Source organism: Sciurus carolinensis, chromosome 4 (assembly GCF_902686445.1).
Source record: "Sciurus carolinensis chromosome 4, mSciCar1.2, whole genome shotgun sequence".
Taxonomy (NCBI): domain Eukaryota; kingdom Metazoa; phylum Chordata; class Mammalia; order Rodentia; family Sciuridae; genus Sciurus; species Sciurus carolinensis.
Window position 1 is genome coordinate 159,687,086 of NC_062216.1, and position 144,179 is coordinate 159,831,264.

Genomic DNA, 144,179 nt, shown 5'->3' on the forward strand with positions numbered 1-144,179 from the left:
TCCTATATTAGTTCTGAATGGCCTGGAATTAGAAATCCCAACAGTAAAATCAATTTCTTTTTCTTTTTAGAGAGGGCTAGACTAAGGGACCGCCCTTTTTGGATTAGTGTTTTGGAGATTTGAAGTCAACCTGTGTTCATTTCACTTAGTTCCACAAGGAGAAGTTTTGTGTGTTGGTGGGGGAGCATCCTAGATAGATTTTAGTGCCTATTAAAACCCACTTTTCACATAGTCAGAGGTGGTGGTTTTCTCACTTCTGATCCAGAACCCCTTTACTCTTCAGCGTTATTAGGAATCTCAGTAGTGAAATGCAGATGACATCTTCTTATGGCAGTATTTTGGCCTTAGGCACCAAAAAGGTGTGTCTCCCACCTGTTTGGGGCCGGGGTCTCGGAAGCTGTTTTTACAGATGTCTGTGTTGTGTCAGCGAGATCACTGGGATTCCGCCTGCACCAGGAACAGCAAGATGTCAGTCCAGAGACGCCTAATGAGCTACAGGTTGGTGTGCACAGGGTCGGCTGGCTTCCAACTTCCTGAGGTTTTCTAACAAGCTGGGATGCAGGGGTGTGGCCGAAGGGCATGGAAGGGGAATGAACGGCCAGGCTTTCCCCCCAATCTGCACAGGAATGTACTGCTGTGGGCTCTGCGGAAAAGTTTTGAGTTACCGCCCTGGCAATTCTAGCAGTTCACCCAGTTAACAGAAAGGTTTAAAGAATAACCCAAAAAACATGGTATTCCCTTCACCAAGATTCATATTTTATATTTTTCTTTTCCTTCCTCATTCCCCTTCATTCTTCAATCTCTCCCTCTCTCTCTCTCCCCCCCACTCTCTCTCCCCCCTCCCTCCCTCTCCCTTTCTCCCCCCTCCTTCCCTCTCCCTTTCTCCCCCCTCCCTCCCTCTCCTTCTCTCTCTCTCCTTCTCTTTTTCTCCCTCTCTCCTCACCTCTCCTCTCTATACCACAAACCTTTCTTTCCGAACCATTTGAAATAAGTTGCAGACATCATGACCCTCACTCCTGAGCATTTCAATATGTGTCTTCTAAGAACAATGATGTTCTTCTATGTAAACCCAATGATATCATCCAAAGTAATCCACACTAAAATTTACTCAGTTGTCCCCGATCCCCTTTTCTTGGATCCAGTATCTAATGAAGGACCATATGCGGCAGTTTGTGACCAGTTAATATGGTTTGCAGGATTATGTAGGAAGATCCCATCAAAGAAGATGGCGGTTCAAAGGAGGCCCCTACCTACACTAGGGTCACTCTCCTGTGGCACCTGGGGTGCCTTCAGCCCACAAGGAGTCAGATGTGCTGACACCAGATCTTCCTATCAGTCTGATTACACGTCTTGGTACAGTTCATCCTAGTTTGCTGTGAAGTATCACTTGGGATGATTCAAACAGGAGGGTGCTGGGACGTTCCTGTGTTGCCAAGCTAGGGCTGCTTCCTTCCTACTGAGAGATGACTGAGGTCTCTCTGGAGCAGTTGTATAACTATGGTGACTGAGATCCATGCAAGGGATAACGTTACACTGCCTGGCTCTGTAGGCTTTCAGGTGGTGGTAGTCAGGGGTGGTAGCAGTTTAGCAGGTAAAGTAATTGGTATTAAGACAGGAACCTCAGTTGGGCACGGTGGCACATGCCTGTAATTACAGGCATGCAGCAAAGCACCCAGCACTACTCTTTTCTTTTGTATTTACTTCTCAGTTTAGAAAGTTATTCCTTCTAAATTTTTATCTAGAAAAGGTTTTATATAATATATATTGTTACTGAAGATCTAGAAAAGTTTCATATGCTTTTTACATAGTAAAAGATAAGTAAAACAACTTTTTTCCGAAGTATCATTACCATACAATTTAAAATGCATTTTCTCTTTATTGGTTTGTGATGGATTTTATCAGAAATTATTCTGTATTTGCCTATTTTTGGTGACTCAATCTCTTCTATTTTTGCAAATATATGCACAGAGTGGCCCTGTTCTATTATTACCTTTTAGTATGAATTTTTACAACTGGACAATAGATATATCATGCATCCAAATATTAGATACTGATCCTAGGCAGAAAAGTTGGGGCAAAACAGAAGAAACTTAAAATTGCCATTTTACCTGAGCTTTCCTGACCACCTGGTTCTATGCATATTTATTTGAATACTGCTTCAAATTTTATTTCAGAATTGAGGGAGAAAATTTTAAAAACAAACATAAACTTACAGACAAAATTTTATTTGCTTTTTTGTACGAAGCAGAATTTAAGGAAAAAAAACTTGATGATTTTGATTAGTTAGGTACTCTTGTTATTTATCTATCCACCTGCTGTTTTTATTTTTAACTTTTTTGGTAATTAGTGCTGGAACCTTAGCTCAGTAGTAGGTCACTTGACTAGCATGTGTATGGCCCTGGGTTCAATCCCTAACAGTATAAAAAAATAAAAATTAAAAAAATTGGTAAATAGTCTCTCCCCAGTAAGATTGTAGCTTTTGTTTTCTTTCTTCTTTCTTTTTTTTTTTCCCCCAGGGTTTGGGGATCAAACGCAAGGCCTTGAACGTGCTAGGCAAGCACTCTGCCACTGAGCCTTATCCCCAGCTCAGATGGTAGCTTTTCCTGTTCATCCGTGATCCTCCTTCCTCATGCTGGCCCTCAGTGTTGTGTTCTGTGTAATGGTGGATGTCTGAGCTTAATAGTTGGGTGGTACCCTAGTGTAGGTGTTATGTAGGGAACTGTCACCTTCTTTCAGAGTTAGTCATCCATGAAGTTGAAGGAGTCAATGAGGCATAATGGGATTAGGAGCTTGTGTGACAGTCCTGACTGTGACACCAGTTTGTTACCTGTCTTGACCTTAGTTTCTTCATTAGGAGAATGAGCAATTTGACCTAGTGACTTAGAAAGTCTCCCAAGCTGACATTCTGTGAGTCTCTTTTCATGAGATGTTAGCACCAAGAATCCTTATTCCTACATTTTTTTTTAATTGGACAAATAATTTAATGAGGCTGAAATAATTTTTTCCTACATATAATAAACTGCTCTTCCCATATAGACATAATAACCAGTTTTATTTTTTTCTTTTTTCCTCACATTTTTAATTGGTGCATTATAATTATACATAATGGGATTCATTGCTACCTATTCACACATCCACACAATATAGCAATGTAATTTGACCAATGTTACCCTCAAGTATTTCTCCTTTTCTTCCCCTCCTCCCTTCTGTCTTCTGATCTCCCTTTGATTTTCATGAGCTCCCCCACACCTTTTCCTTTTTCCTCTCTAGCTTCCACATATTCAAGAAGACACATGACCCTTGACTTTCGGAATTTGGCTTACTTCTCTTAACATGATGGTCTCAAGTTCCATCCTTCATCCTGCAAGTGACATAATTTCATTCCTTTTATTTTATTCATTTATTTATATGTGGTGCTGAGAATCGAACCCAGTGCCTCACACATGCTAGGCAAACACTCTACCATTGAGCCACAGCTGGAGCCCCATATTCATTCTTTACAGATGAATAAAACTCCATTGTGTGTGCAGGCCACATTTACTTCATGCCTTCCTCCACTGATGAACCCCGAGGCTGGTCCTATCACTGGCTATTGTGAATTCTGCGCTGTGAACATGGATATGCATGCATCGCTATAGCATGATGACTTTGATTCTTTAGGATGAATGCTGAGGAGGGTGCAGCTGGGTCACCTGGTGGCTCCCTTCCTAGTCTTTTGAGGGAACTCCATACTGATTTCCATTGTGGTTCACTAATTTACAATCCTGCTAACAGTGCAAAGTGTTCCTCCTCCTCCACATCTGCTCCAGCATTTATTATTCGTATCCTCAATGACTGCCTTTCTGACTGAAGTGAGTGAAACCTCAGTGTAGTTTTGACTTGCATTTCCCTAATTCCACATTGCCTTCTAAAATAAGAAAAATGGAAGAGAGAAAATCAACACCAGATTTTTAAAATTTTTTTGACATGTCATTGGTGGAGCTCCAGTCTTGTGTCACATGCCTCAGTCAGTGCGTTAGAATTGCAGCAGACATTTGAGATACACGCCTGTGTGTCCCCATACATACACGTACATATTTATCCTTGGGGCCATGCCTTGCCATTCTAGGTCAAGACTGAGACCTAGAAGCCGCGGAGATCCTGAAGCAAAGGGTGAGAGGTATTCCGCAGACACTGGCTTATTGAAGGCAGATACTATCTATAGGTACAGTCTGGTCTGCAACAAATATTATAAAATCCCATTTTGGCCAGTGCAGTGCTGTGTACCTGTGATCTCAGCTGCATGGGAAGCTGAGGCTGGAGTATTGTGAATTGGAGGCTAACCTTGGCAATACAGTGAGACCCTGTCTCAAAAAATAAAACAGTAAGAACAACAACAATTTTAAAAATTGCTCTTTGGGGATCCTGTATTTAAATGGCACAGCCTTTAGTTTTTCCTTAATAACAAGCCATTTCTTTTTGCCTTATTGTTTCTGGTTGCTAAGAGATACTATAAACTGATGTCTTATACATGAAAGAAATGTATGTCTCACAGTTCTGGAGGCTAGGAAGTCCAAGAACGAGGTCCCAGCAGATTCTGTCTGGTGAGGGCCCATTTCCTTCTTCCTTTGTCCTCACATGGTGGAGTAGGTGAGGGCCCATGGGAGGTCCCTTTTTTCATTGCACTAATGCCCTTGACAAGGAAGGGCTCCTGATCACCTCCCAGAGGCCCTGCCTCCTAACACCACCTTGGAAGTTAATATTTCAACATATGAATGGGGGGACACAAACATTTATACTGGAGCACTCATATCTCAACATTGAGAACTTCTGTGTCCCTCTTCAGTTTCCTATTTATACTTCAGGTATGAATAACATTTGAATATCTGGTTTATAGAAAAAATTAGCATCTTAATTGTTGACCTTGTCTTGCTCGACATTGTATAATAGCGTTTTAAATTTTTAATTAACTACCTTTTTAAAAATCACTTTCATAGGGCTGGGGCTGTAGCTCAGTGACAGTGCTTGCCTAGCACATGTGAGGCACTGGCTTCAATCCTTAGCACCACATAAAAATAAACAAATAAAGGCATGCTGTTCATACACAACTACCTAAAAATTTTTTTTAAAAAACCACTTTTATAAAAATAACACGAAAACACATACTACAAAAAGGCTACAGAAGGTGAAAGTCCAGTTACTAGAGGAAACATTGTAGTGTGTTTTGTGATCACCAGATGTTGTAAACCTTTTGTTTAAATAGCAGTCTTGACAGTGCAGTGACAGTGAACATACTGGTTAAAAGTGTTGGTTCTAGCTGGGTGCGGCGGCGCATGCCTGTAATCCTAGCAGCTTGGGAGGCTGAGGCAGGAGGATCTCGAGTTCAAAGCCAGCCTCAGCAACTTAGTGAGACCCTGTCTCAAAATAAAAAATAAAAAGGGCTGGGGATGTGGTTCAGTGGTTGAGTGCCTCTGAGTTCAATCCCCAGTACCAAAACAACAACAAAAATGTGTCAGCTCGAGAGCCTGGCACAATAGCACACACCTACAGTCCCAGCAACTTGGAAGGCTGGGGCAGGAGGATGGAGAGTTTGAGGCTAGCCTGAGTGACTTAGCAAGGCCCTAACTCAAAGTAAAGAATAGAAATGACTGGGGGTGTGGCCCAGTGGCAGAGTGTCCCTGGTTTCAATCCCTGGTAATGGAAAAAAAAATTGTAGGTTCATTTACATTTATAGACAATTGATTTTATACAGAGTGGCAAGACATATCAATAAGGAAAGAGGAGTCTTTTTAACAAATGATGCAGCGTCATCTGGTTATCCACATGAAAACGAATGAAGTTGGATCCCTTCCTTACACCACATAATTAATTCAAGATAGATCATAGACTGAAATATGAGAACCAAAATTATGAAATCCATAGAAAAAACATGAAAGTATTTAAGCTAATCTTGGATTAGACAATGATTTCTTAGATATGAAACCAAAAATATTACATTAATTAGACTTCATCAAAATTAAAAATTTACATTCTTCAAAGGACAGCATCAAGTGAAAAAATAACCCATAGAATGGGAGAAAACATTTAGAAACTATATATCTGATAAAGAACTTGTATCCAGAATATATAAAGAACTCTCACAACTCCAGAATAAAGCAAAAAATCACCCCATTGTAGTACAGAGGAAAAGTCTAAACAGACATTTCTCTGCGAAGGTATTCAGATAATAACAGGAAAAGTTGCTTAATATTATTAGTTGCCAGGGAAATGCAAATCAAAACCATAATGAGACTCTACTATATAACCACTAGAGTGACTAGACTCCAAAAGATAGTAAGTGTGATCCAGGATGTGGCAAGAATTGGGAACTTCACGCATTGCTGGGGGAAATGTAGAATTGTATAGCCAGGGCTGAGTGTGGTCACGTACCTGTAGTCCTAGCCTGCTGGGAGGCTGAGTCTGGAGGGTCACTTGCATGTACTAGTTGGAGAAAAGCCTGGGAAAGTACGATTCTGTCTTAAAAAAAAAAAAAGAAGGTGTAGCTTTGGAAAACAGCACATCAGTTCCTCAAACAGTTTAACAGAATCGTCCTTTTATTCAACAATTCCACTCCCAGGTATCAAGAATTGAAAACAGTTGTTCAAACAGAAACTTATTTGTAGCAGCGCTGTTTTCAATAGCCAAAAAGTGGAAACAACACAAAAGTGTAGTAAATAATGAGTAGATAAATAAATTGTGGCTTATCTCGAGAATGGAGGAGTATTTGGCAGTGAAAATGTGAAGCACCAACACAGGCTACAGCATGGTTGGACCTCGAAAATCATGATAAGTGGAAGAAGCAGGTCACAAAAGACAAGCTTTAATTCCAGAAAGTAGATCAGTAATTGTCTAGCTGGTGGAGGGTGTGGATGGGGAGGGAGAGTGACTTCTAATGGGTGTGGGGCTGGGGGGTTGAGGAAAGTGTTCTAAAACTGGTTGTGATGCTTATACAACTATGAACATACTAACAACTATAGAATTGTACACTTGAATTGGTGAATTCTATGGGATGTGTATTATGTCAGTGAAACTTTGTTTTTGAACACAGGTTCTAGAGAAAGATAACCTAGAACTGAACCCTAGCTCCCCTGCTTACTGTAAGCTGTGTAACCTTGGGGAAGTTGCTTAACTCTTCTTATTCTATTTCCTGTTTGTAAAATGGCTTATGGTAACAGGATCCACTCATGGTTTCATTGTAAGGTTTGAATGAGATCTTACAAACATTACACCAGGTCTGTTTCCAGGTAAATAAGATATCAACTATGGTAACGATGAGAAGACAGAAGAAGAGCGACTCAGTCTTAGACAGTATCAGTGAGAGGAAACCACCTGGGGAGCAAGGGGTGAGGCAGGATGGAGCTTGTTTGGACTGCAGGCCCTGAAGAAGATGCTCCTTTAATTTTCCACAAGCCCGAGGTAGCAATCTGTTGGTGGTTTTGGCTGGGGCTGACGCCAGGCTTGCAGCGCTGTCACATGAGGATGACATACCTGTACGTTGGATCATGGTGATTTTGATGCCTGATTGGGCCAGAGAAAAATCTGGGGAGGAAACAGGGACTCTGAAGGTGTTTTTGAAGTCGTGCTGTGTCTGTGGTCTGAAGATCCCATGTCTGCTCACCTGGGAGTTAGGTAGAGGAAAAAGAGCCAGCTTTGGTTTGGTTGTCCTGTGTCTCTGCAGGTGTGTGAGAAGGGACTCGGAGTCTGTATTTTGGTCTCCACTTTTAACACAGGTGGGAGCGTAGGGGTGAAATGTAACCCTCGGTGTTCGGAGCCTGTTGCTCCTGCTCTGCTTCCAGGGACAGTTGAGAGGACGCCTGGAGAGTATCAGGATCCCCTGAGGACCCATTCTGGTGTGACCATCTGAGTTGGGACTGTCGAGTAGGTCGCTGGAGGTCTCCGGTCAGGTGACAGAGCTACGCCGGATGGTCCATGGCTGAGTCCTTCCTCAGATCCCTTACTGTGGCCTTGGGCTAACACTGTGGCTTTCAGGGTGAGCTTGATATTAAAGACACATCACCAAGTTTCCTCTCTGCTAATTACTATCTCTGCTCCCATTACTTCCAGCTAGGGATCCTGGCCCTGTTCACACTTCGCTGGGAAGCCCAGCAGGACCCACCGGCACGGCCCTCGCAGACTCCAGAGTCCCGCTGCAGGCCCGTGTGCACAGTAGCCTCGTGGCCACCTTTCGGAAGCCCAGGTGCCAGCGCTATACTGAGGTAAGGCCTTCGCATGAGGGGCCAGGAACAATTGTTGAATCATAGGCACTTGAAACGCTTTTGAACTGAAGAGCCAACCATTGGATTTGACCTTAGCAAAGGTGCGCACAGGGGTAACTTGCTTCCAAGTAAATGGATGATGTTTATTTGAGAGTAAAATATTGCTTGATTAATCTTTTTCTGAGTATTTCAAAGTACAGTATGGCTTAAGGTCATCAAGGTCAGGGAAGGGTCATGGGGGGGTTGATGTGCTGCTCTTTTGGGAAGTCTCTAGGGAAAACTTTGTAAGGAAGTATTATTTAAGGTACTCTTCAATTTTGATAAGTGTCTCTCCATGTTCTGGTTATTTGTGGGGAAAATGACTTTGTAAAGAAAAAACTGTGTTTTCTACTTGGTTCTTAATCCTGGATAATCTGAGAGAAAAGATGGTCGTTGCCGCGCACAGGTTAATGTGCACAGGTTAATGTGCCCCGGATGAACCAGAGTGCAGCAGGCGAGAGATCAGACACACCTGGCCTGGTCTGGGGGCGGGTGGAGGCCACGGAGAGGGCGCTGCAGTCGACTTTAAATCAGACTCCGTGGCTCTCAGCAGGAGGAGCCGTGACCTTTGGTTTTCTCTCAGCTTAGCTCTCCCTTGATTTATTTTCTAGATGTCCAGAGGGGTAAATTCAGACCCCTTTATTCTGGAAGCTTTTCCCAGAGAGGTTTTGTCTCTTCAAATACAGAAGAAGGGAACGTGGGCAAGCAGCGAGAACCCTGGAGTGGGAAGAACCTCCCGCCTTGGTCTCTCACCTGCACATCGCCTGCGTCCCTGCCCCCTTAGCTTCACCTGTCAGTGTGACACGGGTGCCCTTGTGTGGGGCATCATATCGGGAGGGGTGTGGTAGAGGTGCAAGATACAGGATCCATTCCCAGGGGCTTTAGTAAAACAGAGACACAGAACATGGCTTAAAAAGAAAAACGGGCTGGGCGCAGTGGGGCACACCTGTAATCCCAGTGGCTCAGGAGACCGAGACAGGAGGATTGTGAGTTCAAAGCCAGCCTCAGCAAAAGTGAGGTGCTAAGCAAGTCAGTGAGACCCTGCCTCTAAATGAAATACAAAATAGGGCCCAGGATGTGCCTCAGTGGTCGAGTGCCCCTGAGTTCAATACCTGGTACCCACCCCCCAAAAAAAGAAGAAAAAAGAAAAAAAGAAAGAAAAAAGGAAAATATAATGGGCTCAGGTAGCACATGCCAGGTTCTAAGCGGTAGGTCCAGGCGCCACGTTAGAGTTGAGGAGAGGTCAGGGGAGTAGAAATGTGCTGTGTAATTCTCGGCGTTGGGGCTTTAATTTTCTGCCTGCCTTTGGGCTTCTCCCCTTTTTGTTTAATCTTTAAAATGAAGGGCCCAGACTAGTTGAATATTGGGGTTTCTTTTTGCTCTGTAATTATGTGACTTTCCAATCATTTTTTATTACCGAATAATGGTTAAGAGCCAGGACTCTGAAGTCAGAGTTGAATCTCTACCCAGTGACTTACTATGAGCCATGTGACCTTGGTCATTTACCTGTTGTGCCTCCGTTTCCTCATTTATAAAATGAGTTTAATGATAGTACTTATGTCATGAGTATGTTGTGAGGCTTAAATTTGTTAATATTTATAAAAAGCATGGAACATGCCTGGCATTTAGTAAATGCCATGCAGATGTTTGTTTAAAAATAAAAAACTGTTGCCCTTCCTGCTTCTTATCAGGATAAAATCTTGAATGGTAGTCTTCCTTCTCTCAGTGAAATGGCAACCAGCTTCATTCCAATTATAATTAATCCTACCAGTGTTTAATAGCTACCATTTCAGTGTCTACTATGTTCTGAGAATTATTTGGTGACTCTACTTATATTTTTTAACATTATTAAAGAATTGGAATATTCCAATTTTGACCCTGTCTTGAATTGAGCTGGTGGCCAGGTTTGGTACTAGTGTTAGGTAGGTAGATTTTGAGTGTGTTCCTTGAAGTTCCAGATCTTTGACTGTAACTGATGTTATCCTTACTAGGGATACTAGGGTACTAGGGATTGACCCCAGAGGCCCTTCATCCCCGAGCTGTATTCCCAGTCCTTTACTTTTTAAGACAGGATCTCTCCAAGTTGCTTAGGGCCTCACATGTTGCTGAGGCTGGTCTGAACTCTCGATCCTCCTGCCTCAGCCTCCCAAGTCTCAGGGATTACAGGTGCGTGCGAACGCACACAGTTCTGGCTGGCTAACTCATCCCTGTGTTCTACCAAGCCCCTCATTTGACTGCTCTCTTTCTCACTGAAGCTTTCCCCTTTTATCACCCCAGTTTGACTTAATTAAATCTACTCTGGGAATGAAGAACTTTTCCTAAAATTTGTGTTGATTATACTTATTTAAATATAAAGTTTTTCTGGCAACTTTATTGAATGTCATTATCTAAATAATTCCTGGACATGCCAGGGCTTCTGAACAAATAGCCACTGGTCTTACTTGGGCAAATATACCAGCTTTTAAGCTTTCCCAAACATAACGTGTGTTTTTCAGATTGGTGCCAAATAATATGAAAATTATTTTTTAAAGTCTGTGGCCATGAAAGATGATTAAGTGCCTCCCTTGTTAAAAATAGTGAATTTCTTCTGCAGGTTACAACTTATATACTTAGCCGTTCACAGTAATTTGTTTAAAAATTACCTGAGCCAGGTGCAATGGCCACACACCTATAGTCTCAGTTACCAGGGAGGAGAAGGAAGGAAGACTTACTTGAGCCCAGGAATATGCCAGCCAGGCAACATTGTGAGACACTGTCTTTAAAAAAAACTTACCTTGAATTTCCCCAGATTATTTCCTCCTTTGATTTTATCATCTCATTTAACAATTGTGATCTCAGTAAGAAAAGAGAGACTTTATTTTATATTTCTGTTGACTGATTAATGTATCCTTCTCTCTGGGTTGAGTAATATAATTTGCATTAATTCAAATTGGGACGTGCTCACAGGGAAGTTAACTTCTACATAAAGCTGGTTTCCCACTTGTTGCATAGCGTATTACCTTCTGTGTTTTGAATGCATCCTACCATGAAGAGGGGGTTTTAACATGCAAAGAAAATCCCTCCCTACCTGCTCAGAAAATGTGATGTTTATGTTTTATAGCTATGTGGGTGGAACATCAGAAGTGTGCAGTTGAATTAGCATACAGTGACACACTGCAGCCTATCTTTTGCTAGATCTCTAGATCCACTGCCATTTCTCAATAGTGTGCTTATTTTACAGGCCAAATCTACCATCTCTACGTTTATCAGTGAGAACAGAACATTCTAGAACATAACACTGCTATAATTCAATACAGATCTTTAATCGTACTGTGGAGCTATGCCAAAGTTCATTCAGAATTAAAATAATCTACAAAATTAGTTTCTTGAAGTGGGATTATGTATACTCTGGAATCTTGAGTTCACATATTATCAAATTTTGATAATGAGCCAGGCACGGTGGTGCAAGCCTATAATCCCAGTGACTGGGGAAGCTGAAGCCGGAGAATCATGAGTTCAAACCAGCCTCAGCAACTTAGCAAGGCCCTAAGCAACTCAGTGAGACCCTATCTCTACAAAAAACATAAAATAAGGCTGGGGATGTGGCTCAGTGGTACAGTGCCCCTGGGTTCAATCCCTGGTACCAAAAATAAAACAACAACAACAAACACAACTTTTTCTGATAATGACTTTTTGCAACAGTTTTTAGGATTCACTCTCTAAAACCTGGAAAACTTGCTTTTTAGTCACAAACTCTAAATGTTTTGTTTGCAAGAGTAAGTGGCTAAGGAAGTCACAAGAGTCTGATTTTACATGTGAATGCACTTTTTATTTTTTGTCCTAGAAAATGAGCACTGGAAAATGGATTGATTTTTGTGCCAGGGGCTTCCCAGTTAGAGCTTTCCATTTTTGTCCTTAATGCCCCTCCTTACTTACCTCATCATTCTGAAAGACTTTCTTTGTCCATGTATGTTGCAGGGGAACTGATTCAGACTGGGATTCAGGTGGTTTCCAAGGGAATGTGAGGAAGACCGCTGAGGTCGTGTGAATGAGCCTGTTCTCCAGTCTCTATCCAAATGTCACTTCCGGTTCTGTAGAAATCTTTCAGTGTATTTCTGAACAATGAGACGTCTGCTGTCGCAGTAGTATAATTTAGAATGGGGGGACATTTTCTTGATTGATGATTTCTCAGAACTTCAGTCTACTCTGGCCTTTTAAAAGTTTTATTGTATGAGCTAGAAGAATGTGGTTCTAAAGTTTCCTCAAGTATTAATGACAGAGTAGTTGTGTCTTGAATATAAATATAAGTGAAAGTCTTCTTTATCTGTAATTTCAATATGCTATTAAGTGGCATAAATTTGGAAAATGTAATTTTTATCCTTCAAGTAAAATTTTGGCTTTTACCTGTATAATTTGTATAATCTTGAGCATATGATTTTTTTAAATTGCTACTGAAGATTGAATCCAGGGCCACTGTACCACTGAGCTACATCTCCAGCCCTTATTTTATTTATTTTGAGACAGGGTCCCACTAAGTTGCTGAGATTGGCCTCAAACTTGTGATCCTCTTGCCTCAGCCTCCCAACACTCTGGGATTATAAGTGTGAGCCACACCATGCCTGGCTAGCACATGGTTTTTTAAGCTAATCCATTGACTGAATATTACTTGGCCAAAAAATAAACAAGTAATATTTTAATTATTATAAGGATGTTCTCTCCTACTGAGGATTGTCACATAATGTTTTAGTGACATTAAGTATTACAGTACTTTTTAAAAAATTACTATTATTAAACCCATTTCATGGTTGGGTAGACTGAGTAACCAAATATATAAAATGTATTTTATGAAGTTATACAGGTGTATCACTGACAACAGAGTGGAATCAATAGACTTCAAATGCTCTTTTAAATATCATTTGTGTCAACAGAGAGAATCTTGTGGGTTACATAAAAATGAACTGGAAAGCTTCCATCCAAGGCAGGTTAAGAAGGAAGATAGCAAAGCTGCATAAGATGCTCTCCTGGTAGTCATGACCTTTCGTTTCTCATTCTCCCCTTATTTTTCAACTTCTTGCAGGTAAAGAAGTTATTTAAATCTATGTGTGTCCCTTATTTTTTGCTCGAACTTGATCAAGCAGGTAAGATTTTAATATATAAATGATAACTGTTGACTGTATCTTTTATTTAATCTTTCTGTCTAGTTTTTATTTTTCTTCCTAAGGTTTTTATTACTTAGCAACAGTTCCCACTGGTTGATTCTTCTCTGTGGCCATTTAAACAGGGCACTCCCCTGAGACTAATCTTTGGCCTTTACCTGGTTTATAGCCTTGCTATAAGTTGGAGTTTCCTGTTGTTGAAATCATTCTTCCTGTTAATCCTGAGCTTAGTTAAAAGTACAATATAAGTTATATGGTGACTTTATTTAAAGCTTCTGCAAATTTGTCTCCTTGTTGGCAAGTAATTCCAACTAGTATGTGTAAGCGCCTTTCAGATATTGTGTCAGGGGACATATAAAGATCAGTAAAGATAAAGATCTATGAAAGGAGCCATGGGAATAGTTACATGGACCTGGAAATCCCAGGGAAAGAAAAGTTGGTGGAGTGAGTTGGAAAGATTCCTCCTAGGTCCATGTTACAGATGCTTTTTATTTGTAGGTCAAAAGATTTCAAGGACAACATCAAGGGCAACTACAGGAATCTGAACCAGTGCCCATTTCTATTAGGAAGAATGGACCCCTCCAGATCAGGAAGCAGAGGAAGCTTAGCCTTCACTCCTAGTAGCTATGGGGAAGCTGAGTAATGGGCATTTACAGTCTCTGACCAGTCTCAATGGGAGTAAAGCAACAGAGAAGAGATCAAACTAGAGAGAGAAAGGGATATGGGAATTGGAATATAGGAGCAAGGGGGTATAAAGTTCATTTCTAGTCAGGAGGAAAGAGGTAGTTGTCTGACAGAAAACTATTACTTGATAATAAAGAGAGATTTTCTAACACAGAGTGCAGATTATAACTCCCATATAGAGAGTGCTTAATGTTTTGTAGGAACTATGCTGAATTTAGTATGAAGTCACTAACCCTCATGACAACTTCCTGAAAGCCATATAGTCAGTGGAGCTATAATTTGGACACAAGCATGTCTGATTTAAAGCCTGTATTCGAATACCACGTTGTCTGTCCATACTAGCATGACCTCTCTAACCTTCCAGTAAGGAAGGTTGTTGTCCCTAAGTACTCCACAGTATTAAAAAGAAATCCCAATAATTAAGTTTTATATGGATCAAAAGGTAGCATTAAAAAAATGCTTTCCTGGCTAACCTAAATCACTGGAAAGTTGGCGTTAATTAGGGGGAAGAAAACAAACAAGCTAATTAAACTAACAGTGAAGCAGATGGACATATCCTGTAAGGATGGGAAAGGTAAGGGAGGTAACTTTGGGAGCGGATGAGCAGGATGGAGGGACTAAGTGCTGGGGGGCCGTGGTTGGAAGGTGGTGAGGTGGTTGACAGGGCACCAAAGGGTGGGAAGGGGGTCTCTGAAGGCACTGTCATTGGGGTTTTACTGCTGGCAGTGCTAATCAGACAGGCAGCGCCTTCTCTTTTTGTGCAGAAGTGGCCATAGTGCTGTAGATCATGACGGGGAGCTCCCACTCGCCCCTTGCTGAAACTGCCTAAGAAAGCTTGGTGTGGACGAGTTGGGAGAGGTTGGCCCAGAATGGGCTTCTGCAATCAAGGGACCTTTTACTAAATGAGGGATCTGACACTCCTGTGTCCTTGCTTGTTGCTTCCTCACACGTACGAAGTTCTGTACTGTCTCATGCCCTCTTCTGGTGTGAACACAGGCAGCTTGCAGGAACAGATGGACGTCTGCAGAGTAAGGCAGCAGTTCTCAGTGTGGTCTGCAGACCCATGGGGGTGCCTGTGACCTTTTAAAGGTCCTCAAGGTCAGAACTGTTTTCTTCATAATAATGAGACATTATTTTCCAGTTTTATGCTTTGCCATTGGCACTGATCTTGCAAAAACAATGGTGCATAAAACTGCTGATGACTCAGCAGGAATGGAAATAGGGGTCAGAGCACCAACCTGCACTAGCAGTGTTCCTCACTACCAACACAGTAGAAAATGTTTCCCCGAAGTAGTGCAAATTATTACCGTATTAAATTTCAACACCATGAGTATACGTCATTTTACTGTTGTGTGATGGAAAGTATGCATGAAGTGTTGGCCGCGTGGAGCACAGTGGCTTCTCAGGGAAAAGCTCTTGTGTGCTTAGTAGTTTGAGTTGCAAACAGAACTATCTGCTTTTTTGGTAGAGCATCACTTATATGCTTAAAAGAATGAGGCTGGCTGTCAGACTAGGATTCTTCAGATGTGGGTATTTGGCAGACATTCCCCCGCTAAAGAAACAAAGCAACTCTGTCACTTCAAGGAGAACAACTGACAGTATTTGTTACCAATGTCAAACTTGAGCTTTCAAATGAATATTAGAATTTTGAAAGTTTTATTTGCCATACAAGGTTAAGTGCTTCTTAATATTTTTCTGATGAGATCGATGATAATATTGAATGTAATTTTTTATATTCTATAAGTGACAATATTTGAAATATCTGTATGACAATGAATATTTTCTAAATGATCAATGTATGATCTTACAAAAGCCATTCACAGTGGCTTTTAATGTGACAGAGTATAAAAATCTCATCCATATGGTTACAGATCCCACATTGCAACTAACCTTTAATTAGCTACTATTTGGGGAATTTGGGGGTGGTATCAAAGGAAAATATCTACAATTGCCTGAAAAAATTTATTAAATATTCCTTCTTTCTCCAATTACCTTTCCATGTGACTGAATTTTCTCTAGACTGCTATCAAAACAACATATATCACAACAAAGTAAATACAGAAGCAGATATAATAGATTGCCTATGTTCTATAAAGCTAGATACTAATAAGATGTCAAAAATACAAAACAATGCAGTTTTATCACTATTTATTTTGGAAAATATACTTTTTATTAAAATATGTTATTATATTAACATGCAATTTATTGATCTTAAGTGAATTAATAAACATTTTAAGTGTCTGTGTTTTCATTTGTAATACAGAAAGTATTGATAGCAGTGATCCATATAAACAAAAACTTCAGGGTCCTCAATAATCACCTAAGAGTAAAAAGGGATACTGAGACCAAAAGCTAGACACCTGTTCTAAGACAAGTAGGAAGTGTATTAATTAATGCACTGTTAATTCTGCCAGATTTATTTGTGAAAATAAATAGGAGGAACACCATTCAACGTGTGCTCTAGGTCCTAGCCACTCAGGACCATGACGTGGTCCATGTCCTCAAAGACCTTCCAGTTATTGAGCTGGACCTGCTGACTAGCTCTAAGGGCTGGTTTCATGAAGATACACCTCCTTTATCTGTTTCTTCTTGGCTCCTGAACCCTCTATAGGGATGATATTTTATCACTCTTGGCTACCCCAGTGCATGAATCATAGCAGGTATTAAAGAACCAGAAGGTTAATTGATAGACAGGGTATTTGCTATAGAATGAGATGGGTTACTTATACTTGCTCATTTAGAATATTTATTGAGTGCCAGCTGTGTGCTAGGCTCTGTACTAAGCACTGGAAATACAGTAATGTCATAAGCAGGTGTGATTGCTGCTCTAATGGAATTATACTTGTTTGTTCTATCAGCTTTCCTTTATCTTCTTTTGCACTTGAGAATCTGGCACTCAGTGCAGTGTGCTGCCTAACTGGAAGGGTAATAATGGAGTGACTGTCCACTGAGTTCCTATATGTGCAGTAGTGCCATCTCTTATAGGAAATTCATAAGGGAAATTGTCATGCCAGGGAAATTTCCTTACCACCCTGACATTTTCTTCTTTTGGACTGTATTCTGGACCTATATACATTAAGTCTATATACATTAAGGTTATTATTTGAGAACAACCATCAAGGTCAACTTGGATCTACAAAGATTGGTATTAGAGACAGGAACTCAGCACTCAAAAGACATGATGTCAATGTCTGTCTTCATAGGAAGCACTAATAGTCATAAATGCTATTTTTCCTGTACCAGGAACTTACACGTTTTCCTGTATAACCTTTGAAATGCCATCAATGGGGTAGACGCTGATTTCACCTTCTTATGATGAGGAAACCAAACATAGAAAAGTACTAATACTCAGGGTGACTGGCTTCCTAATGAACCATTGGTAATTCCTGGTCCCTCCCCTACTTCCTTTGTCTACTTCTTTGGAATGTCTCATGACATGCCTTGCCTACTTCATGTTTGGTGTTCGTGGTATTGGTACCATGATCGGTGTTCCTGGATTTCATGATGATTGTTGTAACTGAAGGTTGTGCAATCTGCCACCATGCCAGCTATGTCACAGCCGTACCCGTGGATGAGCTGCCACTCACACGGCTTTCTGATACAGGAAGGCTTCTGTCTTGCTTTGGATGTCTCCCCAGGGGCTTTGATCTAAGGGACAGACAGCATCCTCAATGCAATTATCTTAATTTTGCCTGGCAGCAGTTGCCATTCTGTAGCTATCAGTGTGGAAAAAAGCTAAAAGTTTTGAAAGGACTTGTGTGACAGTTTGCCAGAAGTGTATATCTCTGTATGTCACTTGTCACTATCCTGACATACATCATTGACTATCATCATTGACTCCTGGCTGCTTATGGAAAACATAGCTTTAATGCCTTCAGCAAGAGGGAGAGAAACTGATATCTGATCACTATTAGTATCTTTGTGTATCTATTTTATGTCAGTGCCTTAAATTCTCAATCAATTCTCACAGTAGCCTGAGTGGTTGTTGGATTTACTTCTGTTTTACAGTGAGGAGGCAGATGCTCAGCATTCGAATAACTTGTAAGCTCAGTCGATTGCATTCCCAGTTGCCTCCTCAGGGATTGCTTTCCCTAAACAAACAAGACCCTCTCGGAGGTGCTGTAGGCAGGCTCCCACCTCACCATTCTGGCACTGATGTCTTCTTATTTAGCAGAAGGGTTTTGGCCATCTATGGGCCAAGCACTAACAGGAGAGAAGAGATTCGAATAAAGCACCATCTCCTTCTTTTGTTTTTGTCTTGTGCTTTTGTGGTGCTGGGGATCAAACCCAGGGCCTTGCATATGCTAGGCACACTGAGCTACACCCCCATGCCATTCCATGCCATTCCATGCCATGCCAATCCATGTAGTGTCTCACTTAGTTGCTCAGAATGGCCTCACACTTGTGATTCTCCTGCCTCAGACTCAAGTAGCTGGCATGCAGGCGTGCGTACCCGATCACAACCTCATTCTTAAAGATGATTTTGCTTCTCTCGTACTTTAGCATACTCTGACCTCATTCTTAAAGATGATTTTGCTTCTCTCGTACTTTAGCGTACTCTGGCATGGTAAGGGCTGTAGGGTAACAGTAGCTGCAGTGAGATGTGCGATAGGTGTTTTCTCAGGTGGACAAAGGTAACGGGCAAAGAGTCCATGGCTGAAAACAAGTTAGAAAACATCATGGCTTGTTCATTCAGAACACATCTCATAAAGAGCGCTTGGTAGAGAGAATGATGAGAGACAAGAGTTAAAAAGTGTAGAGGAAGTGGGGATCTATGGGAAGTCATCCTGCTAATTGGCTTTTCTGTAAAATTATTTGTTTTTATAAAATTTGGAAACTACAGTATAATAAGATACAAAAATCACATGTAATCACACCTAGAGGCAAGCACTATTAGTATTTTTGTGTCTCTTTTATGTATTCTGTGTTCTGTTTTGTTATTTAATAAATATTTTCTATTATTACAAGTTCTTAGTAGTTTTCCCAGTAACTATAAAATTCCATATATTTATTTAACCGTTCAACTACAGTTGAACATTCTGCTGCCAATTTTTTGCTGTGACAGAATACCATTAGAAATATTTTTCTTGTACATAAAATTTTTTGCTGCATTGATAATTTTTTTTTGGTACAGGTTACTGGAGTGTATTTCTGGGTCAGAGTATGAACATTCTAAGACTTCTAGAACCTTTTAAATGGGATGTACTGATTGATTACTCCATAGGCTTAATGATTTTCCTGTACTTAGTGAGTGGTAAGAAATAACAATAGGTTTTTTTTTAAGTTGCCAACTTGAGAGGTAAAAAAATATTTGTTTATTTAAATTTGTGTTTCTCTATTCATGAAGTATAACATTTTCCCCATATGCTGTATAACATGATCTGTGCTGTATTTCACATGTTGTATTTCATTATCTGAATGTCTATTCACATTCCTCATGGAATATTAATAATAGGAAGAGGAGACCCTTATATAGCAATTTCTATGAGCCACTGTTCTAAGCACTTTAAACATTAACTAATTTAAACAGATATTGCTGTTATCTCCATTTCACAGAGGAAGAAATGAACGCATGGAGAGCTTAGATAAATCGCTTAAAGTTATGTAGCCAGTAAGTGGCAGAGCCGGAACTTGAAACTGAGGAATCTGGTTCCAAAGTCCAGGTTCCTAATCAACGCTGAACTGTTCTCTGATGTAATCTGAGCTTCTCCTCTTGTTAGTCATGGTGCTGCCCACTGACTCCTACACACACACACTCACACTCACACCAGGCTGCTTCTGCTTCCTACAGCTGCATTAGTGATGTTCATGGAAATAACTTCTGCACTCATTTGCACCCCCAATGTGTGCTCTGCTCCTATGTCAGCGGACCAAGAAGAGTGAACAACAGTGATCATGTAGCATATATAGGAATCTGTACATATTTCCCTGTACCCAGGTACTTTTCTGCTTTGCAATAAAGGTGGGAAAGCTGATTATCCATTTAAGAAAACAATAAACATATCTCATGAAGGATTTCTCTTAAGAGAAAATAGGAAGTAGAAATATACTTTTGTATCTTGCAGACCTGGGTTCAAATTCATGCCAAGAGGGAATAGTTCACCCTCTCGTTGAGTTGTTAAACTCAAATAGGATAATGTTTGTAAAACATCTGTTTAATTAATGCCCTTTCCTCAATATAATGAGATATGAAAAGGATAGATTTCAATTACATTTTTTGTAAGGTAAAATAAATCTGTTTGTCTTCCTACTCAGTTGTTGTTTTTATCCTTTCAAAAATATTTGAGGGCCTACTCTTATACATAAATGGCATGAGTCCTACCTTCCATTGGGCTCATGATCTGTTGTGGGTCATTAGTCATAGTCACCACAAGTAGAGGACTCTTTGCTCCTCTGAGCCTTTGTTTCCTCACTATAACATGGAGCTCTAATAAGGACACATATAAAATGCCTAGCATAGTTCCTGCCACATAGTCAGTGCATAGTAGTAGCTGCTAAATCATGGAATATTATGCAGCCATTAGAAATGATTCATAGAGAATTTAATAGCATGGGCAAATTTCCTATACTATAATCTATAATGAAAAAAGCAAAGAGTTTAAAATAAGTTTTTGTAAAATAATTCCATCTTGTTTTAAAAAGCATAGAAAGGGTTGGAAAATGCATACAATGTTAATGTTTGTGCATCTGTCTTGTAGCGCGATAGACGAACAAGATTCGATTCCTCCTTAGGAGAAAGTTTTATTAAGGGAGACAGACAATCACAACCTAGTGTGGTATGTAGTGGAGGGAGAAGTCAGGGGTGCTGCTCACGTTTCTGTCATGAAGAAGGTGAGACGATGGTATCATCCATTGTGAGAGGAGACAGAATTAGATTACAGAGGATAATGATTTTGGTTTTGGATCACATGTGATCATCCAAGGTGGATATATAGCCAACGGATGTGTAGGTATGGGTGAGCTGGAGATGCAGGTTTGAGAAGTTTAATGTACGAGTAAGATTTCAAGCTTTGGGAATGAATAAGAAAACTCTGGGAAAGTCTGTGGAGTAAACAAGAGCCTCAGATCTTTTTTGCATCCAGATGGTGAGATTCCAACAGTCTTTCTTTCTTCCTTTGTTATATTTCCTATAATGTAAATGTGTTTCTTACAATGTAATGTAATTATTTCAGTTACATTTAGGTTTGGTCACATGTGGCAGCAAACGTAAAATAAAAGTGGCTGAAACTAGACATAGGGTATTTCTCTTACGTAAAAGAAATCCAGTCAGCCATAGCCTGTCCCTGGCTTCTGTGACACTCCAGTGCCTGGTCCAAAATTTTGTCCGCCTGTTTTCATGTTCCACAGTCCTTAGCATTTTTCCCCATTTTATGCTCTAAGCATAAGGGTACCCAAACCCCTGCCTCAGTTGAAGTAGGCACACCCTGTCCATTTAAGAACATTTCCTGGAAGTTGAACTGACAGTTTATTTATTTGTTATTGGCCACAATTTAGTCACTTAGATATATGTATGTGTGTGTATGTACATGTCTTCATATGTATATGTGTCTCAAATTGCTGTCTCAAAAATTATTTTTAAACATTTGTAAGTATGGAGGCACCATAATATAGTCTATATAAATGACTATAGATGATAATGAGATGGGAAATACTTAACCTTTTTAGAGGGTTCAATGACTGAATGCTGAACTAGAGGCCTCATAAGTTGTACCTCTGAGAAAGATGAAACCCATTTAAATGGACCTTGAAACCCTATCAAGGACAGCAGGAAGTAGTTTAACCTCCTTCGTTACAACACAGTTACAGAGAGTTTCTGAAATCATTGAAAGATTAAATAAGCATTTAAAATCTGTAGATGAAAGAATTCAGAGGTATTTGGTGGAAAACTACATGGTACTGGGGATTAAACCCTGGGCTTCACACATGCTAGCCAAGCATTATACCACTGGGCTATATAGACCCAGCCCAGAAAACTACAAAGTCTTCTTCTGTCTTTAATAGAAAAGCTAGTCTAAATAGATCTAAATGAGATACAGACCTCTCAGTTCAATCCAGGCCCTAGAGAACTGAAATCAGCATCTGAGATGAAACTCAGTTCTCTGCTTCTGTGGGAGGGTGAGGTCTGTGTAAGCTGCAGGCCTCTACAGCTAAGAAAGCTCATTTTAATGTTAGCAGCTAATCACAGCAGGAGTTGCCTGCCAGTGTCCGCTCCAAAGGTAGCTGCAGGAAAACTCAGATTCTTCTCCACTATATGTGGTGTGTTGAAGCTATGAATGTTGGACCCTAGATGCTTACTGACAATTTATTTCTGGGTTCTTGTTTCCTAAATTCGAAGAATGAAATCTACGGACAGCAATGGAAGGCAAGAGTGAAAGAAGTAGATTTTTTTAAAAAAATATTTTTTAGTTGTCAATGGACCTTTATTTTACTTATTTATAATGTGGTGCTGAGATTCGAACCCAGTGCCTCACACATGCTAGGCAAGACCTCTACCACTGAGCCACAACCCCAGCCCGAGAAGTAGAATTTATTGAACTGAGAAGAAAAAAAGAACTCTTGCAAGGCGTAAGGGACCTGATAGCAGGTTACCACTTAGATGTACTAGTCTAGGGACCCATATAGCTTCTGGGTAGGGTTAGGGTTGTGGGCATTGATTAAAACATTCATGCTAAATGGGCTTTGGATGAGTGCCAAGGCTATTGGTTAGCCTTCAGTTCTGGAGCCTTTACTCAGGTTTGTTCTGCTTCCCTATTCCCATCACCCCAGGACAGAGGAATTGGCTGGAATGTTTGGAATGCTTCTACAGGTTAATCTCATGGAGTGGCCTTTACATTAAAAAAAAAAAAAGCCTTAATTGGGACCCATTAACTATCCTATCTTATCAGTATTAGCTACCAATTAGGAGGATCCAGGGCTGTGCCAGGCTCAGCTCCAGGAGGTAACCCCAGACCTCCATCAATGACCTATAGTCATCACCTGGCCAGCTTCAGCTCCAGGAGAAATTAGAGGGGGATGTTCCTCTTAATGCAAACTTCCTAGGAGTGTTTATAGAGGCTGGGGCTGGGATCGTGGCTCATTGGTAGAGCATTTGCCTAGCATGTATGAGGCACTGGGTTCGAGTCTCAGCACCACATATAAATAATAAAATAAAGGTCTACCAACATCTTTAAAAAAAAGAATATAGAGGTTAATAATAATAAGCTAGGCGACAGTTCTTTCATCTGTATGATCTAAAAGCTGTTTACCATTATGAATTAGTACTCACACAACCCCTTGACTGAGATTGAGGGTGGCTGATCTCCAGTTTTACAAGACAAAACTTCTGAGAGAGGACTAGAATGGAGCTTGCACCTCCTGAGACACTTCTGGCCAGTGGCATTCTGTTAAAAAACCACTTTCATCTCCTCTGGAATCAAAATGGGACACTGAGAAACATAAGACAAATGGAGTGCAAAAGGGAAATCTTTCTTTCTTCTTTTGGTACCAGGGATTGACCCCAGGGGCGCTTAACCACTGAGCCACATTTGCAGCCCTTTTTTGTATTTTATTTAGAGACAGGGTCTCACTGAGTTGCTTAGGGCCTCGCTAAGTTGCTGAGGCTGGCTTTGAACTTGTGGTCCTCCTGCCTCTGCCTCCCAAGCTGCTGGGATAACAGCATGCACCACCACGCCCAGCATCAGAAGGGGATATTTCTTCATGCACTAGTGTATGGGCATCGTGTACATATATACGTATAATACAAGGTGCATGTGCTCATTTTTAAAGAAATTCCTTGGGCGGGGGAGATAGCTCAGCTGGTAGAGTGCTTGCCTTGCAAGCACAAGGCCCTGGGTTGGATCCCCAGCACCGCAAAAAAAAAAAAAAAAAAAAAAAAAAGAAAGAAAGAAATTCCTCATATCCCTTCCATTTCTTTTAGCAAGTTGTTTAAGAAAATCATGTTTTTCTTCTCCCAGGGAAAGACAAACTGAGTGTGAGGATATGTGCACTGTGGACTGGCAAGTAGATGGAAGACGAATGCTTCCCTTCAGTCAGGCTTCACACAGTGTCCTGTGTGGCACACTGCACAGTCTCTGTGAATGCCTAACTAAAAGGGAATCCAGCCTTGTGATTGCACTGAGGTCTTCGAGGACTTGCACCACGCAGAAGGACGTGGTGATGCTAACAGCACAAATCCTTTACCCTCCTTGTCCCATACAGCTGTTCACTCACGTAATTTCCACAAAAAACCACACAAGGTGTAGACACTATATTCATCACCAGTTGATCAATGAGTAAACCAAGGAATGGAGAGGTAGCAGAAGCTCGCCAACAGAAAAGCCAGGCTGTGGGACCTTGAGATTTGGGGCAGTGTGCTAGAACTGGCATTGTTAAACATTCAGGGATTTTGCAAGTAGATTGACATCTTGACGTCAGCCAAGGTCGGGAGCGTTTACACCACAGAGATTGGCAAGTGCTGCAGATCCAGGCCTCCTCCTCATCCACACTGGCGCACCATGACACCACAAGCTTTATTCTTTCCTCTGCTTCATGGGTATTCAGAAGCCTGCTGAAGGACCAGCTGAATTCGAATCTTGAGTGAGTCTCTACTGTGGGGAAGGCACTATGTCAGGCACAGGGAAACAGACCAGCCCCTCAGTAAATAATATGTGATCCAGAGAAGAGTGTGCAAAGGTAAATCCTGGCCTCCCTGTGAGAGGCCAGTCATTTACCCTTGGGCTACTCATTTGTAAATGGAGGCGATGGAACCATCTCAAGGGGTTTGAGAGGAGCAATGAGAACATGGAAAGCCCCTGGCACGGAAGTGCTCGATAAGGAACAGGTCCAAGGATGGTGGAGAGGTAAACAGACAGCTTTAATGTAGCTCGATGTAAGGAAAAGGAGTAACGAGTTCTGAGTTTGGTGAGAGAAGCCTCCACAGGGTCTTGATCCCCCAAGCAGGATTTCAAAGTTTTCAGGGTGGATGTTTGATGAATGAAGTCTTCCCTGGTACTTGTGGAAAGCAATTGCTGTTTTGTTTCTACAGCATGTTGCCTTTACCTCTTTTTAGCCTATACCCCCTGTATGTTGATTAACTGTGTGACAGACAGTGGGTTTGGAGGTTGGCACCCCTGGATTTTTAATGCCAACTCGAGCACTCACCTGCTTTGACTTAACTTTTTGGAATCTCAGTTTCTAATATCATAATATGAGTGTAATACCTGAGGATTCATTGAGAATATATGGGAAAGAGTCAGACACATCCCTGCCTGTGAACCCCAAGCTAAATCCAAGGTGTCTGTATTGTTTCATCTCCCTTTGTTCTCCTGCGTCCCCATACAGAGAGACACTATGAGTTTGCACATATTGCCCCCTCTGCCTGGAGAAGTTCTGCTCAAGAGGTAGAATAGCATTTTGGCAAGAACCAACGGCTGGGGGTCAGATTGAGTTCTGCCAGTTGTTAGGTAGTTGACCATGGGCAAGATACTTGTCTTCTTTACACCTCAGTTTTTTCCATTTATAAAATGGGAGCAGTAGTTGTGAGGATTAAATTAAAAAGGGAAAGACCTGAATTTATGCCCAGCGCATACTAGCCACTGAAAATATCTTAGGCACTGTCCCCACTCTCAGTATTGACATTTTAATCACGCCTCAGGATACGTTCACATATCACTTGCTCTATGATGCCTTCCCCAGTTTCCCTTACTACTGTTGCTTCTCAACTGTGTACCCACTGGAGTTGATGGACCACATTTGAGCATCTACTGTGTTCCAGGCACTTTCCTAAGCATATTACAGATGTTAATTTCATTCAGACTATCAGTGTGTTCTATTATCCAGCTTCCCTCTGAGATAGATCAAATTCTTAAGGATCAAATACACCTTTACAGGAAAACTGAGTACTTCTAATATATGTTATGTAAAAATGTTTTTCCTTTCCTCTGTGGAAAAAGATGGAATCTACAAATTAACGTAATGTCCTCATTTTACAACTTCGCTCTCTGAACAAATATTTACAGAGTGATTACTATGTGTGTGCACTGTACTAAGGGCTGGAAACGTGGTAGAGAGCATAAATAATAATCCTAGCCCCTGCTCACCTGTGGCTATTTACAGTTGAATTAATTAAGCTTAAATAAGATAGCTCCAGATCTGTGTTTGCGCTAGCTATCTTTTAAGTGCCCAGTAGACACATGTGACTAGTAGCTATTGGGTTGAACTGTATAGACACGGAACATTTCCATCATCTCACAAAGTTCTGTTGGACCATGCTGTTCCAGAGGGGGAGGCTGACATTGACCAAATAATCCTAAATAAAAGCACAATTGCAGTTGCGATGTGCTATGTAGAAAGAACCGTGGTTCCATGGGAACATTTCTTAGGGGGATTGGCTTCTTTGATGGCTTCCTCAAGGCAGACGTGTTTGAACTGGATTTGCTGGATGCTGGCAGTTAGCAAAGCCCTGTGGCCAGAGGGTGCGCAGTAATTACAGGGATTGGAAGAAGCTAATGACAGGGGCTTAGGTGTTGGGGGAAGGTTTCGGGGAGATGAGGAGGTGGAAGAGGCCCTTGTTGGAAGAAGATAAAGAAGCCGAGAGCCTGGGTGACTTGACTGTCTCGGTACTTAAGCTCTCGTTCCCGGGTTTGCTCCGAGTCTGTGCTGCCTAAGGAATTACTTTCAAAGGACTTCCTTTCTGCAGTGACCTCCTTTCCTTCCTTTCCTCATTGGAACTTGCCTCAGTATTAAAAATGCTATAATTATGTCCTCCTTAGACAAACTAACAAAAACCTTTCTGGATCCTATATCCTCTTCAGGTCCCTTTCCACTTACCCTTGAAAGAGTTCGCGACATGCACTGCCTCCATCTCCTTATTTCCTGTTTCTGGTTGAACCCCCTCTGATTACAATACCTTTCCTCCTCGTTTTCATAGAAGTCGGCGCTGACCTCCGGGACTCAGGAGGTCTTGTAAGATTCCTCAGCAGTGCTTGACTCTGTCCATCTCCCTTTTCCTTGGTTTGTGAGACTCACTGCCTCAGCTCTCCTCCTAACTCTCTCCAGCTCACTCTGGGGCTTCTCTGCTGGGTCCTTCTCCTTTGTCATTTGAGTGTGGTGGCTCTATGCTGGCTTTCTTCATTATCCTAAATATATCAACTCCCTGGTAACTTCATCTCGAGCTATAGGGTGAGAATTAATTTTGTATGGCCAGGCTATGGTTACCCACATGTTTGGTCAAACACTAGTCTAGATGTTGCTCTGAAGGCATTTTTAAAGTGGGACGGACACTGAAATCAGTAGACTTTGAGTAAAGATGATCACCCTCCGTGATGTGTATGGGCTTTATCCAATTATTTGAAGGCTTGAAGAGGAAAGACTGAGGGCTCCTAAGAGGAAACAGTTCTGCCTCCAGACTGCTGCCTGGATTTCTAGCCTTTGGGCCAGCTCTGTAGGTTTTAGACTTGTCACCCTTCGTAATAATGTGTCAGTTCTTTAAAAAAATCTCTCTCAGCCAGGCACAGTGGCGCATGCCTGTAGTCCCAGTGTCTTGGGAGGTTGAGGCAGGAGGATTGCAAGTTTGAGGCCAGCCTCAGTAACTCAGTGAGGTCCTAAGCCACTTAGTGAGACCCTCTCTCAAAATAAAAAATAAAAAGGGCTGAGGATGTGGCTCAGTGGTTAAGCACTCCTGGGTTCAATCTCCCTTACCAAAACCACACCAAAACAAAAACTCTCTATGTCTCTCCACACACACACCCTACTGATTCTGTTTTTCTGGAAAACTCTAATACACATGGCATTAAATGTCTTTTATTGACTCATAAATTTTTATTCCTAGTCTGACTTCCCTGAGACTCCAGATTTGATTACCTGACTGCTTATTCAACATCTCCATTTAGATAACTGATAGATCTCTGAAACCAGTTAGTCCCAAACTATTGCTTTCACCTCTTCCCTGACTATTCTTCCTTTCATTAAACAATGTCACTATTTACTCAGTTGCCAAGGCCAAAAGTCTGGATTCATCACAGATTCTCCTCTTTCTTTTCTGTCTCTCATTCCATTCATCTGTGAATTGCTTTACTTTCAAATATATTTTCTCACCTCCCTAATGGAACCTAATCCAAGCCTTTATCACCTCTAGCTTGGGCCACTACAGTAACAACTTCTTTTTCTTTCTTTTTTTCTGGAGGGGGGAGGTGTTTATAGGGGGGCTGAATTCAGAGGCACTTTACCATTGAGCTACATCCTCAGCCCTTTTTATATTTTAAGACAGGTCCTCATTAAGTTGCTGAGGCTGGTCTCAAACTTGCGATCCTCCTGCCTCAGTCTCCTGAGCCACTGGGATTACAGGTGTGTGCCACTGTGGCCTGACCACAGTGTCTTCTTAACTGGTCTCTGTACCTCTACTCTTAAGTCCCCATCCCCTGTCCATACCACAGAGCAGTCCTTTCAAGATAGGAACTAGATCATTGCCTTCTCCTCTCTCCACACTCTGGTTTCTTATCACATTTAACATGAAATGCAGGGTCCTGACTATGGCCTTTGGGATCTGATCTCTGAGTATTCTTCTGACGTAGCTGCCTACCCCTCTGCCCCCTTCCTCACTGAGCTTCAGACACACAGCTTCTGTGCAGATCCTTGGAAAAGTCAAGCAGGCTCCCAGCTTACTGCTCCATTACAGCTGCTTTCCTCTGCCTGGATTCCCCCAGGTGGTCTCATGGCTTGCTCCTGGTCCCTGCTTAAGCAGCACATTCTTAGGTCTTTTCTTACCTCCTTACCCCTACTTTACTCATTTTCTGGGTGCAAAGAGCTCTTTCAAAACTTTTTTTTGGTTGTTTGTCTGTAGGGGAACAATGAAGCAGGTGGGAGCTCCGAGGGCTGTGTACGGGGTACAGGGTGTCATGGAGGCTTTTTTATAAAATGAGAAAACAATGGTGTGTTTGCATGAATGATGGAAATGATCAGGTGAGAGAACAAGAAGTGGATGAAGCCAGAGAGGGTAGTTAATTTCAGGAGTAAAGTGTTTTTTGTTTTTTTTTTTTTAATTTAATTTAATTTATTTTTATGTGGTGCTGAGGACCAAACCCAGTGCCTCACACGTGCTAGGCAAGCGCTCTACCGCTGAGCCACAACCCCAGCCCAGGAGTAAAGGTCTTGAAGATTGAGAAGGCAAGAAAAGATGGGAACCATACACAAGTGGAGAAGCTGGCTTTCATTATGTCAGAAATAAAGGCAGGTGCCTGGCAGTTTGGTGGCCGAGGGGAAGTGTGGGTGGAATCTGAGTGATTCTGTTTTCCTAAAGTAGAAAGTAGGTTATGAGCTGGGGGCATTGTGTAGGAATATTAGAAGTTTAAGAAAAAAGGAATAGAAGTCATTTTGGAAACCAGAAGAACAAATATACTAGTGATGAAAAGGGTTGCTGACAGGATAGAAGATTCGTTTGAGTCTGTGGTCTTGACTAAATTGAAATCATTTTTACTTTGTTTTCTCCTGCAAGGTTTTGCTGCCTCAGAGGAGTGCAGAACATGTGGACAGCTAGAATTAACAAAGCAAGTGTGAACTTGATCTCCAGGGTCCTGGAGAGCTGAACATTTGAACAGAGATTTGGGTGTCCTAACTTGGTGTGTGTGTGTAGGTGTGTGTGTAGGTTTATTATAGGTAGAACCGTGGTTTAATGCAGTAGGACCCTTGATTAAACGCCAGTATAGATAGATCTGTTTTAGCTTAGATGACAGCTCAGGAATGCAGAGGGATTTTTCTAGCATTTTCTGACTACCTACAATATGCCAGATTCTGAGATTTGATGAATCAAACAGGGTTTGCCTTTCCAAGGTTCTAGGGGATTTCGAAGACGTGTAATTATTATTAGGTATTTGGGGACTCAGAAGAGGGAAGTAATGATTAACAGTGGGTAGAAATCAGGGAAGCCCTCCCAAAGGAGGTGACATTCCAAATGAGCTTTGAAAGTGCTCGCTTTGGCAGCACATATACAAATGAGCTCTGAGGGACTAGACTGTTAGGGAGGGAAGGTAATTTAGACAGGGAGAATCACAGGAGCCCCTTCAAGGTGTGTGAGGAGAACAAATGCAACACAATGTGCAGTGGGGAGAGGCCAGGCTCTTCTTCAGCCAGCAGCTCAACAGAGGGACAGTTTTCTGTGTCTCCTGAAAAGGGTAAGGCATCGCAAGAAGGGTCTGAAAGAAAAGTAAGGAAGGTGTTTTTATTTATTTACTTTTTATTTTTTTATTTTTGTGGTTCTGGGTCTTGAACTCAGGGCTCAACACATGCTAAACGTGTGCTGTACCAATGAGTTATAACCTTGGGGAAGGTGTGTTTAAAATGGTGGGTTTCTTTTTTAACTTAAAAAGAAAATAGCTCATGGAGCTACTCTGGGGATTTGTGCTATAATTTGCTTACCTAAGAACAATTGAAGATAAAATGTCTGATCTACCCTTTTCTAGTATGCACTTGGAAAACATTAACTATAATCACCTTGAACTGTGTGTCCCTACAAGATGCAGTCAGCGTCAAGGCTCTTGAAATCCATCTTCATCGTTGGCGTTTAGTACTTTATTTCAAGTTAAATGATTTAAAAATCCCTCCGTCTCCTAAGTCATGCTTTTGCAACAGCTGTATTCCTATATGTCTTTAGGAATGAGAAGTTTATGTTTCTGGGTCACAGGCTGTTGGTGTATAGTTTAAATGAGATAAGGCGTATAACCAAGTTCACACAGAGCTTGACTCAGGAGGAGCCAGGAGCACATGCCGTGTCCTCCCTTCTCCCAGCTTTCTTTTCCTTCCATTTTCCATTTTCCACTCCTTAATGACATTGTTCCCTGAACACCCATATGCTAAGTCATCCTGATTCAGGTGAGGTGCTCATATACTCGCCACATATATGGCGACATATGAGATGTGGTGTGTGTGTGTGTGTGTGTGTGTGTGTGTGTGGTTGCACACACACGCCCACCTAGGTGTGGGCTAAAGCAACCCTGTGACTTTCACCTGGGAAGGGGCTGGAAGGAGGTGCCAGTTCAGAGGAGGCGGGGCTTCTCCCTGCAGTGAGGAGCCTGTGGCCCTTTCCCCTCAGTGTCTTTCAGCCTGGCGTCATCCAAAGGGCTGAAAAGACATACACTGGTTTCTTTATTCAGCAAGCACTCACGGCCACCGACTAGTGAAGGTGCTGAGTAAGAACGCGAGCAAGAGCAGGGAAGAGCGGAGGGCAGGGGCGGCAGGCAACCTGGAACGGCTTTCCTTAAAACAAACCAGGCAAACCCAAACCCGAGTGTGCCAAGGAGGAAGTACGCTTAGGGGAAGTTTTGTGCTGGTGAGAATGTGTCACTTCAGGATTAGTCAGGATGAAGTGGATGTTTAACTTCCTTTGGGGAATTACCCAAACGGACTAATCCATTACCTTAGGGCAGTGGGTCCCCAACTTTGCTGCCATGCCCAGGGCACTCCCATACCAAAGACGACAGACCGTCTGGGGTGGGAGCCAAGCATCAGTATTTGTAAAGAGCCTCACGTGATCCAGTGGGCAGCAAAGTTCCGCGCCAGTGCCTCGGGGCACGTCCGGCTGGCGCAGGTCGAGCACGTGCTTCGGTTCTGCTTCCAAACACTCCTGGTTTCTACCCAGGCTGGCGCTGGGGGCGGCTACCAGCGGGCAGGTACGCTGGCGCCCAATTAGGAGCGCTCTCTTGGCCGAGCCGCGCGGCGCAGGTCGCCAGGGCTGCACGAGGAGTGGATTTTTGCTTTGTCATTCTGACTCTGGCGGTTCACCCTCCCGCTCGGGCGGGGCGGGGCTTCTGACAGCCACTGGGAGCCAGCCGCCGCGTCGCCTCTGCCGGCTTCAGTCGGGCCCTGCTGCCCGCGGAGCTGGGCGTCTTTGGCGCTTCGCCTTCCCGTGAGCTCGCGTCCACGGAGAGCAGACGGCGCTCGGGGCCGGCACCAGGCATGTGAGCGCGCTGGGGGCAGCTTGCTAGCGGGAGGGGTGCGTCCGCCTGCCGTGCGGCCGGCGTTCCATTAGGAATCTAGAGGGGAGAGCGGGTGAGGTCCGAGAGGGACGCGGCTTTAGTAAGGTGCAGTGTGGTCCGGGTCACCCACAGCTTCTGCGTGCGGCGGGTGAGGCTGGCCCCCTGTCGGCGGCGCTTTCCTTGCTCGCTCTCTTGGTAGAGGCGGTTTGCAGACTCTGAGAAAATGGGCTTTTGTGTCATTTCTGGAGCACGAGTCTTGGAATGTCGGTGGCAGGGGATTGAAGTGTAGATCGGCAGAGCCTTGACAGCATTAAGAAAGTAGAACTATACCCGAATGCCTTTCCAGGAATTTCACACCACTGCATCCTCAGGAATCTGGAGAAACTGGCGAAGCACGTGTGTAAACTCCATGTTTTGACAAGTGGCTTGCCCATCTTGACACTATGAAATGGAGCAGCTACGGCTGCCAGCTGGCTCTTACCTGTTCAGTGAGGCAGTGCTGGCTAGTGGTTAGCGCGTTCGGATGTTGCCCTTGCTGGTGACGGCGGCTGGAACTGGGCAAGCTGCTTAGCTCTTCTTCCCTGTGCCTTGGTTTCCTCACTTAATGGGCCTCTGATGCCTACCTCCAAAGCATGTAGTGAAGGTGAAATGTGGACCTGTAAAGCACCAGGCCTGGTGCACGGAGTCCCGTGTGAACTCATTTTGGCATTCCCCGGGGCGCACACTTCGAAGCACGGTCCACTGGGAGGAGAGCGCGGTAATTGGGTCTTGAGGTGATTCTTTTGAGGCTTTTTTCTGGATTTGGGCGTACTGGAAAAGCAGGCCTTTGAGCTCCGGCGCAGCCTGGCGGGACTCCGACGTCCCCAGCCAGCCTCAGGCGGGCGCTCTGCCCCGTGCGCGGTGCGCGGGGCCCCGGGCACGGTTGCCGGCCGCGGCCGCCGGAAGCCCCGCCCGCCGCGTCGCCGAGCTCGCGCCCGCCTCCGCTTTTGTGCCACAGAGGACCGCGGAGCCGGCGAGGAGCGCCCGCCGACTGGGCCGCGCAGGCCCGAGGGCCCCGGGGACGGTGGAGCCGGAGCCGACGCGCGGCCATGGCCCGACCTTGAAGGTAGGAGAGAGCCCGCGTCTCGAGGCTGCGAGCGCGCCGCGGAGCCTGCCTTCCCGAGCCCCGGGCCGCGGCGCCGGCGCCTCCCCGGAGGGCAAGCCGCGCCCAGCCCGCGCCCAGCCGGCGCCCAGCCCGCGCACGTGTTGCCGGGCTGGGTCCGACCGCGGAAGCGCGGAGGGGAGCGCGAAACTCTTCTCACCGGTGAAGAGGACTGTCTGTTTTTGCGGGATTGGGCTTGAACCCAGGCGCTCTACCACGGAGCCACATCCCCAGCCCTGTTCCTGTGAGGCGGGGCTCCCAAGTTGCCCAGGCTGGCCTCCAGCTTGCCGTCCTGCCTCCGGTAGCCGAGCTTACCGGTGTGCGCCCCCGCCCCCGGACGAGATAACTTCCAAAGTGCCCTTTGCCTTCTGTTTTCCTTCCTCTTTCCCTCCCAGTTAATGCAAATTATTTAAAAATTTTAGCGATAGTGTCATCTCTTAAATTGTTTAGGGAGCTCCTTAGAAAAGGGGATCAGGAAATGCTTATCTTCGTCATCAGACTGGCCCCTGTGACTTTCCTCTTTAATTCTCTGGGGGTTGGGGAACCCAGAACCTCAGACTGAGGAAGGTAACAAGGAAACCCCGGGTGAGTTCAGTTCCCCTCGTGGTTTCTTTTCTAGCCCGGAAGTTGACAATTGGGTGGACAGAAAGGAAGAAATCTTCCCTTGGCTGGTGGCAAGCAGGATCCACCTAGTGAGGGGTGGATGGTCTTAGCCTACAGGTTGGAAAAGTGCTTGGCACCAGGGCGCATGTTCAGCAGATAGGACCGCCTGTGGATGTTCCACATCGTGTGATTGATGACCAGGTGTGAAAGCCTCTAATCCGATCGCCTTCATACATTGTGTTGATTTTTTGGAGATTTCCTTTTTGTCCTTAAACATTTGCATCTATGCAGGTTTTTGCGGGGAGGGCGTATCAAACCTTGGGCCTCTGGCTTGTTAGGCAAGCACTCTACCACTGAACTACGTCCAGGTCCTTTTTAGTTTATTTTTAGACAGTCTTGCGAAGTTGTCCAGGCTTGGCCTGCAACTCGAATGCTCCTACCTTAGTCTCCTGTGTGACTGGGATTATGTGCGTGTGCGGGCCCCATTGCACCCCAGCTCGAATCAATGTAGTTTTTAAGAAATGGAGCTGGTATTGAACATTTCCTTTTTTGAAGTAAACCTGAGGCCTGCATTAACTGTAAAAATGTATTTAGAAGTATGCACTCTTAGGAATAACATTAGCAATTCATTTGTACTTTTATTTACTACGTTTTCTTCTAAAAAGATTTATTGTTCTTTCTGATGAATGAGGTTAAAAAAATGGAACTAGACTTCAAAGACAAATAGCTAATTAATGTAAAAATAATTAAAGGACATAAAAAGGCTTTTAGCTTTATTTAAAATAATTATGTTACTCAGACTTAATTTCCAAGTAAGGTGAGACAAAGGTCTATTAATATTTCTTCAGGTCAGTTTATTCTTTTCTCTTCATCTGTGTCATAAGTTTACATTTCCAAAGTTATATAGGCATTTGATTTTTATATAATCCTTTTGATGCTCCTGATTAAACATCAGTGGGAGTAAAATAATCATTATAACTTTTGGAACTCACTCTGTTGATGTGATCTGATGTTTTCAACTCCATGATCACAGTTGATTTTAAATATATGGTGAGGTATGTGATGCCATCGATGAAAAGGTTTCCACCCATTCATACTTTTAAGAGTCATTTAGCAAATGTCTTAAGTAAACTTACCATTCTACTTTTTGTATCATTTGATTTAATTTTTGGGTTTTGCTTATTTTATTTACGCTGAGACAGAAGAAGATAGGGGCTACTGGCTTGAAAGATTTGTGAACTTCTAGTGTGTTGTTGCTTACATTGGGCCTAACTGCTGGGTTTTGAACATCTTTAGGGAACATTGGGTTTGAGTAGAGAAAAGCTTATGGGGTTAGTGTTATAATCCTAAAGTCCATATCTTAAAAAAGAAAGAAAAAGATTAAGGTTTCATACTTTAATTGCAGGGTAAATAGTGGACAGGAAACTAATCACGATGTCTGCTTTTCCTTTCTCTTTTTAATATAGTTTCTTCCCTAGTCCCCCATCCTTCCCAAAAAAGGACAACAGCAGCAAAGCCTACTTTGCTTTCACAGTGAGTGTATTATAGAAGTCAAGGGAGAGCGAATTCTGGGAGGAGCTGACGAGCCTAAAGGATGAAGGCTTGCAGAAGCATGTCTCAGAATGTGCAGCCTGCAGACCACCTGCACAGTCCTCTGCAGGGCTGTGCAACATGCATGCTGGAGCTTCGCCTGAGTCCTGAAGCAGATGCTCCAGAAGGGGCTAGGCAGCTGGCTTTTTTGGTTTTATTTATTTATTTATTTATTTTAAATAAGCCTCTTCCTGCAATTCTTGTGGGAAATAACAAGCTTGAGGCTACTTTAGTGTATAAGGCAGCTTGATCAAGATTGGTTGACCTAATAATTGCAATTGGGGAAAACGAAGGACTGCTCTCTGCTCTTTAATGCCCCTCAAATGTTAGAAAACAGCAAATAGGAACTCAGCAAGGGAATATGCTTTCTCTTGAACACTTTGCCATGGAACCGAAGTCGGGAAGTAAGCTGGTCGTCTGTGTGTGAAATTGGAGTTGGGAAGCTCCCTAAGAACTATGAATAGAGTCCTGGTGCTCAAGGACATCTGGTTTTCATAAACATCTTAGTTAAGGCAGGATTGCAAGTATTCCTGTAGGGAACCTCCTTGCATGTGAATCAGTGTTTCCAGGATTCCAGAGTTTGGAAATCACTTGTGTAAATGCCTGTGGTGGTACTGAGGGGAGAAGCAGAGTGAGTGAAAAAGCACTTGATGGAACACTTCAGAGTTAGACATGGTGAAGACTTCAGTTGTTTGCAGTTATGATCTAGGGTGAGGAGACTAAAATTGACTAATAATAACAGAAGAGATGACAGACACAGAGTAACAGGGTTAACTTCCTAGTGAATGCATGGCTGTTGCAGTGGGAGCAGGGATGTGATCATGTTAGAGTCAGGTGTGGTGGCCTAGCAGTCCATCCCTGGGGAGTAGATGCTGAAACAGGCAGGTCTCAACCTACCTTCTGAAGTTACCAGAAGCCAGGTTATTAGCTGAGTGGACACAAGGAGATGAGTAGTAATTGGTTAACTCTCCCCATTCCCTTTCTTTCTCACTGCTCTACCAAAACTGATAGAAAACTGAGTTTCTTTCGATTCCTCTGATAGAGATCGTCTCTCTGGAGCAAAGGTAGTAGTGGAACTCTTTTTGGCCTGCTTCAGGATGAGGCCTGAAGAGGCTGGAGGGTTGCCTTGAGGATGAGGGAAGCGAGCAGAGCTCTGGTTCACCTTAGAGGAAAATAAGGGTAAGGACTCCTGACGTTTAAAAGAAGCTTAGATTGCCATTATAAATAAATGAATGATTCTGTGCTGATGATCATAAATTTTATCGATTGTGAATCCATGTTTAGACCCAACATTCCCTTTTGCTGCTTTGGCCAAGTGATAGTGTGAACCTCTTTTTGCTGTCCATTCTTTCACAGTAGTGTCACTGTTCTGTGGTCCAGGCTTCAGATTTCCTCTTGCCTTTTTGGTCTGTTCACTCACCAGAGCCTGACTCTCCCACACCATCTGCCTTTTGCCGCTGTTGGGTTTTACCTGGGTGAGGTACTCATTTCCTTTTGCCTACATCATCTCAACAGGGCCAGAGTACTCATTTCCTCTTGCCTGTACCATCTCAACCGTCTCTTAACTAGCCTTCCATTCTCAACTCCTCCTAGCCCATCTGCTGCCAGAGTCATCTTCTTGACTGCCACTTCCCCACAGGATAAAGGGTACACCCCTTAGCTTGGTGTCTTGTGCCTTCTGGGTCCTGACCCCGACAAGCTTTTCTGGTTACCTCCTCCTGTGCTCCCTCACCTTCCACAGACTCCTGGGATCTCCTTGTCCTGTTCTTTATTTTAATTCCTGACATCTGTTTCTACCCAAACCCACTTTTCCAGGCGTCTCCCAGTTCATAGAACAAGAGCAGATTTGGCCATTCTTTCCCTCTGCTGTGTACACATAGCATTTCCACAAATCCTTATCTTTGGAAAGGAAGAATCCTGCCAATGATAAGTTTTTGGCTTACATATCAAGGGTGGAGATCTTGGCTTATTGTGCATGTGCCTGGTTGCAGCTGTGTAGTACTCATGTCTAAGTGCACGTGCCTGCTATATGGAATGCCAGTTAGACACCAGATTCTAGATCCTCACAATAGTTTTCCAAAGAAGGCTGTGTTGTCCAGTATTGCAGACACAGAAATGAAGACCTGCAGAATTAAAGGCGCATGCCCCCAGTACCACCGCTAGTGAGGTGGCGGAGCTCGCACTGGAGCCCAGACAGGCTGCCTGTGTGCAGTGCTCACACCTCTGGCACGCAGGTTTTTGTTACTACTTTTGAGACACGTGCCAGCCTCCTTGATGCAGTGGTGTGCTTGTGATTCATCTTGCTATTCCTAGCATATAGGAGATGTTCATTCGTTAGAAGTTTGTGGAATGGAACTTCATTCCACTGGGCCTATTAAATTAGGAGACAATAACACATCTTCCTATCTTCCATACATTTTTTAACACCACATATACATTTTAGCAAAATATTTGTTGAGCGAATGGACGGAGGTAGGGACAGACTCACTCAAGGGAAGAACTTAGCTATCACGGTTCTGATTTCATTGAAGATGGGCTATGACGAAACTCTAAGTTGTTCAGAAGATTCTAGGTGGCACATTGGGGAGCAGATCAGAATTTTTAAAAACCTGTAGGACAGTAACATTATCAGCTTTCAGCATTTTATGCAGATGTGTCCAGGTCGGTTGGGAAGAAAGTCATGTCAAGTCTCAGAAAGTATATTTGTAGGGGGTAGCTCAGTGGTAAGAGTGCTTGTCTAGCACCCACAGGCCGCGGGTTCAATCCCTAGCACTCCAAAACGTGGGGAGAGACAGACTTTACAAGTGAGGAAATTCAAAGACTGAAGAAAATGGGAAAACATGTTTTTTATTTGAACTCAGGCTGATGCTCATTGCTGACTTGTGAGGTGTGGTTGGGCCTCTATCTTCATCTCAGCACCTTGTTTATGCTGTTGGGGCTTGGCATACTACTAGCCCTGGGTTTTAACTGCCACTAAGTGTGTGTCTTGACCATAGGTTGAAGGTGCAGTTTTTTATACTTCATTGCAGGTGGGTCCGTATTATTTAGTATGACCTGGCTTTCATTTTATCTTTTATTTTACAAATAATAATGATGCTGTTTTGGGATAGGGTGTAGCTCAGTGATAGAGCTCTTGCCTAACATGTGAAGGCCTGGGTTCTGTCCCCAGCCCTGCTATAATAATAATAATAATAATGACATTTTATTTGAACAGGAGTTATTCTAAACCTTTTGTGGATACTGTACTTTAAAAAATTCTGCTGGACTTTAAGGAGTTGTTCATGAGATAAACAATTGTGAATGACAATAAGTAAGTGTTAATTATTAACTAACTTTGCATATAAACTTAGATTCTTTGTGACTCTGCTTCAAAATATCTGGTGGAGAAATTTAACCTTCAGAGTCCTCTACATATTTTTAATAGTTGAAACCTTAGTAGGTTTTAATTTTTTGTCGTATGGCAAATATCTTTTCCTTGGTATTTGTTGTAATGGGATATATTCCTTTATTTCTTTTTTACTGATTTGACCTTTAAATTTTTTTTTTCCTGTTTCTAGAGCAACAATAAGGAATGAAGCTACTGGTTTGCATACAAGGTTTTCTTCCTTTTTTTAGTAATCTGATGTTTATTAAACATTAGCTATTTGGGGGATAGTTTACAATTTTTGGGGGGGTAAGGTATTGGGGATTGAACTCAGGGGCACTTGACCGCTGAGCCACATACCCAGCCCTGTTTTGTATTTTTATTTAGAGACACGCTCTCACTGAGTTGCCTAGCACCTTGCTTTTGCAGAGGCTTCTTTGAACGTAAACCTCCTGCCTCAGCTTCCCAAACTGCTGCGACTACAGGTGTCTGCCACCACCTGGCCAATACTTTATAAATGATTAAGTTTCTACTCAGTAGTTGAAAATACTGTCTGATCTGTTACGTAATCATCATTCAATACTGAGTAATTATGTGATATAAATAGTAGTATTCCCATCTTACTCATGAGGGCACTGGAGGCTGAAAGTTAAGCAGTCTGCTTAAAGGTATTAACAACAGCTGACAGATGAAGACTGGAACTCAGGTTTGTTGTCTCCTGTTAGAATCTATGGTTGCTTGTGTGTCGCCCCTCCCCCCCAACTCCTTTTAAAAACAGATCTTTTGCTGGGCATGGTGGTGCATTCCTGTAATCCCAGTGACCTGGGAGGTTGAGGCAGGTGGAGTGCAAGTTCAAGGCCAGCCTCAGCAAATTAGTGAGGCATTATGCAATTTATTAAGACCCCCTCTAAAAATAGGAAGGGCTGGGGATGTAGCTCAGTGGGTTCAGTCCTGGGTACCAAACAGAGCAAACAAAAAACACATAACTTGATCACAGCAAAGTTTAACTTTAATATATACTACAAAAAAACAAAGCAAACATTATATAAACATAATGTTAAAGGAAATTAAGTTGAAAGAGAAAATGTACCTCACATCATGCCTACCGTCTATGACAAATGAAACCAGAAATTTTACCACATCTTCACAACTCATTATTAAACAGATACTCTGGTGGGTTGAGGGGAGAGACGCTGCTATGAGAAAAGGCACAGAAAAGTCTTGGGAGTAGCCGATAGCAGGACTTGTGTAGCTTTAAACTATGGGACTCCACTCTGCTGCTGGCGTTGGCTCAGAAAGTCTCATAAAAATCCATTTGTTGTAGGAGTCTTGCGGTAAATCAGTCTGGACTTCTGGGAAAGGAACTAAAAAATAATATGGAAGAAGGAAAATGGAGGGAATGGAGGCTTGGGTAGCAGCTCTTCAGAGAGGAGAGGAGAGGAAGAACCAGAGGAAGACTGCACTTGGGCTTTCTATCCTAGTCCTAGAAAAGTTGGCCAGTAGAACTCGAAATCATGTGTTGCCACGCCTTCCTTTAAGTTACATTTACGATAATTAGTAGTAATTGGATTTTAGGTTAGGAAATCAGTTTTAATGATTTAAAGGTTCACAAGTATAGAAATCCCATTTAAATGATTGAGGAAAAAAACATTAAACTTGAGATGGTTTTATTTGGTAGCAACTCTAAAATTGTGTGCACCTTTATAAAGGCAGACTTTTATAGGCTGAATATAATACAAGTCTGCCTTTCTGCAGATGATCTAAATTATGGTACTGAGGTTCCTGGGGACTGGATATAGCATAGAATTAATTCAGCCCTGGAAGTGACAACTTTTAATAACCTTGTGCTTTTTTTTAATATATATTTTTAGTTGTAGATGGACAACAATATATTTTATTTATTTTTTGTGTGGTCCTGAGAATTGAACCCAGTGCCTCACACATACTAGGCAAGCACGCTACCACTGAGCCACACCTCCAGCCCGAATTAACAGATTTTTCTTTTTTTTTTCTAATATATTTTTTAGTTGTAGGGGGACATAATACCTTTATTTTATTTTTTTATGTGGTGCTGAGGATCAAACCCAGGGTCTTACGCGTGCTAGACCAGTGCGCTACCACTGAGCCATAGTCCAGTCCCATTAACAGATCTAACGCATTTTAGAATTGTTTTCCCTCCCCTGAATCAGTAGGAAAAAAAGGTAAGGTTGTCTTGTCTTTTGGAGTTCTTTAGTATAGATTGTTTTTATTGAATTTAAAGTGGATGAAATATGCTCCCCAAAATACAGTTCACTGTAAAAGGAAACTTTTGGATTTGGGTCTTGGAGTTCTTAACTACATTTTCACCTAAGATTAAAGACAGGTATAAGTGTTAATTTGTGATTGGCCAGATGGGAAGAATATAGCTCTTTGATGATCCTAGGTCTTTGTTTTTTCTGTTTTCCTTTGCTTTGGAGGAATAAGATACTTTCCAAAAGACAGCTGACTTTTGCCTTCATTGTTTAGAATCCATTACTTCCACCAATCCTGTGAGATTAATCTTTGCCACCACACAATTTATAACAACCCTGGAACAAAGTTTTTAAAGTACATTATTACTCATTCAGTCAGCACATACTCAATTGCATCTGTAAATGAATAGTTCAGAATACTTAAAGCCAAGTGTTCATTTTTGAGAGCCTCACAATCTGATGGCACAGGATAATACAGTACATGCAGGCACTGTATATGAGATAACCATAATGGCTGTTTCTGAAAAGTGCCATGTTTTTTCCTGAATTGCCTCTACTTTAAAAAAGTTGTGGATGATTGGTAATGTAAGGATTTTAGAGTTAATACTATGTTTTATTATTCACATGCAGGAAACTAGACAAAAGGAAAACTGGTCTAAAAAATGCACAGGAAGAGACGATAGGGCCAGTTTATTTCCTAGTTACTTGAAATTTGTGATCACCAGATGCAGTGTGTCACCCCCCTTTTTCCTTCTTTTTTCTTTTCTTTTTTTTGCTTAAGGGGTACCTGTTGCAGTTTTAAAAAGGTTTTTGGGAGTGTGCATGTCCTCTGTGTATTCCTTCCATTGTCACTTACACATTTCTACTTGTGTGACTAATAACCTGAGTTCCTTCATGAACTTGAATTTCCAAAGTGAGCCAATGGTGTTTTTCCAACACATACCCAATTTAGACTTCACTTGCATGTCCTTGTAGCATGTTTGAAATCCTCATAGCTTTGTTCACTTTTTAGGTGACTGTTAACCTTTGATAGACTTCCAAATGTTTTGTGGAGAGCCCTACCTACCCCTTTTCTTTTTCCACTCTGAGGTGGTGCAAAACCAAAGGTCGCTTAAGTAGTGTGCATCTTGTGCATTTTCCCTCAAATGTTCGTGCCCCATGAAATGAGGTAAATTGGTAAACTGCAGGGGATTTGGCACCTCTCTCTCTCTCTCTCTCTCTTTTTCCAGTACTGGGGATGAACCCAGGTGAGCATAGTACCACTGAGTTATATCCTGAGCAGGGATCTGGCTTTTTGAGGGCTAGCAAAGGTTAATTAACCCCATTATATTTGTATAATTTCCAGACACCTTGCAACCGTGAACTTTCACCTAATTGTAATGACAATTCATTTCCGGGCCCTTGACCTTAACTTGTCCTTAGCAGCATTTTAGCCACACTTAGCAAATACAAGCACTAAATAAAACCTCTAAACCAGAATGAAGTATGTGGACCTTACTTCAGTGTATGGTAGGGAACGTTTCCATTAAAGCGCAGGCTCTTTAGTACCCTGTACGTTTTCCCATAGGTGTCCAAGTCTTTCTTTGAAAGTCAGGTTATATTGTCATTGCTGAAAAGCAATAGCTGCCTCTTAAATGGTAATTATTCCGGTGCAGGGCCGGGGGTCCCTTATTGCGCGCGTTCTTTTTGTTGCGCAGGCCTGGTGGCGAATGCTGGGGTGGGAGCGGAGCCTCCAGACCCGAGTGACAGCGGGGCGGAGCGGAGCCGGAGGCCCGGGAATGAGCTGGGGGCGGGGCGGGGCGGGGCGGAGCCGACGGGCCTGGGAGCGAGGGCGGGGCGGGGCCCGCCAGAGCCGGAGGCCGCACTGCGCATGGGCGGGCATCCTCCACTTCTCCAACTGCCCCTTGGATTTCGCGGGCGGTCGTCGGGAACATTCTGGAGGCGGTTGAGTGTGTGCTGCCGGTTGCCACTATGTCTGATAAGAAAGGTTCTCTGAAGCGAGGCCAGGAGCCAGTCGAGACTGTCACCTGCAGTGAGTACTCGGTGAAGCAGGTGGAGGAGGAGGAAGAGCCCCTGAAGATGGACGTGGTGGTGGGGGTGGACAGCTGCTCTGACGAGCTTAGCTCTGGGGAGCCGGAGCTGGACCCCCACCTGCTGGGGCTGACCGAGGACGAGGAGAAGTGTCGGAATATCCGCAAGCAGTACCGGCAGCTCATCTACAGTGTCCAGCAGAACCGCGAGGACATAGTGAACACGGCCAGTGACTCGCTGACCGAGGCCCTGGAGGAGGCCAACGTCCTGTTCGATGGAGTGAGTCGAACAAGAGAAGCTGCCCTCGATGCCCAGTTTCTTGTTTTGGCTTCTGATTTGGGTAAAGAAAAAGCAAAGCAGTTAAATTCTGATATGAGCTTTTTTAATCAAGTAGCATTTTGTGACTTTCTGTTCATATTTGTGGGCCTCAATTGGATGGAAGACGAGTGTGATGAGTTGAGTGGTTGTGATGACAGCCTCGCGCTCTCCTTTTGGGAGACAGTGCAAAAGGAAGCAGCATCCTGGATATTGCAGGCCGAAACATTCCACTTTATTTTTGGTTCATTCAAGTCTGAGCCTTTTGTTCGGAAGCCCCGACTTGAACATCACAAAAAATTTCGCAAAATAGAAGGAAATGGGGATATGCCTACAAAGTTGCGGAAGTTGGACCTGAGTACCAATCAGGAAGCAACAGAAAAAGAAGTGGAAAGAATCTTGGGATTGTTGCAGACCTACTTTCGGAAGTATCCTGATACTCCTGTGTCCTATTTTGAGTTTGTGATTGATCCAAACTCTTTCTCTCGTACAGTGGAGAATATATTCTACGTTTCTTTTATTATAAGAGATGGCTTTGCAAGAATAAGGCTTGACCAAGACAGGCTGCCAATATTAGAGCCAATTAATATTAACCAAATGGGGGAAGGAAATGATCCCAGTTCCTTTGGCAGGAAGCAAGGAGTTATATCTCTGAGTTTACAGGATTGGAAAAATATTGTGGCAACTTTTGAAATTTCAGAGGCTATGATCACAAACTCATATTAGATTTTTGTTCCTAGTGTAGGAATCGGTTTTGTTTTTCTGAAGTATCTCAAAACAGCAAAATCAACAGAAGTGCACACTATATTTCTTGTAAAGTAAAATATTTTCAATTTGAAAATTGTTTTTCTGTGTAATGTGTTTTTCTTGGTAATTTATGAGGTGATGTTATTAAAAATTTTCACTGGTGTACTTATGGGAAATATTTTTTTGAATGCTCTATGAAACATTAATAAAAATTTTATAAGTTCTGAATTTTGGAAACTAAAATACATAGGCCAACTTGCACAAAAAATTCAGAATTCTACGTGATACTGTTTTGCTTTCTCTGTCATAGTGAACCAAGGAGACTCCTATAAGGGGCTTTGTAACCAGGTTGGGTTGAGAGTGGGTGAAAGTTGTTCAAGAAAAACTAGAAGGTAGTAAATATGCAGTATTATGACTTACAATGTCAGATGCCATGCCTCAGAGAACGGGTATCCATAATTTTAAATAATTTCTCCTTGTAAGCTGACTCAGCAAATTAGTGTGACTACTGCTCAATGGTCAAAACATCAAATAAAGGCTGAAAGAGGAGTAGGAATTAGAAGAAGGGAACAGCATTTTAGGCAGGGAAGTAATAAGGGCAAATGCATAGAATTGGGCAGTTATAGTATAAGAGAACCTTTAGGTTTAGGGGAAACCGATTTGCTTGAATGTGAAGCTGTGTGAGAATTTCATGACTTTCTCTTAGAATCCTTAAGGGTAGAAATTATTTTTGTCCTAACATTGCACACTTGAAAGCTTTTTCTACTTGGTTAATGTCTTCTCTGGCCCCTAGTTTCTCTTTGTGGTGTCTGTTAGTACTTTCAGAATCAGTGATGTGTCATCATGTAACAACTTTGGATATTAATCTTACATTGCTTAATAGGGCTAAAAACTGTCCCCTGTTTAAACTGTGTTAGTTAATTCACATGTTCTTAGTGTGAACTGTTTTTTTTTCCCTCTTCTTGGTACTTCCAGTTTTTTTTTTTTTTTTTTTTGGTGGTGCTGGGGATCAAACCCAGGGTCTCATGCTTGCAAGGCAAGCACTCTACCAACTGAGCTATCTCCCCAACCCCCCGTTCCAGTTGTTTTAAGAGTATAAATTACAACCTGATTTGGAAATTACTGCTGAAAATTAAAAAGCTTTAGAATGAGCAGTAAGCATACCCGTAAGTTGCCTTTTGTATCTTTAGGAACTTAATCTTTGGTAGTAGAGGAATTTGGCACTAATTGGTAGGTGGGTAAATGATTGTTACTAGTGACAGTAAACTGCTACTAAGTCTAGTTGGTACCGGAAAGGGAAATCCAAAGGCTAAACAAATGACACCAAGAAAGGCAGGAGCTGATGTTTGAGGAAGTTTCTCCAGTAATAATATACTGGAGAATTTTTTGAAAAATTAGGTATTTGTCATTGGCAAATTACTTTCTGAAGTAGCTAGTCTTTCCTCTTTCTCAAAGAAATTCTAACCTTTTCAGTTTCTGTCACCCTTTGATTTAGGGATGGTCTCACTGATCCTCACTGGTATATTCCAGATCTCATCTGTTTTTGGAGCAAAGAGACACTGTTTTTGATAGCAGAGAGCCTGAGTTCTTCACTCACTGTCAAATTCATGTCTTCCCTGGGAGGATTTGACATGGAGTGATAACTTAAAAGTATTAATAGAATATGTAGATTGGGGAGAGGTGATTTTTGGGGTTATCTTTAAAATTAGACTTCAGATATCAAATTGTCCAGTCATTTTTGTTTTAGTCCTGACTCATGTTAACCTCATCATTTTGAAATTAAAGCACCTGCTTACTGTGAAAATAAAAAGGAGACTTGATCAATGGAGATATGAGTTCCTTTGTAAAGATTATCAAATTGGAAAAATGCTGTCTTCCCACTGATAGTTTGAGCACCTTAACTTCTTAATTTTATTTTTTCTGAGCACCTTAACTTTTTAAAAAATACTTCTTTTTAGTTGTAGATGGGCACAATACCTTTATTCATTTTTATGTGGTGTTGAGAATGGAACCCAGTGCCTCATATACACTAGGCAAGTGCTCTACTACTGAACCATAACCCAAGCCCTGAGCCACCTTAACTCTTAAACTGAACTTTAAGAGACTGTTGGTGAATTTTATTTTAAAGTAAAACTTTATTGAATAATAGGCCCACTTTGTGATCGAAGGACCTGCATCAGTACTGATTGTAACATTTTTGTTATCTACTTTGGGCAGATTATCTTACCTATACAGCTTAGGTTTTTGATTTTTCCAAGTGAGAATAATACCTATCTCTTAAGATTGCAGTAGGGATTTAAATTAGAAAATATTTGGGACAAATACTTGGAAATAGGAACTACTAGGTGTGGTGCAGTGAGAAAAGTAATAGATTTGTAATCATAGAGACCTAGGTTAATTTCTTGGCTGATGGGCAGTTTTCTTAGTCTCTCAAGGCTCCCTTAGGTATGAAATGGGAATGATAACTAAGAATAGTTAGAAGACTACTGTAAGGATTAGATGGGATGTAATGTACATAAAACTTCCAGCATGGTGTCTGTCTCATTGGGGACTCTTGTGTTATTGTCCCATTCTCCGAATAGCAGGGTCAACGGATTCTGGGGTATCACCCTTCACTCTGAGTCTCCTTACACTAGTAGATCCCTTGTCTTTCTTCTGGGGAATCCATTGCCAATTAACTGGAATGTGCACATTATTAATTGATCCAGCAACTGGTGCCAGCAGTGCCAGGTAATGCTCTAGGACTGGAGAGAAAATGGTTCCAGAAAACGGTGTGTTTGTGTTTTCGAAGGTATTCATTCATCATTGCTATAACCAAGCATTTAGTGAGTGTAAGCAATACTATCTATCTTATGGTTCTGGAGGTTGGCTGATCCAAAACGAAGGCATCAGCAAGAGGTGGAATCTGATTCTTTGTCTTCTCAACTTCTGGAGGCCATCTGCACAGAACACTTCCCAAACTGGCAGTGCAGTCTCTCTCTCCTGTGATCACATCTCCAGCTACTGCAGTCGTTTCTCTGCCTTTCTCTTGCAAGGACATTTGTGATTACATTGAACCTGCTGGGATGATTCTAGAAAATTCATCTCCAGAGTCTTGGTTACATCTCCAAAGTCCCTTTTAAAGGTAACATTCTTAGGTTCTAGGAATTCATGCTCAGATGTTGGGGAGCTAATGACAGGAAAAGACAGCAACATTTTTGTTAATGACAGTTGTACCAAAGAAATACTGCTTAGACATAGGCTGCGATGCTCTCTTAGAAAGATAGGATAGAAATGCTCCTGGAACCTGCCTTCGTTTGCCAGTATACTGGATACAGAGGAAAGGTGAAACATTTCCGTGATTCTAGACACCATAGGTGCATGCTAACTGAATATCTAGCTAATTGGTCATGGAGAAGCGACTTTCCCTCTAATTTCTCCCTAGAGGAAGCATCTCCTTCTCTGAACAGTGAGGTGATTCTTTGATTTGCACACAGTTCAGTGTTACTCTTATTTTCTGTCCACTACCATCCCCTGACCCTGACTCAGAAGTTTCCAGGACTAGGGTTTGGCAGAATTTTTTCTGTGAAAAGCCAGATAACACTTTAAGCTTTGTGGGCTGTGTGACCTCTTGAAATCTAATTGATTCTGCTATTGAAAAAGAAAAGTGTAGACAATTTGGAAACAATGAGTGTGGTAATTTTCCAATAAAATCTTACTTCTGGATACTGAAATTTACATTATTTTTAAGTATTTCTTTGGTTGTCAGTGGACCTTTTTTTTATTTATATGCAGTGCTGAGAATCAAACCCAGTGCATCATGTATGCTAGGCAAGTGCTCTACCACTTAGCTACCACCCCAACCCTTAATGTAATTTTTATTTATTATGGATTATTACTTGGTTTTTCCCTCCAACCATTTAAAAATATAAGAATAATTCTTCACTTTGGAAAAACAGATCTGCGTTTGCCCTGTGGGCTCCAGCTTGCCTCAACCCCTGTCACAGACCTACGGCCAAGTCTTTTCTAGCAAACTTGTAGCATTTAACCTGCAAATTTCCCTTTATTGCTTTCTTAATTCATAATCCAAAGAAAGAAAGGCCTGAGGTACAACTCCAGTGGCTGCTGCAGACAAGTCAGTGACAGCCATCAGGTTTGAAAGGAGACAAGCAGCTGGCTCTGGTATATGTTTCTAGTCGCTGCTGAGTTTTGTTTTTGGTTTTCTGCAGGCCAGACATGAGCATCTATGGCATTAAGAAAAGTTAGGCTGCTTATTTTGCATGTGAAGTATAAAACATGAACTTCAAGCGATTTAGAACACTTGGGATGTGTTCCAAATTTTATTATTTAATATTTATTTATTTAATTTAGCCCTTTTCCCAGCTGCAACTTAACTGCTAAGTACTCCCTGTTCTTTAAAGCCCTGTGCCCCTTCGACAGAACACTTCTACTGTGCCTTACTGCTAGCTCAGGTGGCCAAGGCTTGCAGTGTTCGGGACACCATACTGCATTTACTTGGATTGTCGCCCAAACCCCTAAGTGCGTGTTTTATCGCCCTTCTTTTTGCAAACAGGAAAAGCAAGGCAGGAGGATTTAAGCACCTAGCCCAAGATCATACATAAGTTGCAAGTTGGGTTCAGGTTTGGGCAGAATCTAAGCTCTTAACCCATTATGCTATATTCCTTACATTTTTCAAAAGTGTTTTCCATGTTTTTAATTTTATGTGTGAGAAAACTAAAGCTTCTTGGGTGCATATAACCAAGTTGGCAGTAGCATTCAAGTCTTTTGTTCTAAAAGTGATTTTGAACATCATCCCATATGTGTATGGTTGGCACTGAGGATGCAAAAACAAAAGACAAGATGCAGGTGCCTGTCCTTATGGATTAGAGGGGATTGTTTTGGTGGCAGTGGGATTTCCTAGGGGGAGCACCCAACTCTGGGCTGTTGAGTAAAAACTTCCAGTCAAATCTTGAAGGACATGAGGCACTGAAGTGGAGAAAAGAGAGCATTCAAAGTAGTGGAATGGTCTGTACTAAGTGCCCTGACAATGTGTGTTATTAGCGTTGGAAGAAAACAGGGGTGTTGTTTGGGATCTTTAGGAGAGACTTCATAGATAAAATGGCTCTTGTGTTGAGTCTTAAGAGTGTTGTTGAAAGAACCCCTGTTCCCAGGGGAATGCTTTAGATGGGCAGTGTGTTTGTGTACATTGAATAAAAATAATGGAACATTGTGCTAATGTGTCCATGTACTGGGTTAGGCTTTGGTAGGAAGAAGGCATTTCAAGAGAGGTGGTTGCAGGAAGCGCAGGAGAACCTGTGAGACACACTCCACAGCTCCTTGACTTAACCCCAGGCTAAACTCGGCAGTTTGGTGAGGTTACAGGAATTTGGTAGAAATGGAGTCTCCTAAGGTTTAGATGATTAGTCCCAGTCAACCTAGTCTCAAGAATAGAGCAAGTATTTTATTTCAGTCCAGCTCAGTTCTCCACCAGAGCCATGCAGAGTGGAGGAAACACCAGAACAAATCAGTGGCAAAGGATAGATATTTTGGTTTGGTGGGGGAAGGATTTCATATTCTAATTTTAAAGAAATTTGCTCCATTTAAGATGTTTCCAGTATTGCACTGTCATTTGGGGGGTGGGAAGCAGTGGATTTTTTTTTTTTTTTTTTTTTATGTGGAGTTAGGCATTGCTATGAGAGGCAGATGTAAGAGAAAGAACACTAATACCTAAGCCTGGCCAAGAAGTGACAAATGCCTGCAGGCAAGGTATAGTGTCCTTTAGTGGTAGTTCTTAAAAGTGTGGCCTGGAACCCTTTCGGGTGAACTTTGAGGTCAAAATTGTTTTCATAATACTAGGATGCTGTTTGTTTTTTCACTCTAATTATCTTCCAGGTTTGCCCTGGAGTTTTTCAGAGGCTACATGACAGATGATGTTGCAGCAGATTGACAGAGGAAGGAAGCAGATAATGAGTTGTTTTTTGTTCAGCCAGGCATTAAAGAGAATTGCAAAGAAATTAAAAAAGTCACTCACTAATTAAAAAAAAATTACTAAGAATGCTCATGTTAGCATAAAGTAGATATATTAACTTAAAATTAATAAATACTTCTTAAGTTTTCTTAGTTTAAATCTCTATGTAGTAAATGTTAATAGAGAAAGTCCATATTAACAAAAATTTTCGGGTATCCTAAATAATTTCAGATAGTAAAAGGGGTCCTGAATCTGACAGGTTTGAGAACTCCTGTATCCTTCCCTCCCTCCAGTCAGCAGGCATCATTTCTAGTGGTTGTAACTGGAGGAGAGTGGGGCCTTCTTGCCTCTCTTTACTCTTCTCTGTGTGCTCCCTGGAGGAACTGCTCTCTGCCATCTGTCTTATTTATGTTTCAGTTGGATAACATTTACCTTGAACTGAATGATAGCAATTTTAATTTTAAATTGGTTTAAAATTTAAAAACATAATGTTTAGTTCTAGGGTCAACTAAATGTCTATGTTACTGATTATACCTTTCAGAGCTAAAAATACTCATGCTTGCTCGGTGCCTTCTTTATAAAATTTGTGCACTGGTTGATATAAATTGACTTGAAGTTTGACCTACAAGAACCCAGATCAGCTACAGAATTTGAATCAAGCACTGATGATTAACATTGGTGATGTTAACAGCTTTTCAGCATAAGCATACATTTTCTTTGATTTGTTCAACTAGGTATGTTGGGAGCAGGACTTTCCCAGAACTGGTGGTTTTCATTTAGACAGTCATTGTTCCACAATAGATGCAGATAAAATGAGGTTGAGATTAAAAGTTATTTTTCAAGAACATCCAGCTATGTTTATTTGCTCACCCTTGTAAACCAGCAAGCCAGCCTCCTGCTCTGTGAGACGGAGGGAGTAGCACTTGTTATCTGAGGCTCACACTGGTCCTGTGCTCTGAATGGCTGTCATTACCGACTTGTTTTCCCCCACAGTGCCCTGCATTGAAGGAGCGACCTTGGCCATGATGCCAGTTGACGAATGCTGGCTGTGCTTACCAGCTTCTTGCGTTAGACCTTTCGTGCAGACTGTCAGGGTGGTGTGGTCTTGTCCCCACTGTTGCTGGCTTCCGGGTACTGTCCCTGCAGCCCCTGAGTCATCATGTGCACCTGTCATGCTGCCTGGGGACACCTGCAGGGCCGAACCTCCTCCTCTACATTTCTCTCCTGCACCTCCTTCCACATCCCAAGCACCCTGTTCTGCTGACCCCAAGGCCCGCCCTTCATCCCCTGCACCTGATTGTAGGCAGGAGAAAAATACGCAGTCTGGGCTGGTAAGTTTGGGAGCTTTTGGCTATTAAGGTTAAAACTTGATGTTTTAAAAACCATTTTGTTTGTGCTCTTTAGCTTTTTCAGTCATCCATTTAAATAAAGGTAGTGTGAAATAAGAGTAGAACGATAGGGTTTTTTAAGAAACGAGAGTCAAGCTGGAGATTTAGCTCACTTGATAGAGTGCTTTCCTCACATGCACAAGGCCCTGGGTTCAATCCCCAGCACCACAGGAAAGAAGACTCAAGCACCTAAATTATAAAGCCTGCTACGTGCCAAGTATATGAAAACGAAATAATATAATATAGGAGACTTGAGGGTTGGGGATGTGGCTCAGTGGTAGAGTGCTTGCCTAGCACACGTGACGTACTTGGTTCGATCCTCAGCACCACGTTAAAAAATAGAGGAGACTTAAAGTACATGCAGATGAAAGGAATGAGTTTGACAGAGCCATCCTTATTTAAAATGCCTGGCAGTTGTTGGGTTTGTGGGTCAGTGATTGAGCACTTGATAATTGTGTCGGGCCCTGGTTACTATACCAAGCACCGCAAAAACAATCATAAGATGCCTTGCAAAAGCAAGACTTCTTTTTTTCACATTTTTCATGCAGGTCAATGTCAATCAATTTTTCTGGATAGATTTAAAAAAATTTTTTTTTATAATCATGCATCATAGTGGGGTTCCTTATGTCATATTCATACATGCATATAACTTGATTAATCTGAATTTCTAGATTTTTAATACTTCAGCTAAAATTGTAGAAAAGTCTTAAATATTTGGCTGACTTTAAAATTGCTATATTGAAATTATTTTACCCATACTTTGTCAGGCCCCTATCTTGGTCTGAGACTTTAACCCACTCATTCCACCTTTGACTTAGGAAAAATGATTGTTAAGCTGTATTGATGACTCCATTAAAAACATACTGTACAAACATTTTTGAAAACCTAACTTAAACCTTAGTTTTAAAATGCTAGGAGAAAAGAACTGATGATCAAACTTAGTTTAAGCCGAAGTTGCCTTTGTTGTGCTGCCGGGACTTCCCCACATGGAAGTCTGTATGAACACTTGAAAGAAGCGAAGTGAACGCTGGCACAGGAGGGCACCAGAACCAGTCCTCCAGGATGGTGACCAAAGCAAGCAGGCACTGGCCACCTTTGAAAGAAGGTGGAATATTGACTTTTGTCAGCTACAACAGAAGTCAAGTAACATTTTTTTTTTCTTTGGAAATTCCTTTTGCTTTCAAAAGAAAGATTACCATATAAACTTTTTGAACATTGCTGCTTTTAAGTTAAATTGAAATTATTTTCCATTGTTTTTCTTTAGGCTTATGAGGGCAATCTTCAACCGCAACAAAAAATGAACGGCTCTGAGGATCTTCCCGAGTCCTATGACTTCGACCTCATCATCGTTGGAGGCGGCTCGGGAGGACTGGCTGCTGCCAAGGCAGGTCTCCTTGTGTTGTGTATCATCTGGGTTGTGTTCAGAGTATTCTTGTTCCTGAGAGTTCCCCAGTTCTCTGTGGAATTTATCTGAGGTCCTCTTGTGTTTTTTATATCAACTTTGAGTGGGACATATTAAGGGACCACTTACATAAATCACCTTTCCAAAATGAAATATATGTTCTTGATATAGTTCCGGGCCCATGTTTTGGAACACACTTTCTTTTAAAGTTTGGTTGATTCCCACCCTTCCCCCAAAAGATGATAAGGGTGTTCTTTGGAAATGATTTGAAATTAAAGAAATAAATTTCTTGGGGCTGGGCTTGTGGCTCAGTGGTAGTGCGCCTGCCTAGCATGTGTGAGGCACTAGCTTTGATTCTCAGCACCACATATAAATAAATGAATAAAATAAAGGTGTATCAACATCTAAAAAAATTTTAAAAAGAAAAAATTTCTTATTCTTTATAAATTCTAGTATTTGATTTTTTTTCATTTTGATGATTTTCTTATTCTCAACCCCTTGCCTCCCTAATAGAAAGATGAGGACTGTAAGATTTTAAAACTTACATATGTGGATGAGGTGATGTAAGAATAAACTCTCACTGAGGCCTTGGTGTGACTGGGAAGAGGATGGATAGGTAAGGTTTAGGAGGGGGGCTCCTGGCCCTGAACCTAGGCCCATGCAAGGAGCCTTAGCCCTGTCATCCTTACCACCAGGTTCTTTAAAAGATGAGGTGGTGATACTCCCCTAAGGTGCAGTGTGTGGTCACTTAGTAAAGGTGGTAGATGCACCTGAAGCTGCCCAAATTAGGAGCAGGTCAGTGCCTAACATGAAGTGACACTTTGCTGAAAGTGATGCAGGAACATGCCTGGTGTGATATTCTGGAGGTGGTGTTGGAAGGGCGCATGGACTCGGTCCTCTCATCTGTCAGCAGGTTTAGTTGCCAGCATAAGGCTTAGTTCCTGAGAAAGGTAAAAGGTACTCAAACCTGACTGTTGTCTTAACTCTGCTAAAATATATTTGGAGACCTTGTAGATATCAGCTTTTTTGTCGACTCCTCACTTGAGAATTTTAGGAAATCTGACAATTTTGAGAAAAACATAAAAACTTACCCAGTATTCTGCCTTATAAACTGAAATAGGTAGAATTTACAAATGCTTTCAGAGATCTTCCTTTAATGATTGAAGTTAGGTGGAGGGCTGTGCTGTCAATAAACTGGCTGTACCAGCTATGTACCACTTGAATGGCCACTCTTTTTTTTTTTAAAGATTATTGCTTAATCTGTTATTGTTTGAGTGGAATTATGTAAGAGGATTCTAAGGTTTCTACTCAGTTCCAACCATTTTATAACTGTAATCTGCTTAATGTTTAAAACTCCCTTCACAACTATTTTTTGGGGCGTGGGGGATATTTTTTTTGGTATTGAACCCTGGGGCACTTAACCCACTGAGCCACAACCCCAGCCCTTTTTTGTATCTTATTTAGAGGCAGGGTCTCACCAAGTTGCTAAGGCTGGCTTTGAACTTGTGATCCCTGCCTCAGATTCCCGAGCTGCTGGGCCACCATGCTCGGCCTATCTGAGTGTCTTTAATTTTCTTCCTGGAGTTGAACTAGTCATTCTACATCAAATTCCCCTGTATCAGTAGTTGGTTATGCTTTAGCCATTATAGCTTAATAAAGGCAGCATGGATGGTAGCAGCCCATTGCCCGTTTATTATGTTAACTTTTTCAACTCATTTTAATAATTTTGTTTTCCAGGAGGCAGCCAAATATGGTAAGAAGGTTATGGTCTTGGATTTTGTCACTCCAACTCCTCTTGGAACTAGATGGGGTAAGCTAAAATATTTCAGAAGTGGTTTTGTAGAAGTCGGTTTTTCATCGCAATGACCTAAGTAACTCCTAAAACCCAGTGAAACGAAACAAAACAAAAAACCAAGAGTATATCTCTTTCACTTGAGCCAAGTTAAAGTTGACTTGGTTGTTTAGCACAGCCCAGATGGAAACCTTTTCCACAAGCTATGCTTTATGGTAAACATCTATACATTTTATATGTACTTAGGGTCTTAATAAGTGAACATGTAAACCTTTTAAAACTTCCCGCTTTAAATCCATTTTCTACATTCAAACAAAAACTGGAATCAGAATGGTCAGCCAGCCTTTGCTGCTGCTGTCTTGGTGAATTTTATGTTTATTATTAACTGATTAAGTAAACACTGATAACTTAAGAACCAGTACCATGGGGATACAGCAGGGATTTTCACAGCATGAAAGAAATTCCTGCCCTTTTGGAGCCTACACTTTGGTGTGGAGACAAAAAATAAGCAAGAACTTTGCAAATTGTGATAAGTGGTCCTGAAAAAAGTTTAATAATAGAGTAGAGAAAAACTGGGTAAAGGAGAGTTTTGACTTTGTGAAGATTGTCAAGAAAGACTACTGAAGAGGTGGCAGGTAGACAAGGCCTAAAAAGTTTAAGAATGAGCTAACTTTGCCAGAAGCAGAGGCACTCGCTCCAGGCAGCTTTTTCTGTCTTGAGTGGCCCTGAGGAGGACTGGGGATATAGCTCAGTTGGTAGAGTGCTTGCCTCGCAAGCTCACGAGCACAATGCCCTGGGTTCAATCCCCAGCACCGCAAAAAAAAAAAAAAAAAAAAAAAAGGCCCTGAGGTATGTGAGAACCCTTCATGGTTATGGCATGAGCAGTAGGAGCTGGAGGTAGTATGAGGGCTTTGTAGGCCAAGAGGGGTCTTTGAACTAATCAAAGGATAGTGGGAAGACTTTGAGGAGTTTCAGGCAGGAGAGTGATGTGTTAGGTGAATTCTGTGAAGATTACTTGGCTGCTTGCATTAGAAGGAGGCAAGAAGTGGAAATCTAGAGGCGGCAATATCAAAATTCAGTTCATCCATTTAGCAAAACTTAAATGTTGATCCTGTGCTGGGCACTGTACTTGGTGCTGGGTATGTCTCCTGACCTGCACAGCAACACTCTGGTAGTGTTCTTAGAGGACATAGCTTTGAGCTGCAAGGTCCGCTGCTGTCTTCCATGCTGATTGGTGTCATTTTGCACCCTCCCTGTTTTCCTGAATCTTATTTTAATGGGAGACAAGCTATCACAATGCCATTTAAGCTTAGAGATACTCTGTTCCTTGTTTGGAGGGGTGGGGGGCGAGGGAGATGGGACATGAGTCCTTTGGAGAATCCAATGAAAGCCTCCTTAAAAAATGCATATAAGCCCCCAATTTTTTGTGCAGTTTCAAACCCACTGCAGTTCAGCCATGCTTAGCATAACTACCTTTTTTATCATTTCTGCACGTAGGTTTGATGGTAAGTATAGGGTTGTGCACATAGTAAAATTTCAATTCCAGCATTTTTATCAATAGTCCATTAACATTAAATCTTTGTAGCATATGAAAATACTGGAAATTTGCCTTCTTTTGTTTTAGGATGATGTTATTCTCTTTGGTATATAAAGTTCTCTGAACTTAAAAATGTCTTGAGACGTAGCGTAGGAATAGACTTAGGGACAGTTTTGGCTACTTTAAGCAATCAAAACTTGTTTGATTGGGTTGTAATTATCATTGACTTTTTCTTTGAAGGCCTGTAAAGTAGGCATAAACTGATTTTTTAATGTTGTTGCAGGTCTTGGAGGAACATGTGTGAATGTGGGTTGCATACCTAAAAAACTGATGCACCAAGCAGCGTTGTTAGGACAAGCCCTGAAGGACTCTCGCAACTACGGCTGGGATGTCCAGGACACCGGTATGGGAGTGAGAAAGCTGCTCTTCTGCTTGGGTTTGGGAGTGTGAGCTACGATCTGGAAACGTGAAGCTAGACCTTGGAAGTTGTTCTTATGTTTACATTTTTTCATTGCCAAAGTCACTGCAGTTATCCTTTGTCAGGTAGCTACATAGTTAGTATAGTAAAAACAGATACTGTACTTTTATTTAATATGGTATTTCTAACTAGAAACCCAGAATTCTTTGAAACGAATTGTCACAGTGTAAGAAGTCATGCAGCGTTGTAATGTGAAGGAAGTGCAAAGTGTATTTGATCTGCTTTCTTTTGAAGCTGTTGGATTTTTCTCTAAAGAAGTCTGTTTCATGAGCAGGTCTTCAGAGGGGGTATTGTTTGTTTTGGAGGGAGGGTTTAGACTTTGTTGGATTAAAAATACTTAGAGTGCTCTAGATACCCTAGACAAATCAAGGAAGGAATCTATGACTTTAGAAAGTAGATAGCAGTATTTGGTAGAAGAATAAAGTGAGGCCTGGTGCAGTTACATGAATTATTCAAGTTTTCTTACATCGGTATCACCTGTTTCCTGGGGACCCTTACAAGTCTGCTTTCTGTCTATGACTTTTGGAGACGTGAGGCTGTACTTGAGAGTTTCACTTTTTGTTTCTGAACCCCATGTTACTTTTTCTTGCCTAAAGAAAAGAGCAGTTGAGTAAACTCGACTCAACTGACGTAGGAAGCTCGAGTTTAATACCTAATGCACCAGTACTCTGCCTCTCTCCTGCCTGGATGTGTTCATTCCCACTTGGCCTGCTGGGTAGTGCCCCTTCCCATCCTGGAAACTGTCATTAATGCATCCAATTAGCAACATGGTTTCTCTTCAGTTTCTTGATTAGATTTGGGGGGGGGGATTTTGTAAATTCTTATGATGAAGGTTGTATAACAATATTAATCTGGAAAGATCTAAAATTTAGAAAAAAATATGGTTGTTTCAAGCAAATATTGATTTGTGCAACTTTATTCCATATGCTGTCTTCCTTATGAATGTCACTGCCTTCTGAGTCTAGGCAAATAACTGCTGAAAGATATATAACACAGGCCTGTAAAGTTGTTCTTCATCCATACAGCGTCCAGTACTCTGGTTTGTGTATAGTACTAGTTGATGTAAGTCTTAAGCTGTCATTTCTTAAGAAAAAAATGTAGTAAGTGGAACAGGATTGCTTAATATAGTTAGGAATATAGGAAAATATATGTAATGTGACTTTAGAATCTTTAAAGGCCACTGGTTTTCTCTCTCAGTTTAGTAATTTGAAAAAGAAAAGTATAGACCACTGCTGAATATGGATTCTGTAAGTGGGACCAACCAAGAATAATTGTAATAATTTGAGCAGTAGGGTAGGGGATAACATTTAATTTAGCAGATTGACAAATCTTTACAGCAAATAGTATTTCTGTGGCTGCAGTGTTACAACAATTTGAAGTAGCCATACTTATTTTTTTTTTTTTTGAGTTATGGAATCAAGCACTAATGTACAATGAATAAGATAATAAGGAGCCAATACTAGTACAGTTCATGCTTGTACATTAAAACCAGTAAACTCCCTGAATTTCCTGGAGTTTGAAAACTTGAACCAAATTAAAATTATCTATCCTTATATAAATTATTTATCCAACTGATTTAACCATCTTTACCTCCTTTGTGTTTCTTCCCCCTTCACGTCTTTTAAGGTAGAAACACATAATTTTCTATTTTATACATCCCTCCTTCTGTGTGTCAGCAGTAGCAATTCCAAAGTCTTTGAGAACAATTGAAGAACTTTGCTCAGTTCTTGCGCTGTTCATTAGAGAATGCTTGCTACCTTCAGCTCTTCTCATTAAACCTTCGTTCCGAAATAAGAATGGTGTGCTGTGCCTGCCGGGAGCGACCACTGAGGGAGCAGTGCTTACCCTTCCTTCTTTTGGTGAAAAATAATTGTGGTGAGGAATAAAGTAGATGCAGACAAACATTACTCTGTTTCACTAGGTCTTAGAGCTAGAAGGAAACTTGGAAGTTGGAGGTGTGTTTTTCAAATGAGAACAAAACCTGTAGAGAGGCTGCTGATCGGTGCTTCCTACCAAATGAATTTGAAGTTTTACTTTGCATTTTTAGCATATATTTAATCTCATATCCTTGACCAAACATCTGACACCACAAATAGCCCCCAGCATGCTGAGGGAGGAGAGGGACCTTAACTAGGCAGAACAACTGAATCTAATGAGAGTGACAGGTCACCCCACAGCATGCAGGTCCAGACCTGGGATCTGCCTTTTCCTAAAGTTTCAAACTGAATACATGGAGAAAGTCTTAGACCTTTAAAAAAAAAAAAAAAAAAATTTAAATTAAATCATTTTGAGCTCAGTATTATTCAAGCTGGATGAATTGGTCCTTCCTGGAAGATTGACTGGTTTTATATTTTGTTTAAGGTTGTGCATTTGAGTTCTTTTATGCTCAAGAATTAAATGTGTTTTTAAAAAATGAAGTATTTGAGAGGGTTTAGGATCCCTTTGTCATTATGTAGAAAAGACAAGATGAGTAGTTACAGTCGGGGGCTTGCAGAGTTTTTGGATATTCTGCACCACGTACGTGGTGTTTTACATGACATGTAACTGCCCCTGGTCATCTATCCTTTGATTTCCTATACATATAATGGGAGTAATTCCTGTTCCTTCAGGTGCTTTGAGGCTAAAGTGAGAAGATGTGCCAGACATGTTTAAAGCTATTAAGTAGTTACGTTCATCTGGTTACTGTGGTTAAATCTAAGGGTGTGGCCTGGCCCTCTGTAATGGAAGAGTAAATTAGGAGTTTTGACTAAGATCCAGCTGCTGTGGTGGCAGAAGGGCACACCTAGGTGCAAATGCTTTCTGCCTGACATGCTAGAATCTGCATTAGGGGCTTAGCAATGCATTTCAGCTAATAGAACAAGCCAATAGTACCGACCTAGGAGAGATGCTGAGGCTGTGCCAGTAGGTGGACAGAGTGTGGGTGTGTAGGATCCTGGTAGTGTTTGGGAATGCTGGTGCATGGTAGGTATTGGGCATTATCAGAGGGCAGGGCACCCTAGAGAACTGGAGTTCCAGGTATGTCCCAGAATTCAGTTACTACCAGTAGCATATGACATGAGAACTGGGACTTTATAAGACACTCAGTTCTCAGGATGGACCAGAAGACCAGGACCATAGGAGCAGATCAAGTGCTTTGATACTGAATCTGAAACTGGTGGCCAGAACTTTTAAATTCCTTCTCTTTGACACCCAGGGTGAGAGTGGCTATCTGCTCTACCACAGGATGAAGGAACCTCTGTAGGGAAAGGAGATTTCAGGAATTTGGAGATCAGATTGGGCCTGAGCCACAAAAGGAAGGCTTTAACAGAAGTTGGGTCTAATTATTCAGTTTGAATTTTAGTCATTGAAATCATAGAAATTTATTGGTGCTATTACTTTATTCTAACTGTCTTTTTTTAGAATATGATATTTCCTATAGGATTAGCAGAGTATAATCCACTTAGTAGTTTCACACTTAGAAGTTTTGGAAATAGGAGCTAGAGTTGTAACTCAGTGATAGAGAGTGCTTGCCTAGCATGCATGAAACACTGGTTTTGATCCTTAGCACCACATAAAAATAAAGGCATTGTGCCCATATGCAGCTAAATATGTATCTATATATCTATATATATATATATATATTTATTATTATTTTTTTAATTTCAGAAATGATTTCTTCCTTTGACCTAGTTTATTGATTCTTTGCAGAGATGATGCTACTTGCAATTTGGGCTGGATAGCTCTGAGGTTTAATGACTCCACTGAAGAGTAGTTCTGTCTGGGTGGGCATTAAATGTTAGGGGCATCCCTCAGTCGCTCTGACCACCAGTGTTACATGTGTTGGATTAACTTTAGATACGCTACTCTAGTTAAGAAGAAAGAACATAGAAAGTCTTGGTAACTAATGCAGGTAGGTGAGATGAGGTGTGCTACTGTCCGTTCTTGGTGGACACACAGGCAGGCTGGTCCAGGCTCCCTGCTGCGTCCACCACCCCCAGGCACCTAGTCCTCTTGGCACCACAGCCATGGCCCCCCTCACTCCAGTTCTCACACTTCGATTTTCTGAATTGGATTTCCATGACCTCTTCTCTCCTGGACTCCAAACCAGTTTTTATGCTGGCCTTTTCCACTTCCAGAGGCTGACAGTTGGGTGTCACAGATCTGATTTCACCATTTACTGTGTGGCCAGGCTACCTAACCATGAAATTTGAGATTCACATTCCTCCTTTCCCTAAGAGAAACTTTCTGAATTTACATTGATTATCTTCCTTTCAAACTGCAGCTTTCCCAGGACCTCTCTGCCTTCTGCCTATTGCCAGAGAAGAGTTTATCTGTATCTTATTATTTTCCTAGATATTACTATTATATTATTTAATAAACAGCAGGGTTGTTTTATCTATTGAAAATTTGAAATTTAATATTTTAGTGCCATGACTCAAAGGATTAATTTAATTATGACAATGAAAACACTGTCTCTGAGATCAGGGTTTGGGGGAAACAAAATAAATTCTTAAAATTCTCTACCTAAACAAGGAGTCCCAGCAAACTTTTCCTGTAAAGGGTCAGTTAGTGACTATTTTAGACTCCAGGGGCCATATGTCTCCATGACAACTACTCGTCTCCATCACACAGTGTGAAAACAGCTCGGGACAATATGTGAATGAGTGTGGCTGTATTTCAATAAAACATTATTTACCAAAGGATGGCAGGTTGGATTTGGCCCATGGTGCCATAGTGTGCCAGCTCCTGACCTAACTATCAGAATCTCTTAGTTCGTTGCAAATATGGTCTAAGCCTCAGCCGCACCTTCTGCTCCAGCAATCAGCATTTACAATCCAAGGTAAAACGCCAGTTTATTTCTAGACAAAGAAGAAGACAGTTTGCATTATGGCTATTTTAGTCTTGAGAATTCCCAGGAAGTCTTGTATTAACTATATTAAATATTTGGTAGTCTTCTAAAAGGGAAAGAATATTGAAAATGAAAGAGTAGCTCATATGCTCAAAATGAAGAACCCGTTCTTTTAGACTATAGGCTCCGCTGTCTTTATTCCACATGTGTAGTTACTGAGAAACTCATCTTCATTGAGCAGTTGAAAGCTAAATGTCCTATTTTCTTACACAGTTAAACATAACTGGGAAAAAATGACAGAGGCTGTACAGAATCACATTGGCTCTCTGAACTGGGGCTACCGCGTAGCTCTGCGGGAGAAAAAGGTCGTCTATGAGAATGCTTATGGGCAATTTGTCGGTCCTCATAGGATTAAGGTAATTGTAAAAGCAACATCCTCTGTGACTTTTTTGTTTTGTTTTGTTTTAACTTTGGTTGATGATGGGGAGAAAAAGTATTATAATATTTAAAGTATTATAATAAAAGTGTAAGCTACTGTGACCCAGACTGTCCGGTTTGGTGATTTTGCCCTTTTTTGGGGTGTGTGTGGTGTAATGTCAGCATACTGGGCTAGATTACCTGGATTTGAGACTTGACTCTGTCACTTGCTAGTATTGTGACCTTAATATCTATTTCTTACTGAATCATCAAATTTTTATGTGGCTCAAATGAGGCATTGGTGAACAAGTCTTTGTTAACTCTAAAGAACTAATGACTTATTAGAGTTGATGTATTGGTTCTTTTGTAGGCAACAAATAATAAAGGCAAAGAAAAATTTTATTCAGCAGAGCGATTTCTCATTGCCACTGGTGAAAGGCCACGTTACTTGGGCATCCCTGGCGACAAAGAGTACTGCATCAGCAGGTAAGGTTAAGTACAAGCATTTTTAAAATTTAAAACCACAAACATTGATCATTCTGCTACTTGAAGTAAGCATTAGTACCACTGCTAACATACTTACATATAGAAATATACTTACTAATATTTGAAATTATCTTTGCATAAGAGTGGGTAAAGTATATGATTTATAAAACCAGATAGATGGTCATAATTTGAAAAATATGTTACTCGTGTGGGTACATTTGTTTTGCAAAGTAGGATTGTATTGTTCTTTAATACTTGCAAAGTGGACCTAAGAGAATGAAAGGGTGGCAGCCACTCAGACAGTGAGACATGGGTCCCCATTCACTGCTGTTGTGGGTCCTGTGGAGGCTTCTGAAACACGCGTCAAGCTAGGAGTTTTGCTCTGGGGTTCACTTTACCCATCAGGTGGTAACTGCTGATGTTTAGGATTTTTAAACTGTGAGGTCGTTGAGTCAGGTTGTTGGTGACCCTGCCCTCGTGGATAGTTTCTGCCCCCGCGTTTCTGTTTGTGTTATATGTTGCTTTTACCATTCCAGCTCCCTTTTTTGGTAATAGGGTTTTATCTTTGCTGCCTCCCCAAGCGCAGCCCAGGTGGCAAATATTGTCATTGCTGTCTTTGATGAACTGTCATCGTCTGTTTGGGCTGCTATAACAAATACCTTAACCTGGTAGCTCATACATATCAGAAGTTTATTTCTCATAGTTACAGAGGGTGGGAAGACCAAGGTCAGGACATCAAGGCATTGGCAGATTTAGTGTCTGGTAAGGATCTGTCGCCTTGTTTATAGATGGCATCTTGCTGTGTCCTCACCTTGTAGAAGGGGCACAGGCAGTTCTCTGGGGCCTCTCATCCATGAGCGCTCCACCTGAGCACTGTTAGAAGCACCACCTCTGGATACCATCTCATCTTGGGGGCTGGGATTTCAACTTAGGAGTTTTGGTGTGGGAATGGGCATAAACATTCAGACCACAACAGATACAATATCAGATTGCCTTCCCCTTCCCCTCCCTCCCTCTCTTGTCTTTATTGACATGGTCTCACTATGTTGCCCAAGTTGGTCTCAAACTCCTGGGCCTAGGTGATCCTCTGCCCTCGGGCTCCTGAGTACCTGAGATTACAGGCCCATGCCATTGTGTCCAGCTCGTTTTTCATATTTTAAGAATGAACTCTTTTTTTTTTTTGGGGGGGCGGGGGAGGTACTGGGGATTGAACCCAGGTGTACTTAACCACTGAGCCTCGTCCCCTGTCCTTTTTTGTATTTTATTTAGAGACAGGGTCTCACTGAGTTGCTTAAAGTGCCTTCCTTTTGCTGAGGCTGGCTTTGAACTCTCAATCTTCCTACTTCAGCCTGAGTTGCTGGGATTACAGGCATGCACAACCATGCCTAGCTATAGTTAACTTTCTCTCTACTTTAATAATGGATGTTCCAAATGAGAAAGAACACAGGCTTTTCACCTTTGACGGAAGCTGAGAGTGGGGTTTGGGTTTGCAACTGTATGATGAGTTCCACGCAGTTAAATCATGTAACTATAGGTTGGAATGGTGTCAGGAAGTACATGATTTGCTCTATTTAGCAGCTGGGCTTGAGCTACTCTGAAACTGAGAGACTAGCAAGAGAAAGGGAGAGTATCTTAAGATTTTATGAAAACTTCTTATACATGTTTAGCTAATTGAATGTTATATAATATTAAAAAATTTTGTTCTTATGAAAGTAAAAATGTTTGATTTAGTCAGTATTCATATGTGAACTTTTTTGTATTTTGTTTCTTCCTCTCCTATCCCTTTAAATTCTTCTCAGTGATGATCTATTTTCCTTACCTTACTGCCCTGGTAAGACCCTGGTGGTTGGAGCATCCTATGTCGCTTTGGAATGTGCTGGATTTCTTGCTGGTATTGGTTTGGATGTCACTGTTATGGTACGGTCCATTCTTCTTAGAGGATTTGACCAGGACATGGCCAACAAAATTGGTGAACACATGGAAGAACATGGTATCAAGTTTTTAAAGCAGTTTGTACCAATTAAAGTAAGTGGGGTTGACCATGGGTGATTCTGTACTCATGATAAAAGGCAAGCAGAGGGTTAGGGTTGGGGTGGTGGAAACATCCTTTGAGCATTATAAACCTTTAGGAATAGTGATCCCTCACCTTTTATATACAAGAATAAACTTGTATCTGCCCATTGCTTACACAGCTTTGTTCTTATTTATGGATTAATAATGCCTTCCTTTGTCTACTTTAATTCTTTCCTGACTAAAACTTCCCTTTATGCATTCTTTTATGATATTGTCTTTGGTCTGCTGTACATTGTTTGGTCATGTGTATGAGAGAGTAGTTAAGAGTTCAAGAGTGGGCTGTGTTTCCCTGAAAGACGTTTGCTCTGGGTGTATGGCGTAGTCAGCACACACGCTGTCATTTTGGCTTCCGTGGAAAGTTAACTTCATTTTGTTTTATGGACTCAATCTTCTTTGCTCTTTTGATCTTTGTTTCCAGGGGCCTAAAATATGCCAAGTTATACCTGTGACCTTAACATTACAACAAATGTTTTGATACATGAGAGTGACAAAATTGATCAGTTAATGATAGTTTTGTTTAGGGTAGAATAGGACTATTGTGCTCAGGTTTAGAAATTTTAGCTAGTTCCTCTTTCAGTGAGTTCTTTTATGGCCATGGGTCTCTTTGCTGATAGGTAAGAGTATGAGCTTTGGGATTAGAATGATCTGGATTCAAATACTGTCTTGTCATTTTCTTTCCACCTGACTTACTCATTTAATGTCTGAGAACCTGAGTTTCTTCTATAATGTGAGGAAGATAATGATACCTGTCTCAGAGTTCTTGGTGAGGATTATACTAGCTGACTCTTAAAGCGATTGTATCAGTACCTGGGATACAGGAAGTGTAAAGGAATCCATCTCAGTACTGTTGTGGGGATTGCATTGCAGATTTCCAGGGAGCTGCCAGTACTTGGTTATTCTAGCTGTTTTTTGGAAGTAGAGGTATAGATGGCTATATTTGCATTAGGACTGTGTTTAGGAAACAGCTGTATGCTTGTATTACACTGGTAGAAAAGTTACATCTTCCTGTGTAATCTCTTAACATTTGGAGAGTCATGGACCCTTTTGAAAACCTGGTGAAACTGTGCCTCATTAAATAGTGTTCCCAAAGTATCTGGGATTGATTATTGCTGTGCTGTAAAGTCCGGAGTGGAAGGAGCCTTTTGTGAAGAGGTGGGAGACAGGGCCTTTGGGCCAGAGGACATAGTATATACAAGAAGGCTCTGGGAGGAAAACTGCCCTAGATACAGAGAAGTCCTGACTGGAGGATGAAAGTAAGGAAGGGTAGCGGTGCAATGAAGATCTTTACCTGCCATTTTGAAATAAATGTGCACCAAATGAACTAGAACATTTTAACTTAAACAGGAAAGACTTCCAATACACTTAAAAGAGATTTAACTATATAAGAAACAGAATTCAGGAAGGAAATCTTTATTGTTTATTGATGTCAAAAATAAAATAACCCTTGAAGAATGTTCCCAATAGTGATTATATTTTAAATTTTGTTATATAATTTTTTTCCAATTTTTTTGTTTTAGTTATATATGACAGTAGAATGCACTTTGATACATCATATGTAATGGAGTATAATTTCTCATTCTTGTTATACATGATGTAGAAGCTCACTGGTCGTATAGTTAAATATGTACATAGGGTAATAACGTGTGATTCATTCTGTCATCCTTCCTATCCACCTACCACCCGCCTTCCTTTCAGTCCTGTCTACCTAATCTAAAAACTGTCTTCTTCCCTAGCCACCTTGTTGTGATTTTTATATTTTAAAGGTAGAGTAGAAATTGCAGGTGGTTTTATTACTTTCCCCCAGGAAATATTTTACAAAAACCCATGATTTGGCTGTTATTCAGAGAGGTAGTAGGTTAACTACAGACTTGAGGAAGTGTCCAGGTACTTTTATATCATTGTTACCCGGACTGTGGGTTAGCCTTGACACCTACCTGTAATAAGTTGGTATGTTCATTCTCTGCTGTAGCACAGATATCTTCCTTTTTCCTCCTTAACAACCATTGAAACACATACATCTCTTAGCTACTGTGGTTTGTACAGCTTCCTAGCTGTTATTAATGGTTATTAATCTACTTCAATACCTGTTCTTTGTTGTCAATGAATGTGAACTTCTGGAGTCAGAAGGGAATCTCTGAATTTGAGCAGCAGTGACTTTCCCCTGGGGATGATGGTTCTGGTTGAATTACGAGCTAGGAACCTGGGAAAGCAATTGAGGTGTTGGTCTGATTTTAGGGACTGGGTGTACTTTCTCTGACTTTACCACTGTTCCCTCCGAATTTTACTGTTTAAGAACTATTTGGTAAAAGCCCCTCCAGGAAGCAATGTTAAGCAGTGAGAAAGACGGGGATAAATAAAAGAATCACATATCATCCTAATGCTTTAAGGTGAGGTAGTTGGGATATAAAAGACTTTTTAAGCCAGACTTTATATTTCAGTTTTGGGTTAGCCAGATTGACAGGGAAGATACTTATTCTCCTTGATAAATGTCTTTATCAAAACTTCTATAGATTGAACAAATTGAAGCAGGGACACCAGGCCGACTCAGGGTGACAGCTCAGTCCACCAATAGTGAGGAAACCATCGAAGGAGAATATAATACGGTAAGGAGGCGCCCAAGGCACTGTTTCATCAGAAAGCAAATAACGTGCATCTTGGTATCTGTTGTATACTTACAGTGACTCCTTCTAAAATCACTGATTCTGAGCCCATTCTAAGACATCTTCAATACTTCTGATATAATTTGTTTTGACCCAAGGTGGCTTCAGATTTTCTCTACTGTAAATTAAAATATTATTTATCAAAAGGCTATAAAAAGGTACCAGATGTTTTTGAAATGATCTAGAATTTTTCTGTCCCTTTTACCTCTCAACCTACCACTTGGAAAATAACATAATCAGTTATAGAATATGTTGTCTTTGTTTCTAAATTTGCCTGAGTTTATTAAGGCATTAATTCTTTCTTTTAATTATAAATGGAAAGCTATTTCTACTATGTCATGTTGGAAGGATTTTTTTTAATTGAAGATTTTAATTTGTTTAAACTTCTGCATTATTTTCTTAATGAAGTAATACTGAGTCTGGAAAATGAAACAAGATTAACTTAATCAGAAAAATGTTTAATTCATGCAAAGGTTTTTGTTAAAATACATTCATTTTTCAGGTATTGCTGGCAATAGGAAGAGATTCTTGTACAAGAAATATTGGCTTAGACACTGTGGGGGTGAAGATAAATGAAAAGTAAGAAAAATTGTCATATTCAATATTACTTCACTTATTCCATAATATTGATCAGTTCCAGAGTTTAGATTTTTTAAAATTTTTTAACAGTTGGGGAGTTCCCTTTTTTGGTTTAGAGAATAGAAAACTTCTTTTCAGTGCTACTCACCTTAGTATTTCCTGGTTTTGTTGGTTATTATAATTTAGAATTTTCTTTGTAAGGTTTCTTTCTTTCTTTCTTTCTTTTTTTTTTTTTTGGCGGGCGGTACTAAGGCTTGAACCCAGCAGTCTACCACTGAGGCACATCTGTAGCATTCTTAAAATAATCTTGTTTTGATAAAGGGTCTTGCTGAGTTGCCTGGTCTGGCCTTAACTTGCTGTCCTTGTGCCTTGGCCTCCCAAGCAGCGGGGATCACAGGTTGCACCGGTAGTGGTTGGCCAGAGGTTTCCTGCAGTTTTCTCATTTCTTTGATTTTCTCAATAGTGACCAGGGGTATCACTAATCTTTCGATTCCTCTGAACTTCTTAATACACTCGAATATTGTTCTCAGAGTCAGTTTGGGGCTTCATGGGGGAGAAAGGGGATTTAGTTCTATTTAGTTAATGTTGGTAATTGATGCTAATTTTTAACTGAATGAATTTTCAGGACTGGCAAAATACCTGTGACTGATGAAGAGCAGACCAATGTGCCTTACATCTATGCCATTGGTGACATATTGGAAGGAAAGCTGGAGCTTACCCCGGTGGCCATCCAGGCAGGAAGATTGCTAGCTCAGAGGCTTTATGCTGGCTCCACTGTCAAGGCAAGTGTGTGACTGTCATCCACTGAGATCGCTTTTTAATAATCCTGTTTCCTATTTAGGGGTGCAGTTGGGAAATGTGCCAGGTTTGAGTAATTTAGTTATTTTTTAATGGCATTTTAGATTTGCTTTATTAAGCATATTCCAAATAATACATTGTTAAGATTGCTATACATTTGTGACTTTATGAAAATTGTCACTTTTGGAATTACACAAAAGAAGATAAAGAGCTTGTTATGTTTCATATATTTACAATAGTTGAATTTTGCATCAGTTTCATCATTACCACTGAAAGTATACTTTCCTAAATATTTTTTGCACTTTTCTAGGCTGTAAAAGGATTTGGGGATTTAGGCAAAGGTTTTAGTGTACAGAGTCATTTAAACTACTGTTCAAACTTTGTTCCCTGTCCTTTCAAAGAAAATGTCTTCTTAGAGTATTGAATGTGTTATATGCTAATATTAGTGCTTTAGAGTGATTGTTTAAAGTCACTGTAAAAAAACTGAATGCTTCCTTATGTAGCTTAGGACCAGATGGCCAGGAAAGAATAATATCATCTAATTATATTTTTAAAAACATTCTGGGAAAACGAATTGTGAAGAATTTAGTTACTGCTCATTTTCCTTGAGTGTAATCATCATGGGTTGGTTACACTAATGGAAATCTCACAGAATGATGTTAGTAAAGTTTGTGACCTAGAATTATTCTGAATTGTAGCACAATAAAATCAGATAATTTGAAATGACTTTAGGGGTAGAAGGGTTCTGACTGTCAGTGACTAGAGCATCAGGGTTTGTATGCCTATTGAACAAAGGCAACAAGACCGCCTCCTTGAGTTAAGCGTATGTTCACTATTGGAGTTAATGAGTATCTGATAAGTCACGGAAGGGCATTCAGAAATAGTGTTTGAGATGTGGTTTTAATTTATATTTTGTGGATTTCTGAAGTAAAAAGAAACAGTAACCAAAGGGTGAACATGGAAAAGGTTGCACCTAATAAATTTGAAGTCCTTGCAGCACAGAATTCCTTAAAGAAAAATCTGTATCTTTTCATTTCCTTATTAGATATTGGATATTCCTTCTGCATCTTGGCGGTAATCTTGAGAATTTCTGGAGATCTGAGAACTCTGAGTAGCTCCATCCACTTTGGTAGTCTGCCCAGTGGCTTCAAGCCACCCTGGCTTCCCTGAACTGTGGTCTCTTGTCTCTAATGGGAGAGATTCGCGTGGCCCTTGGTGAGCTTCCCCTCACTGCGTGGAGGCGTGGAGGTCCAGGAGCTCCTCTGGGCAGTAAGCTGGGCCAGCAGAGGGCCCTCCTCACTTTGTTTGCCCTCTCAGGGGCCCCAGGTGTTGCTCACGTACCTGGTTTGCTGCTGTTTAACGCAGGAGAGTGGCTCTGGCTCGGGTATGCCATTACAGCTACAAGAGATGTCTGCCTGTGAGTTAGAGAAATCCAAGGATGTTTATGTCCTTTCTAGAGAATAAGAATTAAGTGTATTATTTCTGGCATATTTTTAAAGATTTTACACTCCAGAGAATGAGAATTGCATTTTTCTTATTTTAAATGTAGAATGTTGCTTAGGCTCATTGTTGTTTCTGTGGTCTTTGTTCCCATTTTAATGGCTCCATAATAGTACATTGAGAGTATGTATATGTCACAGAACTACTTTCTAATTCTTGGGGATTATTTTAAAGCCACTTTAATATTACCACTATTGATGAGGACTGCAGCAAAAATCAATATATGTAGCCTTTTCTATGTATGAAATTATTATGCTAATAGTTATTGTAGCATAATGTTATAGTAGCATAATCTTATAAATTTTTTAAAAGTAGGCTTATTGATCCAAAGATGTAAAATACTTTTATGACTCTTATGTGTATTACCTAATTGATGTTTCAAAGAATTCTGTTAATTTTTGTCACTAATAATATGAGATTAGCAGTGTTGGATGTACCTGTATTGGTTTTTGCTGCTTTATTAAGAAGAGAGAAGGTGGTCATTGTAGGTAACATCATTTGGTAGATGCCCCCGAATCTTTCCTCTTTATAATCATTCTTGCCAGTCTTCAAATCCCTACAGAGAGTTGGTGGTTCACAATGTCATTAATGTCTGGGTTTGGGATTTCACATGCTTTTGATAGAAATTTATGTCTGCTTTCCTTTCCCACTTTTGAACCATTTTTAAGAACAGCTGTTTTAGGTTATTATGGTTTTGCCTCTCATAATTCTCTTCCCTCATTTTGAAACAGTGTGACTATGAAAATGTTCCAACAACCGTATTTACTCCTTTGGAATATGGTGCTTGTGGCCTTTCAGAAGAGAAAGCTGTAGAGAAATTTGGGGAGGAAAATATTGAGGTAAGCTCTTTTGCTCTTTTTCTTGGGCTAAGCTATACTACTTTTTTTCATCAAAATTTTTAAAGTAATTTCAAATATACAGAAAAGTTGAAAAATAATGCAAAGACCTTCCTTATAATCATTGCTTAGACTCACTTATTATTATATTTTGCCCATTTATTTTACATTCTTTCATATTCTCTTTTTTCTAAGTTTATATTTTCCTCTGAACCATTTTGGAGTAAATTGAATGCTACTTTTTATCCTTTAATGTTTCAGTGTATTTGTGATGAACAAGGCTGAACCACATTTAATTGTTTTTTTTTTTTTTAGTATTAAAACAATATTATTGAAGTATGATAAACATAGCAAAATGAAAGGAAAACAATAAACTAGTTTTCCTGCTTTGACCTATGTGGTGATTGCTTTGTTTTAGCATTACCCTCTGATCTACACTAACTTCACTCCTCACCTTTTGTCATGTAGTAGAGAACAGTGCATATCACATAATGACATTTTTATTTACACAAATAATGCTATCTAAAAGGATTACAGCATTTAAATCACGGTGAAAATATTTCTAATAAAGCTTTCTAAAAGAACAGATTTGTGAATAAAAGTCAACTTTATGATGTAAAAGCCTATTTTAACTACCTAACAATTTTTTACTATATGCATGGGTAGTAGCATGTAATACAATTATTAACATTTTTTCTGATTTTAAAAAGTGTAACTTCATTGTAGAAAGTTTGAAAAATTAGTAAAATAGCCAAAAGACTTTTAATTCATGAAGAAATAGTGGCTGTTAATATTTTTGCATTTTTCCTTCTAGACTATAAGTATTTATACAGATTTTTTATCCCTTACCTGAAATGACTGGGACCAGATTTTTGTTTCTTTCTTTAGTAATACTTGCATATATGTAATGAGATGTAGTTGGGATTGGACCCAAGAAACATGAAATTCACTTGTGTGAATTTACACACAGTTTGAAGGTGTGGAATTTTCTGCTTGGGGGCATCATATCAGCACTCACACCCTCAAATGTTAGAACATTCCAGATTTTAGATGAAGATTAGGGATGCTCAGCTTCTCTATTGCATGAATGTGTATATATGTATGTATGTATTTTGTATGGGTACATGTTTTTTTTTCAAAGTATGATTAACATTAATAATAATATATATCTCATGGACATTTTTGCCTGTCCTTCAGTTCCCTAAAAACACCATTTTAAAAAATGTGTAATAATTTCAGTTTTTTAGGGATGCTGTACTTTAATAATTAAATTCCTTTTGTTTGTAGTTACTTGGAACTATAAATAGATTAGTGAATATCTTTATAATTCGTTTTTTTTTTTGAGATTCTTAATATGTCTATTTCTTGATAGACTTCCTTCGAATTTGCTATTTTTGTTACAAAAGTGATGTTTGAGTTGAAATTTTGAAAAATGTAAGGAAAGTAGGAAATTCCTCATAGATTATAACATAGCAATTGTTAGCAGTTTGAGATAATGTTCTTAATTTTTTCCCTACATAATTGTTGTGATTCTATACATTCAATTTCGCAACCCACATTTGTTTAAAAAAAAAAAAATTGATAGACCACTGATCATGTATATGGGTACATGTGCTTTTACATGTGCTTTCACCAGTATGCTTTTACAAGGGTCACTAACAGTGTGTTTTGAACTGAGGCATTAGCAGTTGCAGGAGAAAACTCTTTCTTTGAGTTATCCATGAGTTAACTTCAGCAAGTAGTCTGCCCTCTCTGCTCCTCCCTGAGCTGTTAGTGGTAATACCAGAGGAGGAAATGTCTTTTGGAAACATAAACAAGAGTTCTAGATAGTTGCTGTGATTGTTCCTGGCACCTTCCTTGTTTCCTGTCCAAAGTTGTCATTCCTATGAGGTAAACAAATGGTATTGAGTTTTTTAAGTTAGTTTTTAATGCAAGACAGTAGTTACGTGACTTCTTTCATTTCCTGTTTTCTTTGTTAGTAAAGATTTATTCTTGAGGTTGTTATTATTAAGGGATGAATTTATTTCAAAAAAATGCCTGACAGCAAAGGTGTCTAAGGTCATTTGCCTTTTTACCAGATCCTGTTTATTCATGATTTTTATAATTTAACGAATGTCTTAATTATTAAAGAGCCTCTTTCTTTCACCATATCTAATGTCTGAAAACGTGCTTCTTAAGGTAGTCTAAATTGTGCTTATATCTTCTTAGGTTTACCATAGTTTCTTTTGGCCGTTGGAATGGACTGTTCCATCAAGAGATAACAACAAATGTTACGCAAAATAATCTGTAATCTGAAAGACGATGTGAGTACAATTCTTAATCCTTCTGGTAATCTCAATTAGCTTTTAATATGTGGTTTTAATTTTTTTTTTTTTTAGTTGTAGATGCACACAATAACTTTGTTTTATTTTTATATTCTTATGTGGTGCTGAGGATCAAACCCAGTGCCAGACATGGGAGCACTCTGTCACTGAGCCACAACCCCAGCCTGCATAGCTGTTTTTATTACTGGGAAACTGAGATTTTAGTGCTCGGTGACTCTAAAATTCAGGTGACAGAGGTTGGTGAAGAAAAACAAGTTTATTCAGAGCTTGAGGAAGGCCTTTTTTGTCTTGAGTTTTTATCTTTGGGGGACTCAGGGACACACAGATTTTATAAGAGGGGAAGGTGATACAGTGGGACAAAAGGCAGGAACTGTTTACCTGGTAGATTTAGCCAGGCTGTGCTAACCCAGAATGTTACAGTTCATTTCCTTGGCACCTGGCCGAGGAAGGGGGGGTTCTCAGTTTCTGTTCTTAGCAGTAGAGAACTCCAGATGCAGATGCAACAAAGCAGTTAGGAAGAAGTTCCTTTTAATTTAAAGGTTGCTGTGCTTGCTTTTGTCCACACGCTGTGTAGGACACTACTCTAGTATCTCACCGGCAGCGCCCCAGCTACGTGTACACCATCAGAGGCCTTGGCTCCACTGCTTGCATCCCCTGCAGCTGCACCGGCACAGGGCCTGACATTAGCCGGCATTCAGGCCTTGAAGGAGCCCAAGGGTCACCTTGCAGTGTTTGTGTTTATAAGTGAGGAGCAATGAAGTCATTGTTGAGAAACAATGACCAAAAAAGAAGAGGAGCGATGCAGGTTTGATCCTCAGCAGCTGGCTCCAGAGGAAACTACAGTGGGAAAGCCCTTAATTGGGGTTCGATTTAAGCTGCACTGGTAGCCCCTGGTAACTAAGCCTGTGTGCAAACTCCTGGGCTTGCAGTGTTTGTATCCCTAAGAATGAGGGGTTGAGAATGTCAGTGTTTTTCTGCTGCCACACAGTGAAAAGTACATTTTACATCATGACGCAGGACACATGTGTTCATATACATACTCTCTTCTAAGTACTGTATGAATCATAGAAAATGGAAGATTCTAACTTACCTGGCACATTTAAACAAAATGCCCTAAATAAAAATATAAATAATGCTAAGGTATCTATTCATCAAAAAGCCTAATAAGCTCTATTTTAAACCTTCAGATTTGAATAGAATTAAGCCATGTGTCTTGTATAGAAACTACTGCTCTAAATAGAAACAGTTGCACATTTTTAAAATTTTTTTGCAGAACTTAGAGAGTTTTAGGAGATACTTCCATCATTGAGGCATTTAATAAATACACTAGAATAATCCATAACGAATATGCCATTGGCATAAAATGATCGTATGTTGTTTCCTTTTTAGACGTTTTATTAAAAATTTGTGTGCATACATTAGAGAAAACACTTGGGGGAAACATGGAGATGTTCTACTTGGCATGTTACCTCCTCTGGAGTGAGACAGACCTCTGTCGTACAGAACAGTCTCAGGTTTCCTTCATGCCAAGCACATCCATTTTAATTATGTGCAGTTATTTTGTTCTTTTTCCCCATTGTTATTTATTCAAGTAGCATGCTTGATTAATATGAAAATTAAGTTTCACTACCAATAATAAACCTTTCTTACTTAAAGGAGTTGAGGTCATAATATTTTCAATTATTTTCATAGACAAAGATAGTAATAGAGTGATCTATCCTAGTTGTTACTCTTCTGTCATGAGCAAGCTCTGATGCAAAAGCAAGCTTCTAGAATTTGACTGTCCTTGGGGCATGCTTTACTCGAGTATTTTGAGTCAGTCACCTGACTTCAGTGTCTAAATGTCTTTGATTTTATTTTTAGTTTTTATTTTAACATAGAATATATGTAAAGACAGGGAAAAGTGCCCACTGTTCAGATTCACTGTATATTAACATTTTTGCCAATTTTGCTATAATCACAGATGTTGTTTATAAATAACTTACATTTATTGAACCCTTAACTGTGTATCAAATGTGTTACTAAGTACTAATTTATTAATGAGTATTAGTTTATTTAATTCTCATATAATCCTATGGGATATGTACTATTAGTTTTCCTCATTCTCTGGATGAGGAAACTGAAGCACACAAAATTTGTGTCCAAATCGTTTACCTAGTTAATGACTGAGCTAGAATTTATTTCCAGGCAAGGTAGAGTCCCTGTTAAGCCGTCTCCTCCTCCTGTTTTTTCACTCCCCCAGAGGTACACCTATTCTGAAGACAGAGGGTCTCTCCTCTTTTTGTTTGTTCATAATATTGTATTTATATAAATGTCATACAGGTGTTCTGTGGCTTAAGAATGTTATACCCTCAGTAAATAGAAACTTGCACCTTTTTTAGAAATCTCTTTATTTTTTAAAATCTTCCCATGTTACTGCATGTAAATCTAGTTTAAGTGTTAACTCACAGTTCAGATCTACTTTATTCACACTCCGAATTCCTGATTGTCCAGCACAGAATATATCACAGTACTGTGGCAACAGAGTGACCTGAGTGTTGCCAGAGATGGGCTGAAAAGTTCTGTGCCCAGTTTCGTGACCTCGAGTGTTGTGAGGAAATGGACTAGAGAGTTGAACTTAGTCAGAGTTGGCTCTGGAAAACTGTCAGTGCAGTCGTAGAAGGCACCAGGTTTCTGTGCTCTTGGCAGGGGTAGCCTGAGTTCAGGATTTAGAATTTATCCAAAGTAATTTCCAAATAGGTATTTCAGAGTTGCTAGACATTGTCCTTTTGCTTTCAAAGTATTTTCATTCTGGAAGGTCTGACCAGTATCTAATTGCACTACTTCTAAAACCTCAGTTAAATGATTTTTTAGTTCAAGTGACTGTTCTCTGAGTGTCATGATTACCACAGATAGTTTAAGTGACACTGAGACATCAACATAGAGGACCTGAGGACCCCGCTGCCCTGGTATAACATTGTCTTTGCTTTTTAGTTTCCTGGGCCTCGCTCTGGCCATCTGGTCTCTTCCTCCTTCCTGACGTGCACTTCGTGCTCCCCTGGCAGCCCCCGCGAGGGGATCTTCAGCCTGAACAGCTGGTAGCGCCCAACTCGAGCATGAGTCCTTGGATGGCCCTTTCTGACCTGGGGCTTTTAGACTAGACCAGGGACGTGTTCAAGGCTGTGTAGGAAAAGAAGGGGAAACAAATCAGCATGCTTTTGTTACTTTCTTTTTTTTTATCTTAGGAACGTGTTGTGGGCTTTCATGTACTGGGTCCAAATGCTGGAGAAGTCACACAGGGCTTCGCAGCTGCGCTGAAGTGTGGACTGACCAAGAGGCAACTGGACAGCACGATTGGAATCCACCCCGTCTGTGCAGAGGTGGGTCAGCTGTTTAAAAATGTGCGGCATTGACAGCTTGAGTGGCAGGTCTGGGACTCTTAACAGTGGTGTTCTTTGTGCTGCACCTGAGCTACTTCTGTATCTCCTGACTTTGACAATGTTTGAGAATACCTCAAAAGAAGACCTTGTCTCTCAAAATGAGTTTTCTTTTTTCAAATATTTATCACCAAACTGGAAATGTCTGTCATGTCATTTAGTGATAAAATTTTTAAGAGAATGATAAAGATGTGCTTTTAATCACTTATTTATAATATCCCCTAAGTTTTATTCATGGCAGTCAGTTAAAAATGCCATTCAAACTCAAAAGACTTTCTGTCTTAGTTATCTGGCTACTTTGAGGCTAAATGATATTGTCCATGCCTTTCACTTTTGTTGTCAAAGAATGAGATTAGAAAGTGATGGAACTGGAATTGACCACCTAGGCCTCTGGGTGTCAGTGTTTCTTCACTGTCAGTGAGTGATCATCCAGGGATTGAATAGAGCCATACTTATTCCTTTGGAACGGAAAGCCAAAAATGTGTTTGCTTTGAGAACTGGCTGGGAGGCGGCATGTGGGTGTGGAGTCTGAAATTGCAGCTGTTGTCTGTGTCCCCTCGCCAGTGGCATCCAGGGTGTGAACTGGGCTTACAAACACATGCACAGAGGTGTGTATACATTCATACCAGGTTTCATTCAGCAGCTGGAGGACTGGCTGGTTTCTATTCCTGATTGTACTTGCATGACTGAAGTTTTTGCTGAGAATGTGAAATGTCAGCTTTCACACCTGGAAGAATATCTTGGCTTCATCTTCCTGTTAGGAATGGTGTCCTGCTCTAGACTAATAAGCAATTAGCTTGGTTGGAAACGAAATATTAACATGTTTAGAGATAAGGACATCATTTGTAGAAAGCTGTTATTTTTATAAAGGGAAAAAAAAACCCTAAGCTTCCAAAAAATATAAAAATGGAAGAGTCTAGATTAATGCTCTTTAAAAATGTGTGATATATCTTTTATTCATTGTGATGACTCAACACTACGCACATGGGGAAGGAACCAGTTAACTTTGCATTTTTGAGCGCATGCTAGTTTCCTAAGGCTACTGTAACACAGTGCCACTAATTGGGCTGCTTGAAACAACTGACACTTATTCTCTGACAGTTTGGGAGACTAGAAATCTGGAATCAAGGTGTCAGCAGGGCTGTGCTCCCTCCAAAGCTTCTAGGGAACAATCGGAATTGTTCCTTGCTTCTCTCAGCTTCAGCAATTGTGAACAATTGGCGATACTTCGCTCGCAGATGCATTACTCCAGTCTACCTCCTTCTCTGCATGGCCTTATCTGTGTGTCTGTCCAAATTTCTTTCCTCTTGACAAGGACACAGTCATTGAATTAGGGCCTGGCCTAATCCAGCTTGGCCTCATGGTAACTTCATTATTTCTGCCAAGGCCCTGTTTTCGAATAAGGTTAGCTGCTGGGGGTTAGGACTCAATCATATCTTTTAGAGGACAAAACTTAACCTCCTACTATGAGGAAATGTAAAAATTAGTTGCCAGTCTGAGGTGCTTGTAAGTTGTGGCGTTCATCCCTGATGCGGGTGAAGGACTTCCCAGCTTGCCTAGAGGATGTCTGTTCTGTTGGGGTTCAGCTCTCAGTGGGCTGGTTGAAAGGGGGGACTGCTATGCGCTGGACTCGCCAGCTCCGTCGTGTTGGGCTTGACCTGCAGCAGTGCGTTGACTGCAGCTGGGAGAAAGGCAGGAGGGCAGCCAGCCAGCAATTGGAAATGGGACGAGGAGCTGCTGAGAAGGACTTGGGTTGGTGGCTTAAAGTAGGAAATGACAGTAGCAAGAGTGGGTTACAGGGGGATAACAACAGGAGCACTGGTGCCAGTGGGGGTGACCATGCACATACACTGTGCTCTCCACGTGTCACCCTCCCTGTGACCTTTCACGAGGAGGGGCGGGGGAGGGTGGCAGCTCTGCCTGACAGCCGAGGAAACAGGGTAGGGCCTTACCCAGCTTTTCAGCTTTGTTTCCACACAAAGTAAAATAGGGACAGTGTCTGATTTACAGAGTTGGCGCTCAGCGCTGTGTGTCAGGTGTCTGGGAGAGTCCTGGCATTGGCGACTGGCCGTCGCTGAAGCCCTGAGGTGTGTCTTCTCCCAGGGCACTTCCTCATGGGAGGCGGGCTTGGCTGATAGACGCGATGGATGGTGGGGAGGAACGGATGTTTGGAAGAAGCTCTGGTGCTCTGCTCTTCCCCCTGGTTGTAAACTGTACTTGCTTAGAAACTAGAATCTGAAAGGTTTTTCAAATTCTAAACTATGGAAATCTCTTTTAAAGCTGCTTAATCTTGGGGAAATGAATTTGTCAGGTGATTCTTAGCGACATTTGCTGTGTTAAGTGCGGGATTCCAGCGTGGGTAGTGACTGGATGGAGTTGGCAGGCCTGGGTAGAGAGTGCTGTGCACTGTGTGGTCCACAGTGTGTGTTCTTGTCCACGCAAGAAGGCAGAAACGAAGAGGAAGGGTTAGAAACTTAGAGAGGAGTTTGACAGTGTTGACCTAATCAGGAGAAGTTGGGGCTTTCATTTTACATATCTTGTAAAATTTTGTTTTCCTACTAAGTTTTTATTGAATTTCACAATTTTTAGTTCATCGATGAAGTAGAAGTCGTAACAGTCTAAGAACTAGTCCTGAGCACTGTGCAGAATCCTACAGCCCCGGGCGGGCCTGACAGCTTGGCGAGTGGTATTGAGTGAACTCTTTCCTGTCGCTCCGATGAGCCACCTGCCAGCTGGGCATGCCTCAGCTCTGGAAGTACTCGCTTTTAGGAAGCTGGCACATTCCTCAGCTGAGACTTTGCTCTTAGGACAAGATAATTTCCAAAGGACTGTACTGTCAGCCCATAGTTCTCTTGGGATGGAGGAGGAAGGAGGAGGAGAAGCTCTCGTTTTGACTGGCGTCTCCCTGAGGAAGAGTCAGTGCCTGCAGTGGCGCCACCAGCGCGTGAATCAGGGTGGACAGGGTGTTGGTGGTTTGTTCTGGCCCTTGAGGCAGCTATCACTGAATAGGAAACTGATTACTTTTAATTTTAAGTAGTAATTTCAACTAATCAAGTTTACTCATGGGAAAAAAACAGCTCAGGATGAAGGAATGTTTAAAAGACCCCTTTGAAATGTCTTAGAATGAATTTTAGTGCTGAACTTCAAAGGTTCTGGGGTTTTGTTTTAATAACTTGGTCCCCTTGTACAGGAGGGGGCGACCTGGGGAACCTTGTAAGGCTAAGCCTCCAGCAGCACTTGACCTATCAGGATCCTGTGTGTGGGAAGGCTGCTTCTTCCTGCTCTCTTTTTTTTTAATTAGTGTTTTTGTGAAAATTTGAAAAGAACAGACCTGTAAAATTGACCCCCATTCGTCTTTTCATTTAAACAGATCAATGATGACAGCTTGACTTCCATCTTCTTAATATTAAAGTGTGTCATCAGTGTAAGAAAAATAAATACAGCTCTTTTGTCATCTCCCATTTCTTGATGGGTGGTTTTAATTTTGTTTGCAAATATATTTTTATTTCTAAATCAATTCTGGAAAAATAGAAGTTGGATTGCAAATTTCTCAAGTCTGGAATTTGTTTAAATGTATTTCCTTGCCCTTCGTAAAATTTGAAAAGAAAGCATGTTTGATGCTGTTTTAAATTGCGCATAATACTACCTTGCTGGCTCAGCTACTTCGTTAGCACATATTATCTCTCTCCTCATCCATAGTCACACTTTTTTTTTTAACAAAAGAATTGTATTACTTTTCAAAAAAGTTGCACTATTTACGGTGCCATCAGCATTCAGTGTTAAGAATACTAAAGAGAGTGTTGCAGAATTCAGTCTGAATAAATTTTTTGTATGAAAGGGGATAGCTCTTTCCAGGATTTTTACAAATCTTTGCAAACAAGGATGAACCTCTTATTATAATTATCATTATTTTGGATGCAAATTGTCCATATTTTCTTTTTTAGTATTTTAAGATCTTGGCCTTAAATACTTAGGTCTGAACTTTTTGCAGTGCTGATGGTTATGTATATTAGAAGGAAAAAAGACTCTCTCTCTAAAGCTAACAGAGACCTAGGGTGTCCCTCAGTGTTGTTTTTCCTGTATATAAAAGTATTTGCTCCTTTCAGAAGTATTTTTGATGCTGATACCAGTTGCTCTGATGGTACTAGAAACTTAAGAAAGCAGTTGTTTTTCAGGAATCAGTAAAGGGGGGCAGTTGGCCAAAGAGCTCGTGCATGTGGGCCATCAGGAATGCAGGCGCTGGGCTGGGCTGGGCTGGGCGCAGTGGTAGAGCGCTTATGTGGCCCCGTGAGCACTGGGTGCCATCCTTGGCACCACTGAAAAATAAGTAAATGAAAGTATCGTGTCCATCTACAACTAAAAATGTATTAAAAAATAGGTAGGCACTCTTAAAATAATCCATTCCCAAAAAGTCAAAGGCCAAGTGTTTTCTCTGATATGCAGAAGCTAATCCAAAATAAAGTGGGAAGGATAAAAAGAAGAAAGAGGAGTGGAGTAGACAAAGGGGAATGAAGAGGAGCAAGGAGGGGCGGGTAGGGAGAGTGGAGTGGTCTGACTGTGCTGCGTACACACAAATACACCACAGTGAATCTGCCATCATGGACGCCCACAGGACGCCGAGTGAGAAATAAACTAAGTAAATAACTAACAGGTCAGTGGAGTAGAGTTCGTGAAGGGGAGGTACTGGGGACTGAATTAGGATAAATTATATTCCATGCTTCTGTAATTATGTCAAAATAAATCCTATTGTCAGGTATAGCTAAAAAGAACCAATTAAGAAAATAATGCAGGCACTTTCCCAAGAAAGCCATGGCCTTCAGTCTTGGGAAGTCCTGCTTGGCAGGACAAATGAACCCTACAGGATCTTTACCAGAGTTACTATTACAGTTTGGGTATGATTTTTGAGGGTCCCCCAAGGCCTTCAAGTCTTGAAATTAAATTCCCATTGTGAGATATTATTAAGATAGTGGAAATATACTCTGGCTTTGGTGTTTAGAGATGTAACCTTTGAGAAGTGATTAGAATTAGATAAAGTCAGCATGATCCACACACCCATGATTGAATCCTGGTGACTTTATAAGAGGGCACGCGGTGGCACTCCCCTGTAATCCCTTAATCCCAGTAGCTCAGGAGGCTGAGGCAGGAGGATCCTGAGTTCAGAGCCAGCCTCAGCAACTTAGTGAGACCCTTTCTTAAAATTTTAAAAAAGGGCTGGGGATGTGGTTCCATGGTTAAGTGCCTCTGGGTTTGATTCCCGCTATCAAAAAAATAAAAGGGATGGTGGGTGGAGAGACCATGATACACACACATGCCCCTGTCTCTTGCCACGGGATGCCCTTTGCCTTGTTGGGACCCTGCTAGAAAGAAGGCCTTCACCCAATGCTAGCCTTCAAGCCTCTAGAACTTTGAGCTAATAAGCCTCTCTTCTTTATAAAGTTAGCCTGCCTCAGGTATTTAATTAATAGTAATGCACAACTAATATAGTTCCCCCTCTAGTTGAATTTTTCTTATAACATTTTTCTTAAATCAGCTTCCTCAGTGTGATCAGAAAGATCTGGCTTAAAGTCTGAATTATACTCCAAAACAAAATATATTTCTAAATTTGAGTGCAAAGCACTTTTAAATTTTCATGCCTGGGTACTATAGATGTGAACTTGAATGGTGAGTTCTTGTTTTTGGCTTGTTAGATTTGGTTTGCTCCCAGAAGCCAAGGTTTATTCTTTGTTGGTGCTCCGTGGCCATCATGGGTCAGGTGTGACTCAGGGCCAGGCTGATGGCGCAGCCCTCCTGGGCATTGCTGGCTTAGTGACAGAGCCAGTGGCTACTCAGAAGTGATGTGTCCCACTTACAGGTGTCCTTGACTGCAGCAGATCCATGACCCCCACATTTCCTTTCAACAGTGTGGGACTATAAATGGTGGAAGGCACTATTTATTTGGTAAACTAACAAAACTGTCAGGAAATCCCACGAAACCACGCCAGACACGGGAAATCACATAAGGGAATTTATTAAGCAAACAGAGTGTCTCCCTGCAGGGTAAAAGAGAAAATGAGAGAAAAAGAGAAAAGAAAAGAAAGGGCGCGCGCTAGAGAAAGTGGAAAGCGAGGAGGATAGAGAAAAGTGAGGAGGACAGACAGAAGAATGGAAAAGAAGGCGGGGAAGCTATAGTAAACAGTTGAATTCCGCCAGGCTAACAGGGGACCAATATCGGAGAAGGATACTTGCAAGCTGAATGATGAACCAATATCTAGCTAGGATGTTCACAGATTGACAAGTGGTTGGGGGGCGGGGAAAATGGCTGCACCTGATGGGTGGGGGAGCAGCTTTATACATTACAAAAACCAGTGCAAGCATTCAGTCCAAATTATAGGGACTTGAACTAAATGTCAGTGTTAAGGTAAAAAGAGATCAAATTTGACAGAAAAGGAGCAAAATAAATAAGAATAGTTGATTACACATCAGCACTAATGGAGATAGAAGAATTAGGAATTTCAGATGCATGACCTGAACAGCCAAGGAACCAGATGCAGGGTTCCATATTGGACATGTGCTAGGTCTCACTGGAGAGTAGTCCAGGAGAGAGGCAGTGGCTGGAGCTTGCAGACAGATTCAAGTGCTCCAGGGGAGTGACCGAACTCACTGCGAGTCCCTGAGGGAAGAACTGAGCGGGGCCCAGGCACTGCTTCCTGCCCTTCCCATGTCACTCACTCGTGGACGCTGGTGATATTTGTGCAGCACAGGGAGGTGGACAGACAGGCTGGGGTCTGTGGTCAGCTAGCCAGGGGTTCTGGCCGCCGGAGTGCAGGGGCACTGGATCTTGCAGCACAGTGGATCTTGCAGGTCACCTTGCAGACGGTGACTGAGAGTGGCAGTCCTGGAAACGAGGAGGCTAGGACGGTTGTTAGGTGTGAGGCCAGCAGGATGTGCCGGAGTGCCGTGGAGGGAAGTGGGAGGCGAGGCGAAGGGTCTCCTGCATCCGGCAGAGAGCCACGGGAGAGGGGAGCGACTGTGAGCAACCGAGAGGTCGAGCCAGGCGCCAAAGAGAAAGGCGTGCAAGTGGAGCCGGGCAGCAGCTGTGGGGCGGCAGAGACCCGCAGGTGGAGGAGAGGTGCCGAGTGAGTCGGACGTCAGCATGGACCAGACGCCGCGCTGTCCCACAGTGTCAGAATTGATTGGATAGTGATAAGCTCACAGGCCACGCCACTTGGACCAGCGGCAGTTTGCCAAGTACTTATGGGTCACCTGGTAGTCATAAGCCAGGCAATCACAGGTTCTTTTACCCCAATCTTAATTCCTAACACCTATAACACTCAAGTCACACGCCACACTTCACGCAGTTACATAGTAGGTTACAGAAAGGTAAAGGAAGGGTCATGGCGGCCACGGGGGTTCAAGAGGCTGAACCAAGAGCAGAGGCAGCGCAGGCCCCATGCAGAGTCACTGTAGGTGTCAGCTTTAGGGACCACAGTAGGCCAGGAATGGGAACCTGTTTTTAGACAGTGAAGCATTGTTTTTTAAAATCTTGCCTGTAGTGCAGTTTTCCAGCTAGTGAAACTGCAGAGGGATGCTGTTGTAGAAAGATGTCTACTGCAGAGTGACTTCTAGGCCAGGAATCCTCAGGGTGCCTGCGCTGGTGTGCCCCAGAAATTCCAAAGTATGCAACCACTTGGGGCGCTTGCTAAAAATGAGATTCCAGGGCCCTGCCCTAGGAAATGAGAATTTGTATAATTCTCTGGTTAGTATAATTAGATCAGTGAACTTCCATGTGTCTCATGCGGTGTGAGCAGCAGGGTTCGTTCGCTCTCAGCTGAGGACAGGCACTCTGAGCATGTGAAAGTCCACGGAAGCCGGCAGCCATCAGCCATCAGGGCTCTAGGCCCACCACACCAAACGTCTGCTACGATCGGAAACAAAAGAGCTCCTTTGTTACTGCATGGGACAAGGTTGGTTCAGGCACCTCAGGAGACCAGCCAGGTTGAAGTCACCTGCCCTGTGAGCCCTGTGGGCAGGGAGACTCCCAGAATGTCCCAACAACAGGTTGCAAAGAGCACATTGGCCACTGCTTGGACAGCCAGGAGGAGCTGGGTTGGTGACTTGTGATGTCTTCACTATTTAGGTAACTGACTCCTGCAGTGCAGCACGCTACAGTAACTGAATTTAATTTCCATTTAGTGAAAAGTAGAGCTATTTGTCATATGGGTGAATTTCAGAAATACAGTACAGAGCCTAGAAGGTAGCAGAGTAGTGCACACAGCATCTTGCCACACACGTGTGAGGTGGGTTTTTGTTGTTGGTTGTTAGCTGCAGAGGAGGCGACAGGAGTGATGCGCATGTTGGGGCCGGGAAGAGGGCTGAGGTCCTCTGGGAGGGCAGACGTGGGGCTCCCGACCCGGCTGGACTCGGGGTGTGGGTGATCGATCGTGTGCACCTGTTTGCGATCCCAGCACTGGGGTGACCTTCTTTCAGAGTGGAGGGCAACTGGGTAGCTAATTTGTTTTCCTCACCCTCATGCTGCCAAAGTTTTTTATTTGATGTCATCTACATTTTTTTCACCTGGTTTTGACATGGTTTCCTCTTTTCCCCTCTAGAGAAACAGGACAGTCCTGGTCATGTTACTGTTGTGTTTGATGTAGTTCCAGGAGTCATTTTAGTGCATGTGGTGTTACCTGTGAAGTCACTTGCTCAGGAGTCTGAACGTGTGTCTTCTCTCCTGCAGGTGTTCACAACGCTGTCGGTGACCAAGCGCTCAGGGGGAGACATCCTCCAGGCTGGCTGCTGAGGTTAAGCCCCAGTGTGGACGCTCCTGCCAGGACTCCAAGCCACTGACTTGTACTTGAACTCTTGGCACCTGTCCCAGATGCTGTGCTCACCACCACCCATGGTCCCTTGGACCTCACGGGTAGGAAGCAGTGAGTGGAGGCAGGCAGCGTCACACTGGGGTCACCATCGCCGACTCGAACCTGAACTTGGCAGTGCATTGGAACAATGCATCCATGAAGTCACCAGCCTCAAACCCGAGTGGTGGGCAGTGATGGAACAACTGTCGCCTCAGTTCAGCGTGACCTTCGCTTCATGTTTTCTTACTCTCAAGCTGTCTAATGTTGATTATGTATTTTTCCTCCATAGGGTTAATGATACTAGAGATGAAAAATATTAGCCATCAGTTTTTGTCCAAAAGCCAGTCTGGTCTAGAATATCCATAGTGTCCTGCTGCCCACAAGGGATGGGCTGGTTCACTTGGAAGCTACGTAGGTTTGTCCCATGGAAGAGAACACCCGTGACCAAGATGTGGTGTCTGTCTGAGTGCCAGAGCTGGCCTGTTTAGCCTTGTCTCCTTTAACGAGTTCTGTGTCCAAAACAAGGAAATCTAAAATCGCCTCTTTCCAGATTTGCTCCCATGTGCTGCGTCACGTTACTTTAAGTTCTGTTTAGGAGGAGGGATGGCTGACTTGAAGGAAGCCCCACTGTGGGGAACTTGGTGGCAAAGCTGTGATTCCACCGTGGCTCTCGGTGGAGGCAGCTGCACACCCAGAGGAGAAAGCAGCCACCGGCTTACTAGAGTTGGCCTGCTTGTGTCGTCTCGGCGAGCTGAGAGCCTTTGCGATGGAAAATGCTTACCTTGCTTCAGACTTTGTTTTTGTTTGGTGGGTTTAGCTTTCAGCTAAAAACACAAAATGTCATTCTGTGTGTTGAGTGTGTCCCTTTGGAAGAACTACATTCATCCGAAAGTAGGTCTTTTCCACACTTTGGATTTCAGTCTGTGATAATTGCTTTTAAGGAAGCTATTAATAACATAAGTTATTATTCTTGAACACAGGTGGATGTGAAGGATTTTCATATAAAAACCAAGGGATTTGACTTTCCGTTCCATGAACCCTGGCGCGGGGACTGAGGCTGCTGTCCCGCATCTGTGCAGCTGGCCGAGTGCTTCTAGGCGGGCACTGCTCACTCTCCACGGTGGGGGTGGGCTCAGGACGTGTGCTGGGGACGCCAGGCTCCTGCCGGTGGTCCTCGCAGCTCCCGTTTCACCCCCTCCTGGAACCCTGCCTGCCTTTCTTACCTGTAGCACTGAGTGGTTGCTTCAAAGTACATTTCTGGGCCACTTCAGGGAACCCCTGTGTCTGCCTGGCCTCTGGTCAGCAGAACACGTGTCCAGGCCCTGCCCGTGCCCGGTGCCCTCCGTGCAGAAATGGGGAGGCGGCAGCGGGAGGGAAGCTGAGGTGAGTGCAGGGTCGGTTTTATTTATTTGCATTTTTAAATCCCCTAAGGCTGCCCGTCCCAGAGAAGGGGGCCGGCAGATGCGGCAAGGCCGCCTGATCATGTCGATCCTCCCAGAACGCAGTGCCCGCCCTGCCGCGCCTCTAGGCTTGCTGAGACTTCTCTGCCCACAGTACTGTGACTCATTGAATTCCATGTATTTTTGTTACAAATCTTCTGAAAAAAAGAAAAACAATGTGAAACATTAAAAGGAGTTAATAACCCCTGTGTCTTGTTGAGTGATGATCTTGGGGTTTGTTGGGCGGCCTCTCTGACTCGGCGTTGAAGGCGGTTGGAAACGAGCTGCTGAGTAGAAGCCTGTGTGTGGCCGGCCATGAGGCCAGGGTTCAGCTCTGGTGACTGCCAGCTGATTGTTCTGTTTGTCCCCAGCCGACCCAGCAGCAGGGCTCGCTCCACTGTCCCAGTGCTTTATACTCCAGGACTGACTCCCGCTTCCTCAGGGTGGGGACTGAGCAGGCGCCTGTCCCCGGGCCTGGCCGTGCGCAGGCAGGTAGGTATTGTCGCGCTCAGATAGTCCATCCACACGCGCTCCATCATCTCGTGCATCAGCGAATGCCAGGGTCTCCGTTTTCTGTTCATGCTGAACAGATGAGGGTGTTTCCTTCCATGCCGAGTGTGTGGCTGCCGTCGCTGCCTCCGTCTCCTTACCGCGCTGGGTCCTATTTCTCAGCCAGGTGGGTTCCTGGTGGTCGCCGTTCCCCACGAGCTGTGGACCAGTGCTGTCTGCTCACCACCTCGTGTGGGGTGTTCCAACACCTCTGCTGTAGTCAGCTTTTCCACCGCCGTGACCAGAAGACCTGACGGAACAGTACTGGAGGAAGAGTTTATTTGGTGCTCAGGGTTTCAGAGGACTCCGTCCATAGAGAGCCAGCGCCATTGAATCCCTGTCTGGATCAGTGCTGATTAGGTCAAGGCCCCCTAGCCCAGCCATTGCACCTTGAGGTTTTCATAAATTGTCTCCTTGAACTTTTGGGGGACCCCTAGCACCTGAACCATAGCTTCCTACCTGGTCTTCCTCGGCCAGTTTACTTCCGACCTACAGCCAGGCTTTTATTGCCTGGTCTTGCTCTGCATGAACCCCTCAAGGTCTTGAGACCACCAGGCTTCGTCCCCTGCAGACCCTGGGCCTGCCCTCTGCTGCCCCACCTCCGCTCTCCTCCCTCCCGGGGCACTGGTCTTGAGCACAGTCACGCTGCCTGGAGACGCCTGCATCTTCCCCAGAACCTCAGGAGGCCTTCACCTCTGCCCTGCGTCCAGCCCAAACCTGGCGTTTGAAAGGCGGGTGTAGTTGACTCGGCAGGATCTACCAGACATGGCCACGTGGGATCTCCGTTATCCCTTCTCGTGGGGCAGGAAACAAGTGTCACTGAAAGTGGAAAGGACAGAAGCAGAAAAATGGTCTGCCACTCCAACGAGAGATGCAGGATAAAGGGCAGGAGACACCGTTTCATGCCGTTTTAATTTTGTGTGTGTCCACTTGACAATGAAGTGATGGCCCAGTGGCTGGTGACATTTCTAGGTGTGTCTGGAAGAGGACAGCATTTGAATTAGGCTGAGTGAAGGTCCCCCTCACCAATGTGGGCGGGCATCCTCCCATCCTTGGGGGTCCAAATAAAGCTAGGAGGCAGAGGGCAATTGACTCTACTTGAACCAAGGCGTCTGCTTTTGGTTCTCCAGCGTTTGGACTTAAGTCAGAACCAAATCACTGACTCCTGGACCTCCACCTTGCAGGTAGGATTGGGAATCTCGCGCTCCTTAATCATATGAACCAATTCCTCACGTGTGTCTGTGCACACTGGTCTTGTGTGTGGTTTCATGGCTGTAGTGAAACACCTGAGGCTAGGTAAATTAATGAGGTGAAGAGACTTATTTAGCTCACAGTTTCAGAGAATGACTATTCTAACTCTGTGGTGCCAGTTCTGGCAAGGGCCCCCTGACTGCATCAGAGCCCCCCGGGAACTATGTCAATCCCTTTGGATTAATGCCCTCAGTCACCTAAGGGCTTCTCAAGGTCCTACCTCCTTTTACTGCTGCACCGAGGACCAACCTTCCAAAACATGAAACCTGAGGGTCACATTTAAATACCCAAACTGGTGCTCATGATTAGGTCCTCACTAGGAAACCAGAATGGACTAAATGCACCCAGGTCAAGTCATTGGTGACAGCAACAGAATACGCAGGCATTGGAGTGCGCACGCAGGTCAAGGCCTCTTCCTTTATGCACTCCCTTTAAATCTGGGCACTCAGCTTCCAACATTTCATAAAACTATTTAAGACAAGAAAAGGGCTTTATTTTTAACTTTTTAGACTGGAAATTCTGCAAGGAAGCTTGTGCTGCAGTGTGCTTCCTGCTGATGCACTTGACACGTACAGGGCCACGCTGGTCTCTGGGTGACCCACCATGAGCCAGGCGTGTGTGAATCCTTTGATCACCTGAATGCAGCCTCACCACTGAATGGACATCATTTCATCTGACCGTTCATCTGCCCAGCAGTATTTCATGCTATTTGAGGCTGGGAAGGGAAGTCGGCTCCTTTAAGTTCACTAGCAGATGCAGCAACTGGGTGCTGGCTCCACGAAGCTACCTGTGCAACATCGAGGTCAGAGCGAAACAGCCAGGACCGGGAGCCGGTTCTCCTTTGTAGATTCTCCTACACGCTTAATAACACCCTGCTTGGAGGCACACCCTTGAACGCAAGGCATCTGAAGACTTGGAAAGCATTCGTAGATTCTGAAAAAGGCCCAGAGGGTCTTTGGCCCTGTGGCCCGCACACAGTAGGCATGCAGGCTGCTGGCCAGAAGTAAGGCATCCGAAGCCTCAGCCTTGGCCTCCCTGCTGCAGGGTGGCCACACCCTCTGACTCCCAGGAAAACCAGGTAGAGCTTGCCTAACTGCAAAAGCCAACACCATCCAGGCTACTAGGTCAGTAGAATAGAGCTGCAAAATGACAGTACGCACCTCACCTCCAAGCCACCGTGGGAACAGTGAGCCAGCACCTGGCTCTGAAGGTGCATGTGGTCAGGTGGGGGGGGGGTGGGCAAGAAATGGTTTTTCCTTCTTTCCTTCAGCAAGTGACATGTACCCGGTACTGTGCTAGGTGGCAGAGCTCAGCAATGAACAGAGCTTCCAAAATCCTTGTCCTCAGGGCTGTTCTTACAGTGGAGGGAAACAGGCAAACACTCTAGATGAGTAAATTACTCAGGGTGTTAGATGGTGATCAGTGCCTTAGAGAAGCTTTAAACAGGGAGGGTCAGGCTGTGGAGAGTGGAAACTGAAATTCAGCAAGTTGGTCAGGAAGACCCCACTGAGGAGGTGACATTTGGCTGAAGCCTTGGAGGAGGTGTGGAAGAAGGGCAAGCAGATAAGTGGGTAAAAGCCACATTTTAGACAGATCAGCAAGTGCTAAGGCCCTGAGGCAGAGGGTGACTTGAGATTGGAGCAATAACTTCAGTGGAATCAAGTGACAAGGGTAGAATAGGAGTCAGGTCAGAAGGGGAACAGGGAGGGGACGTACTGGGGCCATGTTGGAGGACTGGGTAGAGGAGGGTGCGACCCCACTCAGTTCATCAGGAGCTCTCTGATGGCTGGGCTGGGGGCAGGGTGGTGAGCAGGCCAGTAGCGGGAGGCTACTGCAGTAACCCAAGGGAGGAGGAAGATGGCGTTACGCAGGGTTGGAGAGGGAACCTCATTCTGGTAAGTGGGAAGCAGAACCAGGAGGATTGAGTGCGGGTTGGATGTAGGATGGCGGGGGAGCCAAGGATGGCTTCAGCCTGGTGGGCTCGTGACCCTGGCATGGCTGAAGGTGGACCTGCGGGAGGAGGAGCCCTCTCGGGTGCTGTTTGAGATGCCTGTTGGACACCTGCGCAGGGCTGTTGGTCGGTGCTTGGGCACAGTCTGGAGTCGCAGAAAGAGGTGCCGGATGGTGACTAGCCGCCAGAGCTTCAGCCCGCGAGGGTGTTTAAAGTGGTAAGAAGGATGAGGTCCCCAAGGCACAAGCGCGGACAGGAGAGATGCTCTGCTAGGACAGCCACTGTCCCGAAGGGAAGGTCCTGTGCTAGGACGGCTACCTAGAGGCTTCCTGGGGACCCCTCCTGGGATGAAGTGTGGAAGTTTTATCCTTTTTTTCTGCCCTCCTTTTGCAGTACTGGGCCTGAACCCAGGGCCTCATGCGTGCCAGGCAGGTTCTCCTACCACAGCTCCATCCCCAGCCCAGGACGGGGGTCTTAGATCTGCACACATGGGGACCAGCAGCCCAACAGGAGTGGGGGTGTGTCCAGGGCTGGGCTCGTGGCAGGTGGGACACAAGGGGAGAGGGGGAAGGGGAGAGATGAAGGGTTCAGCCTGTGGGAGGCCCTAGTGGCAGGTCGGTGCTGCTGGGTGTCACACTGGGGCGGGGGAAGTAGAGAAGGTGCAGGGTTACAGGGCCCAGCGAGGCAGGTGAGGGAGGCACCCTCTCTCCAAAGCAGGAGCCGCCCTTGCACGGGCTGAGGGTAAAGTCGTCCCCAGCCCTGCAGAACTGGCAGGCAGCTGGGTGTGGGGCAGATCAGTTTCCCTGCTCACTCCTGAGGTTTGAATCCCAGCTCTGGCTCCCCGTGGCTGGACGGTCTTGGCTAAATTATCTATGCTTAATTCCAGTCTTCCTCAGTTTCCTCATCTGTAAAGTGGGAATATTACCCGAACCTTTCGGGCCAACAGATAAACCACTTTTTAGGCTTATTTTGTTGAGGAACCAGGTGGAAGTTGGGGGGTCAGGAGACCAAAGCATTGCGCTGAGGCCTCTGTCTTTCCCCCTCCTCTGTCCCTTGGAGGCTTTTCTTCGGAAGGTGAGACTTACCCCTTGCTTTCCAGGCAGCCCAGCCCTCAGTACATTGTAGGAACTTTATACACAATTTTGGAATGAAACACGCTGACATCGCGTAGATCTTGCTGCTCTTCTCTCATCGTTTCCATGGCAACTCCCCTTTCTCGGTTTCCTGCATCTCTTGTTCTGACTTACAATGGCCTGGAGAGTTGTCTCCAGCCCTCCATTCCACTCTTCATTCCCACCAAGTCATGTAAGGATACCTCGGATTTGTCACATGCTCACCGTCTGCACATGAGGCCTGTCGGCGGGTGCCTTCCCGGAACCCTCAACGGAACCCTCAGGGCCGCTAGACCAGGAAGCTGCTGGTCCTCAGTTGGAGGGCCTGACCAGGCGCTCAGCAGGGGCCACCAAGACCAAGTTGGGAGGGAGGGGAGTGACAGGCTCAGAGTCACCTACCAGTTGAGCTGGTGTTACCCCAGGGTCTTTCTACCCCGGCAGTGCCATGAGCAAAAGCCAGTGTTTACAGACATGTCTGAGAACTTTTAAGAAGCTCCAGATGTGCAGGGAAAAAACCAAGAAAATTCCAACAGCTGTCTTTAAACACCCACCTGACGTCAGTTCAGCACGTCAAATGCAGCTGGATCTAATCCCCATGTTTCTGCAAGTGAATTATATTTAACGTGGAACATACTGGATGGCGTGGCATGACGTCCCTGGAGGCACCAGTGAGTCAGAAAAGGAAGACCTTCAAGTGACCAGGAGGAAAGGCAGAGGGGCAGCGTGGTGGGCGTGACAACTGCGCATCCCAGACGCTTTTCACGCAGCGTCTCCGCTTAACCTACAAGAGCCTCCAGAACATTTTTCAAGCAAGGAAAACGAGGATTGAGGTCCCCGAATCCCTTGCCCAGGCTCACAAATGTGGCTCATGTGCATGTAACACTGGGAACTCTGAAGGCCACGAGAGGGTGCCCCCTGGCGTCCATCCATGTGAACAGCAGGCTCCCGCTTCTGCCTGGCTCCACACTGTCTTCTGGGGATGCAAACTGCACTCGAATGAACACGACCCAGAGCCAGAAAGTCGCAGGGCTTAGGAATGAAGGGGGAAGGACACACCGTCCAGCTGGCAATTCTGGAAAAACCCATTCACTGCGCACAGCTATAAAACCAGATCTTTAGCCCAGCAATGAGGCTTGCAGCAGAGTAAAGACCTAAACTTAGCATATAGTATGACCTAGTTTATATGCAAGTATAGGAAAATATCTCTGTGACCTAGAGAGGGGAAGGGCTCTTAAACCATGTCTCCAAGCACAAGCAACCGGGCAAAGGCATCCCTGGAGCCGCCTGCCACCGCTGTCTTGGATGGAGTGGCTCAGCCTATACTTTGGCCAATCCAGCCATCTAAGTCTTTTTTATTTTCTGGAAATATTAAATGATAGGAGAAAAAGAGACCAGTTTATGGCTCAGTGGAATAGAGTGTAAAAACTAGATTTTTAGAGCATTGAAACTACTCGCAGGATGATGCTCTCACGGCAGAGACGTGTCGTTACACATTTGCCCAAACCCATAAACACAACCCCAAGACCTGGCCCTAATGCACGCTGTGGACTTTGGGTGGAAACGAGGTGCCCATGCTGATCATCGGGTGCAGAACGTGATCCACGTTGGTGGAAGATGTTGATGGTGAGGGGTGGGCAGGGCTGTGGGCCGTCTGAACCTCCTGCTTAGCATTGCTGTGAACCTAAAGCTGTTCTAAAATAAAGTCTATTAAAAAATAAGACCCACGTGCGTGTACATCCATGTGTAAGACCCTCGTTTTCTTTGCAGTGACCTTGGCCTTCTCGGTGGCTTGCTGAGAGGCCCACACATTTGTTTGAAGGCAGCTCCTGGGGCCTGGGAGTGGTCTCTCAGGTTTCCCACGATTCTGCTGGGCCAGAGTCACATGGTCCCTCCAACTAACAAGTGAGCGAGAACCCAGAGCTCTCCAGAAAATCACCCCTATGACCACTCCATGGTCACCTAGTGACCATCAGTGGTCTAGACAGAGTAATTATTAATGGTGGTGACGCACATTCCTGAGCCTGGTTTCATTAGATCTTTTTGGAAATCAATCTCAGGACTTTTTTTTATTCCATGGCAAAAATGTCCCACTTCTTTGGAATTCAACACAGCTCCTAAGACTTTCTGAGGATGGCCCGGCCCCGGGATTATGAGGGCCGGTCCTGAGAGTCCGCACGTCTCTCCTGAAGTTCGGAGTTTAGTTGTGGTTGACGTCATCGGGTGCCCTCTCGGAACTCGGGTCACTAGAGTCATGAGGTGGGGCATCTGAGATGAGATCCTGGGTGTATTTAGAATGAAATCCGTTGGTGCATAAACGGGACACACTCAGGATGCGTCTGTGGCTGTGGGTGCTGCCGGACGCACCTGTGCTGTGCTGGGTACGGGGACAGCGGGGTCTTTGCTCTGTTTCTGAAGCTTCTCTGCTCCTGACTCCAGTTCTCGAGGGGCACTCTCGCTGGATGGAGCCTCCTTGGTCAGGGTCTGCACCCCCACCCGGCTCCCTGTCCTCCCCAGGTGGCCCCACCAGCCTCCCTGGGCAGTTGTCCCTGGGCTTCACGCTTCTGCGGTCTTCGCAGACCTCTGTCTCCCTTTCTGTCGAGTCTGCATGGTCACTTAGCACCGTGCTTTAAAGCGAGTCCCCTTCTCAGCGGGAACACACTCAAAAGAAAACCATATCTCAACATCATAAATGTCATAAATGCCATAAATGGAGGCTAATTTTTAAAATAAGTGTAAGAACACAGGTGTGTGCTTGCACCCCATGAAATGTTTCTGGAAGGTGCGCACGAAGCAAGCGCGGGGCCGGGTGTGCAGGGGCTCCGGGACCCCTCCCCGCCGGCTCTCCTCCAGGTTCAGGTGGCTTGAGAGGAGGACGTGCGTTCCTTCCCGTGCGTTGCCATTTATTTGCTTTCCGAATGGAGTGGAAACTCAGTTGCTTTTAGAGATAATTTGGTGGGGAGGACGTGAGACCTGCAGACAGGCCCCGACCTGTGAGGTCCTGCTGCCTCTCATGGATGGAGGTGGTGCGGGAGCCGGCCTCCAGCGGGGCCTCTCTGCTTTCGTGGAGGAGGGAACTCTAATAAGGAGCCGAATCCCCCCCACACTGCGGTGTCACTCACGCCCCCTCCCCCTTCCTCGGCCGCCCCCTCATGGCCAGACCTCCTACGTGGGGTTCTCCCATGTGGGGTTCTCCCACAGGGTCACAGCGCTCCAGAGCAGACCGTCGAGCCGAGGCAGCCCCGGAGCCTCCACCCGAATGTTCCGACCTGGCTCCTGCATCCTCAAAGGGCCCAGCCAAGCCCTGAAACTCTGGGAAATCTCAGGGTCTCTCTGTGAATTCCCAGGGAGACGGTGCTGGCTCTCCGAGCTTGGGACTCCTCCAAAGCCCTGCTCAGGAGCTCCCCCGGGCTGCAGAAGCAGAAGCATCGGGCCTCCAGGGTCCTGGGGTCACTGGAGTGACCCCTCCCAGGACCTGCAACCCATGCCTGGCAGCAGCATCAGACGCATGGGTCTTGGTGTCTCTTGCAGGATGCCTGAGGAGGGTCACAGATCCCTGAGTGGAGGAAGGAAGCCGTCAGGACCTGCTTGGCCCACACAAAAGGTGGAGCTTCCCCGCCAATCCAGAGCAGCTGAGAGATCAAGGATGCCAATGACCGCGGGATGACAGAGTGCCTAGACCACACACCTGTGCAGCAAAGCAGCCTGAGGGTGGGGGGTCCTCCCTGGATTCGAACACCCGCCCTTCCCTGGGACAGCCAGGAGAGTGGCTCCTGTTCGCGCCCTCTTCTTCCACTGGTGGATGTGCGTCAGACTGACTTCCCCCTTATTTTCAAGGCGCTCTCCCCTAGAATGTGCAGGCCTGGAACTGTGTTTTGGTGGCATGTCCGCTTGCAGCCTCCATGCTCGAGAGAGGGAGAGGGACCCTTCCTTTGCTTCACTGACGTGTGGACTGTGCTGAATTTCTAACCCTGCAACTCCAGGACAGAGGTTCTCAACCCGGGGTGTTACCCCCTAAGAATAGTTAGCAATTCTGGAAACATTTTTGGTGATCACACGGGGTACAAAAGTGGGGTGTGGGTATTGTCGCCCGGTGGGGAGAAGCCTGGATCCTGCTAAACACCTTACAATTCCGGGTGATCCAAATTAGCAAGTACTGAGGTTGAAAAGCCCTGCCATAGAGTTACTCGGTGTTTTTCAAAGCTATTACCAAAACCCTACACACACACACACACACACACACACACACACACACAGAATTCTAAAAGGACCCATGCAAACAGCATCAGCTTGAGTCGCGGGCACGACAGTCGGCACTGTGAACTGACTTCAGCCGATTTGGTCTGGCGATCGTTGGTCAGTTTCAGAGGCCACCACTGTTGGTTAGAGGTGGTAAGGCCATGTTGTCCTGCCAGCCCTGCTACCTGGTTAAAATGCCACCACTCACACTAACAGATATTAGCAAAAAGACACAATGCAGTTAACCTTTTCAGTAAACCCAGCGAAGTCCCAATTATTGGTCCTCTTAGGTGCTGAGCCTGCGCCGTGCGTCAAAGGCCACTGGGGTCCCCAAATCCTCTGACTCTGCGACTGGACACAGCCCTTGGGAACTGGCACCGTGTTAAAGTGGGAGGGGCAGGGACGCTGGATCCCAAACCCGGTCCCTCCAAGGGTAGCGCCGTCTCTAGAGGAGTCGGCAGGCTGTGCAACCCAGGAGCACGCGCGTCACCAGGGACAGTCAAGTCTGATTTCCACTGTGCCCGTCAGAAAGCCACTGACTCGGGGCTGGAGTGGCAGAGCGCTTGCCTGGCCTGTGCGAGGCGCTGGGTTCGATCCTCAGCACCCCATATAAATAAATAGATATCGTGTCCATCTACAACGAAAAAAATATAAAAACCCACTGATCTTATCAACCGAGTCTACTTCTAACATTTCTTCTTGCTCCAACAGCAAAATTCCCATTTGGATCAGAGACAAAGACAGAGCCGCGGGATTCCCTCCGGAGTGGGGGTCGTGGATGACTCTCCCCTGGCGCCCGCTGAAGCACGCGGTCCCATCTGGACAGCCACCCCTCAACCTGACGGTCTCCTTCACTTCGCTCCGTGCGCGACAGGTCCCGGGGTGCAGTCCAGGGCGGGGCTGCTGGCAGGCCCAGGGTTTCTCAGAGCCGTCGTGGAGGCCCGAGGGAAGGGCAGGTGGGCTCAGGGCCTGCAGAGACGCCCGCGCGCCAGGGGCCGGGTGGCGCAGCGTGCCCCCAGGGTGCCCACGCGGTGTTCCTGCCAGCCGGAGCCGAGGAGCCGCTCGGGAGGGGCTTCTCCACGTGTCCACTAGGCTCGAGGACCCCCAGGGGAGCGACCTGCTCTCCCGTGTCACAGGAGCTTGGCGGATCATCGGGGCAGGTGTCCCACAGGCGCTGATGGTGGCAGGGGCGATGTCACCTCGACTGGCCTAGGGGCTGCCCAGATAGCTGGGCGTGTCGGTGCTGGTGTCTCGGGAGGATGAGCCGACTCAGTGGGCCGAGTAGAGAAGCCGCCTCACCAGCTCCTGGAGGCCCAGGCAGGACACTCACGGAGGGGGCACTGTCGCCTCCTCTGGAGCTGGTGCGTCCTCCCCTGCCCTGCGGACCTCAGCGCTCCCCTCTCAGGCCTCTGGTCTCTGGGCCTTTCTCCCCGACCCGCCACGGGCTCCTGGGTCCCCGGCCTCCAGACTCACTGAGCGACACAGCCCGCTGCCCTGGCTCTCCAGCGTGCAGGCGGCAGATGGCGGGTTCTCAGCTTCCACCACGGGAAGAGCCAGTTTCCATAATAAACCCCACTTCTGTATCCGAGTCTATAAATACACCTCTCCCTCGGTTCTGTTCCTTGGGAGAACGCTGGCGAATCCACGGGGCTCTCTGAGAACGTGTTTCTCCCCAGCCCGGCAGGAAGGTCTAAGAGGATCATCGCCACATCTGCCTGAGAGCGAGCGCGACGTGGGGAGTGTGCAGCCCAGGTTGGAGCGGGGTCTGCTGCTCACCAGCTCTGTGACCTTGAAAAAATGACCAAACTTCTCTGTGCCTTGAATTCCTGCTCCATAAAATGGAAAGGAGAGTAGCGTCGATCTCCGAGGGTTGGTGTGGATCAGATGGGGTCATATCTATGAAAGCACTTGGTAAAGGACTTGGTCCATCTAGAATGTTCAACACGTGCTAAGTGCTACCGCCATCAGGGTTATCCTCCCAAGGCCAAGGGCAGAACCCAAGAGAGCAGCAACCCGCAGAGCGAGATGCAGAAGCTGGGGCTCCTGAGTTAGCAGGAGAGAGAAAGCCGCAGAGACCACCAGCCGTGCACCCGTTTACTCACAGACTCCACAGAGGACCTGGCCCTGCGCCTGAGAGCGAGACAGAGGGTCGCTTCCGGCACAGAGCTTCCTGTCCAGCGGGAGGAGCAGGCCTTGGACGAGCAGTTGCATGCCGAGTTACGTAACTGCAATTGTGACAAGTGATACCAAATACAATGCAGAGTCCGGAGTGTTTTGACAGGAGCGACCACAGCTTGGGCCTGGGGACACAGGCTGGAGTGAGACCCAGGGAACTGCTCCGTGCGGGAGCGGAGGCTCTGCTGCTGAGCTCAGCCCGCCACGCGCAGGTGGAGACCAAGGCTCTGGGGCGCATGTGGCCATCCCTTTCCTCCTAGTCAGACCGTGGCCAGGCCTGGTGCGGCTCGTGGCTGCTCTCGGCCACTGACCTAAGACGAGAGGGAAGCTCCCCAGACCACGCTCTCTTCTCTCTGGGACCCAAGTCCCAGCTGAACAATAGTCTTCAGGGAGCCCATGACTGGGTCACTGGCCCCGGGAAGCACGTGAACTGCCCGAATGAGCTACGAGTCGTTCGCGGTCCATAAATTCTTGTGCCGATCGGAGTTCCTGCCGGGCCCGTGGCAGCTGGGGAGGTGGGGAGAGACCAGGGCAGGTAGAGATAACTTGAGTTCAGTTCCGTCCACCAGCATCCAGACCTTGGTGCCCAGTGTCCCTGTCCCCAATTCTGCTTCTAGATAGAGGAGCTGCTAACACTCACTCATATTATCTAGACACGCGTGTTCCTGGCTGTAAGGAAGGACGTGTCCACTGACAGGGGCTTAATGAGTACATGTTTGCCTTTCCCACCTAAAGAGACGTCGTTATGGTTTAGATGAGGCGTCCCCTAAAAGCTCAAGTGTGAGACATGCAAGAAGGTTCAGAGGAGAAACGATTGGATTGTGAGAGTCTTGACCCATTCAGTGGGTGAATCACCTGGTGGGATTAACTGAGTGGTAACTGGAGCAGGTGGGCATGGCTGTGGGGTACATATTTTGTATCTAGAGAGTGGAGACCTCTCTCTCTGCTTCCTGATCACCGTGTGAGCTGCTGCCCTCTGCCATACTCTCCTGCCATGATGTTCAGCCTCATCTTGAGCCCTGAGGAATGGAGCCTGCTGCCTGTGGATGGAGACCTCTGAAACCATGAACCCCCCAAGTAAACTTTTCCTCCTCTGTGGTTGTTCTGGTAGGGTCCTCAAGTCACAGTGGTGAAAAAACTTTCTAGAACAGAAGTCCCTGGCGATTACTTGAGGCCACTGGAGCAGCTGGTCAGTGACATCAGGTTTCTGCTTCTTTGCAATTCTCTCTTTCCCTCATGGTCACAAGATGGCTACCGCAGCTCCAGGCATTAAGTCTGCATTCAGGGCTGTAAGAAAGGGGTCAGGAGAAGAACTCTCTTTACCCCTTAGACAGCCATCCCGACACTTCCGGTCAGACTCTTGCTTTTAGTCAATCAGCTAAATCTGTGTCCCATGTCCCTTCCCAACTGCAAGGGACTGGGACAGTGAGTCCCCCACAGTTGTCGTTGGGCACGTGAGCGAGCTCTGTCAGGTGCCACCCAGCAAGTCCAGCCATCGTGCAGAAGGTCAGAGCATTTGCTCTGAAAACCGCCCCCTGAGGACCCCTGTTCCCTCCACTCTGTTCTGAGTCCAGCGGGGGTGGGCCTTTCTGCTCATGAATCAGGAAACCCCTTGGGGTGCACTTGGAGGTGCAGGCGAGCAGTGTGTGGGTGCTTCCGCAGGGAGCCGCTCTGTGTGGGCGGGAAAGAGGATCTCGAGGGCGGGATGGGATGTTCTGTGCAGAGACAGCTCAGAATCTGCCGTACCCAGGCCAGCAGGGCTGGCTAAGGAACGCGGTGGGGCTTCCGAGACCCACCCTCCCTGCGTTTCCTGGGGACCATTTTGTGGAACAATGGTCCATTTTTATGCCAACAGGACTGAGGAGGAAGCCAGGCCAGCACCCTGGTCCTCTGAATGGATGGGCCTCTGTTGTTCCCGAGCTAGAAGGGGTCCGGGAGGGCAGCTTGCCAACAGCTTCCACCCGCAGGCGGGCTGGGTTCGAACCCTCGTCTGACCAGTCGCTGTGCAACGTTGGGCTTGCTGCTTAACCCCTCTGTGCCTCGGTTTCCTCCGCTGTAAACTGGGGGTGATAAACTCAGGACCTTGCTTGTGTGGTTCTTCAGAACTGAATAATCCAGCATCTAGAAAGTTGTCACCGTTGGGGATTCTTATGTGAATCAGGCTGGAAACTGGGAGAGGATGGGGTTTTCCTGGCTATTGCCACGGACGTCTTATGTGTCTGTCAACAGACGCCTTCCCTCCTTCTTCCCTCTTTGGTCACCTAGAAGGGATGGTAGGTGCCATCCATGCATTTAAGGAAGGACGGGGAACCGGCTGGGGCGTCCAGGCAGCGCTGCAGTGGGCTGGGGACCTGGCCTTGGGAATCAGGTGCATTTGGACCTGAACCCAAGGCTGCCGCTCACTGGGGTGAACCTGGAGAAGGTGCCCGGGTGCAGAGAAGGGCTGAGAAAGGCTCCTGGGTACAGGGCTGCTCACAGGACCCGCAGGACAAGGGTCACCAAGGCGGCCCTCGCCTGGCGCCCGGGAAGGGTCCCTCAGGTTAATTCAGTTGTGACAGCTCCGTCCAGAACCGGCCTGTGGGGCGGAGCGGGATTGCCTGTCCATCTGCACCCTCTGAAGTGCAGACCAGCCAGGGGCAAGGTGGCCGCAGACCTGTGGGGTTTTTCCCAGCCCTGCCCCTTCCAACGAGCTGTGACCACGCCCCACTGTGACCACGCCCCGCTGTGACCACGCCCCCGCCGCCATGGGGCTGTGGACAGGCCCTGTGCCCAGCAGGAGTCCCAGCCCGGCTCTGAGTGGCAGCAGGCGACCGGGCTGGTGGTGAGGGGGTCAGCGCAAGCCCCACCCATGGCCTCTGCAGTCCCCTCTGTCTCCAGGCGGAGGCGCCTCCGGACGGCAGCGGCCCTGCTGGGCGGCCTGGTCAGGGGAGCTTGGAGCTGTCTGATTAGAGAGCAGGAGATCCGGGCGAGCTCAGCACACCCTCCCCTCTGGATCGGCCTGTCCCACAAGCAACCTTCTTCACGGCTGCCAAGCTGGGGTGGCCCCAGGGGTGGACAGCGTGGGGAAGAGGCCTGCAGAGGCCTTGCCCAGCAGTGAGGTCCTGGGAACCTCGTGGACCGTCCCAGCCTCCGGGCCTCCAGCCTCCTGCACGCTCCATGAGTGGGCAAGAAAGGGGCGCTGTACTCGCCCCTAGATCCAGCAGCTCGAGCGGCTGACGCAGGCAGGCCTGGTCTGCACTATCTGCACTGCCAAGGCTGCCGTTTTTAACTCCGAGGACTTTAAAACTCCCGTGTCACTCAGGAAGAGCTGAGGACTGTTCAAACATCCATGTTCAGACTTTGGAGAAGAGGCCGAGGGCTTGGTTCACTCGCCCCCAGGGCCTACGGTAGGGACCCAGTAAACAGAACTAAAATGAATTTAACAGCTGGTCTGTGGAAATGCCATTCACCCGAAGATGTTCATTGCAGCATTATTTATAATAGTGAGCAACTATTCTGTCTAACTGGTTAAGAAATCTGGGATATACGAATATAAGAAAATGGCTTGCTATTATTAAATTACCATGAGGACTCTAAAGTATTTATGTGTATTGTTAAAAGTGAAAAAGTTACAACTGAAATTTAATAGTAACGTGATTTAAACAACATAACATGCAAACTATGTAGATTAACATGGGAAAGCACATGGTTTAGTCAATTTTTTTTTTTTTTTTTTTTTGCTATAACAGAATACCACAGACTGGGTAATTTACAATGGATAAAGGTTTATTCAGCTCTTGGTTCTGGAGGTTGGGAGGCAGCATCTAGTGAAGGCCTTCTCCCTGGTGGGGATTCTGCAGCCTCTGGAAGCAGCCCAGGACATCACAAGGCAAGACCAAGCAAACGTGTCGGAGAGAGTCGCTGTTACAACAGAGCCACTCCCCTGATAAGCCACTGATCCCAGAACAGGTATTTCTTTCACCAGGACAGAGTCCTCTTAAAGGGCCCACCCAGTCCTGCCTCCTAATACCTCACAACCGGAATAAGTTTCAACCTAAGGTTTGAGCGGGAGGGCCCTCAAACCTCATCAGCACATTCAGAAGCACAGTTATTGCAAAATCAGGTTTATAATCACAAAATCAGCCTTATGTGGCCATCAAAGCAGACATGCAGACCAATGGAGCAGAATGGAGGACCCGGAAACAAAGCCACCGTCTTCAGCCATATGATTCTCAACAAAGGTGCCAAAAACACACGTTGAAGAGGAGCCAGCCTCTCCAACAGATGGAGCTGGGGAAGCCGGAATCCATGGGTCGGAGGTTGAGAGCAGACCCCGACTCTCACCCTGTGCGAAAACCAGCTCGAAGGACATCAAAGACCTCGGTGGAAAGCCTCTCACTTTGAAACGACCAGAGGAAAATAGAGAGAGAGGACTTCAAGACAAGGGCACAGGTAGCCCCTTCCCAAACAGCACCCCAGCAGCTCAGGAAACAAAAGCAAGAATCGATAAATGGGAAGACATCCAATTAAACAGCTCCTGACAGAAAGGGAGCAGCACAGTGAAGAGCCAACCCCCGAGAGGAAGGCAGTCTCCGCCAGCTGCTCACCTGACAGAGGCTTAACACCCCGGATGTAGAAAAAACTCACCATCAAAAGAACAAGTAATCCAGTAAAAAAATGGGCAAATAAATCTGAACAGACCCTTCTCAAAAGAGGAAATCACAAATGGCCAATAAATGAATGAAATAATGCTCGCCATCTTTAGCCATCAAGGATATGCAAATGAAAACTACATTGAGATTCCACCTCACACCAACCAGCCAGGATGGCTAGTATCCTAAATAATAAATAAATAGATAAATAAACAAATCAAATAACAGATGCTGGTGAGGATGTGGGGATAAAGGAACTCTTGTACACTGTTAGCGGGAAGATAAATTGGTACAGCCACTATGGAAAACAGTATGGAAAGAAACCAGTGTCTCAAAAAAGAAAAAGAACTTCCGTGTGATCCAGATGTCTCACTCCTGGGTATATATGGGAAGGAGTCAAAGTCAGGATAAGAAGAGATACCTGTGTACCTATCTTTATTGTGTACACAATAGTGAAGATAGGGAACCTGCCTAGGTGCCCATCAACAGAGAAATGGATAAAGAAAAGGTGGTATACACACACAATGGAATATTACTCAGCCATGAAGAAGAATGGAATCTGTCATTTGCAGGAAAATGGATGGAATAGAGGGCATTGTGGCAAAGCAAAATAAGCCAGACACAGAAACCCACATGCTTTCTCACATATGTGGAAGAAAGAAAAAAAATGGAAGAGGAACTATTAGGGAAGGAGAAGGGGGATGGGAGGGCAAGAGGGGGTGGTGGGAGGTTGGATGTGGCTGAAGCACTGAGTGTGCATGTCTGGAAATGTCGACAGGACCCACTAAGTCATGCCACTAGGATGGGTCAATAGCTGCAGTAGTGAACAAACACAGCTGGCAGACTTCTGAGCAGCAAAGAAACACCCTTGCTGATGTCTCCCAGAGGATTCTGGGACGCCTTTTAGCCCACAGTACTTTCTGAGCAGCCTCTAGTTTGCCGTTCCCCGGGTCTGGGGTGCGCTGGGAAAGGCCAGGTTGTCTCCGGGGCTCCTGGAACTTCCCACCCCGCCCCGGGGAGAGCCACTCGGACCTGGCAGGGTTATTCCTGGCAAATGCCCGCTGGTCTCTGAAAGGGTTCTCAGTGCAAAGAGCCCGCAGCGGGCGAGGTGCTACAGTCCGTGTGGGGACACTGATCAGCGGGGACCCGGGACGGACGACTTCCAGGCTTCTCTTTCCGCTTCTTCCCTTCCCTCTTCCTTTTGCCTCAGTTTAGCAAACAGCCCAGGGCCTGGTTCTGGGCTCCCAGGTCTGCGTGGATGGGGCTAGGTGGGGGTCCCTCTCCAAGCCTGTGTCCCTGCAGGCCTGTGAGCCCTGGCCACCCCTGCCTCCACCCCTGCTGCCCCGCACCCTGCTGTGGCCTGCCGGGGACACCAGCTCTCTGGTCTTCACCCGCCTCCCTCCGGCGGCCGGTCCTTGAGGAGTTGCTGGTCCCTTCCGCAGGGCGAGCTGGGGTCCCGTCCGTTCCGGAACCGTCTGGGCGTTCCTCTGCAGCCACCTCACCCCTGGGACTCCAGAGTAAGTCTCCGCGCAGGTCCAGGGAGACAGTGCCCAGAGCCTCCTGTGGACAGGAGCCAGTTCCGCTGCGGGCCTGCCTTCCGCCCGGATCTCCGGGCCTTCTGCTCAGGTGAGTTCTGGAGGGACCCTGGGCGCTGGCTCTGTGCGCTGACGGAGAAGGGTCTCGTGTTCAGCTGGTCCTCCTGGCCTGGCAGGAGAAGCTGGGGCTGTGCGTTTCAGCTCTGCCACTCAGCGCCGGTGAGGGCGGCGGCCAGCATCTCACCTTCTTCAGCCTTGGCAACTCCAGAGCTCTAGACGGCGCACACTTCAGAGCTGAAACGTTTGCAGCCCAGAGAGGGCAAGCCACCGGTCCAGGGTTGGCCAGCTTGTCATTGGGGAAGTCAAGATTCAGACATGGATCTGATATTCCTCCCCAGCAGGTGACCTGGTCCTTACCCTGCACTGCCTCCGTCTGTCCCTCTAAGCCATCTCCCTTGCAAAGCAGCAGTGACTACACGCTGGTGCGCGCTCTTTCTGCATAAATCCAAACAGCAAGATTCTGAAAGCAAAGATTTCCTTTCTTAAACCAGATACCTCTCGCTCCCACAGCGCGGGTGCTGAAGCCTACCGAGAGCCACTGCGAGGCTCTTTGTGACCTGGATCTCTGGCTCCTGTGAATGCGCATGTGCTTGAAGTCGGAGTGATGCACAGCATCCAGGGTCTGCCCAGGACGGCAGGAGGCGGGTCCCGGACACGTGTGGACACGAGCTGGACATGTGTGGACACGAGCTGGCTTCTCCGCAGCAGGGAAGAGGCGGAATCCCGAGGCACATTCCCTGCAAGGGGTCCAGCTAAGATTAACGCCGATTGGGGTGAAATTGTCCAAGGGTGCTCCCCGGGCATCTGCTCAGCCGCTGCCGGTCTGAGCGACGTCTCTAAGGCAACTAGCAGGACGGCCAGGCTGTCAGTCAGCAACTCCTCTTCCAGGATATTTTTTTCCTTAGGAATTTAGGGATAAGAATATTCGTTAGCATGAAATTCAGTAGGAAGCAACCTAAAATCCCGCTCTAGGGGACCAGTTTCAGGGCCTCTGCACTCGCGCAGTGGACCCTCACGGGCCACGAAAGCCAGAGCTTAACTTCAAGGTTCAAACGTAGGGAAAAATGTTCACTAGGTGCTGCTCACGGGGAAGGAAAAACCAAAGTTCCCAAACAGTGAATACTAGCTCACGCCATTTTTGTTAAAAAGAAAAAAGAAAAGAAAATGACATCAAAGGACACGGTTCACACATCCCCACTGCTGCAAAGACACGTCCCAGTTCTGAGGTCCCCCACGGAAGGCCAGCCCTGTGTGACTCGGAGGCCACCTGTCCCCACCCTGGCCCTCTCGCCACTCGCCGCTGCAGGGCTAGAGTGGATCTTAGTGGTGGCTCCGTCTGCCACCTGACTTGGGGTCCTTTAGGAGCTGGATCTGCTGCAGTGACATCTTTTTTTTCTTAACCAGGGATTGAACCCAGGGCACTTAACCACTGAGCCACATCCTCATCCCTTTTTTATCATCTATTTAGAAACAGGGTCTCACTGAGTGCCGTTCCAAGCGACTTACATGCAGGGACAGGTTAAATTTTCACGGCGACCCCACGAGGCGGGGCCTGTGTTATTCCCATGCCCATTTCCAGACGAGGACACAGGTAGAGAAAGTTGAAAGTTCCTGTCCAGGGGACAGGCCACAGAGCCAGGACCTGAGCCCGGAAGGCTGGAACTCAGCACCGTTCTCTTAACATCCAGGCTCTGCCTGCTTGGGGTCCACGTGGGGAGCAGGTTACGGCCACACACAGGACAAGCTCGTGGTGCGCTGGGACAGAAACACCCCCACCTAAGTGATCAGAGCAGTCAGATCCAGGGTCCTGGCCACCAGGAGCCAGGACAAAGGGTTCCTAATAAAAGATGGTGAAGAAGTGGTTGAACAATGCCGAGGAGAGGGGCTGACGGCAGCATGGCCCGTCTCTCCTCCGCTCTCTTCCTTTTATTGAGCACCTATTACACACAAGACTGTAGATAATACAGAACACAGTCCTGTGGCCACAGTCTAACAGGGAAACAGTGTAAGCAACAATGACGTCAATCTGTGAGCCCCGGGCAGGGCGACCCACCGCCTGGCTTGCTCGAGGGTTTCTTGGCTTGGCACAGAGTCCTGAATGTCATGAACCTCCATTCCCTGGCAAACCGAATGTGTGGTTCACCTATGGAGGCTGGAAAGGGAGGCATGAAGTCCTACTGTTGTTTGAATCATGTTTCAGTCTGCTCCTTCGACAGGAGGAGGGCATCCTGTAACGTCGCTCTTGGAGCTTCCCCTCTGCCTCTGATTCGGAGCTGCCCGAGTCATGAATCACTGTTTGCTCAAAGAGACTCTGAAAAAAATTTGTTTTTACTGTGCCTCAGTTTACCTTTTTGCCAGAAGAAATGGTGTATTAGTCAAGGTTCTCTAGAGGGACACAATCAACAGGAAGTATGATTATAGAAAGGGGATTTATTAGATTGGCTTCACGACCAGAAGCTGGATCGTCCACATGGCCATCTGCAGCTGGGGAGCTGGAAGAACCAGCAGCTGCAGCCCAAGAGTCAGAAGTCTCAGAACGAGAAGGACCAACAGTGCTCCCCTAGCCTGAGACCAAGGCTTCTGGAAACTACCTGCAGAATCACTGGCAGAGTCTGCTTTGGAAGAGTGAAGAAGCAAGAGTCTGCTATCCTCAGCTGATCCAAGCAGCAATCTTCTTGAACCTGTTCAAGAAAAGCCCAGCTTGTATCTGCATCTGCTTCCTTGTTCTTCCAACTTTTATTCCATCCTATTGGGCGGTGCTGCCCACCTTTAGGGAGGGGCTCCACTTCAGTTCCTATCCCACATGCCAATCATTCCTAGCCACGCCCTCATGGACACGCCCTAAAGCCTCTTAATCATCGGCATCTCCTCATCCAATCAAGTTGACAATTCAAATTAACCATTACACATGGGCAGCAAATGGGAAGGGGAAGAAAAGAAAAGCTTCCTCTCCTGACCACGATACTGATGTTGACACCATCAAGATCCAGGACATTTCCATCCCCACAGGGATTCCCAGTCCTATGACCTAACCCTCCTCCTCTTATCTCATGAGGCCACCGATCGGTTCTTCGTTTCTGTAACTTTGCATTTCAGGCATGTTATACAAATGGAATCATAAAGCCTGGAAGCTTTTGGGACTGTTTTTTTTTTTTTTTTTTTTTTTGCACCCAGCATGCTTCTCTGGGGGTCCATTACTGCTCAGTTGGATTCAGCGGTGTAGACGAACCACAACTGCTTAGCTTCACCTGCTGAAGGACATCTGGATGGGCTCCACCTTCACAAATAAAGTTGATGTGAATAATCACATATAGATTTTTGTGTGAACAAAAGTCTTCAGTTCTCTGAGACAAAAGCTCAAGTGTGCCTAGGTCTGGGCCATGTGGTTGCTGCATGTTTAATTTACTTAAGCAAGTTGTCTTTAATTTTTTAAAAATATTTTAGTTGTAGATGAACACGATACCTTTATTTTATCTATTTCTTTTGCGTGTGGTACTAAGGATGAACCCAGTGCCTCACACGTGCTAGGCAAGCGCTCCTCCACTGAGCCTCAACCCCGGTCCAAGATGTCTTTGATTTTAAAGGTGACTGCCAAACTGTTTGCCAGGGCGGCTGTACCACTTTGCGTTTCCACCAGCAACGTACGAGTGGATGGATTTCTCTGCATCCTTGTCTGCATCCAGCGTCACCAGTTTTTATTTTAGTCATTTGGCTAGGGGTGTGATGATCTCTCAGTGTGGTTTCCGTTGACATTTCCCAAATGGCTAACCATGTTGCACACCTTTTCATGGGCTGGTTATCCATATTTTCTCCGATGAATGTTCTATGTCTTTGGCTCATTTTCTAACTGGATTGTCTTTTTTGTGGAATGCTGAGAGTTCTTTATATAGTCTGGATACTAGTCCTTGGTTGTACAGGTAGGCTGCAAATATTTCCCACAATTCCCTCACTGTCTTTACATCCTCTTAAGGGGATCCTTTGCAGAGAAAAAGTTTTTAGTTTTGATGAAGTCTAAATTATAAATATTTCCTTTTCTAGATCATCCTTTTGGAGTCAAGTCTAAGAACTCTTTGCCTAGCCCTAAGTCCCAAAGATTTCTCTCTTATTTTTTGCTAAAAGTTTTACATTTTGTATTTAAACCCATGACTCACATAGAGTCAATTTTTGTATAAAATATGTGGTTTAGGATGAGAGTTTGGGTATTTGTTTATTTTGTGACTATGGATATCCAATTGTGCCAGCACCATTTGTTGAAAAGACGATCTTTTTCCTCTATTGAGTTACTTTTGGTCCTTTCAAAAATCAGTGGAGACTACTTGTGTGAGTCTATTTCTGGACTCTCTTGTCTACACTGATCTGTGTGTCTCCTCCTCCTCTGCCAGTACCACATATTCCTGGATATGTTGGCTTTTATAGTAAGTTTAAACATGAGTAGATTAATTCCTTCCACTTTATTTTTCTCCTTCAAAGTTGTTTAAACTATCCTAGTTCCTTTTCCTGTCCATGTAAAATTTAGAATAATCTTCTCTATATCTACAAAAATCTTGCTGGGAGTTTGGTAGGGATGAGATTAATCCTACAGATCAGTTTAGCCCAGAGCTGACATCTTTACTATGTTGACTCTGCTGAATCATGGACATGGTATGTGTCTTCAGTTATTTAGATCTTAGATTCCTTTCACAAATATTTTGTAGTTTTCAGCATTTTTAAAAGATCAGTAGATATTTTCATAGGTTTATACCTAAGTATTTTATCTTTTTGTGAGCAATTGCAATATTGTATTTTAAATTTTGGTGTTCATGTATTTACTGCTTGACTATTTAGAAATATAATTCATTTTTATGTATTTATCTTATATCCTGTGTCCTGGTTGAACTTACTTATCAGTTTGAGGAGCGTGTGTGTATGTGGAGATTCATTGGTGATTTTTAACATTGAAAATCCTGCAAGCATCCCATCTGCAAACACATCTTTCTGATTGTATGTCTTTATTATTTATTATTTCATTTCTTGCCTTATTTCATGGCTGGTACTGCAGCACTATGCTGAATAAGAGTGGTGAGAGTGGACATTTTTGCCATGTTCACAATTTTATGGGGAAAACATTTGGTTCTTTACCATTAAGTATGTTAGCTGTAGTTTTTATAGATGTTCTTTATTAAATTAAGAAAGCGCTCCTCTATTCTAATTTTTCTGAGAGTTTTTATCATGAATAGGCATTGCATTTTGTCAAATCCTATTGCTACATTAATTTATGTGATTGTGTAATTTCTCTTTTTTAACCTGTTAATACAGTATTTTGCATTGATTGATTTTGGGGTATTTAGCCAATCTCGAATCCATGGAATAAACTCCACTTAGTCATGGTGTATAATTCTTTTCATATATCTCTGAATTCTATTTGTTAGTGTCTTCTTAAGGGTGTTCATGCCAACATTCATGAGGAATATTGATCTGTAGTTTTATTTTTTGTATTTCCTTGATTTTGATAACAGGGTAATGCTGGTTTTAGAAAATGAATTGAGAAGCATTTCCTCCTCTTCTGAAAGAGAACGTACAGAGATGGTGTTAATTCTTCTTTAAACATTTGGTGGAATTCTCCAGTGAAACCATCTGGTCCTGGAGATTTCTTTTTTGTTAATTTTAAAATTACAAATTCACTTTTCTTAACAGTTGTAGCTATATTCAAATTATCTGGTTCATATTGGGTGAGTTGTAGTCATTTGTATTTTTCAAGGAATTGATCCATTTTATCCAAGTTGGCAACACACGTGTGTTCTCCGGAAGCTTTTTAAAATCCCTTTTCTTCTCTTAGCTCCTCTCATGTTGCAGTGTGATGCTGATTCCCCCACCTGCCTTCCTGCCCTCACTTTGACTGACAAAGGACAAAAGACAGTATTCTGTGCCTTAACCCAGAGGAGCATCCTGGACGCTCCGGCAGCATCTAGGATGGCAGAGTCCCAATGTAAATTTATGGAGTTTTGGGTTAACAATCAGCTCGGGTCCCTCTGAAGTATCCTGAAACCAGGAAGGGCTAGTGATCGTCTAAGTCACCCAGGTGTCCCTGGAGAGGCCTCAGGTAAAAGCAGTGGACCACCTTCCTCAAGACCAGGTTCTAGAAGTCAAAAACACCGGGGGACTTGGGAGCCACTAGGTGGCACTCAGGACATACAGTTGCTCCCAGAGGTTCAGTTCAGTGAGAGGCCTGGGGAGCATTTATTCTTGGAAGAGAGATGATCTTCAGAGTTTGGATTCTGCAAGGATCCCTGGGTTCGGGGATGGTAGACTTGGCAATATTTTCTCAGACTCCTCTGCAGATAGAGACAAGGAGGCTGTAAAGGCCATGCTAACTGGAGGTTCCTGCCAGATGTCAGAAGCACCAAAGAGCGCTGCTCAGATGACAATGCCCACACACAGCTCTGTCGAGGAAGCCACACCTCCCCCAGGCCTGGAGCAGAATCCTGAAGAGTCAACCTCGGGCTGCAATCTCCTCCAGGCCTGGCTCCTCAAAGTCACACACCCCACCAGCTCCAGACCCCGGGGAGCTCCCCCACTGGGTATCCTTTAAGGTTTTCTGGTCTCTGCCACCAAAGTGGGCCTTGGGTCAGACTTGTACAGCATCCTTGCCAGATTCTGGCCTGAGTCCAAATCCCGACTCAGCATGGTGTCCCCCGAGGGCCATTTCTTAACCTTGGAGAGCCTGAGGTTCCCATCTGTCAGAGGAAGATAAGAAAGGAGCTCATCTCATGGGGCTGAGCGGTTTCAATCCTGGGAGCCATGCCGGGAGGAAGCCTGGAGGCGGGACACTCATGTGACTACTCCTGCTGTCCCTGTTCCTTTCTTCCCCATCCTGGCAGTAGCTGTATTTGTCCCCTGTTGCTGCTGTAACAAACACTACAAACTCAGTGACTTAAAACAGCACCAGTGTGTTCTGTCACAGCCCTAGAGGTCAGAGCGTAGAATCAAGGTCTCTTCCTGGAGATGCAGGGGAGGATCCATTTCCTGGTCTTGCCCCCTTTCCAGAGCTCCCCCGCCTGCGGCCCCTCTCTCGCCTCTTACTGCTGACTCAACCCTCTTGTCTCCTTTAAGGATCTTCATGATTACCTTGGGCCCAACCAGATAATCCAGGATTATGTTCCCATCTCCATATCCTTAATAGCATCCACGGATTCCCTTTTACTAAATAAGGTCACCTAGTTACAGGTTTCCAAGATTCCCACCTGGACATTGTCAGGGGCCAGTATTCAGCCTACAGCAATGGGAAGAAGAGAGTTTTTACAAAGGAGAAGAATTGGAAAAGGACTTTTATCTTTTCTTCTTCTATCCCAGCATCTGAGTGTTTGTACCCTCCCACTCCCATTCATATGTGGAAATCCTAACCTCCAAGACCATGGTACAAGGAAGGGCACCTTGGGGAGATGTTAGGTTTAGATGAGGTCACAGGGTGGCCCACAGATGGAATGTGTGCCCTTGTAAAAGCAGCCCCAGAAAGACCCTCACAACTTCTGTCATGGGAGGACTCTACAATTAAGGTGCCACATGAACCAAAAAACAGGTCTTCTCCAGACACCAGATAGGCTGACATGTTCATTTAGGATTTCCACCTTGCAGAACTGGGAGAAATAAATTTCTGTTTTTTAAAAGCCATGTAGTTTATGGTATTTTTACAGCAGCCCAAGTGGATGTAAGACACCGAGTGTCTGAAATACTGCCTTTTTGCCTACAAGGCACTTTTGAATGAATGGATGAGTATCACACAAACATTACTGGTCATCAACCCCCAGTTCTGCTCCATTTCTTTGGGTGGGAGCCGTGACTAGTGTCCAGTGCTGACCAATGAGGAGTGAGCAGAAGCACGGAGGCCCTGCGTGAGCTTCAGCCCCTGTCTTTCCCGGCCAAAAGCTTGGAGGTCTTCTCTTGGGATGGACTGAGGTAGCCTGGATGGTGAGTCACCCCATGGAGGACAGGTCCCTGGATTGTCACCTGGAGTCACCTACTGTTCTACCAAGAAAGAAAGTGGCAAATTTGGGGGCATGCTTGTCACAGTGGGATAGCCCATCCTATCCCAGCCAAGAAGCACCCGATCTCAGAGGTTCAAAACAAAACTAGGTATAAGTAGAAGAGTCATACGACATGCCCAAACAGTGGTGTCTGGCATGGCCCAACCGGCGGACGGTTCCCTCTGCTTCAGGGTCTTGCCCAGTGTCTCTCCAAACTCCAGTTTCCTCATCTGCAAAATCAGGAGAATAGCAATCCCTACTTGATAGGGTTGTGGGGAGATTATATGAGTCCCTGCATACAAAGGGTTTGACCTCCATGTGTCTCTACAGAAAGTTTCCAAGTGTCTGCTGTCCATCCTCCTCCTCCTCAGGATCGGAAGGGAGAAATTCCAGTGTGACTGGAGAACCGATTTGATCAAGTCTGATAAAGATAAATGCTGTAGTAGCAATCTCATGTTAATTAATGAAGCCAGTAGAAATTAATTTGAAGAGTCTTACCTATTTTCATGATTGTTTCTTCCCCTGGGACCAACAAGATTCTCTCCTCGATTTCCTCCTCCTTCTTTTCCACTCTTTAGATTTGTGACTGATTAGAATTCTTTCTTGGGAGAGTTCAATGGTTTTCCTGAAAGATTGCTTCTCTGCCATAGTTTTAGCCACTACCTACAATGAGAATATCAGAAATCCAGATGACAACTTTGGGATGCCAAGATTGGAGGGTGCTGTGACATACTTGCTCCCTGGGGAGCATTCATCCATCCATCCGTTCACCAGATGTGCCCGGAGCACCCGCTAAGGGCGCTGCACTGTTTAGCGCAGCTCTGGGGGTGGGTGGGGCTTCTCGTGACTGGTTCAAGAATGGACATGTGACCCGATTCGAGCAAGCATTTGCTGGAAGCTCTTGGAAAAGGTCTTTACAAGGCAGCAAAGAAAATAAAAGCTAGGGGCTGGGGAGATAGCTCAGTTGGTAGAGTGCTTGCCTTGCAAGCACAAGGCCCTGGGTTCGATCCCCAGCACCACAAAAAATAAATAAATAAATAAATAAAAGCTAGTTTAAACAACAGATAACTGAAAATGCCATATGCAAAAGACTCATGGTGACATTGCCCATCTCAGCGAGTGACTGGAAGAAACCCTAGAGGGTTGTTAAGTGAGCTGCCCTCTATCAATAAAAAGCAACTGCCATGCTGTTACTTAAAATAATACAGACTATAAAATGTGCAGAAAGATTGCAGAATACTATTAAGAGAAAAAAATGTTCACAGGACTATATATATAGTGATTATGACTCTGTAAACATTATGTGGGTTTATAAAAATTAAAATTAGAAGGCCATAATTAATAAATGAAAATAGTCACTTTGTAAGACTGCTGGGATTATGAGTAGTTAAAAATATCCTTCGAACGATTTTACAGTGGACTCTTTGATTCTTTTCTTCCCGGGAGCCCTCCGTGATTCCGGGGCAGGTGAAGCAGTTGCTCGTCGTTTTCCAGGGTCCACTAGGAGAGCACGCTTGGCCCGTTCCCTTGGCAGTCACCTCCCATCTCGAGGGGTCCAGTCTAACCATGAAGCTGATGGCAGGGCAGAGGGACAGAAAGGGACCAGGTCCCTCATGGTCTCTGCGAGGCCCTGGCCCTCTCTGCTGGGCTCCTCCTGGGCTAACCATCCCACTTCCAAAGGCTGCATCCGCTGGGACTGGACTTCTGACCGAGGTCATCGTCCGGGCCCTTCCCGCACCTTCCGCAGGTCTGACGAGGCGCTTTAACCGCACTGCAGTCAACGCGTTCCCTTGAAAGCGCGGATGGAAAGGAGCCCCTTTTAGAGAATGTCCTGTGGAAACAACCTTCCCCTGCTCCCCTGCCCTCTGTGTTCCTCATTCCGTCTTTTGCCCATTTTTGTCCATCTTTCCTACCATTTGTGCCCTAGAGCTGTGACTCCTAAACTCTGTGTCAGAATCATGGGAAGAATCATGGGAAGGAGGCAGGTCTTCAAAATGCAGAGCCTGGCTCTCAGTCCCAGAGCCTGGTGTGGTCCTTTCTGCCTTTTCATCATGTTCTTCAGGTGACTGTGCTGCCCCCCGAGTCCAGGACCACAGGTGCCAGTCTGTGTAGGGACGTGTGCCAAGGGAATCATGGGCAAAGGCAAGGGGGGGCCCAGAGAGGGCAGCTGGAGGGAGTCCTGGGGCGCCTGATCAAACAGCAGGTGAAAACGGGCTCGCCTGTCCTCTCCAGAGCTGCTGGCAGGTGACCTGCGCATTCCAGGAGAAACTTAAGCGAAAACTTAGATGAACCTGATTTGGGTCAAATTAAGCAGCAGCCTGAAAAGGCGCCCTTGTGGAGTGACCAATTGAATGTGCACAAAAGATGCATTGAACAACTGGTTCAGACACTGACCAAGATTTAAGTTTTTTACTTTATAATTGGATATAGGCAGGGGCATTGAAGATTCAGCCCCCGTAGTAAAGCTTTGTTTGCTCTATTCATAATGAAAATGTACCAGTAGGAACATATTTCACTGATTCTAAGACACCCACACATCTTTAGCAGTGAAGTAGTTAGGATATCCTTTTATCCCCCTGGCAATACTAGGGATGGAACCCAGGGCCTCTCTCATGCCAGGCAAAACCTCTACCACTGAGCTGCATGCCACCCCCAGGATCTGTCTGGTGACCAATGTCTTATGGTCGTTGACACAAGGTCATAACACATTTGTCATTGCTGACATTTCTAGAGAACTCCAGAAAACTCCAGCAACAAAATTTTCAAACAAGCCTCAGGGAGCCTGGGAAAACACTGTACGAAACACTTCCTCACCAACACTGCGGACGGCAGGAGGGCAGCTTTGTGCTAAAAAATACGAACCCTGACAAGACTGAGTTAAATAAAATCACCAATTTGGACTCTGCAAAGAACTTTTGGGAACCACTTAACTCATTTATTTCATTCACATTTTCCCCTTTAGATATACCTGCAAGTCTAGATCAATCTTAATGAGTACTTTCAGTGAGTCTAAAATACAAATTTTAAGTGATAAGGAAGTATTACATCATCATTTAACTAGCAACCCTTTTTTCCTTCTTAGTCGCATATTCAATAATGGTGCATGTTATAATTAGTGGCATCTTAGATACGATGATCCTCAGGAACAGCTCGTACAGGTAGCACATCTGTCCGGCAGTCACGAGCACATTAAATCTTTCATATCGGCATTATTGTTAACCACATTACAGATGAAGAAACAGGCACGTAGAAGGGGCGGGGCTGCAGGGGACCCTCACCAGGCAGCCAGCTCCAGGGTCCCCCTATGATCCCATCTCATACAGAGCTGTGTTAAGCCACAGCGGGCCAGGTAACTGGGGAAGGGGTGCCAACCAGATGGGCATTTTAGCAAGTATAGTGTCAATGAGAAAAAAAATGTGCAACTAAGTTGTGAAGATGAGGCCAATTGTGTGACTGGTAAGTGGCAGCGGAGGCAGCCTGCCTGGGGACCTTTCACCCCGAATGCCCCAGAAAGCGTCTGTGGGTGCCTGTGTTCACTGGGGTGTTGAGAAGAGTAGAAGCCGAAGGGATTCAGGCCGCATCTTCCCCTGGTCCTCATCTTGAACGGCAGGGTGACTTGGAAGGAAGACGCCACACAGGGTTTGCAGCCTTCGTCAGAAGAGGCAACCTCAGCAGTCAGGCGTTGGGACAAAGGTCATGCAGGTTCAGCATCTGACCCAATGGTGAAGGTTCTCCTGGAGCAGGTTTTTCCATAAGACTGAATTCGTGTGAATTTCCTTTTATTGCTTTTACCATGCATGAGAAAATGGACCTGAAACTGACTGACATGAAATGGAATTTGAGATATCAGTGACTCAAGTTGATTATGGAGACTGAGTCTTTGGAGCTTATCTCATTTATAGGGGACAGAAGTTATAGCTTTAGTGATGAAATAGGAACAAAAGAATCAATCATCTTTGTTTAAGGGAAATACCTTTTGGAAACTTTTTTTGGTACCAGGGATTGAACCTGGGGACGCTTAACCACTGAGCCACATCCCCAGCCCATTTTATATTTTATTTAGAGACATGGTCTCCCTAAGTTGCTCAGGGCGGTGCCAAGCTGCTGAGGCTGGATTTGAACTCATGATCCTCCTGCCTCAGTCTCCTGAGCTCCTGGGATTACAGGTGTGCAACCACCATGCCCATTTTATTCTGGAAACTGTTTTTCCAAGGCAGAGGGAGAAGCAGAGTGGGGAGGGGAGGGATGGGAGGAATGAGAAGTGCTCTGAGATCAGAAATGGTTACAATTCACAGTCAAACACCAGCTTCTGCTTTCTCAGTAAGAAGGTACTTAAGGAATGTCCACAGCAGGGGACTCAGGAAGGTACGTGGTACATCCTCTCTGGAAGCACTTTCTCCTCCGTGACTTCCCTGCCATCTGCCATCTGTCTTCTGTCCCCAAATATTTATAGGCATCTGAATTCTTGAAATACCACAAAAATAAATTGTCTGGGCCCTGAATCTGCTATGTAGCAAGTACTCTCATCAACTCAGCCAAAGTTTTCCAAAAGTTCTTGTACATTTACTGTTGTATTCATTGAAAACATAAAGTAGAAATTTTTAGAGAACTTTTATAAGAAATTCAAAATATTATTTTTGAATTAAGCCAAATGCAGCAAAATTTCCAAGGATGTGTGAAATCTAAGTGAATTAAAAAAAAAAAAAATGGCTTCCTGGTCAATTTCAGACCCAGTCCTCAACCCCCCAGGTTGGGAGGCCATTTTCAGCTGCTCTGAGGGATACTGATGTGGAAAAGTTTGAGTAGCTCAACTTGACAAAGAATCCCTTGAGCCTCTTGGCCATTGGTCATCAAGCAGAAAAATACGCACAGTGCCTTCTGTCCTGGGCTGCCTTCCATGGCTGTCCACCCATGACCATGGTCTGCCCTTGGGTGGGCAGGGTCTTTGGAGCTGAGGGCTTTCTTGGCAGAGGGTTCCCTGTGGTTTTAGCCAAGGAGGACCATGTAGTGAGACCTTCAAGGCTCAATCGGGGACCACCCAAGAGTACTGAGATTGAAATGGAGGGCTTCCTTTGCCTAATCTCATCTGGTCTAGGGATAGCAGGGGCTTGGGACTGGGCGGTTGGTGCAGTGATGAGCTCAATTCCAGAGCCCAGGGAAGCCAGCAGAGTCCCTGCTCCTGTGAGCGTAGATGGTGGAATCTCTGTGGATCTTTGAATAAGGTGTCCCTTGTTGTATTGGGGCTTTCAAAAGAAGAGGGTACATTTCCATGTGTTTTCATATTTATAATCCCAGCAGCTTGGGAGGCTGAGGCAGGAGGATGGCAAGCTCCCAGCAGCCTCAGCAACTCAGCAAGGCTCTGAGCAACTTAGAGAAACCCTGTCTCTAAATAAAAAATAAAGAGGGCTGGGATGCGGTTTAGTGGTTGAACGTCCCTGGGTTTAATCCCTGGTACTGATCAAAATATCTAGACTAACTGATGGTGATTGGGGCTCTAAAAAATGAAAGAGGAATGGGAATATGTATGTTAATGGGTGGTTTTAGGTAGGATGGCCAAATGCCACCTAACAGGTGACATTGGAACAGACGACTGGGGGATTCTGGCTGAGTTGCTCTGAAGGCAGTCGGGTGCCCAATGGATTGGATGTGGGGTGTGGGAGAAGGAGAGGAAGTGGGAGGGAGAGGAGAGGAAGCAGTGGACATGGCGCTGCCCGATTGCTGCCTCCTGGGCTCAGGCGCTTGGATGGCTCTCCTCCTCTTGAGTTAGTGACTTGTTTCTAATGAGCAGATGGTGGTGAAGTTGATGGGATCTATCACAAGAGATTATGACTTTGTTCTTGCCAAGAGAATGATTCCATTAGTCTCTCAGCTCGCCCGCTTCAGGGAAGCCAGCTGCCTCGCTGGAGTGGCCCATGTGGCCAGGACCTGAGGCAACCCTGGGCCAACAGCCGGTGGGAACTGAGGCTGTCAGTCCAACACCCCCAAAGAACCGAACCCCGCCACAACCGCAAGAGCTTGGAGCAGGTTTTCCCCAATCAGACCTCGAGATGAGAGAGCAGAACCAGCCCACAGTGACTACAGCCTGAGAGGGACCCTAGGGCAGAGCCGGCAGCTGAGCCAGTGCAGACTCTTCACTCTGGAACCGGGAGATAAGGTATGTGCGTTTTAAGCTGTTAGGTTTGGGGATAACTTGTTATGCAGCTATAACAGAACTCGTGCACCAAGTTTTGGGTTTGGGCAACAGGAAGATTAAAATCAGCACTTATATCTTCAGGTAGAAGGGTTTTTTTGTGTGTGGGGGAAGATTGCAGGTTTAGTTTCTGATATGTATAACACACATATATTTCTGTTTTTGTGATAATGCTTCTCATGAATTTTTCAAATGGCATTTAACTACTAATATATGTGCTCTGTTTCTCCTGTGAACCACTTTAAAACAAATTAAGGCATCTTCAGGAATCAGATTCTATAATAATTTGAGTCATAATTATTTCTAGAAGCCAAGAACATCAGATACAGTACCAACCCATTAATTCTGATGTCTCGCTTTTAGAATTTATTTTTTATAGTTTGCACCAAAACCAGAATAAAATTTATCTTCATGTAGCTATATGGAAAAGACTTTTGGAGCAACTTGACAATATGAACACTTTGAAAGAGAAAATGTTTCATTTTTGCTGTCGAGCGAGATTGGTTTAGGTGTTAAGGAAGGCATTCCCTCTTGGGAGAAGTCTGTTCAGTTTGCGGAGGTTTTGGATTACGGTAGCCTGAAGCTTAGCAAGAATCAAAGTAACGTACGGAACCAAGAGAAAGGAGGTAACGTTGGCAGGCCCTGGAGAGCAGGAACAAGGAAGAGATGCGCATCCTCCCATCTTTCTTGCCAAGAGAGTGCCATTTTGGTCCTGGGTCTCTGGTGGCCAGTGCAACAAGAACAACCAAGTCCCCAACCAACTCCAGAAGCCACATCATCATTATTAATCTCAGCCACTCTGATAATTCCATGGGGTGTTCGTGCCCATGACTAGTTTAAGAATGGCATGTGATATTCTGGTCAGGAGATGTGAAAGAGATCTCCACTGTCCCACTTCTGGGAGGGACACTGTCGAGTGGAAACTTTCCTTCTCTGCCTCTGGACATTGCCATCTACATGTGTTACCTGGAACCAGGACATCCATATTGGGGCTATGGAGGAGTCGGGCTGGAAGGACAAGTCACACTCTTCACTCTGGAACCAGGAGACCCAAGGAAGGACAGAGGGATCTGGGTCACCAGCCACAGAAAGGCTGGATCTGGGGGGGGCTTGTTTGTACAGGAGCTGGAACATTTCCTGCTGGTTCAAGCCATTTTGAGTTCAACTTTCCATTGCAGTTAGAAGCATTCTAACTGAAACAGGAAAATTCTAGAAGGTCTAACTTTCTGGCTTACTTGGTCAGTGGAATCATTTTCTATAACAAAATTCTAAAGGAGAAGGTGATGTGTCTAAGGGTGTGGGGAGACATGATGGTCTCAGCTCAGGACCTGTTTGCTTGGTGTCTGAAGGACACCTGTTGAAGGTTTGAGTGCAGATCTGGAGGTGGGGAGCAGATGGCTGCAGGAGGTGAAGCAGAGTCTCCACAGAGGCTGTGACCCTGGCCTTGGACCTGGGCTTGGATCTGAACCTTACCTCTTAATACTTGTGTCACCGGGGCAGGACACTTAGCTCTTTAGGCGTCCTTTTCCTCCTCTATAAAATGGGCATTCTTGTTCTGGTGTTGCCAAAGTAGGAATTCCGCGCTGTCCCGCCACGTGCTGGGGATTGAACTACAGCTTGTGAATGAACGCCGGGCACGAGCTCAGCCTTGGGGTGCCCCACTCCCAATGCTAGATCTTCACCAAGCCTTGCTTTCCTTTCCCCAGGGTCCATGGACAAACCACAAGTCTCAGTGTCCCTGCGCTTTGGTGGGGTCAGGTGGAATGTGACCAGTGGGCTGCATTGGCTGCCCCCTCCCTCACATGTCAGTTGGGCGCCGTGAATCCTCGGCAGCCTCTAAGGTTCCAGGTGGAAGGGACCTTTGGAATGAGGCTGGTGGGTCTGGGTTGACTTGGTGGGAACCCCACTTCCTAATCACCTTCTTTGGATGTGACATGGGCAAAAAAATAAACCTTGACCTTGTTGTGTGTATAGCTGGCGATCCTCACCCTAGGTCCTTTAACCAGGATTTCCCAATGTCTGGTATCCAAAATGACTTAGGTAGTATCCAAACGGATGTCAATTTTGACTTGTTTCACAGTTGTTTTATAAAGGTGTCTTAGTCAGCTTGAGCTACTGTAACAAAGGACCATGGACCCGGTGCCTTAAACAGCAAACATTTTTTTTCCCTCATCATTCTGGGGACTGTAAGTCTGAAGTCAGGGTACCAGCATGGTGGGGTTTGGGGAGACCCCTCTTCCAGGCAGCACCCAGACATCTTCTTTTTGGTAAGAAAAGAGCTAGGGGGCTGGGGTTGTGGCTCAGTGGAAGAGCCCTTGCCTAGCATGTGTGAGGCACTGGGTTCGATCCTCAGCACCACATATAAATAAATGAATAAAATAAAGGTCTACCAACATCTAAAAAATATTAAAAAAAAAAAAAAGAAAAGAAAAGAGCTAGAAACCTTGGGCCTCTTATATGAGGGCACTAATCTCATTTATGAGAATTTCACCCTTCTGACCTAAATTACTTCCCAAAGGCCTAACCTAATACCATCAGATTGGGGGGTTAGGATTTTGTTTTTTGTTTTTTGTTTCCCTCCTCAAATTACTATTATACTTTCTAAAACAATTTTTTTACTTTTTAAAATTTGTTCTAACTAAACATGACAGTAGAATGCATTTTGACTGAACATGATGTAGAGTTACACTGGTTGTGTAACCATATATGCACATGGAATAATAAGATTTAATTCATTCTACTATCATTCCTACCCCATACCTACTCCGCTCCCTTCATTCCCCTGTTTAATCCAAAGTACCTCTATTCCTCCCTAGCTCCCGCGCCCCCTTATTGTGAATTAGCATCCACATATCAGAGAGAACATTCAGACTTTGGTTTTGGGATTGGCTCATTTTGCCTAGCATGATATTCTCCAGCTCCATTCATTTACTGGCAAATGCCATAATTTCATTCTTCTTTGAGGCTGACTAATATTCCATTGCGTATATATACCACATTCTCTTTATTCTTTCATGGATTGAAGGGTACCTAGGTTGGTTCCATGGCTTGGATATTGTGAATTGAGCTGCTATAAACATTGATGAGGGTACATCTCTGTGGTATGCTGATTTTAAGCCTTTGGGTATAAACTGGGGGTTAGGATTTCAACATATGAAGTTCAGTGCACATACACACAACCAGCTCCTCCGTCTTAGGATTTCAGAGTTTATTATCTAGGGCAAAGACAGGCTCAATGATATGAACTGGTGAAAGAAAGATTTCAAGTAAACAACAGAACAGTGTTAGGCAGAAACAGCAAAAAATTGTAGCGGCAGCATGCACACATTGGTTTCCCGGCGAGGGTGTGAGGTGGGAAGGACATAATGCATGTAAAGTGCCTCTTCTGGGCCTGGCACTTGGAAGCGCGTGATGGATGGCGGCTCTTATCTGCACACACCATCCTGCATTAGGGAATTCATCACGCTGCATGGTAATGACTGCCGCACTGTTTCCTTGCTCAGCACCCCCGCGAACTCTGGGCGTGCAGGGGTGGGAGCTGTCGTATCTCTGTGCCTGACACCTAATGGGCTCCCAGGCTGGAGGCCGTGTGTCCATCCTCTGGTGGGGACCCACGTCTGGCTCTTCAATACGAAGGCTGAGCCCCTGGCCGGCAAGAGGCGTGCAGCTTCCGTGCTGCGTCCCCAGGATCCAGTCCGGCGCCTGGCACAGGGTTGGTGCTCAGGATGGTTCATTGTGTATGAACGTGTTTTAGTCCCTCTGAGGCTCCCACACTGTCCAAACTGGCCCAGAGCTCAAGAAGAGTACTGTTCGCTAAAGATGAGGGAAAGTCAAGTCTCAGGGAGAAGGAGACTTCAAAAGGTTGCACAGGTACAAAAAATGTCTTGGGAGGCGAGATGATCTGTTATGCAAGACTGTCCTGAGCATTACCAGTGCTTGGTGGAGATGCCAGCGGTGTCCCTAATCATTGTGGTCATCATCCCTGGGGAACAGTACCTGTCTGGAAACAGCTGGCCCACCCAGCCTCCCAAAGGGACGAAGAAACCAAGACCCAGGGTGGGAAGAAGACTTGCCTGCATTCCAGAGTCGGGGCTCAGGCACAAACCTCTGATACTGCCACAATAATCTCTGTCTAAACATTGATGCAGATTAAGCATTCCTGATCCAAAATCTGAAATGCTCCAAATCCACAACTCTTTGAATGCCAACATGACGGTACACGTGAGAACTTCCACACCACAAACCTTGGTCCCATGCCCACGGTACTTAAAAAGTACGCAAGATGAGTTTAAGGTGTGTATGAAATTTAAGTTAATTTGGGTTCCGTCCCCAAGATATCTCATTATGCATATGCAAATATTCCAAGATATGAAAAAAAAAAAAATCCCACACCGGAAACACCTCTGGCCCCAAACATTTCGGGTGTGGCTTGTGCAGATCACAAAGTGAGCTCCTGCAGGGAGCAGGGATTTGGGTTCGGTCCGTCATAGCACCCCAAGGGGGTGGTAAGTCTTCTCCCACGAACCCGTGAAGGAGCTCTCGTGAGTCCACGCCTCCTGTTTCCCATCCCTTCTCCCCAGCAGCTCAGCCCTGTCTGGGGGAGGACAGCAGTTGGGGAGTGGGAGACTGTGAGCAGAATAAATCTCACTCCCAGGCCAAAGCGGGCTCCAACTCCTACTAGAACTGAGCAGAGTGTGTGTGTTTTAAAGCAAATAAATGTCTCAGGACCCGAGAAGGGAGACATTAATGACTCCATTGGAATCCAGCGGTATTTATTTTCCATGAGGGCTGCCCTTCCAGAGCAGCGTGGTTCAGTCGAGGTTAGACATGAAAGAGACACTGTGGCCGCGCGGACAGCGTCCACCGCCGGCTTACACCCGCTGGACATTTCTTAATTAGATCTCCAAGCTGCAGCCGCCCTTGGCTGGCGCACAGACAGGCCAGCTAGCTTTCTCTTGCTCTTTCTGGCTTTTTCCATGTTGAGGAAGATAATCTTTTCAGACTTGTTTTCACATTTGGCACCGAGATGACCAGCTCCGTCTGCACCTCTCCACCACAGGGGTGCCCGTCGGCTGGCAGTGGGTCTAGCTTGCCTTTTGAAGGGTGATTTTAAACAATGAGTGCTGTTTGCAGACGTGGGTCATGAATAGAGGTTCATAATGAGTAGCTCTGGCAATAATTGCTTATTTTCTCAATTTATCGGAAATGACTACATACAGTATGGCTGTTTTCTCTGAAGAGAAAAATGGAGTAATTATCACAGCTATTTATCTACTTCCCTATTTTAATGACTAGCAATTGCCATTTTTTAATTACGAGGTCCAAAAAATTGTTATCCCTTCGATGAGATGGCTCTAGTGTCATTAGGGAAGCCCGTGCACATTAATATCAAAACTTAGCGTTCAGAGGAAAAATAGAGATGCTTGGTTGGGCTGTGCGCCTTTCAGCCATCTGCCAGGCCTACCCCGGAGGAGCCACTTGGAGTTCAAACAGCCTGTCTCTGGATTCCTCAAGTGAGTTCATTTTCTTCAGAGCTGTCTTAACAAAGGAGATGTATAATAGTTTATTTATGTCCAGTGATGAGCTAGTAAATATTTAAATCCAACTTCCCCGTGGGGGACAAGAGCCCTGACAGAGCTGGGACCCATTCCGGTGGTGTAAATACTTCTTCCATCCTGGCTGATTTTCAGATTCTAACACCACATCATGGAACACACATTTGGGGCTAGACACGTGTCACCGAACCTCAGGAGCTGGTTACAGCTCATCACTGGATAGAATTTTTTATCTTAAACACATTTATCGAAGACCTACTGTGCGCCGGCACTGTCCCAATTACAGCAGTGAAAAACCGAGCACCTGGGGCCCTTGTCCTAATGGTTTAGCTTTAGCAGCAGAGACACAGTGACCAAACAGGGTAACTAGGCAACGTGCATCTTGACCAGAGGAAATGGAGCCGAGGAGCAGGGCGGGGCCTCTGATTTCATTAGGACTTCCAGGAAGGCCTGGAGCTGCGAACCCAGGACCCCTGCAGCCACATGCCTGCTCCTGCCAGTCCTGTGGCTGCTCAGCACCCGTGACCTGCCCTGCAGGAGGGGCTCGTAGACATCTGTGGACTGATTTCAAGTCTGGATATCATTTTATTCCAAATCACTGTTATTTTCCTTCCAGATCGCTCTTCTTCCTCCTCCCTATTACGGGTAGGACCTTCCACTGAATTTTCAGAAATTGTGTGTGCAGCGAGGTGACATTGTCTATGAATTTCATTTCAAAACAGGAAGAAGCCTCACATCTTTTGTTTGAGAAAGATAATGCCGTGCTCCAGAGGTGAGAGATCCATGGGGTTGGACAGGGTGACTCTCAGGTACTGTCCGGGTCCAGCAGGCCCTTGGGACTCCATGGGCATCTCTGAAGTCACTAGAGAGAACGTGGCAGTTGGCAAGGGCAGCTCTGGGGACGGGAAGTTCCAGGGACCGCTGCTGGTGGCTTCCTGGAGACACCTTGAGCACAGTGGTGGGATTCCCTCTCCGGGGCACCCTGGAGTCAGGAGAGACAGGGTGTCGTCTGCAGCGTTTCTAGAACCTGTCCTATGAATCCGAGAGGGGAGGTCACAGCTGGTTTCTCCCTTTGTGGCCTCTTTGATGTTCAGCATGCTCAGAAAGTTTGAGCCGACCGGAGTGAGGGTCCCTTCCATATGGGAGCCACACGTGCTGGCCTTTAAAGACAGATGGGCCTGTGAGACGTCACAGGTGCTCCCCCCATGAGGGCGGAGACACTTCTTTTGATCCCTTGGCCAGTGAGCAGACAGCCTCGCAGCTCTGGGGAGCCCCGCTGTCTTGCTTCCCTTCTCTTCACACTGACGCTCCTGTGGAGAAGTTCACGGCAGTGCCTGATCTTCAGAAATGGCGGTGAGGAAATCACCCTGAGGACGGTCCCATCGGGGATGTCATTGGCTCCTTCACCTACTTCCTGAGATGGTCCCCATGTCAGAGAGGAGGAGCCAGGTTCAGGAGGTGAGGGGTTGGCCTGAGGTGGGCCATTTGGGTAGGAGCATCCGGGCACTCAAACCCAGGCCTCTGGCTCCAAAGTTGCTGGTGCCTTGATGGGGCAGTTAACAGAGGGTAGGGACTGTGCTCTACAGGCCTGTCCAGAGAAGCAGAGCCAGCAGGGCGTGCGTGTGTGTGTGTGTGTGTGTGTGTGTATGTGTGTGTGTAGAGACAGAGACAGACAGAGGTGGTACAGGAAGAGGGAGAGAGAGATTAAGAATTGGCTTATGTGATTGTGGTGGCTTGGCAAGTCCAAAATCTGACGGAGGCTCAGGGAAGGATTACAGTCTGGAGTTCAAAGGCAGCTGCCAGCAGAATTCCTTCGCGCTCAGCGGAGTCCGGCTTTGTTCTCTTCAGGGCCTCCAGTGACTGGAGGAGGCCCACCCACATTTTGGAAGGCAATTGCTTTACTGAGTTCACCAGTGTAAATATTAACCTCAGGTTGGGGGTGTGGTTGGGGTAAAGGGCTCCCCTACCATGCTCAAGATCCTGGGTTTGATCTCTAGTCCTATCAATCAATAAATAAACAAGTAAATAAATTAAATTAAAGTTACTTTCATCCAAAATACACATTCACAGAAACATCCCGAATAATGCCGGGCCAAAAATCTGGGCGACGTGGTCCAGCCAAGTTGATACGTAAGATCAACCTTGACCCATATGTTAATTTAAACATGCTTTTTAAATAACAGTAAATGGAATAGACGTCAACACAGACTTTTGAAAATTGCATTGCTATCTTTATTGTCTTAATTCTAGGTATTTAAACATCATAGAAACATATCTCCTCATCCCAAATGGCTCCATTTCACAATGATGCTTTGCAGTCTTGCTTCTTAGCAGGACTCTAAGAACTTTTCCCCAGGTGACAATGTTCCGCCCTCCCTGACGTTCAGTCGCACAGCATTCTCTGAGGACTGTTGCAAATGGCTTTGCTCCCTGCTCAGCACCCTTCTCCTCTTCTCTGTTGTGACAGCACCTTGGTTTCTTTTGGAGACCTTCCCCTCCCCGATTTCTGGTCCGTTTGGCCCAGGGACTGCTAGAACTTCCTTTTGACCCAAAGGATTGACTTAGGACCAAAGCCGAGAATACCAGAAAAGGGGGTTTTCCCTTTTCCAGATTGATGGCGTCCTATACTTTAGGATAGGGACTGCTGGAGGTCATTTTGGTGAATACCTGGACTCGATTCTAAAAACGATGTTAGTACAGAGGAAAGCTAAGGAGAGAAGTGGAGAGAAGCAGATTCCCAGTTGGATTGTTGGAACACCTTGATCCAATCATGCCTGAAGCTACCTACCCTCCTGTCTTTTCCGATGGGGATAACAGTAAATAACCACCTCCCCCCCTTTTTTTAATTTTTTTTTTTTTTTTTTTTTTTTTTGCTTAAGACAGTAAGACAGTAGAGTTACTTTCTTCTAAAAGAGTTCCGAGTTCTATCTGATATGACAGCCTTCCTTTCAATAAACACTGGTTTGTAACTGTTATTGTTTTGTTTTCTGATCGTTTACCCACTATGGGTAAATAGGGGGCAAATTGCAAGAGGATTTGGAGATGACCCAGATAAGTAAGACCTAGTCCCTGACCTCGAGGAGTCTGGGATTCAGTAGTTAGAGCCAAGCGTTCGTTAGTTACCCACAGGGTATACATCCCAGCAGCATGTGGGGACCAAGGCGGAAATGAGAGCTTGGCATGACCTTGAGGGGGAGAGAGCCCCTTCCAAAGCCCTCCCCACAGCCTGCAGGCCCTCTGTGGCCTGGTCCTAGCCATAGCTTTTACGTGCCTACAAATCGCCTGGGGACCTTATGAAAAGACATCTCAGGGTTCCGTAGGTCGGGTGACAGTGGGTTCCCAGGTGATGGGGCAGAGGTGGGCAAGGCCACCTGGGAGCCAGAGGGTTGCCTGCCTTACCCCTCTCCCCTCCTGGCCCTGCAGCTCACCCTCAGTGTCCCTGGCCTCGAGGTCTTGGTATATTGCTGGACTCTGAGTGGACTGTCCTTCCTAGCCTGGCTCGCCCCTGCTCCTGGAGGGCTTCTCCCCATATCAGTTCTAATTCAAACCTCAGAAAGGCCAAGGGACGCCCCTGCTTCCCACGGGACGTCCCCAGCACTTGTTATTCTCAAGCCTTTCCCTCGCCTTGGCAGAGGCAGGAAGGACGCTGGCAGGACTGACCGGTGAGGCGGAGGTGGTGGGAAGACGCAGGGGCTGCAGAGCGCACACGTGTCGTCTGTCTTCAGCGCGGGGCCATCAGACTGCGCCAACCTGCTCCCCTTCACAGCCATTCACAAGGCACCGAGGTCACGTTGATCCACGTGGTTGCTGCCTCTCCCAGTAGAAGGTGCAAAGGCCCCGCGGGCAGGACCCCACTCTTCTGGGCCACGGCTTCATCTCAGCAGCGCCCGGCACGCTGCAGGCGCTCAGCAACCAGGCCTGGTATAACGGAGGGGACCCGGCTCTGCACGGCTGGGGATGTAGCCAGCAGAGAGCAGGAGGGAACTTTCTGGCAAAGGGAAGATCATGACAGAAGGTGGGGACAAAGTGAGCCCCTCTGCTCAGCCGGCGTGAGTGCAGCCTGCCCCACGGAACTTCGGGAGCCGCGGATGGTGCCCAACTCCACCACGCGTGTGCTCCCTGTGGTACCCGCCTCTGATGAAGCTCAGCTCACAAGTCAGTCCCACTGAGGGGCCAACCACAGCAGCCAGTAAGAAAACCCGAGAGCACAGCGAGATGCGAGTTCTCTGAATGTGGCGTCTCCCTCCTGACACACTCTTCTTGTGATGTGGGACGCGATGTCGGTGTGGTGAGATGGAGAGGGGCGAGTGACACCGACCCTGTGCCAGCGTAGGTCAGTCCGATGAGCGGTGCCTACTAATGACCGATGGGAAGGTAGCGCCCGCGGTGCGGATCCGCTGGACCCAGGGGTCAGTCCCAACCCGCCTGGGACGCGGCGGGCGGCCTGAGGTTTCATCATAGCGCTCGGAAGGGTGCACAGTTTGAAATCTAGGAATTGTTTATTTCTAAAAATGTCATTTAATATTTTCAGACCACGGCTGACCACAGGTAACTGAAGTCCAGAAAAGGAAACTGGGACCCACGGGGACAGCTGGATGTGCTGGAGGTGGCCCGGAGGGATGGCAGGGGAGGGGAAGCGGACCCGCGCGTAGTGGGGAGGGACCCGCCAAGTCGGCAGCGGCAGGCGGGCTAAGAATGGGACTCTGCTGAGTGGCCGTGGCCTTGGCCGTGGAAAGGAGGCGCAGACGTGACGGCAAGGGAGGGGCCGGTGACGGGGGGACAGGGAATGTGACCTGGTGACTGAGTGGGTGTGGGGACCAGGGCCATGGCCCCAGAGGAGATGCCCAGCAGACTTGGGCGGGGGACGCAGGTGGAGCGGAGCAATCCCTGAGCAGTGGCCTTCGGGGAGGAGGGCCCACCAGGAACCCCCCAGGCCCAGCGCCCTGCGAGCCCGCCTGGCTGGCTCTGCCGGCGCATCCCTGCTGGTTCCCAGCTGCCGTTCCTTGGTCAGACAGTGGGTGAGGCATCCCTTGGACGACCCGGGAGGTGGGAGAGCTAGTGGACTGGGGCATTGGTGGCAGGATGTGGTGTCGGGGGCGTGTTGTGCAGTCCGGGCCCTTCCAGGCCAAAGTGCTCGTTCCTGTCCTTGGCTCCTCGTAGCACCGAATCCCTGCAGAGCTGCACTCAGAACACCTTCTCCCCGGGGTCAACCATGTCCCTGGGCCAAGAACTTTGCTGTGACCACACAGAGGCCCAACTTCCCTGGTCCAATCCTGCATCCTTGGCGACCCTGCGGGACGGGTCCCAGGTATACTTCCTGCACACGAACCTCCGGCTCAGACGCTGCGTCCCTGCCCCAAATAAAATATGCAAGATTGGGAAGGAAACCGGTTCTATTGAAACATAGTCATCGAGCTATTATAAAGCAAACTTGTGACCTGGTAATATATGACACAGGAATACAGAAGTCACTGTGACACATTAATAGAGTTAATGACAGATGGATCTGTGGGTCTAATAATCCAGAAGCAGTGAAGATCAATGTAGTTCAAGATATGCAACAGCTGCGATGTGATAGGAAAACACATGATTTCTGCTGATCACGAAGTCAGGGTGTTGCAAATACCAAGGTCAATGAAGAAAAAAGAGCTCATTTTCCCCACCGGAACTGTGGACGCTGAATTCTATGCATGGTCTCCCTAGGTCCGTGGACTCAGGTTAGAGTCTTGGTGCCATAAAATCTGTGAGCTACTGTAAGATACTTGGCTCCAGATGGGGTAACCGTGTGAGCTAGTGCTGTGGGAGGAATCCAGGTGTGCCTCTAAAATCCCCATGTTGGAGCCCATCCCCAGTGTGCTGGTGCCAGGAGGCGGGGCCCTGGAGGTGAGAGTTCACAAGGGGTGGAGCCTTTATAAGGAGACACCAGCGAGCTCGGTCACTCTCTTTCATGAGCATAGGAGAAGACGGCCCTCTGTAAGGCAGAAAGCAGCCCTCACCAGGCACCGGCGTCCTGATCTTGGACTTCCAGCCTCCAGAACTGTGAGTGATGAATGTTTTGTGTAAGCCACCAACTCAAGGTCTCTGCCATAGTGGCTGGAATTAAACCAGTTAGGAACCCACGCTGCAGGGGCGACTGGTTAGCATTAGACCAGAGGGGTCACAACAACGCTAGATGTTTTTCTTCCATGTGCTGATCAGCACCAGGTGTCTGATTACCACAGAAAAGAGCACAGCAGAGGTGGGTTTTTTGTCAGTGACTTTGTGGCTAATAACCTAGTGGATGTTAGAAATGGATTCGTGTAATGCACACCTCTGATCGCAGCTATGCAGGAGGCTAAGGCAGGAGGATTGCAAGTTGAGGCCAGCCTCAGCAACTTAATGAGACCCTAAGAAACTTAGTGAGACCCTGTCTCAAAAAATAAAAAATAAAAAGGGCTGAGAATGTAACTCAGTGGTAAAGGACCCCGGGGTTTAATCCCCAGCACCAAAACACAAAGCAAAACCACAACCGAAAAACACCGCAGAAGAGACACTCCAGATGAGGGGCTGGCTGAAGTACACTGGGGACACTGTGTGCTTAGGTGACGGGTATGGGAATCCGAGGCTTGTCCTCCTCCTGTTCACTGATGCCAGGATGTCCACCTCCAGCCTGGGCCCAGCCAGGGGGCCGGAGGAAATCTGGGTACCTGACATCAGTCCTGAGCAAGACAAATCCTGCCTACGAAATTTTCCTGTCTAGTCCTCAAGAAATGTGGGAGCAGATCACCTAAAAACTTAGGGAACTGCAACTTTACCAAGTTCGTAATTATGCATTATGAACCATTTATTAACTGCATGTTTGTCAATGAATAAAAGTCTGTGGGGTGAGGCAGCTTTGGTCTGAGGCTTGCTCTCAAACGTAATTGGTAGTAGGTTGCAGAAAAGTCTCTAGCCCTCGCCCACCTCGGACATTCTGGAACATTCTTTTACCTGGGTGGTAGTGGTGGGAACAACCAAGAGATTGTGCCTGACCGCATTAGCTTAGACCACTCGGTAACAATGACAGTTAAATTTCCAAAACAGCTCTGCTGGTCTAAAATCATCTACACCACCACCTCTAATTTAGAAAAGATGGATTTAGGGGACAGAAGGAGAAAGGCTTCCTGTCATACCCTCTGAAAAGCGGGCGGAGCTTTACCAGGTTAATTACCTAACCAACGTTTGGCTCATTAGGCGCTTTACTCCAGCGGCCCTGGAGGTGTCTGTCTGAGACTCTGTGCCTTCTCTCTCTGGCTGAAGTGGACAGGTCCTCTGGAATTCCAGCCTGGATGAGGGCCCTGCTAACCGCCCCCAAGAGACGCAGGTTCCGAGGAGGGAGGCGCGGTGCTCCGCCTGAGCATCCTGCGGTCCTCCTGTTACAGGAGGAGAAGAAAAGCCTCGTAACTGGAGAAACACGGGGGTGTCCGGAATGGGGCCCAGGGCAAACTGGTCCTGCCCCCTGGCCCCTTTATGGAAACTCAAGAAGCAGCCACAACGCTGGGGTGGCCGAGCCAGTACCCAGATGCCTCCATTGAGCTACAGGAAAGAGAAGGGAGGCGAGCAGGAGCCCACGTCGCCTCGGCCGGGCTCCTGCCTGCCCAGGAATGTCCATTCAAGAGGAACAGTTGTCCATTCCTCTCACTCATTCCTGGGCACCTACCTCGTCCGAGTCCCGCCTGGTGTGGGACAGAGTGAGGGTCCGGAGATGTCAGACGGTGGGAGGGACAGACGTCAGACCTACAACTCCACAATTAGTATGTGATTCTAATCACAAGAAGTGGTAAGGAGGCTCCAACCCCGCCTGGGGACCAGGGCCGGTCCCCCAGGAGCTGATGCTGAAGCTGAGGATCAGGTGGAACACCAGGCCTGGCCCCCAGCAGGGGAGGGCAGCTGCACAGAGTGCCTGCAAAAGTCCTCGGTGGGAAGAGACCTGGTCAAGTTCAAGAAAGAGCAGGCTGTGCTGCTGGGGGAGGCTTGGAGGCAGACTGGTAGGAGAGGCGGGGACGGAGTCGAGGAGGCGTGTGAATAGGCACAGCTACCGCCTTGGGGGTTCCCCATCAAGTGGGGAAGAGCCCCGTGTGACTGGGTGAAACAGCAAAATAGAGGCATCTACCAGGAGTCTGTGAGACTTCAGAGAGCAGAATGGCTGATCCTGTGCGGAGCAGAGAGGGAAGGCTGCCCAGAGGAGGTGCTGTTTGATCTGGGTCTTGAAGGTTGCATAGGAGTTTGTTAAGCTGAAAAGAAGGAAAAAGCGGAGGTGAAGAATCAAAGTGCTGGAGTGTACCGCGTGCTGCAGGAGATAGTGGGAGATGAAGAGGGTGGAGGAGAGTGTTCTAGTTTATTCATCCACCCATTTGTTCAACACAGTTTGAGAGCTTACTATATCCGAGGCACTGCAACACAACAATGAACAAGACAAGTTTGTTGGCCACATGAAGCCCACTCTCCCTCTAGGGGGAGAGTCAATAGGCATGTGTTTTTTAAAAAGCATAATATATGTATCCGAAATGGTAGTCAAGTTCTATAAAGCTCAGTGAAGTTGGAAACAGGGAGAGAAGTACAGTCATGTAGGAAGGTTTGCAATGTGATATTTGAATGATCAGAAAGATTTACTGAGAAGTGGACTTTGGAGCAAAAATCTGAAGAAAGTAAGAGAGAGAGATATGCAGATACTTGAGGGCCTTCTAACAAAGAGAACAGCAAGTGCAAAGGTCCTGAGGTGGGAACATGTCTAACCTGTTCAAGACAACAAGAAGGCCCTTGTGGTTGCTGCAGGGTAACAGTGAATGGTAGGAAATAAGGACAGTGAGGTGAGGGTCTGATTCTGTAGAACCTGTAGACCAGTGTCACAACCTTGGGTCTTCCTCTGAGCAAGTTGAAAGATGAGAGGATTTTGTGTAGAGGAGAAATGTGGTCTGATTGTCTTACAGGGATTGTTTTAGCTGTTGAGAATCGATTATAGAGGGACAAGGCAGAAGCAGAAGGCCACCAGGTCATCTATTGTAGTAATCCAAGGAAGAGGTGAGAGTTGACTTGATCAGGGTATACTTAAAGGTGGTGAGAAGTAGTTGAATATATTTTGAAGACAGAGTCAGCAGGACTTGCTGATGAATTAAAGGTGGAGTGTCAGAGCAAGAAAAAAATTCAAGGAAAATACCAGGATTTTTCATCTGTCTCACTACAATGATGAAATTGACAAGAACTGATGAGATATGGTGAGAAAGCCAGCTGGGGTGGGTTGGTATTAAGAGTTTAGCTTTAGAATTTTAAGATGTCAAATGAAGATGGTGAATGGACAGTTGGCAATATAAATGGAACATTCATATATAGGAGTTCTTTATGTATTCTTAATACTAATCCTCTCTGACAGATACATTTTTTCTCCCAGTCTGTAGGGAGTGTTTTCACTTTCTTTAAGATGTCCTTTAATTTATAGAGGCTCTTCCTTTTAATGTAATCAAAATTATCAACCTTCTCATTTATGTTTGATGCCTTCTTGTTTAAGAAAAATCTTTTCTGATCTTGAAATTAGGAAATTGTTAACCTATTTTTTTTTTCCTGAAAGTTTTCAAATTTGGGTTTTTTTTTAACTTTTAAATTCTTTATACTAAAATAAACATGGATTAATGATGACAGGGTGTCATAAACCAAGGACTCTGGGCCCTTGAGGTTGAGGAGAAAACAACAATGGAGAGTCGGCAGGGAATGGATTACTCATTCCTCTCTCCATGAGGTGGTCCTGCCTCCTCAGCTGGTCTGTCTTTCTACTCACCAAGTTGAGCACTGTCCCTGGATCTCAACAGTTCAATAACTATTTGTTAATTGATAAGGTAAAGGTCATCGAAGGGACATGACACTCTCTGGGGTCTCTGGAGTTGGTTTCCCTTTGACCTTCCAAGGTCGTGATTGGACTCATGATGTGAACTCTGGCAGTCTGCCTTAGCATCACAGGGGTGCTTTATTGAAAGTGTAGGTTCTGGGCTTTGCCCTGGGTCCCCCAAATTAGGATCCTTGAAGGTGCAGCCTACAACCTTTTTTAAAAAAAGTCATAAAAATCAGCTTTATTAATGTGTAATACACAGGACACAAGATGTCCCCTATGTGTTTAACCTTCGCGGAGCTTTGACAAGCGTGTGCAGCCGTGTTAACACCACCCTAAGCGAGGTCTAAAACGCCTCCATGGCCCCCCAGTTCCCTCCTGGCCCTTGGCAGGCAGCCTCCTGCCCAGAACGCCCTCCCGCCTCCCTCAGCCTGTCCGAATCCTGGCCAGCTTCACAGCCAGCCATCTGCCCACAGGTCCGACTGGTGCTGACAGGACCCAGCACCCCCTAGGGTCCACACGCATGGCAACATGGGTAGTCGGTCAGCTGTGCCTTCAGGCGCTCGCCGTCTGAGGGGACAGAAGTGTCAACTCGGCTGAGAGGGGACACGAGGGTGGAGGAGCAGCAGGGCTCCTGTGAACAGGGCGCGGTCCTGTGACCCAGCTGGGGCTGGTCGGGAGGCTCCAGGGAGGGCTGAGGGTGGAGAAGCTGGAGGAAGCTCTGCTTGATCAGTTGGCAAGTGAAGAAGCAGTGGGTGCTGGGCGGGCGTGGGCGGCCCAAGGCGCGACACCGCCTCTCCCGGGTCTTCCCTCCCCTGCACCCCAGGTGCCCGCAGAGGCGCCACGGTGCACATCGGAGGCCACAAGAAAGAAGCAGGCGTCTGCCCCCAAATGGGCAGGAAATCCTGGCCCTGCACCCCTTGTGGAGGGTCAGGCCTGCGTGGACAGCGTCCAGTGAGCGTTTGAAAGGGGTCTTCAGGGGATGGAGACACCGTCCAGCCCAGGCTTGGCCTTGGAGCCAGCCCTCAGCGCCAGGCGTGCCGTGGTGTTAGCCTGCGACCCGCCATTTTCCCCAGTGAGAGGGCAACTGTGTTGACTGAGCCTGGATCCTGTGCGGTGGACATGCTCTCGGGTTTCTTCTCTGTAGAATCCTCTAGAATGCACAGCAGGCAGACTGGTTTTCATTAGATACCAGTGAAGGCTGCTTTGTTCTAAGACACGTGTGAAAAATAATCAGATTCCGACAGAACTAGCAATATTGGCCTGTCACTGTTTTTCATGACTCAGGAAGTCAACCTGCGGCCCCCGGGAGGGTCGGAGCACACCTGGCTGGAGGTCGGGATTCTCTGCTCACCCAAGAGCAGTGGGATGGATTCCCAGCCAGAGCAGCGACGCATTGTAACCATCCCTGCGGGTACCGCACTTCCATCCCAGGGCCGGGTGGGAATTAAAGCAAGCCTGGGTGTCAGAGTGAGACCTCCGACGTGAGCTGGGAGATGTTCATTTTTTATGTATTTTACTGCTAGTTCAAGTGTGGATTTCCTCTGCTCCAATCAGCTCCAATCTGACTTTAAACACTGTAAAAATATTGCCGTCATCTGTGTTTTCCAGGTTTGTAATTAGACTCAATTCTTGTGCTTGGTTCGGTGGAATCTTTTCAGTGCCCTGAAGCCAGACCTGCAAGTGCAAAAACCTTCAGAACAGTTACATTCTTGCAAATGCCTTCTGCGCCACCCAGTCCTGAGGTGTCTGGTATTTACAGAGAGCTCAGCTGTCTGACCGTGACACTGATTAAACTTTGAGGAATTTACGTTTTTTCCATTTGGCGATGTCAGGAAACTCAGAGGATTCTGGTTGTGTCTTTGAAATGCCCCTGTTACCTACAGCCTTATCTGCTGCTATCTAGGAATTTATTCTTTCTAGAATATTCCCTAACCCCACCCGGTTTCCCATCCATCCACAGTGCGGCCAGTCCACCCTTTCCCATCAACAGACTCCTGTAATTAATTGTTTTGGTTGACTGTGAGCACGTCAATCATGCCAGTCATTCTCTCTGCAAGGGGTGAGCTGGTTAGTGGGAGGCGGAGCCCCGATCTGTGGCAATCACCCACTTCTGTAGCAGTAATATTACCAACACCCTAATTGCTGACGAATGGACTCACAAAATTCCTGAACTCTTAATAATCGTCCCCCACCTGCCCCCTGGAGCTGTGTGACCTTTGTCAATTTACTTAGTGTCTTCAGACTCCCTTCTCCATCTGCCTGTGGGGCCATTTCCCAGGATGTGTGAGTGTCAAACAGGGTGATGCACGGGAAGCTCTAGCCAGTGGGGCTATGCACACAATAGAGTGTGTGCTCAGCAAATCATTCTTGCAATTGCTGCTATGATTGATAAAGACCTGACTATTATGCAAAGAATTACGCCCCATGCAAACAAAACCACGCTCAACCGCCTATTGGGTTGTGAAATGCACAGGTTGTCAGAGAGATGGGTCAAATAGAGGATTTTATTCATTCCTGTTTAGCAAAAGATAATTCTATAATTGCTTCCAGAGAGTCCTATTAGTATATCATTGGGCTTTTATGACTTGGTTCTCTTAAAAAACAAAACACTTTTTGCTTTGCATTAGTTGAAAAAAAAAATACCCTGCTGAGAACTTGGAAAATATCCCTTATGATTTTTCTCTTTAAAACCCAGAAAAAAACTGAATTATACCCTGTTCCTTCAGGTAGCTCAGAGTGAAGAGAAATTAACTAGCTTAGTGTATGCAGCTAATAATCAGGGACACGGCACTGTCCAAACAGCATTATCGATTAGCAGTACTAACCTGGAGATGCCAGTCCTGTCTCTAGAAGTGGTATTTAATGGGCAGCTGCTGAAATCCTGGCAGAGGGAGCTTCTGAGATAATGGCATTGGTGAGAGCTCTGGAGTCTCTTGTGATGCTTAAAGAAAAGCAGACCAGGGGTGTAGTGATTATTCATTTTTATAAAAAAGCAGACCGGGGTGTAGTAATTGTTCACTTTTATTAAAAAGCAGACCAGGGGTGTAGTACTTGTTCATTTTTATAATAACGTGCCAAGATGTGTCTGGCTACATATTACAGAATACCTAACAATGGCTGGGGCAATAAGGACATTTAATTATCTCTCATAATGAGACGCCTGGCGGTGGGCAGTTCCAGATTGGTGCGTGGCTTTGTGATGACTCTGTCTCTCCCCTCTGTCCTCCTCAGCATGTTGCTTTTTTTCCCTGAGGCTTGTTGCTTCATGGTTGCAAGATGGCTGCTGTGGCTCCAAACCTCATGTCCTTGTGCAGCCATATTCAAGGGAAGAAGTGGGTGATAGGGAACTCTCCTCTCATGGTTTTTATCAGGAAGCAAAATATTTCCCAGAAGATCCCTAAATAGGCCTCTTCTTGTACTTCTTTGGCCAGAATTTGGGTAAGTACAATGGAGGATGGGAAAGTCAGTACCTGGGAAAGTGCAGGGGGAGTGTCATGATTAGCTTAGGCCATTGGCGACCTTTGTCCAGGGTCTGGGGAAGGACTGACCACCCTTGAATTAAAGGTCTCGGGCACCTTCTGCCAGAGCAAATTCAGATCCCAGGCTCGTTAGTAAGGGAGTGGGGTGTGGAGGGGGCAGGGTATATCTGTCACACATAATGACTTACATGTCACATATGTGACCCTCACATGTTAAATCTGACTTCGAGAGGTGTCACCTACACCTACCTGCCTGACATCGCTGCTCTTCTGATGCATGAACCTTGGTTTTCCTTTGGAGACTCACCTCCCCTCAACTCCTGAAATGCCTTTGCTGCACCGGGACTCAGAGAGTCCAGGGGACCCTGGCCAGTCCCGTCCTTCTGCCTCCTGTCCATGATGACTGTTCCAGGGATAGGCAGTGGCCCATCTGCTCTGGTAAACCCCAGTCCTAGGTGGCATGTGTGTGCGGCACTGGGGACTGACCCCAGGGTGCTATACCACCAAGCCACGTCCCCAGCCCTGTGTTTTATTTTGAGACAGGAGCTCTCTGAGTTACCCAGGCTGGCCTGGAACTTGCGATCCTCCTGCCTCAGCCTCCCCAGTAACCGGGATTACAGGTGTGCGCCTCGGTGCCCACTTCTAAGTCTTTTCTGGTCTTGTCTGGAGGTGCTGGTAGGATGTGGGCCTTGGCTACCTCAAGGTCAGGGCTGGCCTAGTCAAGGAGACAGGCCGAGAAACGGAGGGCTGGCTCCCGACATTGTTAGGAGGCCTGATTCCCACTGGGGTGCGTGTCCTAGACCACACACACACACACACACACACACACACACACACACACACGCACACACCCCTTTTCTTGTACTAGTGTGTGGGACTCTGTCCTGACAGCATGGGGTCCTAGGCTGGCATCGACGTGGCCTTCCAACCTCCTGGTGGAGTGGGGCTCATCTGCCCTTTGTCCCCACTGACCTTGGACGGACTCTCCCCTGGCTCCTCTGCCCTGGTCCCTCTCCCCTGGCTCCTCTGCCCTGGTCCCTCTGCCCTGGTCCCTCTCTCCTGGCTCCTCTGCCCTGGTCCCTCTCTCCTGGCTCCTCTGCCCTGGTCCCTCTGCCCTGGTCCCTCTCTCCTGGCTCCTCTGCCCTGGTCCCTCTCTCCTGGCTCCTCTGCCCTGGTCCCTCTCTCCTGGCTCCTCTGCCCTGGTCCCTCTCTCCTGGCTCCTCTGCCCTGGTCCCTCTGCCCTGGTCCCTCTGCCCTGGTCCCTCTCTCCTGGCTCCTCTGCCCTGGTCCCTCTGCCCTGGTCCCTCTCCCCTGATCCCTCTGCCCTGGTCCTCTCCCCTGGCTCCTCTGCCCTGGTCCCTCTCCCCTGGCTCCTCTGCCCTGGTCCCTCTGCCCTGGTCCCTCTCTCCTGGCTCCTCTGCCCTGGTCCCTCTCCCCTGGTCCCTCTGCCCTGGTCCCTCTCCCCTGGCTCCTCTGCCCTGGTCCCTCTCCCCTGGTCCCTCTGCCCTGGTCCCTCTGCCCTGGTCCCTCTCCCCTGGCTCCTCTGCCCTGGTCCCTCTCCCCTGGCTCCTCTGCCCTGGTCCCTCTGCCCTGGTCCCTCTCCCCTGGTCCCTCTGCCCTGGTCCCTCTCCCCTGGTCCCTCTGCCCTGGTCCCTCTGCCCTGGTCCCTCTCCCCTGATCCCTCTGCCCTGGTCCTCTCCCCTGGCTCCTCTGCCCTGGTCCCTCTCCCCTGGCTCCTCTGCCCTGGTCCCTCTGCCCTGGTCCCTCTCTCCTGGCTCCTCTGCCCTGGTCCCTCTCCCCTGGTCCCTCTGCCCTGGTCCCTCTCCCCTGGCTCCTCTGCCCTGGTCCCTCTCCCCTGGTCCCTCTGCCCTGGTCCCTCTCCCCTGGTCCCTCTGCCCTGGTCCCTCTGCCCTGGTCCCTCTCCCCTGGTCCCTCTCCCCTGGTCCCTCTCCCCTGGTCCCTCTGCCCTGGTCCCTCTCCCCTGGTCCCTCTGCCCTGGTCCCTCTCCCCTGGTCCCTCTGCCCTGGTCCCTCTGCCCTGGTCCCTCTCCCCTGGTCCCTCTGCCCTGGTCCCTCTCCCCTGGTCCCTCTGCCCTGGTCCCTCTCCCCTGGTCCCTCTGCCCTGGTCCCTCTGCCCTGGTCCCTCTCCCCTGGTCCCTCTGCCCTGGTCCCTCTCCCCTGGTCCCTCTGCCCTGGTCCCTCTGCCCTGGTCCCTCTCCCCTGGTCCCTCTGCCCTGGTCCCTCTCCCCTGGTCCCTCTGCCCTGGTCCCTCTCCCCTGGTCCCTCTGCCCTGGTCCCTCTGCCCTGGTCCCTCTCCCCTGGTCCCTCTCCCCTGGTCCCTCTGCCCTGGTCCCTCTCCCCTGGCTCCTCTGCCCTGGTCCCTCTCCCCTGGTCCCTCTGCCCTGGTCCCTCTGCCCTGGTCCCTCTCCCCTGGCTCCTCTGCCCTGGTCCCTCTCCCCTGGCTCCTCTGCCCTGGTCCCTCTGCCCTGGTCCCTCTCCCCTGGTCCCTCTGCCCTGGTCCCTCTCCCCTGGTCCCTCTCCCCTGGTCCCTCTGCCCTGGTCCCTCTGCCCTGGTCCCTCTCCCCTGGCTCCTCTGCCCTGGTCCCTCTCCCCTGGCTCCTCTGCCCTGGTCCCTCTGCCCTGGTCCCTCTCCCCTGGTCCCTCTGCCCTGGTCCCTCTCCCCTGGCTCCTCTGCCCTGGTCCCTCTCCCCTGGTCCCTCTGCCCTGGTCCCTCTCCCCTGGTCCCTCTGCCCTGGTCCCTCTCCCCTGGTCCCTCTGCCCTGGTCCCTCTCCCCTGGTCCCTCTGCCCTGGTCCCTCTCCCCTGATCCCTCTGCCCTGGTCCCTCTCCCCTGGCTCCTCTGCCCTGGTCCCTCTCCCCTGGTCCCTCTGCCCTGGTCCCTCTCCCCTGATCCCTCTGCCCTGGTCCCTCTCCCCTGGCTCCTCTGCCCTGGTCCCTCTCCCCTGGCTCCTCTGCCCTGGTCCCTCTCCCCTGGCTCCTCTGCCCTGGTCCCTCTCCCCTGGCTCCTCTCCCCTGGTCCCTCTCCCCTGGTCCCTCTGCCCTGGTCCCTCTCCCCTGGTCCCTCTCCCCTGGCTCCTCTGCCCTGGTCCCTCTCCCTGGCTCCTCTGCCCTGGTCCCTCTCCCCTGGTCCCTCTGCCCTGGTCCCTCTGCCCTGGTCCCTCTGCCCTGGTCCCTCTCCCCTGGCTCCTCTGCCCTGGTCCCTCTCCCCTGGCTCCTCTGCCCTGGTCCCTCTCCCCTGGTCCCTCTGCCCTGGTCCCTCTGCCCTGGTCCCTCTGCCCTGGTCCCTCTCTCCTGGCTCCTCTGCCCTGGTCCCTCTCCCCTGGTCCCTCTGCCCTGGTCCCTCTCCCCTGGCTCCTCTGCCCTGGTCCCTCTCCCCTGGTCCCTCTGCCCTGGTCCCTCTCCCCTGGCTCCTCTGCCCTGGTCCCTCTGCCCTGGTCCCTCTCCCCTGGCTCCTCTGCCCTGGTCCCTCTCCCCTGGCTCCTCTGCCCTGGTCCCTCTGCCCTGGTCCCTCTGCCCTGGTCCCTCTCCCCTGGCTCCTCTGCCCTGGTCCCTCTCCCCTGGTCCCTCTGCCCTGGTCCCTCTCCCCTGGCTCCTCTGCCCTGGTCCCTCTCCCCTGGTCCCTCTGCCCTGGTCCCTCTGCCCTGGTCCCTCTGCCCTGGTCCCTCTCCCCTGGCTCCTCTGCCCTGGTCCCTCTCCCCTGGTCCCTCTGCCCTGGTCCCTCTGCCCTGGTCCCTCTGCCCTGGTCCCTCTCCCCTGGCTCCTCTGCCCTGGTCCCTCTCCCCTGGTCCCTCTGCCCTGGTCCCTCTGCCCTGGTCCCTCTCCCCTGGTCCCTCTGCCCTGGTCCCTCTCCCCTGGCTCCTCTGCCCTGGTCCCTCTCCCCTGGCTCCTCTGCCCTGGTCCCTCTCCCCTGGTCCCTCTGCCCTGGTCCCTCTGCCCTGGTCCCTCTGCCCTGGTCCCTCTCCCCTGGTCCCTCTGCCCTGGTCCCTCTCCCCTGGCTCCTCTGCCCTGGTCCCTCTCCCCTGGCTCCTCTGCCCTGGTCCCTCTCCCCTGGTCCCTCTGCCCTGGTCCCTCTGCCCTGGTCCCTCTGCCCTGGTCCCTCTGCCCTGGTCCCTCTCCCCTGGTCCCTCTGCCCTGGTCCCTCTGCCCTGGTCCCTCTCCCCTGGCTCCTCTGCCCTGGTCTTCTCTGTGCACCTGGAGTGGAAGCTTTGTGGGGCGGGGCTGTGGCAGCCGAGAGGATGGGCCCCGGCGTCAGGTACCTGGGTCTTCACCATGGCTCCATCTCTGCCCTCGCCTCTCCTCCGCCACCCTCTCACTGTGAAGTGGGGTGCTGGCTGCACCCGTGCGCGTCACGTCCATGACTGTCGGGGAAAGTCACCACAGATTCCCTGCTCAGCACGAGAGCACCGTAACCAGCAGTTCCAGGGGGTGGACGTGTGACGCGAGTCCTGGGGCAGGACCGCCGTGAGGCCAAGGGACCGTTAGTTCCCTGGCCCTTTCCAGGGGCTTGGGGCAGCCTGACCGAGGGCAGGGCAGGTCACATTGCTTCACGCTGACCTTTCTCCCCTCGTCACATCTCCTTCTCTGCCTCTTCTGACTCCTTTTACCACTTTTGGGGACCCTGGTGATTGCATTAGGTCCACCAGGATAATCTGTTTCGAGAAAAGCCACTGAACAAACTTAATTCCATCTGCAACCCTAATTCCCATAGCCTTAGCCACCTAGTAGAACATATTCACAAATAATGTGATTGCTACATTACCCCCAGGAATTAGGATGTGGCATCTAGTATTCTTTCTCTCTTTTTTTTTTTTTTGTCACCAGGATTGAACTCAGGGACACTTAAACACTGAGCCACATCCAGCCCTTTTTTGTATTTTTATTTAGAAACAGGGTTTCACTGAGTTGCTTAGGGCCTCGCTAAGTTGCCGAGGCTGGCTTTGAGCTCATGATCCTCCTGCCGCAGCCTCCAAAGCTGCTGGGATCACAGGTGTGCACCACTGTGCCCGGCTCCCTGTCATAAATGTTTAAGGTTTAAATGAGATAATATATGCATGTCAGCATATAGCTAGCACTCAACAGGTGTTGGCTGTTCCCCCTCCCCCGGCACAGCATAGAGCAGGTGTTTGTCGCAGCTGTTTCTCCATTGAGAGGTAGAATCTAAGTCCCTTTTCTTGAATCAGGGATATGAGATTGCTTGACCTTTTGGTAGAGAAGTGACCCTGGGCCAGTTTGGGGCCCAGGCCTTAGGAAGCTGGCAGGTTCTGCTTCCTCTGGTGGATAACATTCTTAAAACCCAGCTGCCCTGTGGAGAGGGAGACAGATAGTGTGAGAGTGGACCCCCAGCCCCGTCCAGCCGACCCAGCCGAGTGGAGCAGAGCTCAGCGAGGGGCCCAGCTGAGACCTGATCAAATTGCAGATCTATGAACAAATGGAACCATTATCATTGTTTAAGCCACCAAGTTTGGGGCATTTGGTAGTACAGCAACAGACAACCAAAAATGACTCAGGGAATGACGAAGTAAGGAAACCATTTGACACCTGGTGAGGCGACGCATGCCTGTAATTCCATTCACTGGCGAGGTTGAGGCAGGAGGATCATGAGTTCAAGGCTAGCCTCAGCAACTTAGTGAGACCCTGTTTCAAATTAAAAAATAGAAAAGGCTACGGATGTAGCTGAGTGGCAGAGTGCCCCCAGGGTTCAATTCCCTTTGCAAAAATAGCAACAACAAAAACACATCTGGCCGGGAGTTGGTGGTGCACGCCTCTCATCCCAGCAGCTCTGGAGGCTGAGGCAGGAGGATTGTGAGTCCAAAGCCAGCCTCAGCAACGGCGAGGCACCAAGCCACTCAGTGAGACCGGTCTCTAAATAAAATACAGAAAAGGGCTGGGATGTGACTCAGTGGTTGAGTGCCCCTGAGCTCAGTCCCTGGTACTCAAAAACAAAACAAAACAAAACAACAACAAAAACACATCTGGACCGACAGAGAGAGAATGTGTGGGAGCCTTGAACCTCTCGCCAGGGATCACCTTAGAGCCTACAAGTCGCTTCACTAGGCCGAGTGACAGGTCACAACCATGAAGGACTATCTATCACTAAGTTACGTTTGCACAGTGCTGTAACAACCAGTTGAACGTAAATTATTCCAGAAGGAATGGCCACTTCACTTGGGATGGCTGAGTTGCCTGCAAATATTGACTGAGTGTGAAACTGCACGAAAAGGAAGATTCCAGAGAGAACCGCGGCCCAACCCAGCCAGACAACTGCATTTGGGTCTCCAGAGTGAGGAGTATTTCCCACCGAGTTCTGGAGTCACACGGAGTGACAATCTCATTCAGGTGTCACCCAGGCGCCACGACATCCCTAACAGGTCTGCAGAGAGGGGAACACGGAACCCCTTCCGGGGAGAAAGGCACTCAGCACGCAGCCTGAAGACCCTGGTTGGTAAGGCCCACACGTACCTGCGCACCTGCCATCTCCTTAGATACGCCTCGCGGAGGCAGAGCAGGCCGAGGTCGGAATTCTGCTCACATCGGGCTGGAAGCTGCATAATTAAACAGCCAAGGGCCGCCCAGCGAGCAGGAGAATGTTGCAGGCTGGCTGGGGAGGCACCCAAGAGCCTCGGGGTCTTAAAGGGGCCCAGAGCAAGCCGCTGGCCTTTGCGGCTCCTTCCACCAGAGCGGGGCGTAGGATGCGTGGCCTAGATTTGACCAAATGGCTTCCTAGTCCCCGTATACCTGGCCTCGCTCTGCAGGAGGCCGACTCACCTGCCCAGGCCTGGGTGACTGAGGGGCTAGACGG

General features: G+C 45.8%; 2 protein-coding genes across 2 annotated transcripts; both read left to right on the forward strand.

Moving 5' to 3' along the window:
• Positions 1-32,992: 32,992 nt before the first annotated feature.
• Txnrd1 (thioredoxin reductase 1) lies at positions 32,993-87,002 on the forward strand. The gene is given in 15 exon segments (XM_047548335.1): positions 32,993-33,142; positions 52,659-52,778; positions 54,534-54,606; positions 56,409-56,528; positions 61,705-61,847; positions 62,219-62,334; positions 64,134-64,359; positions 66,918-67,010; positions 67,570-67,646; positions 68,272-68,428; positions 70,676-70,783; positions 72,989-73,052; positions 73,055-73,083; positions 76,329-76,463; positions 85,237-87,002. Coding segments are annotated over 14 exon segments (1,491 nt in total). The 5' UTR covers positions 32,993-33,142; positions 52,659-52,691; the 3' UTR covers positions 85,300-87,002.
• Positions 42,885-44,224, forward strand: Eid3 (EP300 interacting inhibitor of differentiation 3). The gene has a single exon (XM_047548336.1). The coding sequence runs from the start codon at positions 42,938-42,940 to the stop codon at positions 44,036-44,038; it is 1,101 nt and encodes a 366-aa protein (XP_047404292.1). The 5' UTR covers positions 42,885-42,937; the 3' UTR covers positions 44,039-44,224.
• Positions 87,003-144,179: the final 57,177 nt, after the last annotated feature.

What these genes read in the sequence shown, in the direction of transcription:
- Eid3 (XM_047548336.1), top strand. Translation starts at nt 42,938, where the DNA reads ATGTCTGATAAGAAAGGTTCTCTGAAGCGAGGCCAGGAGCCAGTCGAG.